At 38.6% G+C, this 117,248-nt stretch overlaps 1 protein-coding gene and 1 long non-coding RNA gene across 2 annotated transcripts; one reads left to right on the forward strand and one right to left on the reverse strand.

Annotated features, from left to right (window-relative positions):
* Window positions 1–1,123: 1,123 nt before the first annotated feature.
* On the reverse strand, window positions 1,124–2,915 carry LOC311582995. Its single transcript, XR_014774348.1, has 2 exons — window positions 2,668–2,915; window positions 1,124–2,429 (listed from the first exon to the last, which is right to left on the reverse strand). It is a non-coding gene; the product is annotated as an uncharacterized lncRNA (long non-coding RNA).
* Window positions 2,916–22,100: 19,185 nt separating this feature from the next.
* LOC311582475 (vomeronasal type-2 receptor 116-like) lies at window positions 22,101–87,749 on the forward strand (the record flags this gene model as incomplete). The annotated part of the gene is made up of 5 exons (XM_084755638.1): window positions 22,101–22,265; window positions 49,905–50,717; window positions 52,019–52,231; window positions 84,225–84,348; window positions 86,854–87,749. The coding sequence occupies 5 exons, from the start codon at window positions 22,101–22,103 to the stop codon at window positions 87,747–87,749; spliced, it is 2,211 nt and encodes a 736-aa protein (XP_084611764.1).
* Between the last annotated feature and the right edge of the window lie 29,499 nt (window positions 87,750–117,248).

Consider the following 117,248-nt stretch of genomic DNA (forward strand, 5'->3'; position numbering starts at 1 on the left):
TGGTGAGTCTAAAATTCTGAATGTAAATCAATCTCTATTAAAGCTTATATCTATCAACCTAAAATATCTATATAGACATAAAAGTATGTTAACTCCTAAACAACTAAGCTTAATTTTAAAACTAACTATCTGGTCTTCAACCCCATCAGAGACTTGAGAAGGAATAAATTTAATTACCTAAGTAAACAGGAAGTTCAGGTTAGCAGCTTGCAAAATGAAAAAATGGCAGTCAGTTTGCTGCCTGAACAGACAAACAAACCTCTCTCTAACGTTGTAGCATCATCTTCAGCCTTCTGGCCAATATATCTGACAGACATATTTGTGAATCAGAGACAATTGAGGCCTTGCTTACCCTATCTTGGCAGAGTTTGGCTCTTGACTCTGCATGCATCCAACTTTCACATTTTAGTTAGAATTCTTTCTGTGGCAGCTACGAGGACATTTTTCCCAGTGGCTGTTTTGACACATTTGAAGCCATCTCCATAAGGAGGTTCTTCGATGTTCATCATCTTCTTTCTGGTAAGCTGGGTGTTGCCAGGAGTTAACCTGTCTTTTCATCAAAGAATTTTTAAATAATAAAAACAACTTAACTGCCATATTCTGTAGGTGTCAGAGGTTTTTGTAAAGCCTTATCTGTCTATAGAATTATATCTGTCTATTAAACCTAGGATATGTATATTCCTGCACTTAACATGACTATTAGTTGATCAACTAACAATTATCTTTTATCACTTAATTGTCCTAAACAGTCTGCAATACTACTATCAGTGTATTGGATATAAACCATATATTAATTGAGTTGTATGTGTACAAAACTTCATATTAGAGTACAAACATAATATGTGAAGAATAATATTAAATTTTAATTCTATTTCAATGTATCAAAATTAAACTTATTTTGTATCAATATACAAAATTCTATATTAATGAATTGACATAATCTTACTTGTGAGTAACAAGTAAGGCTGTAAGTTGAGGATAGTAGATTCAATAATCTACTTTTTGTCCTATGATCCCTATATATTTCTATATTTCCCTTTCTTTCTTTTCAACCCCATCTCCATATGTTGTGGCTAGCGTTACCGTCTTGTCAGCAAGAACGACGCTGCACACACAAACAGGATCCTTCTGCAGTAAAGCTTTAATGCCTCTTGAGAGGAAGAGCATAAGCTTACAACACGAAAAACGGAGACAGAGAGAGCAAACAGCAGAAACCCATCCCTTATATAGGAAACTGTCCTCCGCTTAGGATGTGTCAGTCCCCGATTGGCTGTTGCTCATCGGGCGAGATGATGCCATGGGAGAGGCAGAGCACAACGAGTGGAAAATCCCTTCGCACATGCGCAGATTAGTCGTTTGTCAGCATGGGACACAGGGTGTCAGCGCCATCTTGTAATGGCGAATGTGGGCGCGGCTTCCCACATCTCCCCCTTTTCTTTTTATTAAGAAGCAATAAGACACCCAATAGGGAGAGTGGAGACAGAGGTCAAATCCCCAAACAAAATATCAGGCCTGCATACACAACTCTCCCCTAAGCTCTTCACCCGGAGAGGTCATAGCCTGGCCCTGTGCCGTTTTTTCTGGGGGAAGGACACTGGGACACGCAACCTTCATGCAAGATGACATGCCTCCCTGGAATTAGCTCATATATGCCGCAGAGCCATTCTACTGCAATGCTTCGCTATGCAACTCTCCAGGGCTGCTGAAGCTTACTCACTCTAACTCGTGCAATGAGATGAGACTCTGAGGGTGCAAGAGCTGAGCAGCCAGTGACTTATTGCTTAAGCATGGTTAACCATATATCAGGGGAGGTCCCAGACTCTAAAGCAGCAAGTGCTTGGGTGATAACCACCTTGTCTCTTTTTGTTTGAGCCCTGAGTTTACAGACCAACCATAGGGTCAACACTAATCCACAGCAGATTACAGCTCCAAACAATCCAACCCCAACCCATTCTTTAAAGAAGGAGAAGGCTGAGGATATCCACGACGAGAATCCCTCAGTAAGTGACAGATCCAGCCATGTGGAATTGACTTGAATGATAGCAGTCCGCAATTCTCTTAAGGTCTGTTCAAACTCCACTGTCCAATTCTGTAAAATAAACTGAGAGAGACTCTTTGACAGATTAGCTGCTATAGTGAAATTTTCATATTGAACCGAGATAACACATAGTCCAGGGAATTTTTGTTCACAGCCCAGTTGGGCCAGTTAAAACCACTTGTCGGTGCCGCACCGTCCAGCGGAAATAAGATGCCAACAACCAGACTTCTTCTCGAGATCTTTACTCAGGATTAAGCTCAGTGGGAATGGCCCCGAAGAAGGGAAGGGCCAAGCTTAAGCACAACTCAAGGGCCAATCAGCTCATGCCAGGTGTCACCTCCTCATAGGTCTGCGTCAGAGCAGGACTGCGCGTCATCAGATCACCAGTTACCTTTCCTTGCACAGCCTTTTGCCATATAAGGACTTGTTTATCTTAGAGAGCGCTCGCCGTCGGTATGGCGGAAACCTGCGCCTTGTTAAGGCACGGCACATCGCAGCTCTCCACAGTCCCCCCCGTTTTATTTTGTAAGAGCAGGACGAAACGGGTGAGAATAGAGGTCTGATCTCCAGAGGGCACTGATGTATGACCACCCATAACCCAGGTTATTCACCTTGATCATGTGTGGAACCCGCCCTGAAGTTTGGCCACTGATGTACAACAGAACTCAGCTAGGGGCTCGGCCCCAGCCTAGCTCTGGACCCGATCGACACCTTTTTCTGGAGGTGGGATTTTGGGTGTCAGCCCACATGCAATCAGATGTGCTCTCCAGGAAGCCATTAACTGCAAACAATGTACCTCCTGTGCAGTGCTTTGCCTTGCACCCCGAATGTGACGAGGATCAGGACTTAAAGGCCGCCAGCCAAGCCTGAGGGGACTGTCAAGCCTCAATAGCATAGAAGGCTTGTGCAATTAGGCACGGTCTCTGTTTCGGGATATGACCAAGCATAGAAGGAACACAAGGCAGAGGAAGCTGATAATCAGAAGGGCCATAGCTAAGGCCCCAATACCCACCCACTCCTTAAGATGATACATAGCTTGTTGAATCCAGGAGGCAAGGCCTTCAGCGCTGGATACATCCACGCATGTAACAATGGCGGCAGTGCGCAGATCTCTTCAAACTCTGCGGACCAGTTCCCCTGGAGATAAGCTGAAAGACTCTTAGACAAATTAGTAGCACGTGTAAAATTGTTATATGGCACAGATGTAATGCATAACCCTGACATTTCCATTCGCATCTGAGCCGAATCACCTGTTAGAAGTTTCAAAAAGGTCAGATGTATTCCAGCTGAGAGTAGCATTACCAAATGCTCCTCCATTAATCATGGCCATTGGTGTTGGCATCCTCAAACACTGGGAAGGTGGCACGAGCCTGTTTCCAAACCTCTGGGCACAGAGAATGATAGTTCCCCTGTGGTGCTGATAAAGGTGAAGTATCCGCATAAGGCGGCGGTGCCAGTTCCAAGGCACACCAAGATGGCGGATTATCTCGTTTGGGCGTGGCCTCTTCCGCCTTCTTCCTCCTCCTACCCTCCTCGTGCTGTTTCTGCACGAGCGACTCCATTTTTAGCATGAGTCTCTCAAGTCTTTAGTTTTCAGCAGCCCTTTCTGAGCCACCCTGATCAGACATGACGAAGAGTTTCCCACTTTTAAAGGGTCTCCGAACGTCCCCCGCTTTACTGCGAACTGAAAAACTTGTCTAATTGTAGTCTGTGACATCTGAGCATAAGCTCCCCAATGGTAATTTATCTGATTTGCAGTAAATTGACCTTGACCTGTTAACAAATCAAAGGTCCAATCCCTCTGTTCAGGGGTAAGTGCAAGGGCATTGGCCCGAGCCTGTGTTTGAGTGGCCTCAAACCACAGGGCTCTCCATTCCATATAATGGCCCATATCTGGAAGTGCGGCCTTGGCCAACATCTGCCAATCAGAAGGAGTTAGGGCACTAGCGCCAATTCTTTCTAACATTACCAGGGTAAAATTTGCATTAATCCCATATTTGCGAACAGATTCAGCTAAGTCCTTTATTAGATTGAACTCCACTGGCGCATGGACTCGACCCCCGTTCTCTGTTTCAAACACAGGAAAAAAATTATGTAATTTTTAACGAATCTTTTCCGGCCAGAAGGAAAATCCAGACTGCAGTTCGTAGGGTGGAGGAGCAGTGGGTACCACCCTGCGAGATAAATTGAGGGAGGGTTGTTTATTACCCTCTCGTTCGTCTAGGTGGTATCTCTCTTCCTCATACCTGACTGCCTCTTCCTCTAATTCGGCTTCTTCCTCCGAATCAGGAATCTCATTGTCAGAGGTATTAAAGCTTGTAGAGCTATCAATATTCAATGCCTCAAGATCCTTTAAAGGATAAAACCTTTGCGATATTTTTCCTGGCGGTGAACTAGGTCCTGAGGGGGGTTGCACTCCTTTTACAGGAGGGTCCTGAGCTTTTTTCTTTTTACGGGCATTCTTCTTCCCGCCCGCTTTTTTCTTTTTACGGGCATTCTTCTTCCCACCCGCACCCAACCTCTTACTATGTTCGGTTTCTGACATGCTATCCTGAACTTCTAGGGCGACCTGTCCTTCATCTACTGCCCTCTTGACAATTACGGCAGTAAACATTACAGCTAGAATCAGCCCAAGAATTTCAGAAATATGCATACCTCTCCGAACTTACCAACCCTGCAGTTCTGAATCCTCCCTGTAGTCAGGGGCTCTCCGAAGGTGCTGACGATGGTATGGTCTTCCCGGGTTTCGGCACCATATGTGGCTAGCGTTACCGTCTCATCAGCAAGAACGACGCTGCACACACAAACAGGATCCTTCTGCAGTAAAGCTTTAATGCCTCTTGAGAGGAAGAGCATAAGCTTACAACACGAAAAACGGAGACAGAGAGAGCAAACAGCAGAAACCCATCCCTTATATAGGAAACTGTCCTCCGCTTAGGATGTGTCAGTCCCCGATTGGCTGTTGCTCATCGGGCGAGATGATGCCACGGGAGAGGCAGAGCACAATGAGTGGAAAATCCCTTCGCACATGCGCAGATTAGTTGTTTGTCAGCATGGGACACAGGGTGTCAGCGCCATCTTGTAATGGCGAATGTGGGTGCGGCTTCCCACAATATGTAAGAAAGATAAAAGAAAAAAGAGATCTCTAAGTTCAACCTTGTTTTCTCTCTTAATAAGAGCAATGATAAATAATCACCAACTCCCAATGACAATAACATCTGTAGCCCAAGAAAGCAACCAAAAATTGACCTATACCCACCCCTGAAGGGAAATGGGGCATCTTTCTCTTATGGTTTCTTCTGGCTGATTTGGGACCAACACTACAACCAACAAAGGGCTGATATATACATGGTATATACTCACTTGGAAGTGGACATTAGCACAACATGAATGTCCTCTAAGAGTCTGTACTCAGAAATAAAGATAAGGCCACATTGCTGAAGACAACAACTATAGGACTTACTGAGCATGGAAAAGTTGAGCTGTTGCCAAGCTAAAGACTTTGCACCTATGGACTAGTATTCATGGCACTGGAAGGTACTCTGCATACTATCAAAGGAAAAAGGTAAGTACAAGCTGAGCTACATATGCTTCAATCAACATTAGCTCCCTGCCTACAAGATACTAGTGTGCAATAATGCAAGAGTGTCACAAAGCTTGTGGGATGAACCAAGCAATATCTGATTGGATTTAAGGACTTCTCCATGAGATGGAACCCAACACTGCTGGGTTGCCAAGAACCTGAAAATAGATAGGCTAGGGACATATATGACATCCAAATACTATTATTCTTCTAAAGTAATGTAGCAATAAAATTATTTCTTCAGACATTCTGCTATATTCATAGATCTGTGTCTCACTCAGCCATCATCAGAGAAGTTCCTTGGAGCAGTAGCAAACTCACGCCAAGATGGAATGTACCCATAAAACTCATTTAGTGTTCAAGGAATGCTGCAGAAAAGGAGGTGGAAAATTGTAAGAACCATAGAAGTTGGAAAATACTAAGGAAGCAGGGCCTTCTAAATGTAGCATGGTTGGCACACAAATAAAATCACAGAGAATCTAGAAGCCTGAACAGGGCCTGCACCAGTCTAAGATAGACTAAGTTCTCTATGCAGTGAGAGCTTCCATCCTGGATTCAGGAAAACCCACCAGGAAGGCAAGGCTGCCTGTTGCTTTGACTGCACTCCTTTCCCAGAGAATTAGATATCCAATAAGACAGGTAATTGTCAGTCATGCAGAAAGCATCCCCACCTATCCATCATCTGCAATGCCTAAGCAAATGGAAAATATCTATAAGTGAGCAACCAGCTCACTTCAACGAAGATATTCCTCTTCCTTCAATCTGTTAGAAAAATCACAGGTAATATAAAGTTCATTCTTCCCACAGAAATAATACAATATTGACATTGAAATTCATACCTGCTTTCTATTCTTTAACCACTGTAGATGTGGATGTGGCTGCCTACAGAAAACCACTCTAGACCATCAAAGAAGTATGCTTCATTTCACCATGCATTTTATCTTACTTTATTTTCTCTTTCTATGACAAAATACCTTGGCCAAGAAACTTATAAAAGTTTCCCATATGCTCAACTGTTTGAATACTTGCACTATAGTAGCAAGTACTTGCTTATAGATTAGATATAAAGTCAGCTATTTTCTCATCTCCTTTAATTCCTTTACCTTTCCATGATCTTCATCTGGAACTATACTCCTGTGAGTTATAGGCTTTCATTAATAAGTTGCGTTGATCATGATGGTTCTTCACAGCAATGGAAAATTAACTAATAAAGCATGATAATGGGAGCAGTTCAGAGTTCACATGCTGATCCAAACACAGGAGACAGAAAATACATACTGTCACTAGAAAGACCCTTAAAAGCCCTTCCATAGACACAAATGTCCTAAAAGAGCCACAACTACTAATCCACTATTTCCAAATAGCTCCACGAATGGAATGCAAAGCAGACATATATGTGATGTAAAGTGAGAGCATTCTTATTTAAACATTCACATTTTATGTCCTGATAAGCATCATCTTGTGAGCATGTCATGATTTTATTTTTATACTTTAGCTTTATAATAATTCTCTATGTTACAAAACATATCACCAACATAGTGTCCTCATCATTCCCTCCTCCCAGTCACCATACCTACCTTCTATTGCCTCCAAATCCACTGGACTTCTGGTTCCTTTCAGAAAATGGCAGGCTTCCCAGTGATATCAACCAAATAAGATGCACTAAGGCTAGGCACAAACTCATATCAAGGCTCACCAAGGCAACCCAGTAAAGGAAAAAGAGGTCCACATGCAGGCAGAAGAGTCAAGGGCACCTCCACTTTCACTCTTAGAAATCCGGTAAAAAACCCAAAATTGAAAAATACTACAGCATGTATGAAGAAGGTGTGGCACAGACCGTGCAAGCAACAAGATTGCTGCTTCAGTTTCAGTGAGACCCTATGAGCCCTGTTAAATTAATTCTGGGAGTCATGTTCTCCTGGTGAAGTCAACCCTCTGGATCCTATAGTTTTTTTCTTCTTCTAATGTGCAGTTCCCCAAGCTCCCCATAATGTTGGTTGGGGGTTTCTGCTTCTGCTCCCATCAGCTGCTGGAGGAAGCCTCTGTGATGATGATTGAACTAGGCTCCTATCTATGAGTACAGCAGAATATCATTCAGAATCATTTCGTTTACTTTTTATCAGAAGGGTTTGGTTCTACCTTAAGTCTCTGAGCTATTCACTTTCAGGTTCCTGACCCTCACTTTTAATTGGATTATTTGGTTTGCTGATGTCTAGTTTTCTTTATTTCATCATATAGTTTGGATATTCACCATCTATTGACTAAGGAGTCGGTGAAAATCTTTTCCCCATTCTTCAGTCTACTATTATGTCCTACTGGTGACGTCCTTTGCATTATGGAAACCTTTCATTGTCATGAGTTCCCTTTGTCAACGTTCGTGCCAGTGATGGCTCTCAGTGTTCTATTCAGAAAGTCACTGGTCAAGATGGCCTTCCCATTGGTAAGAATGGGATACATCAGTCTTCCAATAATAATGTGTGTGAAGTTTAATGTGGGCTTTATCCTTTAGTACGGTTTCATTGACAAATGTGAGTGCCCTTTCATTTGGGGAATACATGCTCAGATTTGAGACACCATACTGGTGAAGTTTTCCTTTAATGTGTGTGAAATGTCCTCCATCTCTTTGATTAAATTTTGTTTGAAGTCTATGTCATTAGATATCTGAATAGCAACACTGGCCTGTATCTTAGTTCCATTTTCTTGGAAAATATTTTTTCAGCCCTTTACTCTGATGTAACATCTGTCTTTGATGTTGAGGTCTCTTTCTTCCCTGCAGTGCAAGGATGGGTAATATTTTCATATCCATTACGTTAGCTTGTGTTTTTTAGTGGGAAATTCTGTCCATTGATAGTGATGAATGTTAATGACTCATTATGATTAAATCCTGTTATTTTGGAAGCGTTGCTGTTGTTGTTGCTACTGCTGGTGGTGGAGGTGGTGGTGGTGGTGTGTGTGTGTGTGTGTATGTTTCCCTTTTTGGGGTTTTGTTTGTGTGCAATTACTCCTTGTGGTTTCAGGAGTGTACTTAATCTCCTTGTGTTGGCATGTATCTTTTACTATCTTTGTAAGGCTAGATTTCTACATAGATATTACTTAAATTTGACTTTGTCATGAAATATCTCATGTTCTCTCTCTATGGCGATTGAAAGTTTTGCTAGGTATAGTTGTCTAGGCTGGCATCCGTAGACTCTTAGAGCCTAAAAGGCATCTGTCCAGGTACTTCTGGTTCAGAGTCTCTGTTGAAAGGTTAGTTTAAATGTAGGTTGGCCTTTTTCGCTTGTTGTTTTTAATATTCTTTCTTTGTTCTGAACATTTAGTGTTTTGGTTATTATCTTGCCTGGAATCTTCCATTTCTGGTCCTATATATTTGGTATTCTGTAAACTTCTACCTTTATAGGCATGTCCTTTTTTATGTTTGGAAAATTTTCTTCTATGATTTTGTCTAACATATTTTAAGTCCGTCAAGCTGGAATTATTGTTAGTCTCCTACATCTATTTTTTTATAGGTTGGTTTCCATAATGTCCCAAATGTCCTCGATGGTTTTGTGTTAAGAATTTTTAGATTTAACATTTTCTTTGACCAATGAATCTTCTATCATTGTATTATCAGCCTCAGAGATTCTTTCTTCTATCTCTAGAATTCTGTTCCTGATGATTGCATATGTAGCTCCTTTTTGCATACCAAGATTTTCCATTCCAGAATTCATTCAGTTTGTGTTTTTAGGGCTTCTATTTCAATTTTCAGACCGGGAACAGTTTCATTCACCTGTTTGTGTGTGTGTGTGTGTGTGTGTGTGTGTGTGTGTGTGTGTGTGTTGGATTTCATGGCTTTCTTTAAGGAATTTATTGATTTCCTCCAATTTTTTCTATCTCTTTCCTTAATTTCTTTAAGAGAGTGTTTATTTTTCTTTATGACCCTGAATAATATTTGTAAAGTTGATCTTAAGGTCATTTTCTTGTGCTTCATCTGCACTGAAATATTGCAGGTTTGTTTTCTTAGGATAGTTGGGACATGGTTGATGCCATATGGCTTTGGCTACTTGTTGACTGTGTTCTCACACTGCAAATAAGACATGTAGGTTTGAGGTGATTATAGGTCTCAGTGCTGATCTCTGAGTTTGTATTTATTGCATGGTGTTTTTGTCCTTGGCTTTAGTTTCTTTTTTGTTCTTCAACTCTTTGAGGCCTGACTCTCTGACAACTGACTTGAGAGTGTGTGATCAGGTTGGGGGCCAGGTTTCAGGTGACAAACTTGGCCTTTGGTGCAGCATGGGGTCTCTGTTATTGTGACTGTTGTCACCTATAACTTTTCTTCTGTCTATTCTCTTATTCTTATTGAACTTTTCCCTTAATATAGTATTCTGCTAGGATCCTCTGTGTAGGCATAAATTTGTATAGTTATTGTTTAAATTTGACTTTGTCATGTCAATAACTTGTTTTTTCCTTCTATGATGATTGAAAGCTTTTCTTGCTATAGAGGTCTGGAATAGAAAGTTTTCTGGGAACAGTGTGATTTCCAACTGTGTGTATTTTATACACAGAAAACAAGATGGCTCAAATAACAATGCAGTATGATACACCTGGCAAGTGGCATTACATAAAAGAAGAAAGCTGAATGTAAATTCACTATCAATTTCATTTTTGGCAGATATGAATCAGTGTGTGAAGTGTCCAGAAACTCACTATGCAAATAAAGAGAGACACCAATGTGTACAGAAAACTGTGATATTTCTTGCCTATGATGAGCCCTTGGGGAAGACACTCAGTTTCATATCCCTGAGTTTCTCCTCATTCACAACAGTTGTTCTTTGTGTGTTTCTGAAACACAGACACACTCCCATTTTCAAGGCCAATAACCGGCATCTCAGTTACATCCTGCTCATCAATCTGACCCTCTGTTTTCTCTGTCCTTTCCTCTTCATTGGCCATCCTACCACAGCGACCTGTATCATACAGCACTACATTTTTGGACTCCTCTTCAGTGTGGCTCTGTACTATAACTGTACTTTTAACCTTCAAGATCACTGCTCCAGGAAGGGTTAGGAGATGGTTGCTGATCACAATGGCTCCTAATATTATTATTCTGATCCAAATTTGCATTCTGATCCAAATTGTTCTCTGTGGAATTTGGCTGGCAACTTCTCCTCCCTTTATTGATAAAGATGCTCACTCAGAACATAAACACAACATCATCATTTGCAACAAAGGATCAGCTATTGCCTTCCACTCCATCCTTGGATTTCTGGGATCACTGGCCCTAGGGAGCTACTTTATGGCTTTCTTATCCAGAAATCTGCCTGATACATTTATTGAAGCCAAGTTCCTGGCTTTTAGCATGCTTGTGTTCTGCAGTGTCTTGGTCACCTTCCTCCCTTTCTACCACAGCACCAAGGGAAAGGTCATGGTGGCTATGGAATTCTTCTCTATCTTGGCTTCTAGTGCATCACTCTTGGGCATCATCTTTGCCCCTAAGTGCTACATTATATTATTAAGGCCAGAAAGAAACTCACTTCATCACATCAGGGACAAAACATGCTAGGAAGAATGGCCTTCTTAAATCCTACTTCCTCACCTATGTTTCTTACATAACATCTTCAAATGCTAATTGATTTTCACCGTCTGAACAATAAAATATAAAGTTAGAATTTTCCATTTGATAGCATGGGGTTATTTATATAATCATTTAGGATGATTGGATTCTGCAACCCTCCTATTTTTTTATTTCCGTTTTTGATTTTTTATTTATTTTTTATATTTCACATATACATCCATATTATTAAACACATATATATATTAAACTACCTATAGCAAGAAGAACCATGAAACAATCAGGAATTATACAAATGTTACATTCTTGGTGTTTTAGCTATTTGTATTAGACAGCTTTGAAGAAAACATCTTTCCTGTCTTGGTGCATCTAAAATTTTGAGTGTAAATCGATCTCCATCACATCTTGTCATTATCAACTTAAAACGTCTATCTAGACCTAAAACTATCTTAGCCCCTAAACAACTAAACTTCATTGTAAAACTAAGTTACTTGCTCTTCAACTCCATCAGAGACTTGAAAAGGAATAAACTTAATAACCTGAGTATATCGTATATCGGGAGTGCATGTTAGTAGATTTCCAAATGTGAGGATGACAGAGATAGTTTTATACTTGAATAGTCACCCAAACTCTACTACATTGGAGCATCTTCTTCAGCCTTCTGGCTGAATATATCTGATATACATATTTGAAAGTCAGGAACTATTGAGGATTTGCTTACCCTGTGTTGGCAGAGTTGGGCAGGCAACTCTGCCTGCTTCTAAGTTTGCCCTTTTTTAAAGCAGAATTCTGTGTGTGGTAGAAATGATAACATTTTGCTCAGTGGCTTTTTTGCCACATTTGAAGGCAACTCCATAAGGTTCTTTGATGCTCAACATCCTCTGTGAGGTAGGCTGAGTTTTGCCAGGAGTTAACCTGTCTTATTGTCAGTGAATCTTTAAAATAACAAACACATTTTAAATACAAGATTCTGCATGTGTCTGAGGTCTTTGAAGACCTTATCTAACTATCCTATGTTATCTTTCTATAGAATCATATCTGTCTGTTGCACCTAAAATGTATATTTCTGTGATAAAAGTCAAACAGTGATTTATATGGCCATGATTTGGTCAGCTAACAATTAACTTGTATAACTTATTTGTCCTAAACAATCTGCATTAGCACTCTCAAATTATGAACATAAATCTTGTACTATAATTGAGTTATGTGGGTACAATACCTCATATTAGAGTAGAAATATTTATATATAATGTGTGTGAAGAATAAACTTACAATTGAATTCTATACACCTGTACTTAGAATTAAGCTTTTTTTGTATCTATCTAAAAAATTCTATACCAGAGAATTAAAAATAACTTTGTCAGTGATGATTGAGACCTTAAGTTGAACTGGAGATTCATTAATCTACATTTTGTTCTATCTTCTCTATATATTTCTATATTAACCCTTCTTTCTTTTCAACCCCTATCACCAAACCTAATAATGTAAAATTAGGAAAAAAAGAGACATCACTGAGTCTAAGCCATACTGCTTTCATGTTGAAATTTATGCTACATTTTTTGTCCTTCACGATTACTTTTGTGTTCTTGTTTTGTTTGTTGATGAAATCTTAATATATGAGTTCTTCCACTTAGTTCATTCACATATTTGATTAATTTTGCAACAGGATCCAAAAACAATGTTACCTATATCAATTATGTGTGTTAATGACAAGATTTGATAATTAATATAGAAATTTTGTTGCACTATATACTCTTTTTTAGTGTCCTTAGAGGAATTTCATAATAGTGTCATGCTTTCTTTTGGTATATATTTTTATTCTCAAGAAATCTGAATTCTTTACCTCTGATATACTTTTCATGAAGAATATTCTACATCTTGTGAAGGCATAATGAGCTACATACTAAGTTATTAATAACATAGGACCTCATTTTATAACCCTATGCCAATGTCAGCAAGAAGAACCAATTTTCTATAAGTATATAAAACCACTCTTGGAAGTATGGTGATATCATATGTGCAGATGTAGCTAGTTCTAGTGACTCTGTGCTCATTTCTCTGTTTTATCCTTAACATCTAAGCAACCTTTATCCTTTCACTCCTTCACAGTCCATCACCTTTTCAAAACTGGTATATATTGATGTGTTTCTAAAATACATTGACGTGTTTTATTTTAATTATTTGACTATGTCAAGTAGAAAATAAATTCTATAATTTTATTCTTTATTGTATATCTTTCTTATTTTGTTATTAGTGTAATTCTAGCTTTGGAAAAAAGTTCCCTAAGTATAAAATAACTTGAGGATAACTAGTTCTCATTCTTTTCAAAGATCTTCTAGAGCAGCTAGTGATGTAACTTAGTGGTTAAGAGCACTGGGTGGTCTTCAACAATAGTAGAATTTGATACCCAACACACATACAATGATTCTACTATGTATCTTGAGACCATCAAAACATAAATGAAGCACAAAGGCCTGGGAAATAGAGCAGGTTCTTGGTAAACACAGGTAATATCATGGACACCCAGGTGGCAAAGGCTTGTGTAAGAACACAATCAACAAAAACTAGGTCAGTATGGCTTGACCAGAACAACAATAACAACAACAAAAACACTGGATATCCTAATGTAGCTGAAACACAGGAAAATGACCTTAAATCTATGCTTATGAAGTTGTTTGAGGCATTAAAAAATAAATTAATAAAAATATCAAAGAAATACATGAAAATACCATTAAACAGATGGAGGAAATGAATAAAATGGGTCAAGACATGAACAAGTAAATAGAATCTATAAAGAAAACACATATCTGAAAATCCTGGGGATGGAAGTTTTAAGAAGAGAACAGGAGTCACAGAGGTAAACATGTAAAACAGAATAGAAGAAATGGAGGAGAAAATCTCAGTCATGGAAGATACAATTGAAGAGAGTGATACATCTGTCAAAGAAAATATTAAATAGAAAAAATCCTTACAAGGAAACCTCCAAGAAATAATGGATATCATGAAAAGACAAAATCTAAGAATAATTGGAATTGAAGAAAGATTCTAGACACCACGGACCAGAAATGTTTTCAAGAAAACCATATAAGAAAATTTACCCAACTTAAAGAAAGAGATATCCTTAAACATACAAGAAGTTTACAAAATTCAAAATATACTAGACCAGAAAAGAAATTCCAATTGCCACATAACAATCAAAATATTAAATCTAGAGAACGAAGAGAAAATATTCAAGTAGCATATAAAGGCAGACCTATCAGACTCAAACTTGACGTCTCAACAGAGACTATGAAAGCCAGAAGGGGCCTGAAAGATGTCACACAAAAATGAAGAGACCACAGATGTCACCCCAGACCACTATTTCCAGCATATCTTTCAATCATGATAGAGGGATAAAATCACCTATTCATGACAAAGCAAACTTTAAACAATATCTATGCACAAAACCTGTCCTACAAAAGATAATAGAAGGAAAACTCCAACCCAACAAAGTCGACTTCATCCAAGAAAACAGAGGATAGAAATAACTTCATAACAGCAAAACCAAAAGAAGACAAGCACATAAACATACTATCACCATCAACACCACAGTAAAAGGAACTAGCAACCACTGGACAATAAAATCTATCAACATCAATGGCCACAAGTCTCCAATAAGAAAGATACAGGATAACAGAATGGATGTTTAAACAGGATCTGTCTTTCTGATGCATACAAGAAATATATGTCATCAACAAAGATAGACAGGACGTCACAGTAGGGAGGTGGAAAAAGGTTTTCCAAACAAACAAACTCAAGTATAAAGCTGAAATAGCCATCCTGATAGCTAATGAAGGAGACATCCAGCCAAAAATAAACAAAAAAGATGGGAAAGGACACTTCATTCTTATAAGAGGAAAAATTCACCAACAGACAATCTCAATCCTGAACATTTATGCTCCCAAATACAAGCATACCCACAGTTGTAAATGAAATATTATTAAAGATTAAATCACACGCTGATCCCCACACATCAATAGTGGGAGACTTCAACATCCCATTTATACCAGTGGACATATTGTTGAAACAGAAAACTAAGGGGCTGGAGAGATGTTTAAGAGGTTAAGAGCACTGTCTGTCCTTCCAAAGGTCCTGAGTTCAGTTCCCAGCAACCACACAGTGGCTCACAACAATCTATAATGAGATCTGGTTCTCTCTTTTGGCAGGCAGACACACATACTGCCAGAATCTTGTACAAATAATAAATAAATAAATCTTTAAACAAAAGCAAAAGCTAAATAGAGAAATAATAAAACTATCAGAGGTCATGAATCAAACGGGCCTAGTAAATGTCTACAGAACGTTTTCCCAAACACAAAAGAGAATACTTTGTTCTCAGCACCACAAAAAAATCTTCTCCAAAATCAACCATATACTCAGTCACAATAAAAGCTATAACTAATACAAGAAAATTGAATTAACCCATTCTTCTTTATCAGATCACAATGGATTAATGGTAGAAATCAACAACAACAGAAATAATGAAAAGACTACACACTCATGGAAACTGAACAACACATGGCTCAATGACCACTGAGTCATGGGTGAAATAAAAAAATCAAAGACTTCTAAAATTATATAAAAATAAAGGAAGAACATAAACAAACTTATAGGCATCATGTAAACAATGTTACAGGGAAAGTGGATAGCACTAAGTGCCATCATGAAGAAATTTGAGAGAGAGCTGAGAGATGGCTCAGAGGTTAGGAGCACTCACTGTTCTTCCATAAGTCCTGATTTGAATGCATATCAACCACATTGTAGCTCACAACCATATATAATTTGATCTGATGTACTTTTCTGGCCTGAAGGTGCAGAGCACTTTATTCATAATAACAAATAAATAAAGATTTTTAAAAAGAAATTGGAGAGAGATCACAGGGAGGCCTGGGTCTAGCCTGAGCAACACTCAGTTTAGATACCTCCTTGCTACTGACTCCATCACTCTGACCCACCTAGGACATAGAAGGCAGTTAGACATCAAAGACAACAGAGCAGAGCTGTTTGCAGGACACATACCCTTTTGCCCTCCATCCTAAGGAGGTCCAGGTCAGGTGAGCAACATGTAGCACAAAGCCCTCTCTAATGCTGACTTCATCTGCCTGACCCAACTGGGACACAGAGAGCAGAGAACAAATAGAGCCAGCAGAGGTGATCTGCTTCTGAGATCAAAGCTACATTGTCCCTCATCTCAAGGAGACCTGTGTCTGGCCCTAGTAACAAATTAGGTTAGAACCCACTCTGGTGATAATTCCATCTGCTTGGCCCAACTGGAATACAAATAGCAGTGAGACATCTGAGCCAGTAAATATGAGCAGTACTTGGGCCCAACCTCCATTTCCTGCCATCATGAGGAGACCTATCAGACCAAGGAACATTTAGCATAGAGCTCTCTCTGCTGATGACTCATGACCTGCCAAATCCACCAGGGACAAGACCAGCAAAGGGAACACCAGACCTGTTAACACTGGAGACAACATGATGGCTAGAGCTTAGCATAATTACAAAATCAACAAACCCAAGACGATATGACACCACATGAAACCAGCTTCCCTACCACAACAAGCCCAGAAGATACTGTTACACCTCAAGTGCAAGAAAATAACTATAAATTTGAGCTTATGAAAATGAAAATAACTTAAAGGAGGAGAAGAAATACAGGACAATATGTTCAAACAGATGAAGGAGCTGAATAAACCCATAAAAAATGCAGGAAAATACAATCAAAAGGGAAAAGGAAATAAGTATAACAGGTCAAGACCTAGAAATGAAACTAAAAGCAATAAAGAAAACAAAATCAAAAGTAATCTGGAGAAGGAATACCTAGGGAAGAGAACAGGAACAACAGAGACATGTATCACCAATATGAGGCATGACATGGAAGAAAAAAATATCAGATGGATAATGTACAATTGAAGAAATTGAAACATCAGTAAAAGAAAATGTTAAATCTAAAACGTTCATGACAAAAAAAAATCCACGAAATCTGGAACACTATTAAAAGACCAAACCTAAGAATGATAGTATTAGAAGAAGGAGAAGACTCTATACTCCAAGTTCCAGAAAAATTTTTCAACAAAATCATAGAAGAAAACTTCACCAACCTAATGAAATAAATGCCTAGAAACATACAAGATTTTTAAAGAAGATCACATAGATTGGAACAGATCATAATATCCTTCCATGGCATAATAATAAAATGCTAAATCTATGTAACAAATAAATAATATTAAAATCTACAAGGGAACAAGTAACTTACAATGGCAACTATGAAAATTACACTCAACTTGTCAACAGAGACTCCAAAAGCTAGAAAGGTCTGAACAGATATCTTGCAACCCATAGATGCTAACCTAGGCTGCTATTCCAAGCAAAACTTTCAATCACCAGAAATGGAGAAAACGGGGTATTTCATGAAAAACACGAAGTTTAAACAGTACATAGCCACATATTAAGCCCTACAGAATACTGAAAGGAAAACTCCGTCAAGGAGGCTAAAGACAACCAGGGAACCACACAGAAAAAAATGACACCACATCCATAAAATGAAAGGAAAAAAAGCATTTACACATACCCTACCAGCGTCATTAAATAATAGGAATTAATAACTCTTGGTTATTAATATCACTCAACATCAATGACCTCAACTCTCCAAACACACCGCAGCAAAACAAATAGATATTACCTCAGAGGAAAGGGCTGGAAAAAGGCTTTCCAAGCAAACAGACCTAAGATGTAAGCTGGAGTGAACATTCTAATATCTAATAAAAGACATTTTCAACCAAAATTAATCAAAAGAAATGAGGGGGACACTTCATTCTCATCTACAGAAAAATGCAACAAGATGATGTCTGAATTCAAAACATCTATGCACTAAATGTAAGGCCACCCACATTCATACAAGAAACATTAATGAGGCTTAACCAAAAACCGAACTGAATACATTAATACTAGGAGACATAAACACCTCACTCTCACCAATGCACAGATCAAGACAGAAACTAAATGAAGAAATAAGGGAACTAACAGATGGCATGAATCACCTAAAAACAAAAAAAAATATACATTCCCTATGCACCCCCAATAGAACTTTCTCCAAAATCAACTATATACTGTCTCACAAACAAGCTTCAGCAGATACAAGAAAATTGAAATGACTACTTGGATTTTATCAGAATACCATGGATTACAGCTGGAACCCAACAACAGAAACAACAGAAACCCAAAAGACCCATGGAATCTGTAAAACTCTCTAGTTCATGAACACTGGGTCCAGGAGGGAATAAAGAAATTAAAGACTTTCTCAAATTCAATTAAAATTGAAGGCACAACATACCCAAAGCCATCAGAAACAATGAAAGCATTGCTAACAGGAAAGTTCATAGAACTAAGCACCTGCATAAAAAAGGGAGAGAACCCATATTAGCAAATTAACAGCACACCTGAAAGCCCTAGAGGAAATAGAATGAGACACAGCAAAGAGAAGGAGGAGACTGGAAATAATCAAACTCAGGGCTGGAGTCAATGAATTAGAAACAAAAAAATACAAAGAATAATTGAAATCAAGAATGTGTCTTTTGATGAAATCAGCAAGATAGACAAAACCCTTACCCAAACTAACTAAAAGGTAGAGGGAGAGTATCCAAATTAACAAAATCATAAATGAAAAGGTAGACATAAAAGCAAACACTAAGAAAACATTAAGAATTATGAAATGTTAGTTCAAAAGCCTGTATTCCATAACACTGGAAAATCTAAAGGAAATGGATCCTTTTCTTGATAAATTTAATGTACTAAAGTTGAATCAAAATCAGGTAAACAATTTAAACAGTCCGACAACCCCTAAGGAAGTAGAGGTAGTCATTAAAATTCTCTTCTCCTCCCCAAAGAAAAGCCCAAGACCAGATGATTTTAGTGCAGAATTCTACCTGACATTCAAAGAAGAGCTAATACCAGTACTCCTCAAATGTCTCCATGAAATGGAAACAGAAGCAGCATTGCCAAAATCATTCTATGAAGTTACTGTCACTATGATACCTAAAGCACAGAAAGACTCAAGAAAGGAGAACTTCACACCAATTTCACTCATGAGCATTGTCACACAAAATAATCAGTAAAATACCCTTAAACTAAATCGAAGAACAAACAAATACATCATTCACCATGATTAAGTAGGTTTCATCTCAGTGATAGAGGTATGGTTCATCATACAAAAGTACATCAATGTAATTCACCATACAACCAATTGAAAGAAAAAAACCCACACAATCATCTCATTCGATGCATAAAGGGCTTTTAACAAAATCCAACACCACTTCATGATTAAAGTTTTAGAGATATGGGGAATACAGGGCCCATAGATAAACATAATAAAGGCTACATATAGGAAACCTCAAATTAAATGAAGAGAAACTCCAAGCAAATCCAGTAAAATCAATGGCAAGAGTGTCTACTCTTACCATATCTCTTCAATATAGTACATAAAGTTCTAGCTAGAGCAATAAGACAGCTAAGGGAGATCAGGGGGATACAAATCACAAAGGGAAAAGTCAACATATTTTTATTCATTCTTGATAGGATAATATGCATAAGTGACCCAAAAGTACCACCAGAAAACTCCTAAGGCTGGCAAACACCATCATCAAAGTGGCTGTATGCAAGATTATTCCAAAAGTATCAATATTCCTCCTGTACACAAATGAAAATGGGGGATGAGAAAGAAATAAAGGAAATTACATCATTCACAAGAGCCACAAATACTAAAAAGTATCTTGGTGTAACACTAACCAAGAAAGTCAAAGGTCTGTATAACAAGAATGTTGAAACCCTGATGGAAAAACTGAAGAAGATATTAGAAGATGGAAAGATGTCCCATGAACCTGGATTGGAAGGATCCATACCAAATGTCTATCTTACCAAAAACAATCTACAGATTCAATGAAATTACTATTGTTTGCAGACCTTGAAACAACTATCTTAAACTTCATATGGAAAAAGAAAAAAACCGAAATAGCAAAAAAAAAAACCCTATACAATAAAAGAAATTCTGGAGGTATCTCTATCCCTGATTTCAGGCTATACTACAGAGAAATAGTCATAAAAACTGCATGATACCAACGCAGAAACAGACTGGTTGATCAATGGACTAACACTGAAGACCCAGAAATAAGTCCACAAAACTAAGGGCAGTTGGTTTTTGACAAAGAAGTCAAAACCATACAATTGAACAAAGAAAGCATCCTCAACAAATGGTGCTGGTCTAACTGGATGTTTAAATGTAAAAAAATATTGAAATAGATCCATATATATCACTTTATACAAAACTCAAGGCCTGTTGGAACAAAGACTTCAATCTAACAACAGAGACATTAATCTATTAGAATTGAGAGTGGAGAAGGGCTTTGAACCCCCTGACACAGGAGACAACTTCTTGATCAGATCATCAGGCTATAATATCAATAATATATAAATGGGATTTCTTGAAAATGCAAATTTTCTCTAATGCAAAGGACACTATCAACAGACTGAAACAGAAGTCAACAGATTGAGAAAGATATGCACTGATCCAACATCTGAGAGAGTACTAATATCTAATACATTAAGCACTCAAAAAATAAATAAAAACAATCAAATTAGCCCTATTGAAAATGTGGGAGAGATCCAAGATGGCGTCGAGTGGGGTGGACCTTGTTTAGAAACTGGAGTAATCGAGTCAGAGATTTGAACTATTTTTTAAATCAGGAACACCAAGCTTCTGACTCCACTACAGTGGGAGAATTCCACTGTTCAACATAAATAAACTACAGAAATCCTGCACATCCCAGAACGCATGGAGAGGATGGACCTCCTGGCAAGGAGCTGTTGAGGCAGCTGCACCCGCACAAACAGGTAGCCGGGTATACAGGCAATATCCTGCCTACAGAGAGGTTTGGCACAGTGTCTGGAAGACCTGGACAGTAACAGGTCCAGGGGGATCAGAAAGTGAACTTCTGGGTGTTCACCATGTGACCCTGAGCCCGTGCAGAGCACGGATCCCCTAGAGAGCAGGCTCCAGGCTGTCTGACACTCAAACGGGTAGTGCAGAGCACAGGCAAGGACCCACCTACTGAGGTGATTGCCAGGGATTCTGGAAGAGCTGGGCAGAAATAGGTCTAGGGGGAACAGAAAGCATGCTTCTGGGAATCCACAGTGAGACCCTGTACCTGTGTGAAGCACAGACCACCTAGAGAGCACCTGCCGTGCCTGCAGACACTCAAAGGGGTAACAGAGATCCCTGGCAAGGCCCTGCCTACTGAGGTGTTTACCGTGGGGTCCTGAAGATCTGGACAGTAACAGGTCCAGGGGTAACAGAGAACGTGCTTGTGGGGGTCTACAGTGAGACCCAGATCCGGCAAGCAGCCACTGTGGCTGTAGACTCTCAAGCGGGTAGCCTAGATGAGGCAAGGTTCCTCTGGCTAAGGTGATTGACATTGTGCCTGGAAAATCTGGACAATATTAGGCCCAGTGGGAACAGAGCCTATTTCTGGGAATCCACAGAAAGTTGCAGAGCCCGTGTAGAGAGCACGGACTGTCCTGAGGAGCAGCCGCCGGGCCTGCAGCCACCCAAGTGGGTAAACAGAAGCAGACAAGGCCCCGCCTGCTGAGGTGATTAGCATGGTGACCCTCCTGTAGGTGTGGTCGACACGGTGTCTGGAAGATCTGGACCATACAAAGTCCAGGGGGATCAGAGAGGGTGTTTCTGGGCTCACCAGTCTGTAAAGAGTCCCAGAGCTCGACAGGAGAAGAGGCAGGTGGTGTACACCCACCAGCTGTAGTGCTAAAGCTGTGCTTACAGCTTGTCTGGTCTCTTCTAAGAATTTAGAGGAAAGGTGCACTTTTCCCAGCAGTAGAACATGTGCCTGCCATTGTTAAACGGGAGCTTTGTATTTGAGCCTGAATTGTGGGCCGTGTATCTCCAGGCTGGAACTACTGGCCTGAGAAAAAAGTCAAGACAAAGGGGAAATCTGACACCAGACCAACTCACTAGTCCTGAGAAATCCCCAGGGGCCAGTGTCCAGGTGAGCAGAAGTGCAAAACCTAAAACGAGAGCCGAGGGTATTAGCGTCACCTGTGCCCCTTGTCTTCCTCTCAGAACATTCGTGGGCCTGTTGCCCCAGGGGGATCAGGGAATGTGGATCTGAGCCTACCAGTCCACAGAGAAACACAGGGCCATCACAGGGGACCAAGCATCCCCCCCCCAGACACAGCACTAAAGTGGTACACCCAGATGGTCTAATCTAAGACTGGAGAAAGGGTACTCATTGCCCAAAAGCTGAACAGGTTCCTGTCAGTGATAACCAGGAACTTGGTATCTGAGACTGAACTGTGGACAGTGTAACTCCGGACTGGGGCTAGTAGCCCAGGAAAACACAGGAAAACAGGTGTTTCTGATCTCAGAAAAACCTGCAAGTGCTGAGAAAGCCTCAGGGTCTGGAAACCACTGCAGCATGAGCACAAAACCAGAACTCTGGGACAAGGGTGTTTGCATCAATTGCGCCCCCTGTCTTCCTTCCTCACCAACTGCTGGCATGCTGGCCTAGGAGGAACAGAGAATGTAGATCAAGCACACAAGTCCTCAGAGAGACCCAAGGCCCACACAAAGTCTCAGGCAGCTGCAGTCACAACTCCAGCCACAGCTTTAAGGCTTTCTACTGCTGAGCATGTGTGCCTGTGGGTGTTTATGACCTGACCACCCTCTGTCTTCCTCTCTGGATGCACAGTGGGCCTGTTGGCCTAGGAGGAAAAGAGAGGGTGGATCAGGGCCCTATCTTCAGAGACAGCAAAATAACTAGAGGTTAACACAAAATCTTAAACAACAAAAACAAAAAAATGGCATCTCCAGAACCCAAATATCCCAAGGAAAACAACCCTAAGAACTCAAAAACAATTGAAATATAAGAAAATGACCTCCAATGCACAGTAATGAAGATGATAATGGAGCAAACAAATAACATCAGAAGTAAATGCACGAAGATGCAGCCAAACAAATTGAAGACATTAAAAAGGCCTGTAGAGAGGAACTGGAAAAAATCCAGGAAAAGACAAATAGCCAGATGATTGAAATCAATAAAACAATTCAAAATCTGAAGGCCCATAGAAAGTCACTGGAAGAAATTCAAGAAAACACAAACATCAGATGAAGGAAATCAATAAAACGGTTCAAGATATTAAGATCAAAATGGAAACAATGATAAAAACACAGACAGAAGAAAGACGGGAATAAATGAACTCAGAGAAGCATGCAAGTAATACAAACCTAAGCTTCTCTAACAGAATTCAAGAGATAGAGGAATGAATCGCGGCAGTAGAAGATTCTATGGCAGAACTTGAAACAAACATTAAAGAAAATGCTAAATTGGAAAAGGTCCTGACACAAAGCATCCAAGAAATAAAGGACACCATGAAAAGACAAAATATGAGGATAATAGGAGTTGAGGAAAGAGAAGATGTCCGGAACCAAGGACCTGAAAATATCTTCAACAAAATCATAGAAACAAATTTCCCCAATTTAAGGAAGGAGGTGCAAATAAATGTACAAGAGGTCTATAGAACACCAAATAGAATAGACCAGAAAAGAAGATCCTTCTGCCACATAATAATCAAGACACAAAATATACAGAATAAAGAAAAATACTAAAAGCAACAAGGGAAAAAGGCCAATTAACATTTAATGGCAAACCTATCAGAATTACACCCAACTTCTCAACAGAGACCATAAAAGCTAGAAAGGCCTGGACAGAGGTCCTGCAAACCCTAAGAGACCATAAGTTCCAGACAAGACTCCTCTACCCAGCAAAACTCTCAATAAATATTGATGGAGAAAACAAGATTTTCCATGATAAAAACAAATTCAAACAGTTCCTAACCACTAATCCGGCCTTACAGAAATTAGTAGAAGGAAAACTCCAAACCAAGGTGATAAACTACAACTGAAACTATGTGGGATTTAGATAACTATACTGTCACAAAAACATCCACATAAGTACTGTACTGCAAATAACATCAAAATCATGGAACTTAACAGTCACTGGTCACTAATATCTCTTAAAATTAATGGTCTCAATTCTCCAATAAAAAGACACAGACTAATCGAATGGATGTGTAAGCAAGACCTAACATTCTTCTGCATCCTAGAAACACATCTCAGCCACAAGGATAGGTATTGCATCACCATAAAAGGCTGGGGTAAAGTATTCCAAGCAAAGAGACACAAGAAGCAAGCTGGTGTAGCCATTTTAATATCTAATAAATTAGACTTTACACCAAAATTAATCAAAAGAGATGAGGAAGGACACTTTATACTCATCAAAGGTAAAGTCAAAGAAGATGACATCAAAACATCACAATTCTGAACATCTATGTTCCCAATACTAGGGCACCCACATTTATAAAAGACCTATTAACAAAGCTCAAACCACACGTCGATCCCCACATAATAATAGTGGGAGACTTCAACACCCCACTTTCACTGAAGGATAGGTCATTGAAACAAAAACTAAACTGAGAAGTAACAACATTAATCAACGTCATGAATCAAATGGATCTAACAGATATCTACAGAAATTTTCACCCAACCACAAAGGATTACACCTTTTTCTCAGCACCCCATGGAACCTTTTCCAAATTTGACCACATAATAGATCACAAAGCAAGACTCAACAGATTCAAGAAGATTGAAATAATACCTTGTATCCTATCAGATCACCATGGTCTGAGACTGGACTTCACACAAACCAAAACAATAAAAAGCCTACACACATATGGAAACTAAACAACTCTCTACTTGATGACACCTGGGTCAGGGAAGAAATGAAGAAAGAAATAGAAGACTTCCTGCAATTCAATGAAAATGAAGGAACAACATACCCAAATTGTGGGACACATTGAAGGCAGTCCTAAGAGGAAAATTCATAGCACTAAGTGTCTTTAAGAAGAAAGTGGAAACATCTCTCATAAGCAACATAACGACACTGCTAGATGTCCTAGGATAAAAAGAAGCAGAAACACCCAAGAGGAGTAGAAGTCTGGAAATAATCAAACTTAGGGCTGAAATCAATAAATTAGGAACAAAGAGAACAATTCAAAGAATCAACAAAACCAGGAGCTGTTTTTTTTTTTTTGAGAAAATCAACAAGATAGATTAAACCATTAGCCAAACTAACTAAAAGGCAGAGAGACAATATCTAAATCAAGAAAATCAGAAATGAAAAGGGAGACATAACAGACACTGAAGAAATACAAAGAAACATATGATCCTATTTTAAAGGCATATATGCCACAAATTTTGAAAATCTAAGGGAAATGGACAATTTTCTTGATCGATTCCACTTGTCAAAATTGATCAAGAACAGATAAACAGATTAAACAGTCCTATCTCTCCCATAGAAATAGAAGCAAATATTGATAATCTACCAAGCCAAAAAAGCCCAGGGCCAGATGGTTTCAGCACAGAGTTTTATCAGACCTTCAAAGAACAGCTATTACCAATACTCTTCAAGCTACTGCAAAAGATAGAAATGGATGGAACTGTACTAAATTCATTCTATGAGGCCACAATCTCGTTGATACCTAAGCCTAACAAAATTCCAACAAAAAAGAGAACTTCAGACGAATTTCTCTTATGAAAATTGATGTTGAAATACTCGCAAAACAAATACAACATATCAAAGATATCATTCACCATGACCAGGTAGGCTTCATTCCTGGCATGCAGGGTTGGTTTAATGTTCATAATCCATCAATGTAATCCACCATATAAACAAACTAAAAAAAAATCTCACATGATCATCTCCTTAGATGCAGAAAAAGCATTTGACAAAATCCAACACCTTTCCATGTTTAAAGATTTGAAGACATCGAGAATACAAGGCATATATCTAAACATAATAAAGGCTATATAAAGCAAGCAAATAGCCAACATCAAATTAAATGGAGAGATACTCAAGAAAATTCCTCTAAAATCGGGAACAAGGCAAGGCTGCCCACTTTCTCCTTATCTCTTCAATATAGTATTTGAAATTCTAGCCAGAGCAATAAGACAACAAAAGGAGATGAAGGGGATTCAAATAGGAAAGGAGAAAATAAAACTATCCCTATTTGCTGATGATATGATAGTGTACATAAGTGACCCCCAAAATTCCACTGGAGAACTTCTACAGCTGATAAACAACTTCAGCAAATTGGCTGGATACAAAATTAAATCAAAAAGTCAGTAGCCTTCCTATATACAAGTGACAAACATGCAGAAGAAGAAATTAAGAAAGCTACACCCTTCACAATAGCCACAAGCAATATAAAATATCTAGGAGTAACTCTAACCAAGCAAGTGAAGGACTTACTTGAAAAAAACTTTAAATTTCTGTAGAAATAGATTGAAAATGACATCAGAAGATGGAAGGATTTGCCTTGTTCATGGATCGGGATAATTAACATAGTAAAAATGGCCATCTTACCAAAAGCAATTTACAGATTCAATGCAATCCCTATCAAAATACCTACACAATATTTTAAAGACATTGAAAGATGAATTCTCAACTTTATATGAAAAACAAAAAACCCAGAATAACAAAAACAACCCTATACAATAAAAGATCCTCTGGGGGAAACTCCATTCCTGATCTTAAGCTGTACTATAAAGCAACAGTAATTAAAACAGCATGGTACTCACACAGGAATAGGCTACTGGATCAATGGAATCGAATCAACGACCCAGAAATCAATCCACACACATGTGGTCACTTGATTTTTGAAAAAGAAGCCAAATCTATTCAATGGAAAAACGATAGCATCTTCATCAAATGGTGCTGGTATAACTGGATGTCTAAATGTAGAAAAATGCAATTAGATCCCTATCTGTCACCATGCACAAAATTCAAGTCCAAGTGGTTTAAAACCCTCAACATAACACCAGAGACATTAAATCGGTTAGAGAAAAAAGTGGGGAAGAGCTTGGAACACATTGGCACAGAAGACAGCTTCCTAAACAGAACACCAAAAGCCCAGGCCTTAACATCAACAATTAATAAATGGCACCTCATGAGGCTGAGAAGTTTCTGTAAGGCAGGAGACACTATCAAGAGAATAAAGTGACAGCCTACAGACTGGGAAAAGATCTTCACCAACCCTACATCTGACAAAGGTCTAATATCCAAAATATATAAAGAACTTAAGAAATTAAACACCACCAAACCAAATAATCCAATTGAGAAATCGGGCTCAGAATTGAACAGAGAATTCTCAACAGAGGAATATCAAATAGCTGAGAAACACTTAAAGAAAAACTCAACGTCTTTAGTCATTAGAGAAATGCAAATCAAACAACTCTGAGATACCATCATAATCCCATCAGAATGGCTAAGATCAAAAATTCAAGTGATACTACATGCTGGCGAGGATGTGGAGAAAGAGGAACACTCCTTCCTTGCTGGTGGGAATGCAGTCTAGTGCAGCCACTTAGAAAAGGTATCTGGCGCTATCTCAGAAAGATGGGAATAGGGATTCCTCAAGACCCAGCTATTCCACTCCTTGGGATATACACAGAAGATGCTCCAGCACACAGCAGGGACATATGCTCAACCATGTTCATAGCAGCCTTATTCATAATAGCCAGAACATGGAAACAGCCTAAATGTCCCTCCCTAGAAGAATGGATAAAGAAACTGTGGTACATTTACACTATGGAAAACTACTCAGCTATTAAAAAAGGAGTTCCTGAAATTTGTGGACAAATGGATTGAACTAGAAATAATCATAATGAGTGAGCTAACCCAGAAGTCGAGAGACTCAAATAGTATATACTCATATCTGGACATTAGGCCAAGGTGTATGCCTCATGAAAGTCCTCACCAGGAAAATGAGATAGTGGTGAGGATATCCTGAGGTGGGGGAAATATAGAAGATAGGGAAATAGATGGATCCAGAGGGTCCTAGAAACCTACAAGAAGAACAATATGATGGGCAGATCTGGGCCCAGGGGTTCTGCTTGATCTATGGCACCACCCAAAGACAATATGTGCAGTCATCATCAAACCCCTACCCAGATCTTGCCAAGGGACATAATATTCTCCACATTTAAGTGGAGACTAGGGACTGACTCTCACATGAACTCTGGTGCCCCTTATTTGGCCATGTCCCCTTGATGGGGAGGCCCGATGGCACTCGGAGGAAAGATAGCAAACTACCCAGTTGGAACTTGATACCCTAGCAACATATTCAAGGGAAGGAGGTTTCCATCAGTAACAGTCATAGGGAAGGGAAATGGGGTGAAAGCAGGAGGGTAGTGAAAGATGGGAGGATGCACGGGATGGGATAGCAATTGAGATGTAATGTGAATGATTTTATTTTTCAATAAAAAAATAAAATAGAAAAGGAAGAAAAGAAAATGTGGCAAATAGCTAAATAGAGAATTCACAAAAGAGGAATACCGAATGGCTGAGAAACACTTAAAGAAATGTTAAATTTTCTTAGTCATCAGAGAAATGCAAATAAAACTCTGAGATTCCATCTCACACCTATCAGAATGGCAAAGATAAAAAACTCACATGATGGGGTCTCTAAGATCGTAGCACCAAACATCCGAGGCATCTGATCTGGAGGACAGAGATTAGGGACCTGGCTGGGAGTTACAAACAGCAAGACCCAGAGAGCACTAGGTGCAAGGGGTCTGCACATTGCAGAGCAAAGGTGGGTCTGGCCTTAAGCCATCCAACTGATCCATGGAGTACAGGTGCCCAAAGACTTGACCCATACCTGCTGTGAGCTGCTGCCTTGCACTATATCAGGGACTCAGTATCTGAGACTGAATTCTGGGTGGTGAAGCACCACAGTCTGGAGCTGCAAGCATGGAGAAAATGGGTGCTTCTGACCTCCTTGAGTCCAAAGAAGTACCCAAAGGCCTGCAACCACTCCAGCACAGATTCCAAAGCCCAGTGCAGCTAAAAGTGCCATGCCTTACCTGAGCTCTCACAGATCATCCTGCCAGTCCATGGATGGTCGCAGGGCTCAGGCAGATGTGGACACATTCTTCAGCTACAGTTCCCTAGACGCACTCCCTCAGATTGACTGATCTCAGATAGCATGGTCTGAATGGATGGGGCAAAAATCTAGCCAGCCACCCCAGTGGACTATTCTCGCATGTATGGGAAAAACAGAACAGGCCTGAACAGATAAGGCAGATGCCAGAAACCACAGCACAGCAGGGGAGCCCAAGCTCTTGGGATGGACTAAAATGGCCTGAGGGGATCCAGCAGAACCCTAACCACCTAGTGCAACACAATAACCATTCCCACAAGCTCAGTCTTAGCTTGGCCAGCTGCTGCCACACACCAGGACTTCCCCTGTGTAGTCAGACAGGACTGAATGGCCTGAAGGGATCGGCCAGAACCCTAGTCAACTGCCACAAGCCAGAAGGCAGTATCTGCTCTCTCTAGCAGGAATGAACTTAAGCCCCACAATCTGGAAGGATCAGGCAGAATCCTAGGCACAGGCCATAAGTCAAAAGGGTTTCAAGCACTCTAGAGGGGACTGATCCTGGGCACCCAAAGTCCCAATGCCTGAGGGCAGGGTTTTCAAAGCACAGCCAAAGCCAGGATAACCAGCTTTACCTACACTACCTTGGGCTGCAGAGCACCAGCACCAGATTCTGCTGACTCAATGGGGACCCCAGGGAGTAGAGCAAATTTACTTTGAGCTAAAACCATGTCATCTGCCTGATAAGGGGAGGATTCCCTGATCCCCATGGGTGAGGGCCATCAACTTATCAACATTCACAAAAAAATATGCCTGCAATGACCAGTGAAAGACACAAAAAACTAACTCCCAAAAAGAGAGACAGCAAGATAACTAAAGGAAAGTGTAAAAACACAAACAACAAAAACAAAACAATACTTTATCTCCAGATTTCAGCTATCCCAAAGAAATCAACCTTGAGAACTCACACACTATTTAAACACAAAAATGACCTCAAATCCTTAATAAAGAAGATGATAATGGAGAAAATGAATAAAATCCATAAACAAATGCAGGAAAATGCAGCCAAACATACTAAGGACATTAAAGAGGCCTTTAGAGAGGCATTGGAAGAAATTTAGGAAAATACAAACAATCAGATAAAGGAAACAAATAAAACAGTCCAAGATATGAAAATGAAAATGGAAATGATGATAAAAACATAGACAGGAAAGTACCAGGAAAAAGAGAACTTAGAAAAGAAAGAAAGCAATACAAAGGTAAGCATCTCTAACATAATTCAAGAGATGGAGGAACAAATCTTGGGAGTAAAAGATACAATCGTAGAACTTGTTTGCAACCATTAAAGAAAGTGCTAACTCTGAAATAATCCTGACAGAAAACATCCAAGAAATCAAGGATACCATAAAAAGATGAAACCTGAGGATAATAGCCATTGAAGAAAGAGAAGATGCCTGGTTCCAAGACACAGAAAATAAGTTCACCAAAACCATAGAAGAAAATTTCCCCTATTTAAAGAAGGAGATGAACATAAACATACAACAGAACTACAGATCACCAAATAGAATAGACCAGAAACTAAAATCTTTCCTCCACTAATATTCAATAAACAAGCAGAGACAAAAGAAAAAATATTAAAAGCAGCAAAGAAAAGGGGCCAAGTAACATATAATGGCAAACCTACGAGAATTATACCAGACTTCTCAGCAGAGACCATAGAAACCAAAAGGGCCTGGACAGAGGTCCTGCAAATCCGGAAATACCACAGATGCCAGTCCAGACTATAATACCCAGTGAAACATTCAGTAACCATAGATAGAGAAAAAAAGATATTCTATAACAAAAAAAAAAACTGATACAGTACCTATCCATAAATCTGGCCCTACAGAAGTTCCTAGAAGGAAAACTCCCACCCAAAGTGACAAACTACAAACGAAAAGACACAAGAAATAGAAAACTTCACTGTCGCAAAAACATAACCACAGAAACATTCTCGTAACCAACATCAAAATCAAGAGACTTAATAGTCACTGGTCATTAATACCATTCAACATCACTGGTCTCAATTCTCTAATAAAAAGACACGGATTAAGTGAATGGATGAAAAACAAGACCCAACATTCTTCTGCATTCAGGAAACACATTTCAGCCCCACGGATAGATGTTACCTCAGAGTAAAAGGTTGGAAAAAGTATTACAGGCAAACAAACACAAGAAGAAAGCTGGTGTAGCCATTTTAATACCTAATAAAATAGATACCCAACCAAAATTAATCAAAAGAAAGGAACATGGTCACTTCATACTCATCAAAGTTAAAGTCTACCAAGAGGTCATCACAATTCTAAACATCTACACTCCCAATACAAGGGCACCCACATTTGTAAAAGAACTACTTACAAAGTTTCAACCACACATCGATCCCCACACATTAATACTGGGAGTCTTCAACACCCAACTTTCACCAAAGGATAGGTGAGAGAAACAGAAAATAAACCAAGAAATAAGAACACTAACAAACATCATGAATCAATGGATCTAACAGATATGTACAGAATTTGTCACCCAAACACAAAGGATTATACATTCTTCTCAGCACCTCATGGAATCTTCTCCAAAATTGATCTGATAGTAGGTCACAAAGCAAGCCTCAAGAATTCAAGGAGATTGAAATAACACCTTGTATTCTATCAGATCACCATGGTATAAAGCTGTTCCTCAACAACAACAGAAATAGCAAAAAAGCCTACATACACATGGAAACTAAACAACTCTCTACTTAATGACACCTGGGTCAGGGAACAAATAAATAAATTAATGACTTCCTGAAATTCAATGAAAATGAAAGAAAAACATACCTAAATTTAGGGGACACATTGAAAGTTGTGTTAAGAGGAAAATTCATAGCACTAATTACCTTTATAAAGAAAATGCAAACATTCCATATAAGAAATTTAATGACATATCTGGAAGCCCTAGGATAAAAAGAAGCAAAAACACCAAAGAGGAGTAGATGTCTGGAAATAATCAAATTCAGGGCTGAAATCAATAAATTAAAAACAAAGAGAACAATTCACAGGATCAAAAAAATCAGGAGCTGTTTCTTGGAGATAATCAACAAGATAGACAAACCGTTAGGAAAACTAACTAAAAGGCAGAGAGACATTATCCAAATTAACAAAATCAGAAATGAAAAGGGAGACATTATAACAGAAATAAAGAAATACAAAAAAAATCATAAGAACCTACTTCAAAGGCATATATGGCACAAATTTTGAAAATCTACGGGAAATGAGCAATTTTCTTAATGATTCCACTTGCCAAAATTAAATCAAAATCAGATGAATAAATTAAATAGTCCTATTTCTCCTATAGAAATAGAAGCAGTCATTAATAGTCTCCCAGCAAATAATGAAAAAAATGAAAAAAGAAAAGTCCAGGGCAAGACGGTTTCAGTGCGTAATTCTACTAGACCTTCAAAAAGGAGCTAATACCAATACTCTTCAAGCTATTCCAAAAGATAGAAAGGGATGGAACATTACCAATTTCATTCTATGAGGCCACAGTCACATTGATACCTAAGCCTCACAAAGACTCAACAAAGAAAGAGAATTTCAGAACAATGACTCTTATCAACATTGACACAAAATACTCAATAAAATACTAGCAAACCGAATATGAGAACATATCAAAGATATGATTCAACATTCCCAGGTAGGCTTCTTTTCTTAATATTTTATTAATTTATTCATATTTCATCTAAATTTTTTGCCCATCCCTTGTATCCTCCCATTCTTCCCTCCTTCCCTTTTACCCCCTACTACCCTCCCCTATGTCTGTGACTGAGGGGGACCTCCTCGCTATGCTTTTGCTCATAGGGTATTGAGTCTCTTCTTGATGACTTGTTATCCTTCTTCTAAGTGGCACCAGGCCTCCCCATCAAGGGGACATGGTGAAAAATGAGGCACCAGAGTTTGTATAAAAATCAGACCTCACTCTACACTCAACGGTGGAGAATGTCTTGTCCATTGGCTAGGTCTGGGTAGGGGTTTGAAGTTTACTGCCTATATTTTCCTTGGCTGTTGCCATAGTTTGAACAGGACCCCAGTACCCAGATCTGCCCATCATAATGTTCTTCTTGTTGGTTTCCAGGATCCTCTGGATCCTTCTATTTCCCCATTCTCTTATGCTTTTATCAGCTAAAGTCCCAATAGGATGTCCTCCACTCGGACCCACTTTCCTGGTAAATAATGTCTTTCATGGGGAATGCCCCTTGGGCTAATGTCTCGATATAACTGAGTATATACCATTTGTCTCTTTTTGCTTCTGGGTGAACTCACTCATTATGATAATTTCTAATTCAATCCATTTATCCACTAATTTAGGAATTCCTTGTTTTTAATAGCTGAATAGTATTCCATGGTGTAAATGTACCACAGGTTCTTTATCCATTCTTCTACTGAGGGACACTTGGGGTGTTTCCATGTTCTGGCTATTATGAATAAGACTGCTATGAACATGGTTGAACATATGTCCCTGTTGTGTGGTAGAGCATTTTCTGGGTATATTCCAAGGAGTGGAATAGCTGGGTCTTGAGGAAGCCCTATTCCCACTTTTCTGAGAAAGCGCCAGATAGAATTCCAAAGTGGTTGTACTAGTTTGCACTCCCGCCAGCAATGAAGGGGTGTTTCTCTCTCCCCACATCCTTGCCAGCATGTGGTGTCACTTGAGTTTTTGATCTTAGCCATTCTGACGGGTGTAAGATGCAATCTCACTATCATTTTGATTTGCATTTCTCTGATGACTAAAGATGTTGAGCATTTCTTTAAATGTTTCTCAGCCATTTGATATTCCTCTGTTTAGAAATTTCTATATAGTTCTGATCCCCATTTCTATATTGGGTTATTTGCATTGGTGGTGTTTAATTTCTCCAATTCTTTATATATTTTGGATATAAGACCTTTGTCAGATGAAGGATTGGTGAAGATCCTTTCCCAGTCTGTAGGCTGTCGCTTTGTTCTGTTGACAGTGTCTCCTGCCTTACAGAAACTTCTCAACCTCATGTGGTCCCATTTATTAATTGTTGACGTTAAGGCCAGGGCTACTGGTGTTCTGTTCAAGAAGTTGTCTCCTGTGTGAATGTGTTCCAGGCTCTTCCTCACTTTTTCCTCTAACCGATTTAATGTCTCTGGTTTTATGTTGTGTTGTTTAATCCACTTGGACTTAAGTTTTTTTGCACGGTGACACATAGGGATCGAATTGCATTTTTCTACATGTAGACATCCAGTTAGACCAGCACCATTTATTGAAGATGCTATAATTTTTCCATTAAATAGATTTGGCTTCTTTATCTAAAATCAAGTGACCAGATGTGTGTAGATTCATCTCTGGTTCTTCAATTTGATTCCATTGATCCACTAGCCTATTGCTGTGTGAGTACCATGCTGTTTTATTTACTGTTGCTCTATAGTACAGCTTGAGATCAGGTATGGAGATTCCTCTGGAGTATCTTTTATTGTCAAGGATTGTTTTTGCTATTCTGGGCTTTTGTTTTTCTATTTGAAGTTGAGAATTGATCTTTCAATATCTTCAAAATATTTTGTAGGTATTTTGATAGAGATTGCTTTGAATCTGTAAATTGCTTTGGTAAGATGGCCATTTTTCCTATGTTAATTATCTTCTCATGTCATCTTCAAATGCTTTCTTCAGAGATTTAAAGTTTTCTCCAAACAAGTCCTTCATGTGTTTGGTTAGAGTTACTTATAGATATTTTATATTGCTTGTGGCTATTATGAAGGGGGTAGTTTTCCTAATTTCTTCTGCATGTTTATAATTTTTATATAGGAAAGCTACTTATTTTTTTAGTTAATTTCATATCCAGCCAATTTCCTGAAAGTGTTTATCAGCTGTAGAAGTTCTCTGGTAGTATTATGGGGGTCACTTATATCATACTAACATATCAACTGCAAATAGGGATAATTTGACTTCTTCCTTTCCCATTGGAGTCCACTTGATCTCCTTTGGATATCTTTTTGCCTTGGCTAGAACATCAAGAACTATATTGAAGAGATATGTGTACAGCCTTGTCTGGTCCCTTACTTTAGAGGGACTTCTTCTTGTGTCTCTGCATTTAATTTAATGTTGGCTATTGGCTTGCTGTATATAGCCTTTATTATGTTTAGGTATGTGCCTTGTTTAAATATGAATGGGTGTTGGATTTTGCCAAATGCAATTAGAAACTGCAGGCATGACCCATGTCTCCAAATAGCATGAAAGATCCTGCTAGACCTGTGGGAGCTGACTCAGCTAGGTTCTGTCTGTGGGAGAGTGCAGGATCAGTGCACAGTGGACCAGAGACAATATGGTCTCAGGCCACTGGCAGGATCCAAGGTGCCTGCACTTTCTGCTAGATTTTTATGCACATTTTTTGAAATGGGGAGTATTTTTGTGGTTACATTTATTTTCCATCAAGGAAGTCAGTGAAGCAATCAGGCATACACAGTACAAAGTACAGAATTCAAAGTATTAGTGATGTCATCATTCTTAATCATTAGCTTGTAATCAGTACCCATGTGCCCTCTTTATCAAAAGTCAATGTTTTCTCGTTATGCCAAACATCTGTGTCTGAAGACAGGTTTTTCTTTTTTCTTCTTTTTATCTGAGTGCCACTATCTGGCGCTTTCTTAAACACTTTATTTGTAAGTCATAATATAAATTATTAGCTGACGATTAATTGTTGCCATATTTCTTTTGACACGTGGAGCAGAATTTGCTGGTGAACTCCTGGCCTGAATGGTCCTAGGCTGCAGATCCATGTTAGGGTATTTCATAGCAACATAGTCATGTCTGAATTGTTCTGACATCAGAGTATTTGAGGAGCAAACTAAGACAGATTATGCAAACACAATGAGTAAAAAGAAAACTACAATCAGCTACTCCTGACAGGAACATCAGACCCACTCCAGGAGGCTCTTCCTAGGCAAGGGTCGTCGCCTTGGGTTGTACAGTAACATATGTCACATAGACTTCTCTGGTGGGGTCATGGCAAATTCTCCACAGAGGAATATCAAATGCCTGAGAAACACTGAAAGAAATTCTCAACATCTTTAGTGATCAGAGAAATGAAAATCAAAACTACTCTGAGATTCCGACTTACACCCCTCAGAAGAGCTAAGATCAAAAACTTAAGTGACATCACATGCTGGTGAGGATGTGGAGAAAAGGGAACACTTTCATTGCTGGTGGGAATGCATACTTGTACAACTTCAAAAATCTACCTGGCACTTTCTTAGAAAACTGGGAATGTGGCTACCTCAAGACCCAGCTATTCCACTCCTTAGTATATACCCAGGAGATGCACCAGCACAAAACAAGGACATATGTTCAACCATGTTCAGAGCAGCCTTATTCATAATAGCCAGAACATGGAAAGAGCTTAAGTGTCCCTCAGTAGAAGAATTTGATAAAGAACCTGTGGTACATTTACACCATGGACTACTACTCAGCTATTAAAAGCAAGGAAATCCCAAAATTTGTGTACAAATGGATGAATCTAGAAATGATTATACTGAGTGAATTAACCTAGAAGCAGAAAAACTCTCATGGTATAGAATCACTTATAATTGGACACTAACCCAATAGCATGTCCCATGAAAGTTTTAATTTACCAGGGATAGATGAGAGGACTTCCTATTGGGACTCTAGTTGAGAGAAGTATGAGAGAATTGGGAAATAGAGGGATCCAGAGTGTCTTAGAATCCTATAAGAAGAACATCATTATAGGCAGACCTGTGTCCATGGTGGTATGATCAAACTAGTGAACCAACCAAGGATAACACATTCAGTAAACTTCAACCCCCTAGTCAGTTCTTCTCAATGGATAGGTCATTCTCCACAGTTGAGTGGAAAGCAGAGACAGATTCTAACACAAACTCTGGTGTCCCATATTGACCACTTCCCCTCAGGGGAGGCATGGTAGCACTCACAGAAAGAATAAGCAGACTACCATGATGAGACTTGATTGCCTAAGATGATATGTTGTAACTCTGCCTTTTCCTTAGCTTGACTTAGGATTTTTCTCTCTTAATTTTTTATAGAACCAAATCATTGTTTTGCTGGTTCATAGTACCATTCTTCATTTCTAATTTATTAATTTCAGCCATGTGCTTTATTTTATCCTGTGGTCTAGTTCACCTGAGTGTGTTTGTTTCTTTTTGTTCTACAGTATTCAGCTGTGATATTGAGTTGCTACTATGAGATCTCTTCAATTTCTTTATAAAGGAATTTAGTGATATAAACATTTTCTTAGCACTGTTTTCATTGTATCACAGAGGTTTGGGTATGATGTACCCTCTTTTTTTGTGAATTCTAGGAAGTGTTTAATTTCTTTGCTTATTTCTTCACTGACTCAATTCTTCTTGAGTGGAGATGTTTGGTTTCCATGACTTGGTAGACTTTCTGTTGTTTCTGTTTTGGTTGAAATCAAGTTTTAAGACATGGTGATCTGATAACATAGAAGAGGTTATCCATTTACTTGTATCTGCTGATGTTTGCTAGCTGGACATCTATATTGGCAGTTTTGTAGAAGATTCTCTGAGGTGTTGGGAAGACTGTGTTTTCTGAAAGAAATATTGTAGATATCCGATAAGTCCATCTGATTCCTAACATCTGTTAGGTTAATTATTTCTCCATTTAGTTTCTGTATCAGTGATTTGTCCATTGGTGAGAGAAGGGTGCTGAAGTTTCCTACTATTAATGTGCAAGGTTCAATGTGTGATTTAAGATTCAATATTTTTCTTGCTTTGGGGGCATAGATATTCAGAGTGGAAACATCATTTACTTTGGTGAAGTGTCTACCTTTTTGCTAAGGTGTGTTTCTTGTGTGTATCAGGCTGGTGGATACTGTTTTCCATCCATTCCATTAACTTTTTATTGGAAAATTGAGTGTAATGATGTTGCAATATATTAATGACCAATGATTATTAATTCTTGTAATTTTGATGATGATCATGCTGTGTGTGTGTGTGTGTGTGTGTGTGTGTGTGTGTGTGTGTGTGTGAGTGTTCTAGTGTTGTGCTTCCTTCCCATTTTTGCTGGAGTATAACTATTTCCTGTGTTTTCTTGGAAGCAATTAGCCTCCCACATTTGGAGTTTTCATTCTCATCTTTTCTTTATGGCTAGGTTTGTTGCTAGACATTATTTCAACTTAGTTTTGTCATGACATATCCTTTTTACTTCATCTATGGTGGTTAAAGAGTTTTTCTGGTTATTGTAATTTTCAGATGAAATTCTGAGAGTTCTGCCTTTGTACATTGGTGACATTTCCTGTGATAGCTTTTATATTCTTTCATTCTTCTGTAGATTTAATGTTTTGATTATTGTGTGCCAAGAGGATTTTCTTTTCTGGTCCAATTGAAGTGGTGCTCTGTAAGCTTATGCTGTATTTACAGGCTTTATATTCTTCATTTTAGGTAAACGTTCTTCTATGACTTTCTTGATAATAATATTTTTCCATGGACTTAGACCTCTTCATTTTCTTTATTCATATTTACTTAGGTTGGGTCTGTACAAAGCATCTCAGATTTCCTGGATGTTTTGTGTCAGAAACTTTAGATTTAGAATTTTTTTTGTCTGGTATATCAGTTTATTTATTTTTTCTTTTTTATTAAATATTTTTAATTTTTCACATATACATTTATATTATTACACATATATAAAATAAAATACTTATAGCAAGAATAACCATGACACAATAAGCAATTACATAAAGGTTACATTCTTAGTGTTTTGGCTATTTGTATTTGACAGCCTTGAAGAAAACATATTTCCTATCTTGGTGCATCTAAATTTCCTAATGTAAACCAATATCTATCATATCTCATCATTTTCAACTTAAAACATCTATCTAGACCTAAAAACATCTAAACCCCTATAAGCTGCATTATAAAACTAAGCCACCTGGTCTTCAACTCCATATGAAGCTAGAGAAGGAATAAAATTGATTATCTGTGTATATGGGATGTGCAGGTTAGTAGCTTTCCAAATGAGAAGAAGATAGCAGAGACAATTTGCTAATACAATGGTCACCCAAAACCATCTATAACATTGGAGCATCATCTTCAAACTTCTTGCCCAATATCTGACAGGCATATTTGTGAGGCAGGAACTAAGGAGGACTTGCATAACCAGTCTTGGCAGAGTTTGCCTGTCGACTCAGCCTGCATCCAAGCTTGCCCTTTTTTAGGCAGAATTCTGTCTATGGTATAAATGAGGACACTTTCCCAGTGGCCTGTTTGCCACATTTGAAGACATCTCAATAAGGAGGTTCTTTGATGCTCACCATCCTCTTTGAGGTAAACAGTGTGTTGCCAGGAGTTAACCTCTCTCATTGTCAGGGAATCTTTAAAATAATTAAAACACTTTAATGACATATTCTGTATGTCTCTGAGGTCTTTGAAGACCTTGTCTATCTATTTTATCTATTTTCCTACTTTCTTTTTAATCTGCACATTAGTGAGAGACTGTATATGGTTTGTGTAAAAACTGAAGACTCTTTGTCGGTATACACTTCATATTGGCCTAAGGTTTCCTTGCAATATTTTTAGACTCCAAGATCCCAATGTGGGCATAGGCAATGATTTTTTTAGCCTCTCAAAAAACTGGTAATTCAGCATCCACATAATCATCATCAATATGGCTGCCAGCTTTTTAAAACTGCTGAAAGACGTATGTTGGTGGGGCATGCCAATCCCTCTTGGCTAATTGCCTCTACAACATTGATAATCACCAGAAACATTTACTATATTTATATTTCATGGAGAACAACTCATCACATAGAACAGACCCTGATGTTAAAGAGATATGAATCCTCTTAAAATTGCATGGCATAAAACTTGAAAAAAAAACAACAAATCTTGTTTGGGAGTATTTCCTTCCCACATAGGATATCGTAGGGCCACAGGTAATATTTACTGCCTGAATGATGTACCCAAGTCACTGCTCTTACCCAAAATAAAAAGAATCAAGGAGAGAAAACACCTTCTCCCTGTTTTTTCCCATCACAGGCATAGTCTGTCAATGCTTAGGAACCAGTAAAACAAGCCCATCTAAATGCATTGCCTCTTCTTTGCCAACCAGGTCTGAAATTCAGGGCCATAAAGCCATCTGTACCTCACATCTCACAGCCATCACTGAATTAATATGGCAAATCAAAACCAGGTATCACTCTTACCTCCTATAACTTCCTGGAGGTTCCCAAGCCATCTGCCACACTCATCCTTATATTTTCCAACCCAACAACCCAGATGCCCAAAGAACTCCATGATAAAAGTAGATAATTGCTCACCTTCACCCTACTATCCCCCCCACCTAATCCACCTATTGCCAATGTGGAGAGAATAGTCCCTGGATTTTTCCCCTAGCTAACAAAACCACATCTTTCATAAGCCCTCTACATCAATAGAAAAAAACTCATATGCATTCACAGAGGCTTAGCCTAAAATCACAGGTCCTACATGGTCTGAACAAGGTCCTTGACAAATGTAGTATAGCTTTCAGGTTAGTATTGGAATAAATACCTGAGTGTGTGAATGAGTGTTCATCTGATTCTTGTGCCTTCTCTTGTGTGTCTTTCCTTCTATTATTATACCTTGTCCATCTTTGATGTGATGTACTTAGTTTTATGATATTATACTTAATTTTGTTAAAAATAAATCCATCGTAAAATTTTGTTTGCTTTAAATAAATAATGCTGCATACTTCTATACTGAAAACAATTTTTCATCTTATGCGAACAAGAGGTCAGAATAGGTAACCATATCACCTAGAACTGGATTTATCAATGGGTGCGGCGCTCTATGTGGATACTTAGAATAGAACCTTGATCTCTGTAAGAGCAATCAATGCCCTTACCTATTGTGTCATCACTCCAGCCCTAGTAGTGCATATTTTCTCATATCTAGTATTGTATATTTAATTTTCATTTGATCTAATTATTCAAAATTTCAAATTATGTTAGTTTACACATAAAAAATGTAACACTGGTCATGAGGAGTGTTTGTCCTCACAATGAGAATGGATGGATAAATAGTGAAAAAATAATTTAATGAGACTAGGGGAGTTGTAAAAGTTCCCTTTAGTGTTTCTAGTGTGAGTTCAAACTGAGGGATCCAGTATGGAACACAGGATATACCTTCTTTATTTGGCAAATATATGAATAACTTTTCCTCCACCAAACCTCACATGAAATATTATGTATGTACATGAGTAAGCATAAGACATAGACACTTGTTGGTATTGTTTATTTTGGAATATAAAAGATATGATATCAAATTTAGTAGCCCTTAACAGATGGGCAAATAAATATAACATATTATCCAAAATCTTGTGATTTTGACTTCATATATACATACTCATTTTTTGCACTTGCAAAAGATTATTAGAACTGTGAAATTTTATTAAATGTATTACCTTTTATATTTTAAATATTTACAAACTTGTTTTTAATTAAATAATATAACTACTTACATAGATACTTTAAAATTAGCATCTTTGTATGTTGAATAAATTTAATTTTGATTAAAACTCAAAATTTAAGATGAAACTAAACAAATATAATTATTGGGTCCATACTTTTCTAGACCTGTTTGTATTCAGATGAAAAGCACGTGGTGGTCTATATATAAATAAAGGAGTTGTTCTTAATGTGAAAAAATAATGATATCACTATCAGGAATTGGGAAAGAAATAGGACGGCATCATGTCAAGGTACACAGTAAAACTTGGGAAATTAAGACTTTACATAGACTATGCTTTCATTAGCATATGTGGCATATGTGTGTGTGTGTGTGTGTGTGTGTGTGTGTGTGAAGTGTCTGTTGGTGTGCATATGTGACATGTGCATTTTTACACAAATAAAGTAGGACAAGTATTATTTGAGAATTGTAAAGACCTAGAGGAATTAAGGATGGAGTACTGTGTAAAGTCAGTAGGAAGAAAGTATCATTATCACACTGGCAATGCAGACTCTAGACTGCAACAAAGAATAGATTACTAGGAAAATAGTGTAGGAAGATTTTATAGATTAAACCCATATTTGTTTCCCAGTTCTTACTCCTAAAATACTCAATAATAATTCTTAACACATATTACCTGAATATAAAAAACAAAACTCTCAATGTTGAAAATGAAAGATGAAGTACAAGAAATGGGTGACCACAAGTTATTTATCTGTGAGAACTGACAATCTATGGTATAGATCATGTGTAAGAACTCAAATATTTAACTTAGTTCTCATTAATAATGTAGGTGTTAATGGCATGATACGTCTTTTTTAATATTTGTAATGATATAAAAAGTCTGGAGTTCTCTCTAGATCTTGTTTAACCTTTAAAAATCAATATTTAATATGTAAGCTGACTGAGACTTTGTGAGTAGATGTATGATTTTGGATACAGCAGAACTAAAATAAATTAATGGATTTCACCTGATTGTTGATTCTCCAGACATTGTATACATAGGTTTTGGTTATATATTCTCCACTTGTCCCTGGTGTGGCATATTCCACAGTGTAAATGCTCTGTGGCTCTCAGATGCCTCACACAAGAGGCTGCCTCTCCAACACATAGATTAGTGATACAATGCTCACCATGTAATCATGAGGCCTTTCGTATATACCTCCTGAATCAATAATTTATGTTTCACTGTGAATCATCTAAGAAAAAAACCTAGTGACATATTTCTAATGGTATTCACATAAACAGATTTGTAAGACAGTTCCAAGGCCAAAATTTTTATAAATGTTACTCTACCTAGGGATTTGACTGGCCACAAACATGAATGATGTCATAGAACCAGAGAAAGAAATATTGTCATATATATTTATCAAGTCACATTTATCACATGGACTGTGGACCACAGATGAGAAGCCCCAGGGAAGATTCCTTGAAGAATTAGCAAGGGCCTTGGGGAAGAAAGGTATCAAGAATGTGCAAGTACACTTTCCATTGCCCAAAATATAAAAGGATGAAGGAACACATGAGTGCCTATATGATAGGTTGATATGCATGACACTTCACAATCCAAAATACCCAGGCTTACAGTAGGACAAAGATGTTCTCTTTGATTTTGTTTTTCTTGCTTCTGAACATTCCACTTCTCATGACGAGTTTCATTCCTTCCAAGTGCTTTTGGAGAATGAAGCAGAATGAAAAAAAGGATGGAAACTTAATGACAGCTTGTGTCTTCTCACTTCATGCAGTGGAATGGCCTGTGAAGAAAGACTATTTTAACATCATTTTGAAAAAGCTGTAAGTGCTTTCATATTTTTCTTGTATATTTCATCAAAAGAATTTCAGAAATGGTCTGAAGATGAGAAATAGAATAATGTTTTGAGTGGTCTACCCTGTTCTTCCAATGTGCACAGCAAAAAAAACCCCAAAATTCATTTATGAGTTCAATGCTATTTTATGATTTTAAATTGCTATTTTATGGTTTTTCAAGTTAACCTCCTGATTGCAAGGCTAGAGGTTGAGTGAACACATGTACCTCTATCGGGATCCACAGGAGATAGCCCCCGGTTGACATTATTCATTGCACACTAGCCAGTGCTTTATTATCAAAAGATATCCCATACTATTTCAGTAAGTTTCATCCTGAGAAGATACAATTAAATAGCCATAGAGTGTATGCTGATGACTATTCTGTCAGTGTATAGCTACCAGTACATGGACTGGAGCCCCTAATGTTTGCTCTACACCTAGGTACAGATAGCGTTCACAAAGATGTTCACTTACTCTCTGAAATTGTTTGGATATGGTCGGTCTATGAATTCTGAATTTCCATCAAGAATATAAGTAGGATTTCATTCCAATATGAACTTTAAAGTAGTCCTTATATCTCCATCATAATTTGTATACATGCACAACCACTGGCCTTTATGTATTACAAAGCCCAGTTCTTTACTCTTTCTTTAGTATAAAGAAGGAATGTTCAGACTGTCAATTTAATGTTTGAAAAGGGAGGCTATCATTAATAGTGGTGACAACTTACTTTCCTTGTCACTTGACTGAGTTACATTTGTAGCACATGTACCTGAGAGTACTTGAGAACATTATTAGAGGATTTTCCTAGTAGCACATCACTGCAATTCATTAAGAATTATGTCTCCTTTTTATGTCTAAGTTGTTTATTTTCTCACACTTTTATCACATTTTTCACTTAGGTTTCTATTTCATTAAGATTATTAAGTATAATTGCATATTTTTCCACGTGGACACTATACACATTTTGGCTTTATGGATTTCTGCTATTTGTTTTCGAGCACAGAACTTTACATTACAAGGAAACTTAGATATATCAAGTAACTGGTGTTTGTTTTGTTTAGTATGCATGAGTTAGTGTTTGAGTCACACAAACTCTAATTTCAAATTCCTATTGTGTGGCACTGAAATTTTCAATAGCAATTTTCTTTGTGGTAATAAAGGGTATTCTAAAAGGGGCTGTTTTGTAGAGAAACATCCCACAAAGGTATAATTTCCAGTGGAAAACTAATTATATTTAAATCTGAGTGAATCCTTCAGAATGAAGGAGTGTGTCTGACATTTGTTGTTCAGATAATATGAAATTACTAGACAGAGACAGGGGAGATTATTCTTCCTTCTAAAAAGAGAAAAAGATATTATAGGCCAAATTGATTTTTGTCCTTTTTATTAAAATCATATCATAAAGACCTCCCATATGTTTTACTCTTTATACTCTATTTTACAAAGTGGAATATTGGCTCAAACAAATCACCTGCAATTTCCAGATGTTTCTAATTCTCAGTAGGAAGCTATTGTTCTGTTAGTGTAACTGGAAGTGTTAAAATAAGTTTTGTAGAAGAGAACATATATATCACTAATTGTCAACTGTGAATCACATAACATTTCTTAGAAATAAAATAAGTAAATGACCCTGGGATGCTGTGCATACACTTAATCTCTGGATGCATTTCTGGAGAAGATATATTCCTGTGAATTTAAAGATGAAGCAGTCTAGAGCAAAACCTCATTGAATCCTGTGTGATTGGTTATATTTATAAGTATAAATGAGCATTGCTTAAGTTCATTCACAGAGATGCATAAAGACATCAATTTATTTAATCTATATGTTTAAATATTTTACCTCTGAACTATTGCATCCTCCCTCTTTTACTCCTGGCCCAATCCTCTCAATCCATACCATCCGATCTACAGTGAAGGGGAGCCAAACTGCCAACTCATTCAAATTCATCGATCACATTGGGACAGAAAATGTCCTCTCCCCCTGTAGCCTGAAAATGAAGCCCCAACATGGCAAAGATTTGACAACAGGAAACAGAGTCCATGTCAATGGCAGGCCTGGCTACCCATACCAGGGGACTACAAGAAACCTGAGCTGCCCATTTGCTATGTCTGTGTAGGAGACCTAGATCCAGTCTATTCATGGTCCTCATTTGGTGATTCATTCTCCACAAGACACTCTGTGCCCTCCTGAGTAGGTTGACTCTGTTGGATTTGTTGTGGAGCTCATGTCACTTCTTGGTCCTTTTATCCTTCTCCTTGCTTTTCCACAAGACTCCCAACACTTTGTTCAACATTTGGCTATTATTCTCAGCATCTGCTTTGATTCACTGAAGGCTGGAACCCATCAGGGAATGTCTATGCCAGGCTCCTGTCTGCAAGCATAGCAGACTATAAGTAATAGTGTCAGAGGTTGGCTTTCTCCTGTAGGGTGGGTCTCAGTTTAAGCCAGGCATTGGATGGACATTCCCTCAGCCTCTGCTCCATATTTATTACTGCATATCTTGTAGGCAGAGTAAAATATGGTCAAAGTTATTTTGGGTATAGTGGTGCTCTCCTCCCTCTACTGGGAATTCTGTCTAGTTAGAGGGCATTGTCTAAATCCAATGACCCTGATACTATGAGTCTCAGCTAGAGTCACCCTCCATGTTATTCCACAATCTATGCTGTATTAGTTTTCCATTTTGAAAGAGAGATGCCTCTGCCAATGTTTTCTCTTTTTTCCTCAGCCCTTTCTCTTCCTGCACAAGCTCTCCCTAGATATGATATCTACTCTCATTTCTCTCTGCACTCCCTCTCTTACATTGATCCACATCTTTAACTGTTTTGTCTATTATATTTTGACTTCTGAGTAAGAGTTAAATGTCCTCTCTTGGGTCCTTCTTATTACTTATTTACTTTTGTGGATGAATGTTAGTATGTTTATCCTGTACTATATAGCTAAGTAACAGCATATCATGTGTGAGTTTCTTGGTCAGGTTACCAAACTCAGGATGGTCTCTTTTAGTTACAACTTCTTACTTGGAAATGTCATGATATTTTTTTGTTTTAATAGCTCAGTATTACTTCATTGTGTAAGTGCATCACCGTTTTGTTTTCCATTCTTTGATTGAGGAACATCTAGATTGTTTCAGGATTCTGAGTGTCATGAATAAAGCTGCTGTGAACATAGTTAAACAAGTGTTATTGGGTTTATGCCCAGGTATGGTACTGCTATGTATTGAGGAAGAGTTTTTCCAGTTTTCTGAAAAAGGCACATTTTGGTTTCCAAAGTGAAATGTATATCTTTTTTAAATGCATCTCTGCTTTTTCAATTTATTTGAAAATAAATCATTAAAAAATTGTTCTTCCTGAAAAATAAACTACAAAGAAAAAGGAACAACACCACACTCCAAATGTCCTAAACATCTCTGTCTAAATGTGTTAGAAGGAAAAATAGGGAACATCCTTGACCTCATTGGCACAGAAAACAACTTTCTGAACAGACACCAACAATCCAGGCTCTAAGTCAAATATTATTAAATGGAACTTCACTAAACTTAAAAGCTTCTGTAAGGCAAAGGAAACAGTCAGCAGAACAAAGCTACAGCCTCCAGACTTGAAAAAGATCTTCACCAACCCTACATCTGGCAATGGTCTAATATCCAAAATATATAAAGAACTGAAGAAATTAAACAGCACTGAGCGTAATATCCCAATTTAAAATTGTGGTAGAGAGCTAAATATAGAAATCTCAACAGAAAAATATTGAATGGCTGAGAAACACTTAAAGAAATGTTCAACATCCCAAATCATTAGGGAAATGCAAATAAAAAGGCTGAGATTCTATCTTATGCCATCCGAATGGCTAAGGTAAAATGTTCAAGTGATGGCACCTGTTGGTGAGGATACAGAGAAAGGGGGACACTTCTCCATTGCTAGGGAGATTGCAAACTTGTACAACAACTATGAAAATCAATCTGCTGCTCTCGCAGGAAATTGGGAATAAGTTTACCTCAATATCCAGCTATATCACTCCTGGGTATATACCCTAAGATGCTCCAACAGACAACTAGGACATTTGCTCAACTATTTTTATAGCATCCTTGTTTGTAATAGCCAAAATCTAGTTGGATAGGTTTCTGTTTACTCTCTTGGTCTATAGATGCTTATTTTCATCAGAAAAAAAATTGAACTCAGGGACATCTCTCTTTTTGTTTATCTTTTTTGTAGGTAAGGAGATATGAGGTGAAAAGAATGAAAGGGGGATATAGAAATATATAGAGAGGATAAAACAAAAAGATTATTTATTCTGCTCCTTATATCAAGGCCTTAATTAGTACTCACAAATAAGTTATTTTTTAATTCACTGGTATTGAATTTTGTATATTGATGCAAATCATGGTCATGTCAAATACTAGTCTAATTCTATAAAAAGAATATATATTCTAGGTTTCATAGATAGATATGATTCTATAGATATATAAGGTAAAATAGTTAAATAAGATCTTTACAAGCATCAGAGACCTACAGAATATGGTATTTAAAGATAATTTTATTATTCTAAAAATTCTTTGACAACACAAGTTAACTCCTGGCAACACCCAGCCTTCATCAAAGAAGATGATGAGCATCAAGAAACCTCATTATGGAGTTGACTTCAAATGTGACAAACCAGTCACTGGGCAAAATGTCCTCCTTCCCCCCGAGACAGAATTCACCCCAAAATAGCAAGTTTAGATGCAGGGAGAGTTGAAGGCTAAACTCTGCCAAGACAGTGTAAGCAAGTCCTCACAAATATGTCTGTCAGGTATACTGAGCCAGAAGGCTGAATATGATGCCCCAACATAATTGAGAATTTTAGGGGACTGTTCAAACAACAAACTGACATTTTTTCATTTTGGATCGGCTAACCTGCATTTCCAGTTTACTCAGATGAATAAATTTAATTCCTTCTCAAGTATCTGATGGGGTTGAAGATTAGATAGTTTAGTCTTACAATTAAGCTTAATTGTTTAGGGGTTGAGATGTTTTTAGATCAAGATAGATTTTTCAAATTAATAGAGATGATATATGATAGATATTGATCTTCATTCAGAAACTTAGACCCAACAAGATAGCAAAGATGTTTACATCAAGTTTGCCAAATATGAATAACCAAATCATTATGAATATTACATTTTTTATAATTCAAGTTTGTCTTATGATTTTTCCTGCTTTATATAGTTAATTTTATTAATGTGTAGTAATATAAATGGATATGTTAAAAAAGAAACATAAGAAAAACAATGAAGGGAGAACTCTATGAAGATGGATGCATGAAAATATTTTAAATATACGTCAACTAGTTATAATGAATTTTTAGCACTGGAGCCAAATGCTGCCTCAGAAACACTCTTCATCAGTAATTCCTTCAGCACCTCAGCCATTTCACTTTATTTCATAAGGAAATACTAGAAACTCAGGGACTCATATATCATGCATAATTTTCATATTTCTCAATAATTAAAAACTGAAAACATGATCAGGTTTGAAGTACAATCAAAGCATGTAGCCTTAACTTTACCATCTGAGCAAGCACTAAACAGCCAAAGATGGAAATTTCCTTCTATGGAAAATGTTTCTTTTGGTGAGATAAACTCACGTGAAAGTGTATAGCCTTTCCAACATTCCAGATTTTTATGTCATCATAACCTTATTACACTGGATGTTTCAAACTTTAGGGGTGGGGCACAATTACATGAATCACAACATAGCCATTGTATTGACTGGAAATGACCCTGCATAGAACCTAGTCTATAATAAATATTGTACTATTTTACAGAACAAAAGCTGAAAGCAAAATGTTTGCTCTGGCCTTAGCTTTTTCAATGGATGAAATCAACAGAAACCCTGATCTTCTACCAAATACATCTTTAATATTTAAATATCCACTTTGTCTAAGTGTGTCAGAATTATATGATGTTATTCATTTTTCTGAAGAAAGTCATATTATTTTTCCCAATTATTTATGTGGTCAAGAGGTCTCATGTTCCACAGCACTTACAGGACCAAATTGGGAAACATCTGTTATAATTAACACATTTTTTTATGTCTTCAAACATCAGCAGGTGAGATATTTTGCAGTGAAGATTAATGAAATTGTGTATCCATTGGTGGCATTAACAAGGTGTTAAAAAGGGTGTAAAGAAGAGATTGGTCCTTCTGGCCTTATGTCAATCTATGTAGCTCAAAGGTTTTATTCAAAGACTTGATGAGGATGCTACCTTTATTTGTATGAAATAGGGATTAGGGGAAAAGTAACAGAAAGGGGGATTTATACAACTTCTACAGTTAAGAATATGTTTACAAGATCTTAGAAGTGCATTGTACTTCATGCTGATCCCTGTGTCCTAGATGCTTCAGCTTACTTATGGCACTTTTCATCCTTTCCTGAGTGACCATGTACAATTTCCCTGTTTGCATCAGATGGCCCATGAGGATACATCTCTCGCCTTGGCCATGGTCTCCTTTTTACTTTACTACAGCTGGAACTGGGTTGGTATAGCCATCACAGACAATGATCAGGGCAACCAATTTCTCTCATATTTGAGAAGGGAGATGGAAAAAAATACAATCTGCTTTGCCTTCATGAATGTAATCCCTGTCAATATGCAATTATACGCATCAAGAGCTGAAGTGTATTACAACCAAATCGTGACATCATCGACAAATGTTGTTATCATTTATGGCAACTCAGAGAGTACTCTAGCTTTGAGTTTTAGAAGGTGGGAATCTGAAGGGATACAGAGAATATGGATAACCACCTCACAGTGGGATGTTACTACAGGAAAGGGAGGCTCCACACTTGACCCATTCCATGGGATTCTTGCTTTTGCACATGACCGTGGTACGATTTCTGGTTTTAAAAATTTTGTTCAGACATTGAACCCTCTCAAATACTCAGATAAATATTTGGCAAGCCAGGAGTGGATGGACTTTAACTGTGAAGCCTCAGCATCTAACTGTAGGACAATGAAGAGCTGCATATCCAATGCCTCAGTGGAATGGTTAATGGTACATACTTTTGACGTGGCCTTTAGTGATAGCAATTATGACATATACAATGCTGTTTATGCTATGGCCCATTCCATTCATGAGATGCTTCTCCAAAAGGTAAAAAATCAGCCAATTGGCAATGGGAAAGAAGATGATAATAGCTGCTTGAAGGTAGTGTTTCTTCTTGGATGATAATTGTGTCATCAATATCATAGTTTTATGAATCTCTCAGATACCCAAAGTGAGTTGAAGTGGACTAGGAAATGTTTCCCTGAAAATTTTGATTTCTAAATATGTTTTATGCTGATATAGTAAATCTAGAGATTTGTATATATCTCTAATATAAAGGCATTGGAGTGGGAGACACTGTTTATTAGTGAAAATCAGTGATTTTGTCACAGAGTACCTTAATAATTATACATGTTCTAATATTGGAGACACAATTGGACCTTTCTCATTAATCCTATACATGAGAAGATGAGTGTTTGTGCATTAACTGTAAAATTTGAGGTAATAAGTGCTAGGATGTGTTTCTCAAGTTTTATCAACTTATTTTCTCCTAACTTTCATCTCTGAGGACCTTCCTCACAGGCTGAGAGTACTAACACTGGAAATAATGCTGTGACTCAGTTTACTACATACATGTCTGTTCATGTATTTGAATTTATGTTTCTCAATTTACATTTGTGTGTGTGTGTATTTGTATTTCTGGCAAACTGACTTTGTCTGTCTATCTACAGAAATTAGCAAAATCTGTCTGAATATCAGTGTCTCTCTGGTTGATTTTTGTCTTTGTGGGTTTTCTGGGTGAATATAATCAGTGAATGCTTCTATGTGTTCCTGCATCTTTGTTTGTGTGTTTCTGTGTATGGGATTGCACATCTGTAAATCTATGTTGCTGTGTGTGTGTGTGTGTGTGTGTGTGTGTGTGTGTGTGTGTATGTTTCTGTCTATCTGTCTTTCTTTGGATGTTATGTTCATGAGTATGTCTTTGTGTCAATATGTCTCTCTGTGGGTATTTGTATTTGACTGTGTCTTTTTGTGTTTATGTATCTGTGCACGCATGTGTATGCCTATGTATGTGTTTTGTGTATTTCTTCACTTGTGTGTCAGACTGTGTCTGTATGTTCATATTGCTTTCTGGGCATGTATGTTGATGTGTGTGTAAGTAAATGTGCTGACATATTAAGTGTGCATCTCTGTATGGAGGTGGTCTCTCTGTATGTACATGTTTGTGTGTTGTATATCTATGTTTGATATCTATGTCTATGCATGTATGACTATGCTTTTCTTTTTAGGTTCCATTCAGTTAACTATAGTTCTGCAAACATGGTAAGTCAAATTGCAATTTTACTTCCATTGAGATTTCCCTCCAGACACCTTTGAAAAACTTGCCTTTCAGATGAAATCAGAATATGTTGTCTCACATCATAGAAGGGCATATTGACTGTAGAATTCTTCCTGTCTTTCAGATGAATTCCTTTCTGAGAAAGAGGCACTTCTCTAACCCTGTTGGTGAGAAAGTGAATATGAACCATAAAGAGTGTGACATCTTTCACATTAGGAATTCCCCACATGGTGCTGGACTTAAGGTGAAGATAGGAAGATGTAACCCCTATTTTCCACATGGACAACAATTCCATTTATCTGAAGACATGCTAGAGTGGGCCTCAGGAAGTAGACAAGTAAGTTTGACATAATGAATTTACTTGCATTTATGCTTTCTTGTAATGTAGTGAAATGAAATGAACTGTCATATAATGAACCTATTTCTAGCCTCCTTTATCATGTTTCTTCTTTTCACTGTTCTGATGTGACATTTTTATTAATTCCTCAAGGATTTTAAACAGTCATTGCATACAGTATTTTTATTTTCTCAGAGCAAGTTTTGTTTTGAATATGAATAAAATACAAAGACTGAACATTCATTGATATTATTTCCTATAAAATAGCAATATTCTCGAGTTACCATTATTATTACAATATAGCACTTATGGAGAACCTATGAAAGACATGTTCAGGAGCCTGAGTCTGATTGTAAAGATGGAGTAAATAAAAATACAAAGACATTTAAAAACAGTAAATAATTTTTATTTTATAATTTTGTTTATGCCATTTTACAAAGAAACCCTAAGTTGTCATCACCTCTAATAATCAATTATCATTCTGTTTTACATATTAGATATTCTGCAAATTATAACTTTGTATTTTCTTTTATATGTGTACAGGTCTTCTGTTTGCATGCCTGTTCATGTAACACTTGTATATGTGGTGCATTAGAACATTGGGAGCTGGAGAGAAATTAGTGGTGCACAGTGGGTGGAAGAAATCAATTGTTATGGAGACTTTGTCCAATTTTCTTTTCTTTTTTTACAAATTTATTCAGATTACAACTCAATAGTTTTTCCGTCCCTTGTATCTGCCCATTCCTCCTACCCTCCCACCTTCACCTTAATACCCTCCCTTAGGTCCATGTCGGATGGGGATATCCTCCCCCACTTTATGGTTTCAGGCTAACAAGTCTCATCTTGGTAGGCTGCCTATTCTTTTTTTTGAGTGCCACTCCACCAAGGGGAGGTAAGCAAATATGGGGCACCAGAGCTCATGTCAGAGTTAGTCCCTACTCTCGACATAACTGTGGAGGATGTCCTGTCCATTGGCTAGACCAGAGTAGGGGTTCAGTGTTACTATGTGTATTGTCTTTGGTTAGTACAATGGGTTGAGCAGACACCCCTAGGCCCTGATCCACCCTTTATGATGTTCTTCTTGTGAGTTTCTCAGATCCTCTTGATCCTTCTATTTCCCCATCTCCTATGTTTCACTTACCTGGAGTCCCAGAAGAATGTCTTCACATCTGTTCCTATCTCCTGGTAAGTGAAGACATCCATGGGACACTTTGGTCTAGAGTGCAATTATAAGTGAGTATATACTATGTGAGTCTTTCTGTTTTTGGGTTAACTCACTCAGTATGATGATTTCTTTTTTTAACAGAATTAATTCACTTTATTTTTCTTGTAAAAACCCTTATGTGATAGTCACAGCTGGAGCCTGGGTCCTCTGAACAGACCCTCTGGTGTGGGTTTTCACAAGATGATCAGTGAATTCCTGATAAGGAGACTTGGTGAACACAGTGTCTTTCCAGAGATCGGCTGTCAGGTAGTTGTAGGTCTTGGAAATCCCATCAAAAGTAGCCTTGGCAAAGTTGCCCAGAGTGGCAGTACAGCCCCTGGATGATGTGTAGCAGTCATCAATACCGGCCATCATCAGTAGCTTCTTGGGCATAGGAGCTGAGACAACGCCAGTGCCTCTAGGGGCAGGGATGAGACACACCAAAACAGAGCCGTAGCAGCCTTTCATCTTGCATGGAACAGTATGTGGCTTGCCAATCTTGTTCCCCAAGTAGCCTCTCTGCACAGGAATGATGGAGAGCTTGGCCAAGATGATGGCCCCTTGGAGATCAGTGGCTACCTCTTTGGAGCACTGGACATCAAGTCTCATGTGAGCATTGTAGTCCACAATAGCGCCAAAGGCCTTGAACCTGGTCCTCTGGCCAGCCCGTGTCTGCTTCTGCACTTTCATGATATTGAGAACCTCATCCTTTAGGGATGCGCCCAGGAAAAAAATCAATAATCTTGGATTCATTAATGGACAGGGAGAACAGATAAATCTCCTCCAAGGACTTGCTCTTCATGTCCTTAACCAGGTGGCCCAGCTTGGTGATGGGGATCCACTCCTTGTCTTCGGCTTTACCTCCACGAGCCACATGGCCTTGACCATGGCCATGGTCTTGGCCATGAAGGGGCCATAAGACCATGGCCGAATCCTCTGCGGAAACCACCATTCCTTCCTAATCCTGGGCCCCTGGGTCCTTTGGGTCCTCCTGCTGCACTGGCATCACCTACCCTTTGGTGTTTTTCAGAGGAAGAAGAAGCAGTATGATCATTTCTAATTCCCTTCATTTGTCCAAAATTTTCTGGATCTCCTTGTTTTTTATAGCTGAGTAGTATTCCATAGTGTAAATGTACCACAATTTCTTTATCCATTCTTCCACTGAGGGGCTTTTGGGCTGTTTCCAGATTCTGGCTATTATGGATAAGGCTGCTATGAACATGGCTGAGCATATGTCCTGGTTGTGAGGTGGAGCATCTTCTGGGTATATTCCAAGAAGTAGAATAGCTGGGTCTTGAGGAAGCCCTATTCCCAGTTTTCTGAGAAAATGCCAGATATATTTCCAAAGTGGTTGTAGATGTATGCATTCCCACTAGCAATGAAGGAGTATGCCTCTTTCTCCAAATCCTTGCCAGCATGAAGTGTCACTTAGAATTTTTTATCTTAGCCATTCTGATGGGTGTAAGATAGAATCTCAGAGTCATTTTGATTTGCATTTCTCTGATGACTAAGGATGTTGAGCATTTCTTTAAGTGTTTTTCAGCCATTCAATATTCCTCCATTCAGAATTTTCTGTTTAGTTCTGAGCACAATTTCTTAATTGCGTTATTTGGTTTAGTAGTGTTTGAATTCTTGAGTTCTTTATATATTTTGGAAATTAGACTTTCATCAGATGTTGGATGGGTGAACATCTTTTCCCAGTCTGTAGGCTGTCTCTTGGTTCTCTTGACAGAGTCTCCTACCTTACAGAGACTTCTTAGCCTCATGAGATTCCATTTGTTAATTGTGGACCTTAATACCTGGGCTGTTGGTATTATGTTCAAGAATTTATCTCCTGTGTCAATGTGTTCCAGACTCTTCCTCAATTTTTCCTCTAATGGAGTTAATATTTCTGGCTTTATGTTGAGGTCTGTAATCTACTTGGACTTAAGTTTTGTGCATGTTGACAGACATGGGCATAATTGCATTTTTTACATGTAGGCATCCAGTTAGACCAGCAGCATTTCTTGAAGATGCTATCATTTTTCCATTGAATAGATTTGGCTTCTTTCTCAAAAATCATGAGAGCTCATGTGTGCGAATTCATTTCTGGGGCTTTGATTCCATTCTGTTGATCAACCAGTGTATTGCTGTGCCAGTACCATGCTGAGATCAGGAATGGAGATTCCTCTAGAGGATCTTTTATTCTACAGGATTGTTTTAGCAATTGTGGGTTTTTTTGTTTTTCAAAATTAAGTTGAGAGTTGATCTTTCAAGGTCTTGAAAATGTTGTATAGGTATGTTTGATAGGGATTACATTGAATCTTTACATTGCTTTTGGTAAGATGGCTATTTATAATTTATACTATGTTAATTCTCCCTATCCATGAACAAAAGAGACCCTTCCGTCTTTTCATGTCATCTTCAATCTCTTCAGGGATTTAAAGTTTTTTTTTCAAACAAGTCCTGCACTTACTTGCTTAGAGTAACTCCTAGATATTTTATATTGCTTGTGGCCAACATGAAGGGTGTAGTTTTCCTAATTTCTTCCTCTTCATGATTGCCCTTTGTATATATGAAGGTTACTGACATTTTTGGATTAATTTTATATCCAGCCAATTTGCTAAAGGTGTTTATCAGCTGTAGCAGTTCTCTGGTGAAATTCTGAGCCTCACTAATGTACACTATTGTACCATCTGCAAGAGGGCTAATTTGACTTTCCCCTTTCCCATTTGAATCCCCTTGATCTCCTTGTGTTGTCTTATTACTCTGGCCAGAACTGCAAGAACTATAATGAAGAGATATAGAGATAGTGGGCAGCCTTGTCTGGTCCCCAATTTTAGAGGAATTTCCTTGAACATCTCTCCATTTAATTTGATGTTGGCTATTGGCTTGCTGTATATAGCTTTTATTATGTTTAGGTGTGTGCCTTGTATCCCCAATCTCTCCAAAACTTTAAACACGAATGGTTGTTGGATTTTGTCAAATGCTTTTTCTGCATCTAATGAGATGATCATGTGGTTTTGCTCTTCCAGTTTGTTTATATGGTGGATTACGTTGATGGATTTCCATATGTTAAACCATCCCTGCTTGCTGGTAATGAAGCCTACTTGGTCATGGTGAATGACATCTTTGATACATACTTGTATTCATTTTGCAAGTATTTTATTGAGTATTTTTGTGTCAATGATCATAAGAATAATTGGTCTGAAATTCTCTTTTTTGTTGGGTCTTTGTGAAGTTTAGGTATCAACATCACTGTGGCCGTAGAAAGAATTCCGTAGTGTTCCATCTGTTTCTATCTTTTGGAATAGCTTGAAGACTATCGGCATTATCTCCTCTTTGAAGGACTGGTAGAATTTTGCACTAAAACAATCCAGCCCTGGAATTTTTTGGTTGGGAGACTATCAATGTTGCTTCAATTTCTATAGGCTAAATAGGGCTATTTAATTTTTTATCTCATCTTGATTCAATTTTGGCAAATGGAGTCATTCAAGAAAATTGTCTATTTCCCTTAGATTTTGAAATTTTGTGGCATATATGTCTTTAAAGCAGGATCATATGATTCTTTGTATTTCTTCAGTGTCTGTTGTTATGTCTCCTTTTTCATTTTCAATTTTGTTGATTTGAATAGTGTTTCTCTTTTAGTTAGTTTTGCTAATGGTTTGTTTATCATGTTGGTTTTCTCAAAGAACCAGCTCCTGGTTTTCTTGATTCTTTGAATTGTTCTCTTTGGTTCTAATTTATTGATTTCAGCCCTGAGTTTGATTATTTCCAGATGTCTGCTTCCCATGGGTGTTTCTGCTTCTTTATTTTATAGGGCTTCCAGATGTGTAGTTAAGTTGTTTATGTGGGATGTTCCAACTTTCTTTCTAAAGGCACTTAGTGCTGTGCATTTTCCTCTTAGCACTGGTTTCAATGTATCCCACAAATTTGGTATGTTATTCCTTCATTTTCATTGAATTTCAGGAAGGCCTTAATTTCTTTCTTTATTTCTTCCATGACCTTGGTGTCTTTAAGTAGTGAGTTGTTTATTTTCCATGTGCTTGTAGGCTTTTTGTTATTTCTGTGTTGTTGAAGTCCAGACTTAGACCATGGTGTTCTGATAGGATACAAGGTATTATTTCAATCTTCTTGTACCTGTTGAGGCTTGCTTTGTGACCTACTATGTGATAAATTTTGGAGAAGGTTCCATGGGGTGCTGAAAGGAATAATCCTTTGCATTTTGGTGAAAAGTTCTGTAAATGTCTGTTAAATGCATTTGATTAATGATGTTGGTTAATGAAGTTATTTCTCTGCTTAGTTTTTGTTTCAAAGACCTATCCTTCAGTGAGAGTGGGGTGTTGAAGTCCCCCACTATTAATGTGTGGGGATCAATGAGTGGTTTAAGCTTCGTTAATAGTTCTTTTACAAATATGGTTGCCCTTGTATTAGGTGCATAAATTTTCAGAATTGTGATGTCATCTTGGTTGATTTTACCATTGATGAGTATAAAGTGTCCTTCTTCATTCCCTTTGATTAATTTTGGTTGAAAGTCTATTTTGTCAGATAGTAGAATGGCTACACCAACTTGCTTCTTGTAACTATTTGCTTGGAATATTTTCCACAGGCTTTCACTCTGAGATAATGTCTGTCCTTGTGGGTGAGATATGTTTCTTGAATGCAGAAGAATCTTGGGTCATGTTTATGTGTCCACTCAGTTAGTCTGCATCTTTTTATTGGAGAATTGAGACCATTGATGCTGAGAGATACTCATGAAGAATGGCTGTTAAATCCCTTCATTTTTGATATTTGTTTTAGTCGAGAGTTTATGAGGTTGTGATATTGCGATGCTATAGTTATCTATTTCCTGTGTAGTTTTCATTGCAATTCATCCCTTTCAGGTGGAATTTTCCTTCTAATAACTACTGTAAACCTGGATTTGTAGATAGGTACAGTTTTCTGTCATGGAATATTTTGTTTTCTCTGTCAATGGTTATTGATAGGTTTGCTGAGTATAGATAGTATCAGGCCTGGCATATGTGGTCTCTTAGGATTTGCAGGACCTCCGTCCAGGCCCCTCTGGCTTTCATGGTCTCTGCTGAGAAGTCAGATGTAACTCTGATAGGTTTGCCATAGTATGTTACTCAGCCTTTTTCTCTTGCCACTTTCAATATTCTTTCCTTGTTCTGTATATTTTACGTTTTTATTATTTTGTGGCTGGAAGATTTTCTTTTCTGGTCTAATCTATTTGTTCTTCTGTAGGCTTTTTATATGCTCATATGCCTCTCCCTCTTCAGGTTGGGGAAATTTTCTTCTATGATTTTGTTGAGAATCATTTCTGGAGTGGGGACTCAGGCATCTTCTCTTTCCTCAATACCTATTATTCTCATTTCATCTTTTCATGATGTCCTTCATTTCTTGGATGTTCTGTGTCAGAAACTTTTGGGATTTAGCTTTTTTCTTTCATGGTTGTTTTGAGTTCTACAATTGTGTCTTCAAGTCCTGATTTCATTCCTCCATTTCTTGGATTCTGTTAAAGAAGGTCACCTCTGCGTTTCTTGCTTTCTTCTCTAAGACGTTTCAATCACATTCTTCTTCTGTGTGTTTCTTTATCATAGATTCCATTTTCATCTTCAGATCTTGATCTGTTTTATTGAGTTCCTTCATCTGCTTGTTTGTATTGTCCTGAAATTCTTCCAGTGCCTCTCTATATGTCTCTTTTATATCTTCAACCCATTTGTTCGCATCCTTCGTAGTTCTTTAAAGATTTTATTTGTTTCTTCAATTATCATCTTCCTTTCTACGGACTTCAGGTCATTTTCTTGTATTTCGAATGTGTTTGGGTTCTCAGGGTTGCTTTCATTTGGATAGCAGGGATCTAGAGATGCCAAACAGTTTTGTTTTTTGTTTGCCATTCTTACACTCTCCTTTGGTCAATTTGGTGTCTCTGATTTTGGGAGGTAGCTTCCACTGTCCTTCATTGGTAATTGAGTGTGAGTGTGGATAGTTGGTGAATGATTATAGGTCATGTGCCCTTGCTTGTGAGAGTGTGGAAGTTCTTCCATGGAACAGGCAGGTGGCCTGGTTTCCATTCCTGAAGACTTTAGAGAGGGCCCGGGAACAAGTGGAAACACAGGCTACTGTGCCCTCCTAAAACAGCTAGAGTGTATGTGCAACCCGTGAGATGGAATGGGAACCAAATTGGAGCTTGACACAATGGACTGAGCCTGCAGACATGTGCAGTTAGTACCCAGCTTGAACAGTTCCCAGAGGCTTGTTAGGATCTCACACTCTCTCAGGCAGGCTGGACACCCCTGCGGTGTCTAGACACTGATCTAAAAGGATATCACAGTTCACAGGGTCTGACCCAAGTGGGGTCTTGGCTACAAGGTGACAGGAAGGACACAGAGTTTGGACCAACCTGCCCAAACAGAATGCACATCAACCTTGGTCTGGGACCCAAAATAGCTTATGTGAATCACAGAATCACAGTTGTAAAGTGAAAGGGTCCAGATAGAAACCTAATTCTGCTGACTCAGTCTGGATCCTACAATGTAGAGCAAAGTCTGCAGGAGTGGAAACCAGGTCACGGCCTGTTCTAGGAACTTTTTCAAAGCCACATAAAAGAATATATTAACTACAGTATCCTCAGTTGGTCCACTAGATTCTTGCATAGTTCTTTCAAAATAATAAGGCTGTAAATAATTTTCTTCTACATATTGGGAGATACTGGTAGTAATACAAATTTAACTGTAAGAAAATTTATAAACAAAATATTCTATCATGCCTCCAGGATATAATATAGATATGAATTCTGATGTGGTTGGTGTTAAGACAGTATATTTGAGCTGTGAAGCTCCAACTACAAAGTTGTTTAAATGTTAAATAAGTTAAGTTCATAAAGCCTTTAACTTAGATCCTAAGTGGTAATTTCAGTTGATCACATAAAGTAAATATGCCTTCTCAGTATTAAAAAAGGAGTAATTCCAAATCAATGAACACATGAGTTGCAAGGATAGCTACTGAGCAACAAATTCATTCAATGTCAAAAATGAAATCTTACGTGCTTTCTAACTACACCTTGCTCCAGCATTACAGAAACATCCATTAGAATAATACATGAGAATACAAAATATGGAGGCAGTGCTTTGCTCCCAGATATGCATAACAAGATTCACACATCATCAAACAAATATAATGATAATATATGATAATATCAAAGCAATATAGATTTATTTTAATATATTTTATTGATCTATTCATATTACATCTCAGTTGTTATCCCAGTCCTTGTATTCTCACATTCCTCCCTCACTCACATTTTCTCCTTACTCCCTGCCCAATATCACTGTCACTGAGGGGTACCGCTTCCCCCTGTATATGCTCATAGGATATCAAGTAACTTATTGGTAGCCTGCTATCCTTCTTCTGAGTGCCACCAGGCCTTCCCATCCAGAGGACATGGGTAATATAAATTTAAATGTGCATGTTCAATGACATACTAAACAAAGAGTTCAAAGAATGATTTTAAGAATTTTCTCTAAAAAATCAAAAGAAGAAACACAAATTATTTCTGGAAGAATACAATAAGGTCAAAAGAACTTGCATACAATAAGGCAATAGAAGAGTATGTGAAACAGGAATCCCATAACATTACAAAATAACAGAGGATTCCAAGATGGCATCGACCAGTAGGCACCATAGCTGATCTTCTCCGAGGAGACCAGGGACTTAAATGGAACCACAGACTGCTGGATTTTGAGAACTGTAGGTGAGTGGGGCCACAAACTCCGCAGACCACCAGGGGGTCTAACCCCAGGACAAGCAACAGCCCCAAGGGCTAAACGCACTCCCCAAACTCTGAAACGGAATCCACAATCAAGCTGTAGCCAGCACATAAAACCCAAATTCGCCATTTGGGGAGAAGATTTTCTGGAGCCCCAAGCCTGAGGAGTCTCAGCGAATAGGGTGAAACTACCACTGAACCTCTACATCCACACCACGCCAAACTGCGGAGGGCACCTGCCTAACCCGGGTGGAAACACAGGTGGCAAGTCTCACCAAAAACAACTAGAACTGGTGTATAGCTCATGGACCACGTCTGCGTCCTGCACTCAAGCTGAAGCCAGACACAAAGGATTGACCCTGCAAACTGGGGCAGTTAGAAACTGGTGTGGTCTGCTCCCACAGCCCAGTGGGTCCACCCACGTTATAGGGAGCTACGGGTCACGATTGCAGGGACTAACTACTGCCCTAAAGGGAGCTGGCAGTATTCTGGCAGGAGATTCCCGCCAGCGGTCTGAACCGCCATTGGCATGAGCTGCGTGGCCAGGCTGCCGGCACTCCCCAAACAACTGAACTAACTGGGTCCATCTCTGGGCCCGCGACAGATCCAGCCAGGTTATTGGGAGCCGCGGGTCTTGCTGGCAGGGAATAACTGCTGCCCTAAAGCGTCGCACTCTGCCTTTCTCTGGCAGAAAGGGAAAATATAGGAGATTTGTCACCAGCCCTGGGGACGAGCTGCTGGCTCTGACTGGGCACTCCCCAAACAACAGAACTAGCAGGGGTCATTCTTGCGTGCCCTCGTTAGAACTGCCCACATTATCTGGAGCTGTGGGTCTTTCTGGCAGGGAAAAACTGCTTCCTTAAAGCATCGAGGAGCGGTCTAAGCCACCTTTGTTGTCACCCACGGGGACGAGCTGCTGACTCTGACTGGGCATTCCCTGAACAACGGAACCTAGCTGGGTCCCACGATATAGGGAGCTATGGCTCATGCATGCAGAGTATAACTGCTAATCTATAGCAAGCTGGGAGTGTCCTGGCATACAGGGGCGTGGAAACCGCTACCTCCTCAGATACTGCCAGTGGCCTAAACCATACGGTTTCAGGCCCACCAGGCACAGATCCTGTAATCTACAACAGGCAGATCCTAGCTGTGTCAGCTCCTGCAGACCAAGCAAGAACCCCCAAATTCATGGGAAAGGCTGGACGCTCCTACAGAGTGTAGAGGCAGAGCTAAAAGACAGCTACAACCCAGAAGATCTGATCCACCTGGGGTCTTGGCTACAAAGCAACAGGAAAGACAGACAGCTGATATCAACCTACACAACCAGAGAGCTTGTGTGCTAACCTTACTCTAGATCCCAATACTGCTGACTTGAGATACAGCAGTAAGGGGAGAAGGCCCAAACAGAAACCTACTTTGCATGACTCAGCCTGGAGCCTAAGGTGTTGAGAAAAATCTCCAGGAGTAGAATCTGAATCACCAGCCTGGTCCAGGGAAGTACTCCCTGTTCCCCACAGGTAAGGGCACCCTACCTATAATCAGACATCAACTATCCACTCCCAAACAGGGAAGGTCACTACAAACCACTTCCCAACATTAGAGTCACCAAAATGACAAGGGGACAATGAAAGAATGCTAACAAAAACCAAAACAGGATGGCATCTCCAGATCCCAGCAATCCTAATGAAAACAACCTGGAGAACCCAACAACAATGGATATACATGAAAACCACCTCAAATCCTTAGTAAGTAAGATGATAATGGAAGAAACAAATAATATCTGTAAACAAATGCAGAAGGAAGCAAACAAGAGGGCTGATGACTTAAAAGAGTCACATAAAGAGGCATTCGAAGAATTTCAGAAAAACACAAATAACCAGATGAAGGAAATTATTAAAACAGTTCAAGACCTGAAGATAAAAATGGAAGCTATCATAAAAGAACACACGGAAGAAAACGTGATCAAGAAGCATCAGAAAAGAAAGCAAACATCTCAGAGGTGGCCTTATCTAACAGATTGCAAGAAATGGAAGAACGAATATCAGGACTTGAAGATACAATCGCACAATTGGATAATGCTAAATCTGAAAAGTTCCTGACACAAAGCATTCATGAAATAAAAGACAACATGAAAAGACGGAACTTGAGAATAATAGGGATAGAGGAAAGAGAAGGCAACCGACTCCACAGCCCAGAAAATATCTTTAATCGAATAATAGAAGAAAATTTCCCCAATTTGAAGAAGGAGATGCATACGAGCATACAAGAGGCCTACAGAACACCAAATAGAATAGACCCAAAAAGAAAATCTTCCCACCACATAATAATAACAACACAAAATATACAGAACAAGGAAAAAATATTAAAAGCGGCAAGAGAAAAAGGACGAGTAACATATGAAGGCAAACCTATCAGAATTACTCCTGACTTCTCAGCAGAGACCATGAAAGCCAGAAGGGCCTGGACAGAGGTTCTGCAAACCCTAAGAGAACACAGATACCAGGCAAGACTACTATATCCAGCAAAATTATCAATAACCATTGGAGGAGAAGACAAGATATTCCATGACAAAAACAAATTCACACAGTACCTAGCCACAAATCCAGCTTTACAGAAGTTACTAGAAGGAAAACTCCACCCCAACTGGTCAAACTACAACCAAAAATACATACGAAATAATAATAATAACTACACCATTGCAAAATCACAACTTCACAAAAACTCAATTGTTACAAATACCAAAATGAAGGGACTTACCAATCACTGGTCATTAATATCTCTCAACGTCAATGGTCTCAACTCTCCAATAAAAAGACACAGACTAACAGAGTGGATGCATAAACGCGACCTAACATTCTTCTGCATTCAAGAAACACATCTCAACCACAAGGACAGACATTGCCTCAGAGTAAAAGATTGGGGAAAAATATTCCAAGCAAATGGTCACAAGAAACAAGCTGGGGTAGCTATTCTAATATCTAACAAAATAGACTTTCAACCAAAATTAGTCAAAAGAGACAAGGATGGACACTTCATACTTGTCAAAGGTAAAGTCAACCAGGAAGACATCACGATTTTGAACATCTATGCTCCGAATACAAGGGCTCCCACATTTGTAAAAAAGTTATTAACAAAGCTTGCCCCATTCATCGATACCCACACATTAATAGTGGGAGACTTCAACACCCCACTTTCACTCAAGGATAGGACTTTGATTTCAAAACTAACCCGGGAAATAACCTCATTAACCAATGTCATGAATCAAATGGATCTAACAGATATCTACAGAACTTTCCACCCAAACTCAAAGGAGTATACCTTTTTCTCAGCACCCCATGGAACGTTCTCTAAAATTGATCACATAGTTGGTCACGAAGCAAACCTCAACAGACACAAGAAGATTGAAATAATACCTTGTATCTTATCAGATCACCAAAGTCTAAGGCTGGACTTCAACAATAATAGAAATAACAAAAAGCATACCAACACGTGGAAACTAAACAACTTTCTACTTAATGACACATGGGTCACAAAAGAAATAAGGGAAGAAATAAAAGACTTCCTGAAATTCAATGAAAATGATGGAACAACGTACCCAAATTTGTGGGACACATTGAAAGCAGTGCTAAGAGGAAAATTCATAGCACTAAGTGCCTTTAAAAAGAAAATGGAATCATCCCACATAAACAACTTAACAAGACATCTGAAAGCCCTAGAAAAAAAAGAAGCAGAAACACCCAAGAGGAGTAGATGCCTGGAAATAATCAAACTCAGGGCTGAAATCAATAAATTAGAAACAAAGAGAACAATCCAAAGAATCAACGAAACCAAGAGCTGGTTCTTTGAGAAAATTAACAAGATAGACAAACCGTTAGCCAATCTAACTAAAAGACAAAGAAACACTATCCAAATTAACAAAATCAGAAATGAAAAGGGAGACATAACAACAGACACCAAAGAAATACAAAGAATCGTAAGAACCTACTTCAAAGACATTTATGCCACAAAATTTGAAAATTTAAGGGAAATGGACAAATTTCTCGAGCGATTCCATTTACCAAAATTGAACCAAGACCAGATAAACAAATTAATTATCCCTATTTCGCCTATAGAAATAGAAGCAACCATTGATAGTCTTCCAACCAAAAAAAAGCCCAGGGCCAGATGGTTTCAGCGCAGAATTCTAGCAGTCCTTCAAAGAGGACCTAATACCGATACTATTCAAGCTATTTCGAAAGATAGAAATGGATGGAATATTACCAAACTCCTTCTAGGAAGCCGCAGTCACATTGATACCTAAACCCCACAAAGACCCAACAAAAAAAGAGAATTTCAGACCAATTTCTCTTATGAACATTGATGCAAAAATTCACAACAAAATAATCGCAAAGCGAATACAACAGCATATCAAAGACATCATTCACCATGACCAGGTAGGCTTCACCCAGGAATGCAGGGATGGTTTAACATATGGAAATCCATCAATATAATTCACCATATAAACAAACTGAAAGAGAAAAACCACATGATCATCTCCTTAGATGCAGAAAAAGCATTTGACAAAATCCAACACCCATTTATGTTTAAAGTTCTGGAGAGATTGGGAATACAAGGCACTTTTCTAAACACAATAAAGGCTATATACAGCAAACCAATAGCCAACATTAAATTATATGGAGAGATACTCAAGGAAATCCCTCTAAAATCGGGGACCAGACAAGGCTGCCCACTTTCCCCATATCTCTTTAATATACTTCTTGAAGTTCTAGCCAGAGCAATAAGACATCAAAAAGAGATCAAGGGGATCCAAATGGGAAAGGAAGAAGTAAAATTATCCCTATTTGCAGATGATATGATAGTGTATATAAATGACCCCCAAAATTCCACCAGAGAACTCCTACAGCTGATAAACACCTTCAGCAAACTGGCAGGATACAAAATAAACTCAAAAAAGTCAGTAGCTTTCCTATATACAAATGACAAACAGGCAGAGGAAGAAATTAGAAAAATTACTCCCTTCACGATAGCCACAAGCAATATAAAATATCTAGGAATAACCCTAACCAAGCAAGTGAAGGATTTATCTGAAAAAAACTTTAAACTTCTAAAGAAAGAGATTGAAAATGACATCAGAAGATGGTGGGATCTGCCTTTTTCGTGGATCAGAAGAATCAACATAGTAAAAATGACCATCTTACCAAAAGCAATTAACAGATTCAATGCAATCCCTAACAGAATACCTACAAAATATTTTGAAGATATTGACAGAACAATTCTCAACTTCATATGGAGAAACAAAAAGCCCAGAATGGCAAAAACAATCCTATACAATAAAAGATCCTCTGGAGGAATCTCCATACCTGATCTCAAGTTGTACTATACAGCAACAGTAATTAAAACAGCATGGTACTGGCACAGCAATAGGCTAGTGGATCAATGGAATCGAACTGAAGACCCAGAGATGAATCCACACACATTTGCTCACTTGATTTTCGACAAAGAAGCCAAATCCATTCAATGGAAAAACGACAGCATCTTCAACAAATGGTGCTGGTCTAACTGGATGTCTACATGTAGAAAAATGCAATTAGACCCCTATTTGTCACCATGCACAAAACTCAAGTCTAAGTGGATTGAAGGCCTCAACCTAAAACCACAGCATTAACCCAGTTAGAGGAAAAAGTGGGGAAGAGTCTGGAACTCATAGGCACAGGAGACAACTTCCTGAACAGAACACCAACAGCCCAGGCCTTAATGGCAACAATTAATAAATGGGACCTCATGAGGCTGAGAAACTTCTGTAAGGCAGGTGACACTGTCAAGAGAACAAAGTGACAGCCTACAGAGTGGGAAAAGATCTTCACCAACTCTTTATCTGACAAAGGTCTAATATCCAAAATATATAAAGAACTCAAGAAATTAAACAACACCAAACCAAATAACCCAATAGAGAAATGGGGCGCAGAGCTAAACACAGACTTCTCAACAGAGGAATATCAAATGGCTGAGAAACACTTAAAGAAATGCTCGACCTCCGTAGTCATCAGAGAAATGCAAATCAAAACGACAATGAGATTTCATCTTACACCCATCAGAATGGCTAAGATCAATAACTCAAGTGACACCTCATGCTGGCGAGGGTGTGGAGAAAGAGGAACACTCCTTCATTGCTGGTGGGAATGCAAACTAGTACAACCACTTTGGAAAGCTATCTGGTGCTTTCTCAGAAAAATGGGAACAGGGTTTCCTCAAGATTCAGCTATTCCACTCCTTGGAATATACCCAGAGGATGCACTACCACACAACAGGGACATATGCTCAACCATGTTCATAGCTGCATTATTCATAATAGCCAGAACTTGGAAACAACCTACGTGTCCCTCAATAGAAGAGTGGATAAAGAAACTGTGGTACATTTACACTATGGAATACTACTCAGCTATTAAAAACAAGGAATTTCCAAAATTTGTGGACAAATGGGTTGAACTAGAAATTGTCATAATGAGTGAGTTCACACAGAAGCAAAAAGAGCTAAATGGTATATACTCACTTATATCGAGACACTAGTCCAAGGGGTACGTCCCCATGAAAAACTGTACCTACCAGAATAGTGGGTAAGAGGGGAGGACATCCTATTGAGACTTTAGGTGTGAGAAGCCTGGGAGAAAGAGGAAATAGAAGGATCCAGCGGGTCCTGGAAAACTACAGGCGAGACTGGGCCCTGGGGTCTTTCAGAAACTATGGCATCTGCGAAGGAAAAAATAGGCAGTAAACCTCGAACCCCTACCAGGACTAGCCGATGGACATTCTCCACTGTTGAGTGGAAAAGGAGATCTAACTTTCACACAAACTCTGGTGCCCCATATTTGAACATGTCCCTTGGATGGAGATGCCTGGTGGCACTCAGAGGAAAGATAACAGATCACCAAGGAGAGACTTGATACCGTATGAGCATATACAGGGGGAGGAGGTCCCCCTCAGACACAGACATAGGGGAGGGGAGGGGAGTAGGGGGGAAGTGGGAGGAAGGGACGAATGGGAGGATACATGGGATGGGCTAACAACTGAGATGTAATATGAATAAATTAATTTTAAAAATAAATATATAAATAAAAATTAAAAAAAAGAAAAGTGAAAAAAAACAAAATAACAAAAATATTCACACAGAAATATCTAAAGGAAAAACAAAATAAATAAAATTAAATTCTAAGTTAAATGTTTCACCAAACGAGTACTTCAAGATGAAGACATTATGGGCAAGTATGATGATTGTGCATAAGTATTAGAAATTTTAATGTATAAAAAGGATAAAAACAATTCAGAAGAACTAAAAGCATGAGAGACCAAGGTAGTATGATTAAATGATAATATTTACAAACAATAAGCATGAGAGGAAAAGGATACACTCAAGACATCAACACCAATTCCAAGAAAATGTATTTGTAAATTTCTAGTGGGATATGTGGGCATTAAGACACAATAGACATTTAAATACAAAATACTCAATATCAATAAAGAAACAGCCCTTAATATACTAAACTTAAAATGTGTTTTGTTACAATGAGGTAAAAATTGAAGGCTGCAGTACAGAATGCCATGTCATGGAAAGGCCCAGTCTGTAATTTCATCTATTGACATTCTTAAAAAGAAGAGTAATGGTGATGTATTTCAAGAATTTAGAGATATAACTGCCAACTACATTAACTATACTCAGCAAGATTAGTATTCATAATAGAAAGATGGAGAATAAGTTCCAGTAACAGACACAATCACAAGAGTTCATAACCACTGAAGCAGCACAATGAAAGACACTATGCAACCCCTTCACAATTGAACACAAGATGTCAATGGAATTCATAGACACTATTAAAGTACAGAGAAACACAACTATTTAAAAAGTATCAAATACCGAACTAACAACAAATAGACGATATTTACCAAACACTTTTCAAAAATAATTTAATCTTCATGCTAACATTACCTAATAAAAATCAACAGACAACAAGATTGGTTTAATTAAACAACAACTGTAACAAAAAAAGCAAAGATTATTGTGTTCCCTCCATGGAGAAAATGTTATTTATAAACCTGAGCAGATTTTTTCTATAAAAATCAGCAGAAATATTGTAATGAAGACTAATTTTTAAAATGTGAGAACTGTCCGTTTTTTGGACATGGATTGGAATAATTTTTATTTTTTTTTAATTTGGTGAATGAATGAGTTTTATTTGGATTACTTATAGGATCAGAAATGACTAAAAGACCCAAGGACCACACCAGCATGGGTGACATCCCACAGATCTAGGGGTCTGGAGCACAGTACACAGGAAGTGAAACAGGTTAAGGTGTCCTTTCCGAGAGCCTCGGTTGGTCCATGCCTCTTGCAGGTGGGGAGACAGGCTTCTGGTTCTTCCAGGAAGCTTGTCCTAGCTCCGAGTCTTCTTTGCAGCTGTCTTGCCTCAGAGTCTCTCAATAGTCTCTATTGTTTACTCTGGGGAAGCTGTAACCTAGAGAATCTGGTCAGTTTCAGGGACTTACAGAGGCTATTGTGAGTTATTTATTTTCTGTCTCAAAGAGCTTCAGTGCAGAACAGAATGTTTCAATTTTGAAAGAAGAAGCTATTCATACTGTAGTAAAAGTCTCTGCAGTAAGCAGTAGTATCAAGAACTTTTATAAAAATGGAAAGGACTTAAATAAAAAGGCACAGAAAGTCAAGTATTTTGAATTTTTCGATGTATTTATACATAAAAACATATAGAAACATTAAACATTTCCTATACATTGTGTGGAAACTAACAGTCTTTTAAAACTATTTCTAATGATAAGCTCGCTATTCAGTCATTTGCCTGAAAGTACTTTGCAATGTTTTATTTTATTATTTTATTTTACTTTATCAATTTATTCTCGTTACATCTCAATGGTTATCCCATCCCTTGTATCCTCCCATTCTTCCCTCCCTCCCATTTTCCCTTATTCCCCTCCCTTATGACTGTTCCTGAGGGGGATTACCTCCCCCTGTATATGCTCATAGGGTATCAAGTCTCTTCTCGGTAACCTGCTGTCCTTCCTCTGAGTGCCACCAGATCTCCCCCTCCAGGGGACGTGGCCAAATGTGAGGCACCAGAGTACGTGAGAAAGTCATATCCCACTCTCCACTCAATTGTGGAGACTGTTCTGACCATTGGCTAGATCTGGGTAGGGGTTTAAAGGTTACCAGCTATATTGTCCTTGGCTGGTGCCTTAGTTTGAGCAGGACCCCTGTGCCCAAATCTGCCTAGCATAATGTTCTACTTGTAGGTTTGTAGGACCCTCTGGATCCTTCTACTTTGCTATTCTCCCATGCTTCTCTCATCCAGAGTCTCAATGGGTTGTCCTCCCCTCTGTCGCAGTTTCCTGGTAAGTGAAGGCTTTCATGGGACATGCCTCTTGGGCTCGTATGCAGATATAAGTGAGTATACACCATTTGAGTCTTTCTGCTTCTGGCTTAACTCACACATTATGATCATTTCTAGCTCAATCCATTTGTCCACAAACTTTGGGATTTCCTTGTTCTTAATAGCTCAGTAGTATTCCATAGTGTATATGTACCACAGTCTCTTTATCCGTCTTCTACTGAGGGACACTTAGGCTGTTTCCATGATCTGGCTATTATGAATAGGGCTGCTATGAACATGGTTGAGCAAATTTTCTTGTTGTGTGCTGGAGCATCTTCTGGATATACTCCAAGGAGTGGAATAGCTGGGTCTTGAGGAAGCCCTATTCCCAATTTTCTGAGCTGGCACCATATAGACTTCCAAAGTGGCTGTACTAGTTTGCATTCCCACCAGCAATGAAGGAGTGTTCCTCTCTTCCCACATCCGCGCCAGCATGTGGTGTCACTTGAATTTTTGATTTTAGCCATTCTGATGGGTGTAAGATGGAATCTCAGAGTTGTTTTGATTTGCATTTCCCTGATGACTAACGAGACTGAGCATTTCTTTAAGTGTTTATCAGCACTTTGATATTCCTCTGTTGAGAATTCTCTGTTTAGTTCCAAGCCCCATTTCTCAATTGGGTTATTTGGTTTGGTGGTGTTTAATTTCTTGAGTTCTTTATATATTTTGGATATTAGATCTTTGTCAGATGTAGGGTTGGTGAAGATCTTTTCCCAGTCTGTAGGCTGTTGCTTTGTTCTCTTGACAGTGTCTCCTGCCTTGCAGAAGCTTTTCAGCCTCATGAGGTTCCATTTATTAATTGTTGACATTAATGTCTGGGCTGTTGGTGTTCTGTTCAGGAAGTTGTCTCCTGTGCCAGGCTCTTCCCCACTTTTTCTTCTATCTGACTTAGTGTCTCTGTCTTTATGTTGAGGTTTTTAATCCACTTGGATTTGAGTTTTGTACAAGGTGACAAATATGGGTCCAGTTGCATTTTTTTACACATAGACATCCAGTTAGACCAGTACCATTTGTTGAAGATGCTATCCTTTCTCCATTGAATGGATTTGGCTTCTTTGTTGAAAATCAAGTGACCATATGTGTGTGGGTTCATATCTGAGACTTTGCTTGGATTCCACTGATCAACCAGCCTGTTGCTGTGCCAGTACCATGCTGTTTTAATTACTATTGCTTTATAGTACAGTTTGAGATCAGGTATGGAGATTCCTCCAGAGCACCTTTTATTGTACAAGATTGTTTTAGCTATTCTGGGTTTTTTGTTTTTCCATATGAAGTTGAGAATTGAACTTTCAATGTCTTTAAAAAATTGTGTAGGTATTTTGATAGGGATTGCATTGAATCTGTAGATTACTTTTGGTAGGATGGCCATCTATACTATGTTAATTCTGCCAATCCATGCACAATGAAGATCATTCCATTTTCTCGTGTCATCTTCAATCTCTTTCTTCAGAGTTTTGAAATTTTTTTTCAAACAAGTCCTTCACTTGCTTAGTTAGAGTAACTCCTAAATATTTTATATTGCTTGTGGCTAATGAGAAGGGTGTGGTTTTCCTAATTTCTTCCTCTGCAAGCTTGGCATTTGTGTATAGGAAGGCTACAGACTTTTTGATTTAATTTGGTATCCAGCCAGTTTGCTGAAGGTGTTTATCAGCTGTAGGAGTTCTCTGGTGGAATTTTGAGGGTCACTTATGTAGACTATCACATAATCTGCAAATAGGGATAATTTGATTTCCTCCTTTCCCATTTGGATACCCTTGATCTCCTTTTGTTGTCTTATTGCTCTGGCTAGAACTTCGAGTACTATATTGAAGAGATATGGAGAGAGTGGGCAGCCTTGGCTTGTCCCTGATTTTAGAGGAATTTCCTTGAGTATTTCACTATTTACTTTGATTTTGGCTATTGGCTTGCTGTATATAGCCTTTATTATGTTGAGGAAAGTGCCTTGTATTCACGATCTCTCTAAAACATTAAGCATGAATGGGTGTTGGATTTTAACAAATGCTTTCTCTGCATCTAAAGAGATGATCATGTGGTTTTTTATTTTCAGTTTGTTTATATGGTGGATTACATTGATGGATTTCCGTATATTAAGCCATCCCTGCATGCCTGGAATGAAGCCTACTTGGTCATAATGAATGATATCTTTGATGTGTTCTTGTAGTCGTTTTGCAAGTATTTTATGTAGTATTTTTGCATCGATGTTCATAAGAGAACTTGGTCTAAAATTCTCTTTCTTTGTTGAGTCTTTGTGAGGTTTAGATTTCAATGTGACTATGGCCTCATAGAATGAATTTGGTATTATTCCAGATATTTTTATCTTTTTTAATTTTTTTCTCCTTTATTAATTTATTCTTGATACATCTCAATGGTTATCCCATCCCCTGTATCCTCCCATTCTTCCCTCCCTCCCATTTTCCCCTTATTCCCCTCCCCTATGACTGTTCCTGAGGGGGATTACCTCCCCCTGTATATGTTCATAGGGTATCAAGTCTCTTCTTGGTAACCAGCTGTCCTTCCTCTGAGTGCCACCAGGTCTCCCCCTCATCCCCGGGGACATGGTCAAAGGTGAGGCACCAGAGTATGTGAGAAAGTAATATCCAACTCTCCACTCTACTGTGGAGAATGTTCTGTCCATTGGCTAGATCTGGGTAGGGGTTTAAGGTTCACCGCCTGTATTGTCCTTGGCTGGTGCCTTAGTTTGAGCGGGACCCCTGTGCCCAAATCTGCCTATCATAATGTTCTACTTGTACGCTTCTAGGACCCTCTGGATCCTTCTACTTTGCCATTCTCCCATGCTTCTTTCATCTAGAGTTCCACTAGAATGTCCTCCCCTCTGTCTCAGTTTCCTGGTAAGTGAAGGCTTTTGTGGGACATGCCCCTTGGGCTAATATGCAGGTATAAGTGAGTATACACCATTTGAGTCTTTCTGCTTCTGGGTTAACTCACTCATTATGATCATTTCTAGCTCAATCCATTTATCCACAAATTTCGGGAATTCTTTGTTTTTAATAGCTGAATAGTATTCCATAGTGTATATGTACTACAGTTTCTTTATCCATTCTTCTATTGAGGGACACTTAGGCTGTTTCCATGTTCTGGCTATTATGAATAAGGCTGCTATGAACATGCTTGAGCATATTTTCTTGCTGTGTGCTGGAGCATCTTCTGGGTATATTCCAAGGAGTGGAATAGCTGAATCTTGAGGAAGCCCTATTCCCATTTTTCTGAGATAGCACCAGATAGATTTCCAAAGAGGTTGTACTAGTTTGCATTCTTAACAGCAATGAAGGAGTGTTCCTCTCTCCCCACATCCTCGCCAGCATGTGATGTCGCTTGAATTTTTTCTTCCTTTATTAATTTATTCTTCTCACATCTCAGTGGTTATCCCATCCCTTGTATCCTCCCATTCTTCCCTCCCTCCCATTTTCCCCTTCTTCCCCTCCCCTATGACTGTTCCTGAGGGGGATTACCTCCCCCTGTATATGTTCATAGGGTATCAAGTCTCTTCTTGGTAACCTGCTGTCCTTCCTCTGAGTGCCACCAGGTCTCCCCCTCCAGGGGACATGGTCAAAGGTGAGGCACCAGAGTATGTGAGAAAGTAATATCCCACTCTTCACTCTACTGTGGAGAGTGTTCTGTCCATTGGCTAGATCTGGGTAGGGGTTTAAGGTTTACCTCCTGTATTGTCCTTGGCTGGTGCCATAGTTTGAGCGGGACCCCTGTGCCCAAATCTGCCTATCATAATGTTCTACTTGTAGGCTTCTAGGACCCTCTGGATCCTTCTACTTTGCTGTTCTCCCATGCTTCTCTCATCTAGATTCCCACTAGAATGTCCTCCCCTCTGTCTCAGTTTCCTGGTAAGTGAAGGCTTTCATGGGACATGCCCCTTGGGCTAATATGGAGATATAAGTGAGTATATACCATTTGAGTCTTTTTGCTTCTGGGTTAACTCACTCATTATGATCATTTCTAGCTCAATCCATTTATCCACAAATTTTGGGAATTCCTTGTTTTTAATAGCTGAATATTATTCCATAGTGTATATGTACCACAGTTTCTTTATCCATTCTTCTATTGAGGGACACTTAGGCTATTTCCATGATCTGGCTATTATGAATAAGGCTGCAATGAACATGGTTTAGCAAATATTCTTGTTGTGTGCTGGAGCATCTTCTGGGTATATTCCAAGGAATGGAATAGCTGGGTCTTGAGGAAGCCCTATTCCCATTTTTCTGAGATAGCACCAGATAGATTTCCAAAGTGGTTGTACTAGTTTGCATTCCCACCAGCAATGAAGGAGTGTTCCTCTCTCCCCACATCTTCGCCAGCATGTGGTGTCGCTTGAATTTTTGATCTTAGCCAATCTGATGGGTGTAAGATGTAATCTCAGAATTGTTTTGATTTGCATTTCCCTGATGATTAAGAAAGTTGAGCATTTCTTTAAGTGTTTCTCAGCCATTTCATATTCCTCTGTTGAGAATTCTGTGTTTAGTTTCATGCCCCATTTCTCAATTGGGTTATTTCATTTGGTGGTGTTTAATTTCTTGAGTTCTTTATATATTTTGGTTATTAGACCTTTGTCAGATGTAGGGTTGGTCAAAATCTTTTCCCAGTTTGTAGGCTGTGCCTTTGTTCCTTTGACAGTGTCTCCTGCCTTACAGAAGCTTCTCAGCCTCATGAGGTTCCATTTATTAATTGTTGACATCAATGTCTGGGCTGTTGGTGTTCTGTTCAGGAAGTTGTCTCCTGTGCCAATATGTTCCAGGCTCTTCACCACTTTCTCTTCTAAGTTACTTAGTGTTTCTGGTTTTGTGTTGAGGTCTTTAATCCACTTGGATTTGAGTTTTGTACAAGGTGACAAATATGGGTCCAGTTGCATTTTTTTACACATAGACATCCAGTTAGACCAGCACAATTTGTTGAAGATGCTATCCCTTTTCCATCGAATGTATTTGGCTTCTTTGTCGAAAATCATATTGTGTGGATTCATATCTGAGTCTTTGATTCGATGCCACTGATCAACCAGCCTGTTACTGTGCCAGTACCGTGCTGTTTTAATTACTATTGCTTTATAGTACAGTTTGAGATCAGGTATGGAGACTCCTCCAGAGCACCTTTTATTGTACAAGATTGTTTTAGCTATTCTAGGTTTTTTGTTTTTCCATATGAAGTTGAGAATTGAACTTTCAATGTCTTTAAAAAATTGTGTAGGTATTTTGATAGGGATTGCATTGAATCTGTAGATTGCTTTTAGTAGGATGGCCATTTTTATTATGTTAATTCTCCCGATCCATGAGCAAGGAAGATCATTCCATCTTCTCATGTCATCTTCAATCTCTTTCTTTAGAGTTTTGAAATTTTTTTCAAACAAGTCCTTCACTTTCTTAGTTAGAGTAACTCCTAAGTACTTTATATTGCTTGTGGCTTATGTGAAGGATGTAGTTTTCCTAATTTCTTCCTCTGCAAGCTTGGCATTTATGTATAGGAAGGCTACAGACTTTTTTGAGTTAATTTTGTATCCAGCCAATTTGCTGAAGGTGTTTATCAGCTGTAGGAGTTCTCTGGTGGAATTCTGAGGGTCACTTATGTAGACTATCATATCATCTGCAAATAGGGATAATTGGACTTCCTTCTTTCCCACTTGAATAACCTTGATCTTCTTTTGTTGTCTTATTGCTCTGGCTAGAACTTCGAGTACTATATTGAAGAGATATGGAGAGAGTGGGCAGCCTTGCCTTGTTCCTGATTTTAGAGAAATTTCCTTGAATATCTCACCATTTACTTTGATTTTGGCTATGGGCTTCCTATGTATAGCCTTTATTATGTTGAGGAAAGTGCCTTGTATTCCCGATCTCTCTAAAACTTTAAACATGAATGGGTGTTGGATTTTATCAAATGCTTTCTCTGCATCTAAAGAGATGATCATGTGGTTTTTTATTTTCAGTTTGTTTATATGGTGGTTTACATTGATGGATTTCCGTATATTAAACCATCCCTGCATACCTGGAATGAAGCCTACTTTGTCATCATGAATGATGTCTTTGATGTGCTCTTGTATTCGTTTTGCAAGTATTTTATTTAGTATTTTTTCATTGATGTTCATCAGAGAAATTTGTCTGAAATTCTCTTTTTTTGTTGGGTCTTTGTGGGGTTTAGGTATCAATGAGACTATGGCCTCATAGAATGAATTTGGTAATGTTCCATCCCTTTCTATCTTTCGGAGTAGCTTCAAGAATATCGGTATTAGCTCGCCATTGAAAGTCTGGTAGAATTCTGCACTGAAACCATCTGGCCCTGGGCTTTTTTTGGTTGGGAGACTATCAATGATTACTTCAATTTCTGTAGGGGAAATGGGACTGTTTAGCTTGTTTATCTGTTCTTCACTCAACTTTGGCAAGTGAAATTGATCAAGAAAATCGTCCATTTCCCTTAGATTTTCAAATTTTGTGGCATATATGCCTTCAAAGTAGGATCTTATGATTCTTTGCATTTCTTCAGTGTCTGTTGTTATGTCTCCCTTTACATTTCTGATTTTTTTATTTCAATACTGTCTCTCTGCCTTTTAGTTAGTTTGGCTAATGGTCTGTCTATCTTGTTGACTTTCTCAAAGAACCAGCTCTTGGTTTTGGTGATTCTTTGGACTGTTTTCTTAGTTTCTAATTTGTTAATTTCACCCCTGAGTTTGATTATTTTCAGGCGTCTAGTCCTTTTGGGTGTTTCTGCTTCTTTTTTTTCTAGGGCTTCCAGTTATGTCTTTAAGGTGCTTATGTGTGATGCTTCCAATTTTTTTTAAAGGCACTTAATGCTATGAATTTTCCTCTTAGCACTGCTTTCAATGTATCCCACAAATTTGGGTATGTTGTTCCTTCATTTTCATTGAATTTCAGAAACTCCTTGATTTCTTTCTTTATTTCTTCCCTTACCCAGGTGTCATTTAGCAGAGTGTTGTTAAGTTTCCAAGTACGTGTAGGCATTTTGTTATTTCTGTGTTTGTTGAATTGCAGCCTGAGAACATGGTGATCTGATAGGATACAAGGTATTATTTCAATCCTCTTGTACCTGTTGAGGCTTGCTTTGTGACCTACGATGTGATCAATTTTTGAGAAGTTTCCATGAGGAGCTGAGAGGAAGGTCTATTCTTTCTTGTTTGGGTGAAAGGTTCTATAGGTATCTGTTAGATTCATTTGACCCATGGCGTTGGTTAATGATGTTATTTCTCAGTTTATTTTCTGTTTCAATGACTTGTCCTTCAGTGAGAGTGGGGTGTTGAAGTCTCCCACTATTACTGTGTGGGGATTGATGTGTGGTTTAAGCCTTTTTAGCAGATCTTTTACAAATGTGGGTGCCCTTGTATTGGGAGCATAGATGTTCAGAATTGTGATGTCCTCTTGGTTGACTTTACCTTTGATGAGTATTAAGTGAGCTTTCGCATCCCTTTTGATTAATTTTGGTTGAAAGTCCATTTTGTTCGATATTAAAATGGCTACACCTGCTTGCTTCTTGTGACTATTTGCTTGGAATATTTTTCCCAACCTTTTACCCAGAGGTAATGCCTATCGTTATGGGTGAGATGTGTTTCTTGAATGCAGAAGAATGTTGGATATTGTTTATGCACCCATTCACTTAGTCTGTCTTTTTTTTTTCCTTTTTTTTTTCCATTTTTTTATTATTAATTTATTCTTGTTACATCTCAATGGTTATCCCATCCCTTGTATCCTCCCATTCTTCCCTCCCTCCCATTTTCCCCTTATTCCCCTCCCCTATGACAGTTCCTGAGGGGGATTACCTCCCCCTCTATATGATCATAGGGTATCAAGTCTCTTCTTGGTAACCTGCTGTCCTTCCTCTGAGTGCCATCAGGTCTCCCCATCCAGGGGACATGGTCAGAGGTGTGGCACCAGAGTGTGTGAGAACGTAATATCCCACTCTCCACTTTACTGTGGAGAGTGTTCTGTCCATTGTCTAGATCTGGGTAGGGGTTTAAGGTTTACCGCCTGTATTGTCCTTGTCTGGTGCTTAGTTTGAGTGGGACCCCTGTGCCCAAATCTGCCTATCATAATGTTCTACTTGTAGGCTCCTAGGACCCTCTGGGTCCTTCTACTTTGCCTTTCTCTCATGAATCTCACATCTAGAGTCCCACTAGAATGTCCTCTCCTCTGTCTCTGTTTCCTGGTAAGTGAAGGCTTTCGTGGGACATGCCCGTTGGGCTAATATGCAGATATAAGTGAATATATACCATTTGAGTCTTTCTGCTTCTGAGTTAACTCACTCATTATGATCATTTCTAGCTCAATCCATTTATCCACAAATTTTGGGAATTCCTTGTTTTTAATAGCTGAATAGTATTCCATAGTGTATATGTACCACAGTTTCTTTATCCATTCTTCTACTGAGGGACACTTAGGCTGTTTCCATGTTCTGGCTATTATGAATAGGGCTGCTATGAACATGGTTGAGCAAATTTTCTTGCTGTGTGCTGGAGCATCTTCTGGGTATATTCCAAGGAGTGGAATAGCTGGGTCCTGAGGAAGCCCTATTCCCATTTTTCTGAGATAGGGTATTCAAATGGGAAAGGAGGTAGTCTGTCTTTTTATTGGAGAATTGAGACCATTGATGTTGAGAGATATTAATGACCAGTTTCTATTAAGAATCTTAATTTTGATGTTGGTTCCAGTCGAGCGTTTGTGTAGTTGTGTTTTTGCCATGGTGTAGTTATCTATTTCCTGAGTAGTTTTGGTTGTAGCTTGACCCTTTGGGATGGAGTTTTCCTTCTCGTACCTTCTGTAAAGCTGGATTTGTGGATAGGTACTGTTTGAATTTGGTTTTGTCATGGAATATTTTGTTTTCTCCATCAATGGTTATTGATAGTTTTGCTGGGTAAAGTAGTCTGGCCTGGCATCTGTGGTCTCTTAGGGTTTGCAGGATCTCTGTCCAGGCCCTTCTGGCTTTGATGGTCTCTGTTGAGAAGTCAGGTGTAATTCTGATAGGTTTGCCATTAAATGTCATTTGGCCCTTTTCCCTTGTAGCTTTTAATATTTTTTCTTTGTTCTGTATATTTTTTGTTTTGATTATTATGTGACGGGCTGTTTTTCTCTTCTGGTCAATTCTATTTGGTGTTCTATATGCTTCTTGTATGTTTATAGGCCTCTCTTTCCTTAGATTGGGGAAATTTTCTTCTATGATTTTGTTGAGAATAGTTTCTGGGCCTTGGAGTCTGATATCTTCTCTTTTTTCAATGCCTATTATCCTCAGATTTCTTCTTTTCATGGTGTCCTTAATTTCTTGGATGTTCTGTGTCAGAAGTTTTCCAGATTTGGCATTTTCTTTAATGGTTTCCTTAAGATCTGTGATTGTATCTTCTAAACCCGAGATTCGTTCTTCCATCTCTTGGATTCTGTTAGAAAAGCTCGCCTCTGTGTTGCTCGCCTTCTTCTCTAAGGTCTCACGTTCTCGTTTTTCTTCTATCTGTGTGTTTATCATTGAATCCATTTTCCTCTTCAGTTCTTGAACTGATTTTTTTATTTCTTTCATCTGATTGTTTGTATACTCCTGAGTTTCTTCCATTGCCTCTTAATAGGTCTTCAGAGCTTACACCATTTTATTTATGTCTTCCATCTGGTTGTTTTCATTTTCCTGAAATTTGTCCAGTTCCACTCTATGTGCTTCTTTTATGTCTCTCACCTGTTTGTCTGCATCCTCCTGTATTTGATTATGAATTTCATTTGTTTCCTCCATTAGTATCCTCATTACTAAGGATTTGAGGACATTTTCTTATATTTCCATTGTATTTGAGGTCTCTGGGTTGTTTTGTTTGGGATAGATGGAAACTGGAGACGCCATGTTGTTTTGGAGTTTTTTTTGCGTATGCTTTTATGCTGTCCTTTAGACATCTTGTTTTTGTTCAGTAGCTCTCAAAGTTGAATGGAGGGAGTCTGATAATACATTCACTTGTTTTCTCACGATTTCCCTAGGCTGGAAGCTCTCATACTTCACGGGTGTGTATGACAGGCTAGCCCTGTCGTTTTGGACTTTCATTGCCAGTGTTCCTCAGCTCCCCTGTGCTGTCCTGTCATCGTTCTGGGTCTCTGAATGAATGTCGGGTCAGGCCAAGGTATCCACAGCCTTCTGGGTTCCCTTTCAAGTCCAGCCAGGGACACTGGGTCTGAACCACACACGGAGCTCAGCTAGATTCTCAGGGACTGAACCGTCTGCCGAGCTCAGCTAAGGATTCTGGGCCCAAAATTCAAACAGGGTCCAGCCAGAATTTTTTGGCTGGGACTGTGCACCGAGCTCCACTAGGGGATTTTGGCCCAAAGTGCGTGCTATGTTCAGCTATTTACTCAGGGCCCGAACCATCTGCCCAGCTCTGCCAGGAATTCTGGATTCAAACTGCACACTGTGTCCAACCAGAGTCTTAGAGCCGGGACTGTGCCAATGGCTCCCCTAGAGTCTTTGGGTCCAATCTGTCTGCCAAGCACAGTTAGGGACTCTGGCCCCAAACTGCATGCCAGGTGAGTTTTCGGAACGGAATTGTGCACTGAGCTCAGTCAGGAGCTCTGGAATCACACTGCACACTGAATTCAGCCCAGGACTCCAGGCCTATACTACATGGTTAGTCCAGCCAGAGTCTTGGAGCCGCCGAGCCTGTGCGCACAGCTCAACTAGAAATCTCTGGGCCCAATCTGCCCAGCAAGTCCAGCTAGGGCCTCTGGGCTGAGAACCATGGCTGCGCTGAGCTGGTGCTTAGGGTGAAACTGAGTGATTTGCCCAGCCTGCGTCACAGCCAGAGAACTACGGCTGCTCTGAGGTGGTGCCTAGGGTGAAACTGAGTGATCCGCCCAGCCTGCATCATAGCAGGAGAACTACGGCTGCACTGAGCTGGTGCCTAGGGTGAAACTGAGTGCTCTGCCCAGCCTGCGTCACAGCCAGAGAACTGCGGCTGCACTGAGCTGGTGCCTAGGGTGAAACTGAGCTATCCACCCAGCCTGCGTCACAGCCAGTGAACTGCGGCTGCGCTGAGCTGGTGCCCAGGGTGAAACTGAGCGATCCGCCCAGCCTGTGTCACAGCCAGAGAACTGCGGCCGAGCTGAGCTGGTGCCTAGGGTGAAACTGAGCACTCCGCTCAGCCTTTATCCCAGCAGGGGATCTGTGGCTACATTGAGCTAGTGCCTGGGGCAGAATTGCGTGCTGCGCTGAGTCAGCATCTCCATGGCACTACGCACTGAGCTGACCCCAGGATTCTGGGGCTGAATTGTCCACTGAGTCCAGTTTGGGTCACAAGGCACCACGCAACCCAAATCCTGTCCAGAGTCCCCTCTCCTGCAGCAACTCCCCCTGGCCACTACACTAATCACCTCCACTGGAAGGCTCAGAGCTGCAAACCTCAGCCACTACCGCTGCTGACGCTGGTGCTGCTGGTGCCGCTGGTGCCTCCACCGCTGCTGCTCTGATCTGAGAAAATCTGCACTCCTCCCATGTGCAGGGGCACGCAGGTCCTCTGCACCCTGGTCCCTTCGAACCATAGAGCACTCCTGCTGCTGTGGTGTGGGGACCTTGGTGTTCCTGGCTCAGAGATCTATGCAATTCCCTGAATTGTTCATTGGAGCTTCCAAACATGGTCCACACTGCTCGCCGCCATTTTGGAAAACCTGGAATAATTTTTAATTAAAACCTACCAAGAGTACTGAACAACACAACAGAACGATCAGTCTCTGCCCCTAAGTCTACTTAAACCAGGCATGTAAGCCTGACTTAACAAAAACAGGATAGCTAAATGAGGTACATCACACAAATACACTCTAGGGTGCAATAACATGATTATAAAAAAAACATAAAAGGCTTTTAAATAAGTCCTTTATCCATTCAGTGTTTAAAAACAAAAACTGATGGAGTAGCAAGAACACATTTGGTAGAATAGGATTTTCTATGGCAAACAGATTGACAGCACTGTACTGTCAATCTGGGAGAGAAAAATTTTAAATATCAATTAAAATCAGAAAGAAGCCACGTGTGTGTAGTGCATGTCTTTAACCCACACCCTTTGTAGATGGATGCAGGAAATTCTCTATCCTTATGTGGCCAGTCTGGCCTATATTGCTAATCCTAGGCAGGCAGTGTAACAAAGAGACCATGCCTTAAAATCTTGAACAGAAATTGGACAGCAATATGCAGTCTCCACTCTGCTTTGAAATAGTTATTAAAATATTACCAAAAGTACCAAAATAAAATTGAAAATATACAGAAAGGGAGAGAAGGAAATGTTTTCTATTCTACATAGGCAGTTAAGGGACCCAAATTCTACACAGTGAGACCCTTTTTTCTCAACCACAATAAGAGTTCTAGTTAACTGTATATGGGAAGAATATGAGGTTAGACTTTGCATGAAAATGACAGTGTTTGTTTTTTGTTTGTTTTCTTCTTTTTGTTTTTTATTTTTGTGTTTGTTTTTATTTGCTTTTTGGAGACAGGGTCTCTCTCTGTTGTTAGACTTGGCTGTCCTAGACTCGCCTTATAAAACAGGTTGGACTGGAACTCATAGTGATCCTTCTGCCTTGCCTCCCTAGTGCTGGAAATAAAGGCATGCACCACTATGCCCAGCAACAGAGTTGTTTTTACATAGACCTTAATACTGAGTTAGGATTCGAAGTGAGAATGCAAGAAACAGCAAATTTCTGATGAAGCATATATAGCCTCATTATCATGTTCAGTGTAATAGAATTTTTTTTCTTTTAACTTAAGGAATCGTTCAATTAACTTTACACAGACTAAGTTTTACTCAGGCTCTCCCAGTACTCACAGGCTTTGTAAAGACTTCTTATTTCAGGAAACAATTCAAATTCTAGTTTTATACATATTAATTCAGCACTTTGTCACTACCAATACACCAGGATCCTTCTTTTCAGCTACTTTTTGTTTAAACTGCATTTGTCAAGAATTATTGCAAACGATTGTTATCTGAGGTTTGAGAAGATAGCTCACCTGTTTCAGATTTCCTTTACTCATAACTTGATAAGTCATTGTTGTGATTAAATATTGACCATAAAAAACTAAGGAAATGATTAATTTGGCTCATTGATTATAGCCAAGGGCAGAAAAGGAAGGAATTTGGAAACAAAAGCATAGACACTTGAAGGACCTTTGCTTACTGTCTTTCTCTGTTTGATTTCTCATGCATATGTGTCTAGGGATAAACAAGTATGCCTACAATGCATACCAATTAATAAAATATCTCACATATAGAGACAAGCTAGTCTGTTAGAGAAAATTCCTTAATTAAGGTTCCCCTAATCAGTTCTGTCTTTTTACTGTACTTTATATGAGCTCAATGAAAATTATTTAGAAAACCAGGTTGCAGTTTATATATTGTTTTCACAAAGAAAGCTAAAAGTTCCTTTTCTTGAATTTCCAAGATTCGTAATAATCTCAACTTTTCACCCATTTGTTTTAATAGATTCATAAGTCTATCATTATACAAAGTGCTAAGAGACTTGTGGTATATCAATTTCTCTGTATAAAATAATTTTATTGATATCTAGACCTTCTAATATAATATGGTTATGGCCAAAGTAGATAATATTCCTGGTATTAGCCTGTATATTATTTTCCCAGATGCTGCCCTCTGTATGCAGTGCTGATTGTGGTCCTGGATTCAGAAAATTCAGGCAGGAGGGAATGTCAGCCTGCTGCTTTATTTGTGTCCACTGCCCAGAAAATGAAATTTCTAATGGAACAAGTGAGTGTTTGCTGCTGTCATAAAGGCCTCACATGAGTAAACCTCTCCACCAACAAAGGGATGCTGAAGGAGTCTAAAATGCAACTGCTAAAATAAAATATATAATTTCTCCATTAGTCTATATGGGAATACAAACATTAACAACATAATAACAAAAAAAATTCTTATACCAAAACCTACATTTTGATTCACTGAAAATGTATGTTGTATCACAATTCCTCAAAGAAACAATTTTCATAATCAAGCTGCAATGAGAGCAATTCAAAACAAAATCTTTTCTACTCATTCATCCCTACAACTACATATAGGGCACATTGTGGTCATTAATCTTTCAGATATGCTCTTAATCTTTTTGAAAATATGAATGTGTCACTACATATGTCTATGTGCACCATATATGTATATAGCCCCAGGTAGAACGGATAAGGCAAATGACCAATGGTCAAGGTAATGAGGGTGTGGAAAACAAATATGTATATTTAGCTAAGTTGTTGTAGAGGTTAAAAAAATACATATAAAATTATCAGAAACTGATAAATGTGAAACAGAATTCATTTAATATCTAGAAGTCCATTTTCAAGTGTCATATGCCATTTGTTTTGAGTAAAGTAGGGATAAGTGTTTACACATGATCTACAAAATATAAGGGGTCTTATATGAAATAGTTTATATACAGCAACCCTAAGAATTTCATGAAATAATAAAGTAGAGTGCTTTTGTATTGAAAGAAAGTAGTCACAAATATTAAAGTTTTATTGCCTCCTACAGAGCCACTTTATTCAAATGATTATATGTTTATTCTTGGCTAAATGAAATGGCCAATGAATATTTTGCCTTTAATAATCTGTAATGAAATAGAAGATCTTAAAGAACAATTAAGGTCAGTGAGATGGCTCATTATTTAAATCTTTTGCCACTAAGAATGATGACTGAACTTCATCCCCAAGATCCAAATGGTTAGAGGAGTCAAAAGGCTGCTAGAAAAAGGTTTTTTGGCATTCATGTACACCAATATACTCCAAAATTATTAAACAGATTTTAATTAAATTGTTTTTAGTGTAAAACCCAATAAGAATGAAGAGAAAATACATTAAAATACTACAGAAATATTTTCATTATTTCTTTATTAATGTTATGTGTGAGTTTGGAGGTATGTGTACTCAAGAGCAATTGATAATGCTATCGTTATAGTTTCAGACAGTTGTGAAATAGCTCACATAGGTTTTGGGAACTGAACTCAGGTTTTCTGAAAAAGCAGAACATTCTCTTCATAGATGAACCACTTTTTTAGCTTTTTAAGCAAATTAGTTACAGTTGCCCAGGAATCTATTGTTTTACATAAAAAGATTTTTAAAACTGGAGGCACATCATAAATCTATGAAATTTTTCAAATGAATTGACACTATTGCTATCAATTTCCTGAAGATGCCATTTGGGAAAAGCATATTATGAGTGAGGTCTTTTGCATCACCCAAAAAATCTGGACTACCACTCTTGCCTAAGGGTTCTTATTTCATTTTGTTCATGCTGTTTATCAATATATATTTAACTCAGAATATATTCACATAGACTGGGTCTCATGCAGATTGAGATTAGGGAAGAAGGAAGGTCCAGGATGTTTCCCATGAAGTTGGGATCAAGATGGAGGGCTTTGTACTGCACAGTCTGTAGAGGTTACTACGTTGAGTGTTAGGGCTAAAGCTTCTCATGATCAAGATTCAGGAATTTTTCTCTGTATTGCCAGATTATAATGTAAATAAGGAGATTTTAATTATTATTTTTACAACTTTCAAACATTAACATTTATATTTATATAAATTTTGTTTCTCACACTCATGTTCGTACTTCCCCCATACAAATCAAATCATTGCTAAATTTATGAACTCATGTCTTTCTTTTATAGGAACACACCAATATAAACACTTGAACACACACACACACACACACACACACACACACACACACACACACACACACACATACACCTCGGGAATGATGATGTCTTTTACTGTTTCTTTTATATCAATATGTTCAGGTTGGGCAGTTGGAACAAGAAAGACTAACATACATCTTGTCCAAGTAGAAGACAGTCTTGATCTCTCATAAAGACAGCATTGATTAAACAGTCTATGAACTTAGAAGGCAATGAATATATGGGATTGGTGATTTTAAAACACACTCAGCCACACTTGATCAGTGATTTTAGATTTTATGAATTTATCAGACTAAGTCACTTCATGATAGCACTCCAAATAATGAAAGAAATCTGTGCTTTAATATGTGTATGTTCTCATCAACACAGTTAAACAGACAAATGATGGCTTGGTTTTGTTCTCTGTAACTACAAGAATTAATAAATATAAGCATTGCTGTTCAGCAATGTCCTTCAATAACATTATGAGCAACCAAATGCAAGTATTTGAAAGATTCTCCAATAGAAGTATTGAAATGTCTTATCAACAAACTGCTGAAACTGTACTAACAAATCTGTCCTTTTTCAATCAGACATGGATCAGTGTATGAAGTGTCCAGAGGACCAGTATGCCAACACAGAGCAGAATCAGTGCATCCAAAAAGCTGTGATGTTTCTGAGCTATGAAGACCCCTTAGGGATGGCTCTGTGTTTAATGGCCTTGTGCTTCTCTGCCCTCACAGCTCTGGTTTTGGGGGTATTTTTAAAACACAATGACACAGCCATTGTGAAGGCCAATAACCGTGCTCTCAGCTATATCTTACTCATGTCACTCATGTTCTGTTTCCTCTGCTCATTGTTTTTCATTGGCCATCCAAACTCTGTCATCTGCATCCTGCAGCAAATCACATTTGGAATTGTATTCACTGTGGCTATTTCCACTGTGTTGGCCAAAACAATCACAGTGGTTATGGCTTTCAAAGTCACAGCTCCTGCAAGAATGAGGTACATTCTGCTTTCAGGAACAATTAACTATATCATTCCTCTCTGTACACTCATCCAAATTATTCTCTGTTCAATCTGGCTAGTAGCTTCTCCTCCTTCTGTTGATATCAGTGCAGACTCTATCCATATCATCATTGTCTGCCACAAGGGTTCAGTTATAGCATTTTACTGTGTCCTAGGTTATTTAGGCTGCCTGGCCCTGGGAAGCTTCACTGTGTCTTTCTTGGCCAGGAACCTGCCTGACACATTCAATGAAGCCAAGTTCTTGACATTCAGTATGCTGGTGTTTTGCACAGTTTGGATCACTTTCCTCCCTGTCTACCATAGCACCAAGGGCAAGATCATGGTGGCTGTGGAGATTTTTTCCATCTTGGCTTCCAGTTCAGGGATGCTGGGGTGCATCTTTGTTCCCAAGTGCTACACAATTGTATTCAGGCCACACACAATTTCTCATCCAAAGATCAAGGCAAAATCATATTCCTAAAATCAAATTTTATGAAACTTCTTTTGAAATTGATTTATTTATTCACATTACATCCTGGCTGTAGAACTGATCCCTTCTCTTCTTCCAGTCTCACCCTTCCTCCCTCTCCTTCATCATCTCTCCTCTGTTCCTCAGATAAGTGAAGATTCATTTCCCATACACCCTAGATCACCAAGTTGCATCAGGACTGATTATACCCTTCTCATCTATGGCCTAGAAATTCAGTCCTACCAAGAGGAAATGATCAAAAGTCGGGCACAGAGTCTGTGTCAGGGACAGTCCCCAAGCCTCTAACTTGAGGGCCTACATGAAACCAGAGTTGCTTATCATCTACATCTATTTAGGAACCATAGGTCCAGTTCATACATGGCCTTTGGTTGTTGCTTCAGTGTCCTGAAGCCCATCTGGGCTCTGGTTAGCTGTCTCCGTTGATCTTCTATTGGAGGTCCTGTTACCTGAAAGTCGTTTTCTTTTTCACTCCACTGTGCTACAAGACTCTTTATGTATAACTCAATGTCTGGCTGTGAGTCTCAGCATTCAATTTTGAGTCACTGCTTGGTGAAACCTTTCAGAGAACAACTCATCTAGGCTCCTGTCTGCAACAGAACAGAGAATCATTAATAGTGTTAGCGGTTGGCTCTCTCTCTCATGGTCTGGGTATTGAGTTTGGCCAGGTATTCTGCCTTGTCAATTAATTCTAACTAACAAATATAAAGTTGGTGCATAACCAAGAAATATTGGGTTGTAGTACAAGATCTATTTGTTTTTAGAATGATTTTCACTGTTTCCTCTAATGGTGTTTCATAGCAGTATCATGGCTACTACAGTTTGTCTACATCACTGCTATAATATTGCACTCACTTACTTATATCACAACTTATCTCTATTGGAACATCGTGCAGAGTGAAAATGTTCTTTATTCTCTGAATAAAAACATTCAAAACAAAACCAAAGTTTTTCTTTTAATATCTCAGTGAATGACTTTGATGCCTGTTGAATGGTGATTAAAATTTTGAGGAAGTTTGTGGGAGAATGAACTCAGGTTTTTGATGAAGGTAAAACAATCGTCCTCCTTGTAGAGGGAAAGCAAGGGAATCCTGATATTACTCAAGGAGTTAGAAGATTTGAACTTACAGAGTGATGGCTCAGTATACAGAAAGAATACTAAAGAGAGTGGATTGATGTCCCAGCAGTTAATGTCATACTCTGCTCTTTAATAAGACCTGATTTCATACTCAGCCCTGAAAGAGATGATATCAACAACCTCATGTAACAATATTACAAAGCATAAGGTTTCCTCTTCCGGGCTACATGGTTACCTTAACTCACATGTGCACAAAACAAGACACAAACACACACATGCATACACACACTGAAATATAAATAACTGACAATGCATAATATTTTAAAAATTACAGGAGAATATTTTTAAAACTCTGCATTAGGATTCTGCTTTTTGATGTACAGTTAAGATGTCAGACTTAGAAGAACCTATACATAGAAAATAATATTTGAGAAGAGATGACTGGGGTTCTCTTTATGCATACCACATAATAACTTTCCTTGTTAAATCTACCATAAAAGAGACACAGTTGAACAATTGACAAGAGAATAAACTCTTATTAAAATGATATTTTTTAGAATGTTTGAATTTTAGATGACTATAATGATCAAAATTCTCTGCAGTTGTCATATTTCTATTGAAGAAGAACATGGTTCTTAAAACAACAGCATTCCATTACGAACTACCAAACATGTTTGCTTGCTTGCTTGTTTGTTTCTTTGTTTGTTTGTTTTATAAATATACCTGGGTCCAGGTTATAAGGATTAGATCTCTTTATTTAAATACATATTTTATTTTCATTCCCTGTATAAGAATGATTTATATTATGCTTACAGTGACCATAGACACTAGAAAACTGATTCCAATCCCAAGATCTTCCAGTAAAATGATAGATAGCTGCCATTTGTGTGCTGAGTAGAGAAGATATTACTAAACTTTCTTTAATTACTTTGAGTGAATGGATATCAGTAGACATCCTCTAGGAGTTGGTTACTTTCTCAAAGACATCATCTAGGAGTTAGATCATTAGGATGAAAAGCCAGCAGCTATAGTAGCATGGGATTCAACTACTGAGATGTTACAAGGAACACAAATGTCTTCTACAAACTTTCATTTTGTTACATAAGATAACAGGAAAAGAAGTGAAAAAAACTACCTGTGTGATATATAACAGGAATTAACAACTACCAATCATTAATATATCTCAAAACCAATGGCCTCAACTCCCCAATAAAAAGACACTTGGTAACAGAATGAATGTGAAAACAGAACCCATTATTCTGCTGCATACCAGAAACATACCTCTGCAATAAAGATAAAGGGCTAGAAAAAGACATTCTGAGCAAAAAGGCCCAAAGAGCAAGCTGGAGTATCAATTCTAGTATCTAATAAAATACACTTACAACAAAAACTAATCAAAAGGGAAGGGGAAGGACACTTCATACTCATCCAATGGAAAACATGTGCCAAGAAGACAAATGTTAATGCCTCTCTGAAGAGGTCCAGGGTATGGTCTCTGGGGTTGGATGCAGATGCCTTTGTAGTCTGCTTTACCTCTTGGGTAGCTAGAGCTGACGGCTCAGGCAACAGATCAGGATTGAAAGAAGAAAGAAAAAAAGCCCAAAGTTTCTTCTCTAGTGACTGGATATAGTGAGGCCAAGGAGAAGAACTTAAACTGACCACAATTTTCATATGGCTGAAGCTGGAAAAGTGGCTTCTTACTAGAGACTGCACGGATGGGGGGTTCAGTCATAAAAAGAGGTTCTTTGATCTGTACATAGGTCTCTTGCAGATACATGCAGTAAGCTAGTGTAAATTTAGGCCTGTTCATCCTAAAAGGCTGAGGATAAAGCCATGACCCTGCTAACTTATTTCTGAATGTACAGGCAAATGACAAATAAAAGAGAGGTTGAAAAATAAACCACTTCAACTGAAGTGAGGTTTCCCAATCTGAACACACATATTCAAAAGAAAAGGTGGATGAAGTGAGACATCTTAACCTCAATTGGAGTTAGGGCTCCTAATTTCAACACCAAGTATTATTGGTGACTGTACTTATACTTCTGTGAAAAGGGAATTACTTCAGAGTCAAAAGAGGAGAATTAATCACAAAAACAGATGAACTGTAAAATGAAACAGGTTACATGTTTTAAAGCTAAACATTTCTTATCTATGTATCCATTACATAAGTTCATAGTGAGTTCAGAATAACAAAGGTTGAGAGGGTCTAAGGCTAATAAGGTCTCAACTTACAAAAATATGCACAATACCTAATTATACATTGTCCAGCTATCTCTTAGTTCATATTGAGCTCAGGACAATAATTTTATCTGTCTTTCATTCAAAGAAAGAGACTAATTTCATATATCTCTAGGTAACTTCATTCCAACGTGGGATCATGGAAAGTTTAACCAGCTTGTTTATATTTATGGTGAAATACCAGGATTTGTGGAGCCATCTGGTGTGGAGGCTTATCTGAAGGCACACATCTGCTTTCAGGCTATCCCTAGTGAGGCATCTGGAAGTCCACAAAGGTATTTATTGCATCCATAAACTCTCTAAAATTGTTTTAGAAGATCTAAAACAATTTAAATTTTAATGTTGTTTGAATCAAATCAGGAATTCCATAATCAAGGATTAATTCATCTGAACAAAAAATAGTACATCTTCAACAAGATTCTGTAGGAAGCTTGTTCAATGAGAGCTGGCCAATATCAATAAAGTAACAGTTTGCACCAATGGCAGATGTTTTCTGGTTTTCGTTTTTCAAGACAGGATTTCTCTGTATAATATTGGCTGTTCTGGACTTGATTTGTAGATGAGGCTCGCCATGAATGTAGTCCTGGATGTTTTGGACTCACTTGGTAAACCAAGTTGGCCTTGGACTCACAGTGATCCACCTGCTTCTGCCTCCAAGTGCTGGGATTAAAGGCATGTGCCACCATGCCTGACTCTAATGCCGGATTTTAGAGAGTTGCAACAAACCATAAATGACAGGGTAGTCAGAAGTTGGAATCAATTCTGGAGTACATCATACTACAGACCTTGCAAATACCAGATCACCTCCAGAGATCTCTCATGCCTACTGAACATCCCCAAATCAATGGGTCCTGAAAGCATGACAGAGGCAGGAAGCAGTTCTGGGTGTGCATCGTGATACAGACCTTGCAAATAAGGGATCACCTCCTAGACAGCTCACATGCCTAGGGTGCTCCCTTAACAAGGTGGCTCTTGGCATCTGTCACCAGCCCTGCTTAAAACAGAAATGGCCCTGCTATGGGCCATTGTTCTTGCTTTTCCAACCTCAAAAAGTCCCTAGCTTTACTAATAAGGGTGCACTTTTTCTTAACTTCAATTGTGCCCTAAGTTTTCCTGCATCAGAGCTAATAATAAAAACCTCTTTCCAAAACTTTGCTAAACAATATATTTTTCCCTAAGACTTTCTATATCAGAGCCACTAACAAAAGCAACTCTACCTAACCTTGCTGAACAATCTATTTTTCCAAATTCTAAGGATAATGATCATTGTTAGCAATCTACATCTGCAGGTTATTTTCAAAGGTGGTGGTTGAATCATTAATATCTGCTCCAGCAGCAATGCCAAAAAGAGATCAAGCACTGATATTGCCAATGTTGCTAGACAGTGAGGGGCTGGAAGCCCCCTTCACAGTCCTCACACAATTTATATATTAGGAGGATTATGAGGACCACAAAGGTAAAAAGGAGAGCCATTCTCCATAGTAGCATGAAGTCCACAGGACACATAGTTCTTTGGGTTATGCCTCCCAGAGACACACCCATTATGGGTATGATAACCAGTGGGTCATATTCCATGAGTTCTAGCACTGTTTTGCTGTTTCTTCTGCACAGCTGATACAGCTGCTAACACTCAGTCACAAAACAAACCTCAATAAATACAAGAAGATTTATATACCCCTTTCATATTATCATGCTACCATGGATTAAAGTTGGACCTAACAACAGAAACAACAGAAAGCCTACAAACTCATGGAAAATGAACAACTGCCTACTCAATGACCACTGGATTTGGGGGGAATAAAGAAAGAAATTAAATGTATAGAATTCAATGAAAATGAAGGTACAACATACCCAAACTTTTGGGACACAATAAAAGCAATGCTAAGAGAAAATGTCATAGCACTAAGCACTTTCATGAGAAAATTGGATTTATCCCATACTTGCAATGTAACAGCTTATATGAAACCTCTAGAGCAAAAACAAACAAACACACTAAAGAGGAATAGATGACATGAAATCATCACACTCAGAGCTGAAATCAATAAATTAGAAACCAAAAGAACAATAAAAATAATCAATGAAACCAAGAGATGGTTCTTTGAGAAAATCAACAAGCTATACAAACCCTTTGCCAAATTAACTAGAAGGCCATTGGAAAGGGTCCAAATTAATAAAAATCAGAAGCGTAAAGGGGGACGTAAAAACAGCCACTGAGGAAATTAAAAAAATCATTAGGTCTTACTTTTAAATCCTATATTTCACAATATTGTAAAATATAGAAAAATGCATGGTTTTCTTAATACATTTTACTTGCCAAAGATAAATCAAGACCGGGCAAACACTTTAAACAGTCCTATAATCTCTTAGGAAATAGAAGCTATCATCAAAATTTCCCAACAAAAAATACCCGGAGCCAGATTGTTTTTGTGTAAAATTCTACCAGACATTAAAAGAAGAGCTAATACAAATACCCCTCAAATTATTCCAAAAAATAGAAACAGAATGAAATTACCAAACTCAAAACTCATTCTTTGAAGCCACAGTCATGCTGCCTCCTAAACCGCACAAAGACCCAACTATACCACTCCTGAATATATACCCAAAAGATGCTCCATATAAGGACATTTGATCAGCTATGATCATAGCAGCTTTACTTATAATAATCAGAATGTGGAAACAACCTATATTTCCCTCAACTGAAGAATGGATAAAAGAAATGTGGTAAATTTGCACAATGGAATATTACTCAGCTATTAAAAAAAGAAATCATGAAAATTTCAGGCAAATAGATGGATCCAGAAAAGATCATCCTGAGTGAGGTAACCCAGACCCAGAAAGATACACATAGTATATATGCTCACTTATAAGTGGAGTTTAGCCACATCGTACTGGATAAATATAGTATAATGCATAGAACAAAAGAAGATAAGTAACAAGCAGAATCCAAGTGAGCAAGTGAAGGTGCTTAAATCTCATTCAGAAGGGGAAATAAAATAGTCAATGGTAGTGGTTGAAGAAAGAGAACAAGGTAGAAGAGGAAACAGAGATATAAAGGCAGAGACCAGATCTTGAGAGAGTGGGGTGGGAGGATGAAATGTCTGAAGAGAGAAGATAAATTGTGGGCTGAGACATCTCTGGGATAATCTGGAGAACTAATCCAGGCTAGGTTCCCATAGAAATATGAGAGGGACTCTAGCAACAACTTTTTGTAGCAGGGGCCATAGAGACTGAAGAGGCTACCCTATAACTAGACAAGTCTCCTAATGAAGGGAAAGAAAAGTAGTAGCAGTGTAAAAGTAAAAAAATGAAAGACTTGCAAATAGCAGAGACACATCTTAAATCAGGTCAAAAGCAGCCCAGTTTGCAAACCTTCCCTGTATAATATTGGAGCTACAGCATGCAGCACCAGTCACCCTCTGAAATATTGGCACTTAGTATGCTACTTTTATTTATTTTTATTATTATTATAACAAAATTATTGTGACATTATTATTGTTGCCCATGGAAGCACTCACTCCTTTGTCTTCAATTCCTTTCTTTCAAAGAGGATCTACTCCCTTGGAAAAGTCTGGGATATTCTTTGCCTCATCGCTCTGCATTTCAGGTCTATAGTCCAAGTGATAAACACAAGTTGCAAAATTCAGGTCTGAGCACATCTCAGCCTCAGGTTTAATGATGCTAAACACATTACCATATATTAAGGCTCCTAGCAGGAAGATGTGTTGGACATATTTAGTCTTGTGTGACTACCATTAAAAATTCTATCAGTGGTGTGTTTCAGAAGAACCATAGGAAGATGTGAGCTAGAGTTGTGGAAGGACCCATGACAGTCAGAACTCATGTGTATACTCTGTATATGAAATCCAAGTCAGGGAGAAACAGCCTCATTTGTAGGGTAGCCATCATCTATATATAATAAACAGTGTGACTCATGCTACAGATACAGAATACACAACCTGGGCCTGTGCTGAGCACTGAGGGGAGAACCAATAATCAAACAAAATGCAGAGATATCCTGACTCTGCTGACTCTATTAATATCCAATCTATCATTAACCATGAGAAACTATTATTTGAGTTATAAATGATGACTTACTTCCCTGAACCTTACTTCGAACAAATCAATATCCTGTGCTGATCCATTTCTTCATGTACATTATGGATTTCCTCCTCTGTTCATGCTCATCTAAGAAGACAGTAGTGATGGGATGCTATACTGTGTCTAATATTTAGAACATAATAGTAGCTATAAATAACCCTGGTTTTATGTGTGAACTCTCATTCTATTTCAGGGTAAGATTTTTTTCTTCTAATCTCATTATAGTTTTATCTTGTGCAAGTCCTGTGCATGCATTCAAAAGCTGTTGTGAGTTGATGGATATGGTGGCTCTGCTCACAGCTGATAGATGGTGTTTCACTGTAAATGACACCCATCTCTATGATAGCCTGTCTAACAAAAGATTAAAACTGAATAACTGAACCAGTTGTGGTGGCATGGATCTTTAGTTCCAACACTCAGGAGGCAGATGAACATGGATCTCTGTGAGGTTGAGACCATCCCTGTCTATCAAGGGAGATCCATGTCAGCCAGGGCTAGGCAGTGAAACCTTCATGAAATTAAAAAGTCTACTGCATATCAAATTAACAAAAAAAGAAATTGACTCATTAAGTACCCCCCTCAGAATAGAAGAAACTCTTTGCACCCTATACATGTACCAGAGGACTAATGCCTAGAATATATCAATAACTCAGAAAGTAAACAATAAAAAAATAAAAAATTAGATAGTGTGGTAACTAAGCAGGATAAAGAACTAACAGTTCTCAAAACATGTAATGCAAATCATTTTGTTTCCATCAAATACCAGTCAGAAAGAGAGTTAAGAAAACTAATGACAGCTGGTGTGATGGCACATGACTATAATCTCAGCACTGAGGAGGCAGAAGCAGGCCAACTCTATAAGTTCCAGTCCAGCCTGGTCTGCATAGTGACTCCAGGACAGCCATGACTGCACAGAGAAACCCTGTCTCAAAAAGAAAGAAAGGAAGAAAGGAAGAAAGGAGAAAAGGAAGGGAGGAAGGGAGAGAGGAAAAGAAAAGAAAATTAGAAACAACTGCTACAGTCTGTGGGTGTGTATCTCCCTCGTTGGGTGAGCAAGTGAGGTAATGATCACAGGAGGGTGGGTTGTGGGATTAGAGAAAAGTATTGTGTTAGGGATTGTTGTGAGGAATGAGTGAGAATTAGGGTGTCTAGAGAGTGGATTATGAGAGATGCTTTAGGTCGGATTTCAGAGAGAAAGGTGTGAGATTTGAGTCCTAGTTGCCTTGATCTGCAAGCTATTCTGAAAGATAGAAATGGACGGAATATTACCAAACTCCTTCTATGAGGCCACAGTCACATTGATACCTAAACCCCACAAAGACCCAACAAAAAAGAGAATTTCAGACCAATTTCTCTTATGAACATTGATGCAAAAATACTTGCAAAGTGAATACAACAGCATATCAAAGACATCATTCACCATGACCAGGTAGGCTTCATTCCAGGCATGCAGGGATGGTTTAACATATGGAAATCCATCAATGTAATCTACCATATAAACAAACTGAAAATAAAAAACTACATGATCATCTCTTTAGATGCAGAAAAAGCATTTGACAAAATCCAACACCCATTTATGTTTAAAGTTCTGGAGAAATCGGGAATACAAGACACTTTTCTAAACATAATAAAAGGCTATATATAGCAAACCAATAACCAACATTAAATTAAATGGAGAGATACTCAAGGAAATCCCTCTAAAATCGGGGACCAGACAAGGCTGCCCACTTTCCCCATATCTCTTCAATATAGTTCTTGAAGTTCTAGCCAGAGCAATAAGACATCAAAAAGAGATCAAGGGGATCCAAATGGGAAAGGAAGAAGTAAAATTATCCCTATTTGCAGATGATATGATAGTGTATATAAGTGACCCCCAAAATTCCACCAGAGAACTCCTACAGCTGATAAACACCTTCAGCAAACTGGCAGGATACAAAATAAACTCAAAAAAGTCAGTAGCTTTCCTATATACAAATGACAAACAGGCAGAGGAAGAAATTAGGAAAATTACTCCCTTCACGATAGCCACAAGCAATATAAAATATCTAGGAATAACCCTAACCAAGCAAGTGAAGGATTTATCTGAAAAAACTTTAAACTTCTGAAGAAAGAGATTGAAAATGACATCAGAAGATGGTGGGATCTGCCTTTTTTGTGGATCAGAAGAATCAACATAGTAAAAATGGCCATCTTACCAAAAGCAATTAACAGATTCAATGCAATCCCTAACAGAATACCTACAAAATATTTTGAAGATATTGACAGAACAATTCTCAACTTCATATGGAGAAACAAAAAGCCCAGAATGGCAAAAACAATCCTATACAATAAAAGATCCTCTGGAGGAATCTCCATACCTGATCTCAAGTTGTACTATACAGCAACAGTAATTAAAACAGCATGGTACTGGCACAGCAATAGGCTAGTGGATCAATGGAATCGAACTGAAGACCCAGAGATGAATCCACACACATTTGCTCACTTGATTTTCGACAAAGAAGCCAAATCCATTCAATGGAAAAACGACAGCATCTTCAACAAATGGTGCTGGTCTAACTGGATGTCTACATGTAGAAAAATGCAATTAGACCCCTATTTGTCACCATGCACAAAACTCAAGTCTAAGTGGATTGAAGGCCTCAACCTAAAACCACAGCATTAACCCAGTTAGAGGAAAAAGGGGGAAGAGTCTGGAACTCATAGGCACAGGAGACAACTTCCTGAACAGAACACCAACAGCCCAGGCCTTAATGGCAACAATTAATAAATGGGACCTCATGAGGCTGAGAAACTTCTGTAAGGCAGGTGACACTGTCAAGAGAACAAAGTGACAGCCTACAGAGTGGGAAAAGATCTTCACCAACTCTTTATCTGACAAAGGTCTAATATCCAAAATATATAAAGAACTCAAGAAATTAAACAACACCAAACCAAATAACCCAATAGAGAAATGGGGCGCAGAGCTAAACACAGACTTCTCAACAGAGGAATATCAAATGGCTGAGAAACACTTAAAGAAATGCTCGACCTCCTTAGTCATCAGAGAAATGCAAATCAAAATGACAGTGAGATTCCATCTTACACCCATCAGAATGGCTAAGATCAATAACTCAAGTGACACCTCATGCTGGCGAGGGTGTGGAGAAAGAGGAACACTCCTTCATTGCTGGTGGGAATGCAAACTAGTACAACCACTTTGGATAGCTATCTGGCATTTTCTCAGAAAAATGGGAATAGGGCTTTCTCAAGACCCAGCTATTCCACTCCTTGGAATATACCCAGAGGATGCACTACCACACAACAGGGACATATGCTCAACCATGTTCATAGCTGCATTATTCATAATAGCCAGAACTTGGAAACAACCTACGTGTCCCTCAATAGAAGAATGGATAAAGAAACTGTGGTACATTTACACTATGGAATACTACTCAGCTATTAAAAACAAGGAATTTCCAAAATTTGTGGACAAATGGATTGAACTAGAAATTGTCATAATGAGTGAGTTCACACAGAAGCAAAAAGAGCTAAATGATATATACTCATTTATATCGAGACACTAGTCCAAGGGGTACGTCCCCATGAAAAACTGTACCTACCAGAATAGTGGGTAAGAGGGGAGGACATCCTATTGAGACTTTAGGTGTGAGAAGCCTGGGAGAAAGAGGAAATAGAAGGACCCAGAGGGTCCTGGAAAACTACAGGCGAGTCTGGGCCCTGGGGTCCTCTGCAAACTATGGCAACAGCCAAGGAAAAAATAGGCAGTAAACCTCGAACCCCTACCCAGACTAGCTGATGGACAGGACATTCTCCACTATTGAGTGGAGAAGAAGATCTAACTTTCACACAAACTCTGGTGCCCCATATTTGAACATGTCCCTTGGATGGAGATGCCTTGTGGCACTCAGAGGAAAGATAATAGGTCACCAAAGAGAGACTTGATACCCTATGAGCATATACAGGGGGAGGAGGTCCCCCTCAGGCACAGACATAGGGGAGTGGAGAGGAGTAGGGGGGAAGTGGGAGAAAGGGAGGAATGGGAGGATACGTGGGATGGGCTAACAACTGAGATGTAATATGAATAAATTAATTAAAAAATAAAAATAAAAAAAAGAATCCCATATGGAAATGGACTTTAAAAAAAAAAGAAAGCAGGAGCATACTGTCCCACAAATATCTGCAAATTTTTAATCACCATTCAACAGGCTTCCAACTCATTCACTCAGTATTAAAAGAAGAACTTTGATTATATTTTGAATGTTTTTTATTTTAGAGAAGAAAAGAACATTTACACTTGGCACCACACTATGCCCCAACAATGATAATCTGTGATCTAAGTGGATGAGTGTAAGATTACTGGGATGATGTAGACAACTATAGCAGCCATGACTGCTATAACATTATTAGAGGAAACAGTGAGAATCATTCTAAAATCAGATAGAACTTGTACTATCACTCAATACTTTCTAGTCATGCACAAACTTTATAGTTGTTGGTTAGAATTAAGTTACTTGTCTGAATACCTGGCCCAATTCAAGACTCAACCCATGGAAGACAGTCAACCACCAACACTATTAATGGTACTCTGCTCTGTTGCAGACAGAGGCCTTCATCAGTTATCCTTTGAAAGGCTTCACCCAGCAGTGATTCAAAACAAATGCTGAGGTGCACAGCCAAACATGGAGTGATACATAAAGAGTCTTGTAGAACAGTGAAGTGAAGGAGAAAAGGGCCTTCAGATAATAGGAGCTCCAATAGAAGATCAACAAAAACTGCTAACCAGGACCCACAAGGGCTTAGTGAGACTGAAGCAACAACCAAGGGCTATTTATGAATTGTACCTGGGTTTCCTACATAGATGTAGATGATGGAAAAAATATGTTTCATGTAGGCCCTCTACATAGAGGCCTGGGAGCTGTCCCTGACATGGACTCTGTTGCCAGGCTTTTGATCACTTCCTTTTAGTAGAACTGTCTTCCTATGCCCTAGGTGAAAAGGACATGCTCAGGCCTGATGCAACTTGTTGAACCGGGTGGATGAGAAGGGGATCGTCACTTATCTGAAGAATAGGGGAGAAGTGATGGGGGAGAGTGAGGAAGGGCGCTACTGGAAGGAGAAAAGATACTGGGTTTATAATCACGATGTAAAGCGATTAAATAAATTAATTTCAAAAATGGATTTGTGGGATATGCCTTTAGGAATATGATTTCTCCCTGATCTTTGGAAGAAAAATTGTGTGAGGCCTGAATACAATTGTATATCACTTGAGAACAAAGATGCACACCAGCATCCTTGCACTGGAAGAGAAGATGGAGAATATCTCCACAGCTACCATGATCCTGCCCTTGGTGCTATGGTAGACATAGAGGAAAGTGATCCAAACTGTGCAAAACACCAGCATACTGAATGTCAAGAACTTGGCTTCATTTAATGTGTCAAGAAAGTTCCTGGCCAAGAAAGACATAGGGAAGCTTCCCAGGCCAGGAAGCCTAACTATCCTAAGACACAGTAAAATGCAATAACTGAACCCTTGTGGCAGACAAGGATGATGTGGCCATGCTAAGAGTCTGCATCGATATCAACAAAGGGAGCAGAAGCTCCTAGCAAAACTAAACAGAGAATAATTTGGATGAGTGTACAGAGAGGAATGATGTAGTTAAATGTTCCTGAAAGCAGAATGTACCTCATCCTTCTTGCAGGAGCTATGATTTTGAAAGTCAGAACCACTGTGATTGTTTTGGCCAATACAGTGGAAATAGCCACAGTGAATATAATTCCAAATATGATTTGCTAGACGATGCAGGAGACTGAGATTGGATGGCCAATGAAGAACAAGGAGCAGAGGAAACAGAACATGAGTACCAAGAGTAAGGTGTAGTTGAGATCCCGGTTATTGGCTTTCATGATGGCAGTGTCATTGTGCTGAAAAAATACCGCAAGAACAAAAGCTGTGAAGGCAGAGAAGAACAAGGCCATTAAGGTCAGAGCCATCCCCAAGAGGTCTTCATAGCTCAGAAAGACCACAGCTTTGTGGATGCAGTAATTCTGCTCTATGATGGCATACTGGTCCTCAGGACACTTCACATATAAGTCCATGTCTAATTGAAAAGGAAAAATTTGTTATTGCAGCTTCAGCAGTTTATGGACAAGACATTTCAATAAGTCTTTTGAAGACAATTTGCAATACCTACATTTTATTCCTGATAATATAATTGAAGGACATTGCTGTACAGCAAAGCTTATATTTATTAATTCTTATTTTCTCTGAAAAAAACAAGCCATCATTTGCCTATTTAACTGCGTTAATGAGAACATTTACCATATTTTGATAAAGCACAGATTTCTTACATTATTTGGAATGCTATCATGAGATGACTTAATCTGGTAAATTCATAAAATCAAAAATTAACCACAAAATGGCTGAGTGTGTTTTAAAACCACAATCCCCATACATTCATTGCTTCATAAGTTCATAGACTGTTTAATTAGTGCTGTCTTTAGGAGAGACGGAGAATGTCTTCTACTTGGACAAGAACTGTGATAAATTTTCTTGTTTCAATTGACCAACCTGAACATATCGATATAAAAGGAACAGTAAAAGAAATTATCAGGGTTAGATGTGTGTGTGTGTGTTTATGTTTGTGTGTGTGTGTGTGTGTGTGTGTGTGCACAGCAATGTGCATGCGCGTGTGTTTATCTTTTTTTCTCCTTTATTAATTTAGTCTTGTTACATCTCAATGGTTATCCCATCCCTTGTATCCTCCCATTCTTCCCTCCCTCCCATTTTCCCCTTATTCCCCTCCCCTATGACTGTTCCTGAGGGGGATTACCTCCCCCTGTATATGTTCATAGGGTATCAAGTCTCTTCTTGGTAACCAGCTGTCCTTCCTCTGAGTGTCACCAAGTCTCCCCCTCCAGGGGACATGGTCAAAGGTGAGGCACCAGAGTATGTGAGAAAGTAATATCCCACTCTCCACTCTACTGTGGAGAGTGTTCTGTCCATTGGCTAATCTGGGTAGGGGTTTAAGGTTTACCGCCTGTATTGTCCTTGGCTGGTGCCTTAGTTTGAGCGGGACCCCTGTGCCCAAATCTGCCTATCATAATGTTCTACTTGTAGGCTTCTAGGACCCTCTGGATCCTTCTACTATGCCATTCTCCCATGATTCTCTCATCTAGAGTCCCACTAGAATGTCCTCCCCTCTCTCTCAGTTTCCTGGTAAGTGAAGGCTTTCGTGGGACATGCCCCTTGAGCTAATATGCAGATATAAGTAAGTATATACCATTTGAGTCTTTCTGCTTCTGGGTTAACTCACTCATTATGATCATTTCTAGCTCAATCCATTTATCCACAAATTTTGGGAATTCCTTGTTTTTAATAGCTGAATAGTATTCCATAGTGTATATGTACCACAGTTTCTTTATCCATTCTTCTATTAAGGGACACTTAGGCTGTTTCCATGATCTGGCTATGATGAATAAGGCTGCTATGAACATGCTTGAGCAAATTTTCTTGCTGTGTGCTGGAGCATCTTCTGGGTATATTCCAAGGAGTGGATAGCTGAGTCTTGAGGAAGCCCTATTCCCATTTTTCTGAGATAGCACCAGATAGATTTCCAAAGTGGCTGTACTAGTTTGCATTCCCACCAGCAATGAAGGAGTGTTCCTCTATCACCACATCCTCGCCAGCATGTGGTGTCGCTTGAATTTTTGATCTTAGCCATTCTGATGGGTGTAAGATGGAATCTCAGAGTTGTTTTGATTTGCATTTCCCTGATGATTAAGGAGGTTGAGCATTTCTTTAAGTGTTTCTCAGCCATTTCATATTCCTCTGTTGAGAATTCTCTGTTTAGTTCCAAGCCCCATTTCTTAATTGGGTTATTTGGTTTGGTGGTGTTTAATTTCTGAGTTCTTTATATATTTTGGATATTAGACCTTTGTCAGATGTAAGGTTGGTTCAGATCTTTTCCCAGTCTGCAGGCTGTCACTTTGTTCTCTTGACAGTGTCTCCTGCCTTACAGAAGCTTCTCAGCCTCATGAGGTCCCATTTATTAATTGTTGACATTAATGCCTGGGCTGTTGGTGTTCTGTTCAGGAAGTTGTCTCCTGTGCCAATATGTTCCAGGCTCTTTCCCATATTTTCTTCTAAGTGACTTAGTGTGTCTGGTTTTATGTTGAGGTCTTTAATCCACTTGGATTTGAGTTTTGTACAAGGGGACAAATATGGGTCCAGTTGCATTTTTTTACACATAGACATCCAGTTAGACCAGCACCATTTGTTGAAGATGCTATCCCTTTTCCATCGAATGGATTTGGCTTCTTTGTCAAAATCATATTGTGTGGATTCATATCTGGGTCTTCGATTCGATTCTACTGATCAACCAGCCTGTTGCTGTGCCAGTACCATGTTGTTTTAATTACTATTGCTTTATAGTACAGTTTGAGATCAGGTATGGAGACTCGTCCGGAACACCTTTTATTGTATAAGATTGTTTTAGCTATTCTGAGTTTTTTGTTTTTCCATATGAAGTTCAGAATTGAACTTTCAATGTCTTTAAAAATTTGTGTAGGTATTTTGATAGAAATTGCATTGAATCTATAGATTGCTTTTGGTAGGATGGCCATTTTTACTATGTTAATTCTCCCAATCCATGAGCAAGGAAGATCCTTCCATCTTCTCATGTCATCTTCAATCTCTTTCTTTAGAGTTTTGAAATTTTTTTCAAACAAGTCCTTCACTTGCTTAGTTAGAGTAACTCCGAAGGATTTTATATTGCTGTGGCTAATGTGAAGGGTGTAGTTTTCCTAATTTCTTCCTCTGCAAGCTTGTCATTTGTGTATAGGAAGGCTACAGACTTTTTGAGTTAATTTTGTATCCAGCCAATTTGCTGAAGGTGTTTATCAGCTGTAGGAATTCTCTGGTGGAATTTTGGGGGTACTTATGTAGACTATCATATCATCTGCAAATAGGGATAATTTGACTTCCTCCTTTCCCATTTGAATACCCTTAATCTCCTTTTGTTGTCTTATTGCTCTGGCTAGTACTTCGAGTACTATATTGAAGAGATATGGAGAGAGTGGGCAGCCTTGCCTTGTTCCTGATTTTAGAGGAATTTCCTTAAGTTTCTCACCATTTACTTTGATTTTGGCTATGGGCTTCCTATATATAGCCTTTATTATGTTGAGGAAAGTGCCTTGTATTCCCGATCTCTCTAAAACTTTAAACAAGAATGGGTGTTGGATTTTATCAAATGCTTTCTCTGCATCCAAAGAGATGATCATGTGGTTTTTTATTTTCAGTTTGTTTATGTGGTGGATTACATTGATGGATTTCCGCATATTAAACCATCCCTGCATGCCTGGAATGAAGCCTACTTGGTCATGATGAATGATATCTCTGATGTGCTCTTGTATTCGTTTTGCAAGTATTTTATTTAGTATTTTTGCATCGATGTTCATCAGAGAAATTGCTCTGAAATTCTCTTTCTTTGTTGAGTCTTTGTGAGGTTTAGGTATCAATGAGACTATGGCCTCATAGAATGAGTTTGGTAATGTTCCATCCATTTCTATCTTTTGGAGTAGCTTGAAGAGTATCGGTATTAGCTCGCCCTTGAAGGTCTGGTAGAATTCTGCATTGAAGCCATATGGCCCTGGGCTTTTTTTGGTTGGGAGACTATCAATGATTATTTCAATTTCTGTCGGGGAAATGGGACTATTTAGCTTGTTTATCTGTTCTTCACTCAACTTTGGCAAGTGAAATTGATCAAGAAAATCGTCCATTTCCCTTAGATTTTCAAATTTTGTGGCATATGTGCCTTCAAAGTAGGATCTCATGATTCTTTGTATTTCTTCTGTGTGTGTTGTTATGTCTCCCTTTTCATTTCTGATTTTGTTGATTTCAATACTGTCTCTCTGCCTTTTAGTTAGTTTGGCTAATGGTCTGTCTATCTTGTTGACTTTCTCAAAGAACCAGCTCTTGGTTTTGGTGATTCTTTGGACTATTTTCTTAGTTTCTAATTTGTTAATTTCACCCCTGAGTTTGATTATTTCCAGACGTCTACTCCTTTTGGGTGTTTCTGCTTCTTTTTTTCCTAGGGCTTCCAGTTGTGTCGTTAAGGTGTTTATGTGCGATGCTTCCAATTTCTTTTTAAAGGCACTTAGTGCTATGAATTTTCCTCTTAGCACTGCTTTCAATGTATCCCACAAATTTGGGTATGTTGTTCCTTCATTTTCATTGAATTTCAGAAACTCCTTGATTTCTTTCTTTATTTCTTCCCTGACCCAGGTGTCATTTAGCAGAGAGTTGTTTAGTTTCCACATACGTGTAGGCTTTTTGTTATTTCTGTTGTTGTTGAATTGCAGCCTAAGCCTATGATGATCTGATAGGATACAAGGTATTATTTCAATCCTCTTGTATCTGTTGAGGCTTTCTTTGTGAACTACGATGTGATCAATTTTGGAGAAGGTTCCATGGGGTGCAGAGAAGAAGGTATATTCTTTCTTGTTTGGGTGAAAGGTTCTATAGATATCTGTTAGATCCATTTGACCCATGGCATTGGTTAATGATGTTATTTCTCAGCTTAGTTTCTGTTTCGATGACTTGTCCTTCAGTGAGAGTGGGGTGTTGAAGTCTCCCACTATTATTGTGTGGGGATCGATGTATGGTTTAAGCCTTTTTAGCAGATCTTTTACAAATGTGGGTGCCCTTGTATTGGGAGCATAGATGTTCAGAATTGTGATGTCCTCTTGGTTGACTTTACCTTTGATGAGTAAGAAGTGTCCATCCTCATCCCTTTTGATTAATCTTGGTTGAAAGTCTATTTTGTTCGATATTAAAATGGCTACGCCTGCTTGCTTCTTGTGTCCATTTGCTTGGAATATTTTTTCCAACCTTTTACCCTGAGGTAATGTCTATCATTATGGGTGAGATGTGTTTCTTGAATGCAGAAGAATGTTGGATCCTGTTTATGCACCCATTCAGTTAGTCTGTGGAGAATTGAGACCATTGATGTTGAGAGATATTAACGACCAGTTACTATTAAGAGTCTTAATTTTGATGTTGGTTCCAGTTGAGCCTTTGTGTAGTTGTGTTTTTGCCATGGTATAGTTATCTATTTCCTGAGTAGTTTTGATTGTAGCTTGACCCTTTGGGATGGAGTTTTCCTTCTAGTATCTTCTGTAAAGCTCGATTTGTGGATAAGTACTGTTTGAATTTGGTTTTGTCATGGAATATTTTGTTTTCTCCATCAATGGTTATTGATAGTTTTGCTGGGTAAAGTAGTCTGGCCTGGCATCTGTGGTCTCTTAGGATTTGTAGGATCTCTGTCCAGGCCCTTCTGGCTTTGATGGTCTCTGCTGAGAAGTCGGGTGTAATTCTGATAGGTTTGCCATTAAATGTTATTTGGCCCTTTTCCCTTGCAGCTTTTAATATTTTTTCTTTGTTCTGTATGTTTTGTGTTTTGATTATTATGTGACAGGCAGTTTTTCTTTTCTGGTCAATTCTATTTGTTGTTCTGTATGCCTCTTGTATGTTCATAGGCATCTCTTTCTTTAGATTGGGGAAATTTTCTTCTATGATTTTGTTGAGACTAGTCTCTGGGCCTTGGAGTCTGATATCTTCTCTTTCTTCAATGCCTATTATCCTCAGATTTCTTCTTTTCATGGTGTCCTTAATTTCTTGGATGTTTTGTGTCAGGAGTTTTCCAGATTTGCCATTTTCTTTATTCGTTGCTTCAAGATCTGTTATTGTATCTTCTAGCCTTGAGATTCGTTCTTCCATCTCTTGGATTCTGTTAGAAAAGCTCAGCACTGTGTCATTCGCCTTCTTCTCTGAGGCCTCACGTTCTCGTTTTTCTTCTGTCTGTGTGTTTATCATTGAATCCATTTTCATCTTCATATCTTGAACAGATTTTTTTATTTCTTTCATCTGGTTGTTTATATTTTCCTGAAAAATTTCCAGTTCCACTCTATGTGCTTCTTTTATGTCTCTCACCTGCTTCGCTGCGTCTTCCTGCATCTGATTTCGAATTTTATTTCTTTCCTCCATTATCATCCACATTACCAAGGATCTGAGGTCATTTTCTTGAGTTTCCGTTGTATTTGAGTTCTCCAGGTTGTTTTCTTTGGGATAGCTGGGAACTGGAGACGCCATGTTGTTTTGGGTTTTTTTTGTGTGTGTGTATGCTTTTACGCTGTCCCTTAGACATTTTGCCGTCTCTGTTTTTGTTGGGTAACTTCCAGAGTTGAGTGGAGGGAGTCTGATGATAGATTCACTTGTTTTCTCACGATTTCTATAGGCTGGAAGCCCTGATACTTCACTGGTGTGGATGGCAGGAGGTTATCCCTGTAGTTTTGGGCTCTCACCACCAGTTATCCTCAGCTCCCCTTTGCTGTGGGTCCTGCAATCGTCTGGGTCTCTGAATGATCGTTGGGTCAGGCCAAGGTATCCACAACCTTTTGGGTCCCCTGCCAAGTCCAGGCAGGGATACTGGGCCTGAGCCACACATCGAGCTCAGCTAGTTTCTCAGGGCCTGAACCATCTGCCACAGCAGGAGAACTGCGACTGCACTGAGCAAGCACCTGGTGGAAGTGCGCGCTCCGCCCAGCTTGTGTCACAGCAGGAAAACTGCGGCAGCGCTGAGCAAGCACCTAGGGTAGAAGTGAGCACTTCGCCAGGCTTGCGTCACAGCAGGGAAACTGAGACCGCGCTGAACAAGCGCCCAGGGTAGAAGCGAGTGCTCCGCCCAACTTGCGTCACAGCAGGAAAACCAAGGCTGCGCTGGGCAAGCACCCAGAGTATAACTGAGCGCTCCGCCCCACTCTCGTCACAGCAGGAAGACTGCGTCTGTGCTGAGCAAGCACCCAGAGTATACCTGAGTGCTCCGCCCCGCTCATGTCACAGCAGGAAAACTGCGTCTGCGCTGGGCAAGCACCCGGAGTATAACTGAGCGTTCCACCCCGCTCGCATCACAGCAGGAAAACTGCGTCTGCGCTGGACAAGCACCCGGAGTATAACTGAGCGCTCCACCCTGCTCGCGTCACAGCAGGATAACTGCGTCTGCGCTGAGCCGGAGCCCAGGGTAGAAGCGGGCACTCCGCCTAGCCTGCGTCACAGCAGGGGAGCTGCGCCTCGGGCAGAATTGCCCGTCGAGCCGAGCCAGCCTCTCCACAGCACAGCTCACTGAGCAAACCCAGGACTCCGGGCTGAACCGTCCGCTGAGTCCAGCCTGGGTCTCAAGGCACCATGCGACCCAAATCCTGTCCAGAGTCCCCTCTCCCGCAGCAACTCCCACCGTCCACCACACTAATCACCTCCACTGGAAGGCTCTGAGCTGCAAACCTCAGCCACCGCCGCTGGCGCCGCTGCAGCCGCTGGAGCTGCCGGAGCCGCTGATGGCACTGCTGTCCCCACCGCCGCCGCTCTGATCTGAGAAAGTCCTCGCTCTTCCCGTGTGCAGGGGCAGGCAGGTCCTCCGCACCCTGGTCCCTCTGAACCGTGGAGCACTTCTGCTGCTGTGGTGTGGGGACCTTGGTGTTCCTGGCTCAGAAATCTGTCCAATTCCCTGAATTGTTCGCTGGAGCTTTCAAACACGGTCCACACTGCTCGCCGCCATCTTGGATCCCCGTTGAGCATTTCTTTAAGTGTTTCTAGGCCATTTAATATTCCTCTGTTGGGAATTCTGTTTAATTTTGATTCTGATTTCTCAATTGGATTATTTGGTTTGGTGGTGATTAATTTCTTGAGTTCTTTATATATTTTGGATATTAGACCTTTGTCGGATGTAGGGTTGGTGAAGATGTTTCCCCAATCTGTAGGCTTCGGCTTTGTTCTGTTGAGAGTGTCTCCTGCCTTACAGAAGCTTCTCAGGCTCATGAGGTCCCAATTATTAATTTTTGACCTTAAGGCCTTGGCTGTTGGTGTTCTGTTCAGGAAGTTGTCTCCTGTGCCAATATGTTCCAGGCTCTTTTCCACTTTTTTCTAACTGATTTAGTGTCTCTGGTTTTATGTTGAGGTCTTTAATTCGCTTGGATTCAAGTTTTGTGCATGGTGACAAATATGGGTCCAATTAACACTTAATCACAAACCTATCGGAATTACACCCAACTTCTCAGCCAAGACCATAAAAGCCAGAAGGGCATAGACAGAAGTCCTGCAAGACATAAGAGACTACAGATTATATACAATACTACTCTACCCAACAAAACTTTCAATAACTATTGGTGGAGAAAACAAGATTTTTTTCCATCATAAAAACAAATTCAAACAGTTCCTAAACATTAATCCAGCCTTACAGAAGTTAATAGAAGGAAAACTCCAAACCAAAGTGACAAACTACAACTGAAACTACATGGGCATTAGATAACTATACTGTCACAACACATAACCACACAAGTACTCTACTGCAACCAACATCAAAGGCATGGGACTTAACAGTCACTGGTCACTAATATCTCTCAACATTAATGGTCTCAATTCACCAATAAAAAGACACAGAGTAATCGAATGGATGCATAAGCAAGATGCAACATTCTTCTGCATCCAAGAAACACATCTCAATCACAAAGATAGACATTACCTAAAGGTAAAAGGCTGGGAAAAAGTATTCCAAGCAAATGGACACAAGAAGCAAGCTGGTGTAGCCATTTTAATATCTAATAAATTAGACTATACACCAAAACTAATCAAAAGAGTTGAGGAAGGACTTTATACTCATCAAAGTAAAGTCAAAGAAGATGACATCACAATTCTGAACATCTATGCTCCCAATACAAGGGCATCCATATTTGTAAAAGACCTATTAACAAAACTCAAACCACACATCAATTCCCACCCACTAATAGTGGGAGACTTCAACACCCCACTTTAACTGAAGGATAGGTCATTTAAACAAAAACTAAACCGAGACATAACAACATTAACCAACGTCATGAATCAAATGGATCTAACAGATATCTACAGATATTTTTACCAAACCACAAAGGATTATACCTTCTTCTCAGCACCCCCATGGAACCTTTCTAAAATTGATCACACAATAGGTCACAAAGCATGCCTCAACAGATTCAAGGAGATTGAAATAATACCTTGTATGGTATCAGCTGGACTTCAACAACAGAAATAATAAAAAGCCTACACATACATGGAAAGTAAACAACTCTCTACTTAATGACACCTAGATCAGGAGAGAAATAAAGAAAGATATTAAGGACTTCCTGAAATTCAATGAAAATGAAGGAACAACATACCAAAATTTGTGGAACACATTGAAGGCATTGCTAAAAGGAAAATTCATACCACTAAGTGCCTTTAAGAAGAAAGTGTAGACATCCCACATAAGCAACTTAAGGACACAGCTAGATACCTTAGAAAAATAAGCAGAAACACCCAAGAGGAGTAGATGTCTGGAAATAATCAAACTCATGACTGAAATCAATAAATTACAAACAAAGACAACAATTCAAAGAATCAACAAAACCAAGAGCTGGTTCTTTGAGAACATCAACAAGATAGACAAACCAATAGTCAATCTAACTAAAAGGTAGAGAGACACTATTCAAATCAACATAATCATAAATGAAAATGGAGAGATAATAACAGACACTGAAGAAATACCAAGAATCATAAGATCCTATTTTAAAGGCATATATGCCACAACATTTGAAAATCTAAGGGAAAAGACAATTTTCTTGATCGATTCCACTTGCCAAAATTGAATTAAGATCAAACAAACAAATTAAATAGTCCTATTTCTCCTATAGAAAATGAAGCAATCATTGGTAGTTTCCCAACCAAAAGAAGCCCAGGGCCAGATGATTTCAGCACAGAATTCTACCAGACCTTCAAAAAAGAGCTAATACTGATACTCTTCAAGCTGCTCCAAAAGATAGAAATGAATGGAACTCTACCAAATTCATTCTATGAGGCTACAATCATGTTGCTACCTAAGCCCAACAAAGACTGAACAAAAAAGAGATCGTCAGACCAGTTTCTTTTATGAATATTGACACAAAAATACTCAATAAAATACTCAAAAGATGAATACAAGAACATATCAAAGATACCATTCACCATGACCTTCATTCCTGGCATGTAGGGATGGTTTAATGTACAGAAAACCACCATATAAAAATATCAAAGAAAAAACCACATGATCATATTTTTAGATGCACAAAAAGCATTTGACAAAATCCAACATCTTTTCATGTGTAAAGTTTGGAGAGATTAGGAATATAACGCACATACCTAAACATAATGAACGCTATATACAGCAAGCCAACACCAAATTAACTGGAGAGCTACACAAGGAAATTCCTCTAAAATCAAGGACCAAACAAGGCTGCCCACTTTCTCCATATCTCTTCAATATAGTTCTTGAAGTTCTAGCCTGAGCAATAAGACAACAAAAGGAGATCAAGGGGATCCACGTGGTAATGGAGGAAGTCAAATTACCCCTATTTGCTAATGATATGATAGTGTACATAAGTGACCCACAAAATTCCACCAGAGAACCCCTACAGCTGATAAACACCTTTAGCAAATTGGCTGCATACAAAATTAACTTTAAAAAGTCAGTAGACTTCCTATATACAAATGACAAACATGCAGAGGAAGAAATTAGGAAAACTACATACTTCATTTTAGCCACAAGCAATATAAAATATCTAGGAGTAAATCTAACCAAGCAAATGATGGACATGTTTGAAAAAATTTTTTCACTGCTGAAGAAAGAGGTGGAAATGACATCAGAAGATGGAAAGACTTCTCTTATTCATGCATTGGGAGAATTAACATAGTAAAATAGGCCATCTTAGCAGAAGCAATTTACAGATTCAATGCAATTCCTATCAAAATACTTACACAATATTTTAAAGACATTGAAAGATAAATTCTCAACTTCATATGGAAAATCATGCATCAATTTGTTAAACTCTTTCAGCCCAGAAAATGTCCTCCTTCTGATATCTCAACACACACACACACACACACACACACACACACACACACACACACACACACATACACACCTCCTTTAAATTTGCAACATAATGGTATAACAACTAGGATTTTTCCACCTGACATGAGCTTTGTCTTGGTCCGAATTTTTCCTAGTGGTATCATTTATTTGTCTAAAGATGAGTAGCACTCTACTGTGTGTATATAAATCTCATGTGCCTGTTTTTTAAATTTAATATGTCTAAGAGAAGATTGAAAACCATGACACTGTTTCTATATACTTACCAATAACTTTTAGCACATATGATTTTAAACATTCTATTTCAAATATAATAATATTGAAATTCATTATTTGTTAAAAACTGCCATGTACTGTACTAAAGAGGTAGTGTAGTAGTAATGACATTAGCTGTTCTAGAAGGCCAGTGTTCTATTCCCAGAGCACACAGAGTTATTTATATAACATTGAATTTCCAGTCCCAGGCTACCTGACATTCTCTTCAGGCCTCCAAGCACACTGAATTTATGTGTTAAACACACACATATATACACAGAAAAGGACACACATACACACTCTTAAAAATACCCAACACAGCTGAACACAACTATCTTGACATGTATCTAAGAACGATAACAAATTAACATTTAAGTTTCTCAGAATGTGCCCCTGCATACCAGCTCTGGAAACAGTGAAGAGGAGAAAAGAGAAAGTCTTGGTGGGAGAGAGATAGGGAGAATTGAGCATGTGGTACACCACTGGTTAAGGAAACCCTACCATTGGGAAAAACTGGCTATAGCAACCAGCTGTTCAGAAGAGGTTACGGAATGGAAGAAAGAAGAAATACTAGGCCTGGGCAGATGCAGCATAAAAATGAAGGATTTCAAGCTTAGGAGAACTTTACTTTTTTGTCTCTCCCACATGCTTACTGTCTGTCTGTCTCTGTCTCCTTGGGCCAATCCCAGTACTTTATTTAGAGTGAAGTTCAATTTTTATCATTTCAGATTACATCATGATATTTCTCATCTTGTATAATCAATAGGGTATCAAAAAAGAAAGACAATGGTCTAACAAGGAAATACAAATAGTTCTGTATAACCTACATTAAAGCATACAGCAGAAATAACTCAGCTTCCAAGAACTGGTCATCATAACTGATTATTATTTCTTAAACAATACTTATGAAAGTTTAATCATGAAATTCCATGGGATAAAGTCATTGTGTTTACATGATTTTCATAACCATATAGCTTAAGCTAAGTGTTTTCTAAGAAAGAAAATCTTGACTTCCAGTCCTTAACCAACAGCTGTGATTTCTAAGCCTAAACTAACTGCCAAGGGGTCCTCTAATGTAAAATATATGTAAGACAAACCCACCTTCTATAGTTCTCAAAGCAGATTCTAAGGAAATTTTTCTACAGATAACTTTATTTATCCAGGTACTGCTATGTCATGATCCTAACTTTCTTCCAGGCTGTTTCTGCCTGAATGCACATAGTCAAAGCCAAGAACTCTATTATCATTGTCTCAAGCCTTTGACCAGGTGACTTCCTTCACCATTCTCTGTTGGGAAAAAAATACCCTGTGTTAATTTCATTAGAGGGCTCATAGCCAAAGTGGAAAACACAGAGGAAGACAGCTTTAGAAAAAAATAAACAGATTTCAAATTAGTTTTAAGGCAAAATTACACATCAAATATACATAATATTTAAGGACATTGGTCATCAACTCGAGATATTTGGAACTTTGTCAATCAAAGTCTTAAGAGTTGTTATGGATGTCTAGAGATCATGCTGGACAGTTGAAGTTTGTAAAGCACAGCTTCTAGAAATAATCCTCATGTATATGACAAGAGTACATTTTATTTGGCAATCATATTCTAAACACACATGCAATAAAATCATTGGGTTTTAGTAGAGACTTTCCTACTTACTCTTCTTTGGACAGGAAGTTAACCTGCATCCATATCTTGAATATTGCATGTAGTTCTTTGATGAGCATGCATGGCCAATTATCCCTGTGTTATACTGTCTTCAGAATGCTACAGAAGAAGTATGGATGGACCACAAGAATGTTATATTTTCAATAATTGGAGCAGCCATACTATAATTTCCATAGTGCTTGATTTAGTTCATAAACGCACTAGAAATTCACATTGGTCTCTCTTACCACGTGATCATTATTTTTCCATTCATATGTGTTGTTAAATATTCCTACTGGAATGATGATTTCTCAATGCCATTTTGATTTACATTTCCTGTCAGCTAAGAATCTTGACTATTATTTAATTCTCATATATTTTAGAATTGTGAAAAATATTAAAATTCAATACTAGCTGTAGAGATTTACATGATGTTAATTTTATAAGTCTTGGAAGATATAGAGCTGAAGAGATGGCTCACTGGTTTAAATATGTGCCACAAAAGACCTAGGTGGAATCCCAACACATACCAGGTGATTCACAACAATATGTAACTCCAAGTCCAGTAAAAAGAATGTGATCTTAAGTCCTTTTTTATTATCAAGCTTGCAATTGAAGCAAGGACATATATCTAGATGAACACATACACACACACACACACACACACACACTTAAATATTTTCACATATACACTACAATATGTTTTCTTTCTTAACAATTTTTATGGTTTAGATGGCTAGAGTTCCTCATCACATGTACTTAAGGCAAGTACTTTACTACATAGATATTCTTACAGGTCAATGGCTTCATGAGTTGCATATCAAGTCATCATTGAATCTTTACTTATGTTTCTATTGGTACAGGAGGTTGTCCCTACTGCTGCAGGAATGTAAAATGTGTGTCATACAAGTTGGCTGCATTGCCAACTACCATTACTCATTCTTCCTGTCAGATTTCACTCATAATTATACAGTCCATGAATTCCATAAATAACAACTGAGATATTACTGAAATGAAGCATAATGTATTCTTGAAGAAAGAACAAAGATACTTGGTTTGCAAAAGAATTACTATGTGGGCCATAGGATTGTAATCTTCTCAGGAATTAAAATATACGAAGTAATGACCCCAGGCTCTCTTAAACAGGCCAATTATTTTGTGCAACTGTTGCTCTCTGGCAAAGGGTTAATTTCTTGGAATTTTTTAATTTTATTTAATTTATTTAGAATACATCTCAATTGTGTTCTTCTCACTTGATTCCTCCCATTCCTCTCTCCCTTCCTCTTTCACTCTCTTCTTCTCCCCATGGTCTATGACCAAATGTCAACACCTCCTCCACCATATGGTCATAGACCATCAAGTCTCATCTTGGTAGCCTGCTTATCTTTTCTCTGAGTGCCACTAGCCCTCTACAACAAGGGGAAGTGGTCAAATATGGGGCACCAGTGTTTATGTCACAGTAATTCCCCATGATACACACAACTGTGGAAAATGTACTGTCCATTGGCTAAATCTGAGCAGGGGTTCAATGTTTACTGCATGTATTCTTGTTTGGTGCAGTAATTAGAGCAGAACCCCCTGGATCCAGATCTGCACATCATGGTGTCCTTTTTGTAGGTTTCTTTGATCCTCTGGTTCCTTCTGTTTTCTCACTCTCACATACTTCTCTTCCCTAGAGTCCAAATAGGAGGTCCTCGCATCTAATCCAATCTCCTGGTAAGTGAACACTTTCATGGAACACCACTTTGGGGCTAGTGTCCAATTAGAAGTGAGTATATACCATGTGAGTCTCTTTGTCTCTGTCTCTGTCTCTGTCTCTGTCTCTCTCTATGTCTTTCTCTCTCTCTCTCTCTCTCTCTCTCTCTATATATATATATATATATATATATATATATATATATATATATAATTTCTATTCTAATATGAGGTAGTGTACTCACTCAACTGAAGTAGAATACCAGGTTGATTTCCAATACCTTGAAAGTGCTATTGCAGTTTGTTTAGGATAATTGATACAATCTAAGTGTCAATTCATCAAATCATGGTCATGTCAATTATAAGTTTATTTTATCAAAGTATATACATCCTAGATTAAACACATAAATACAATTCTATAGATATATCAGGTAATATTGTTAGTTAAGGTCCTGAGTAGCCTCAGAGACCAACAGAATATGCTATTTAAAGATATTTCTATTATTTTAAAGATTCTTTGACAATGAGACAGGTTACCCATTGGCAACACTCAGCCTATTTCAAAGAAGATGATGAGCACCAAAGAACCTCCTTATGGGGATGACTTCAAATGCTGCAAACGTGCTACGAGGCAAAAAGTCCTCATTTCTGATACAGACCGAATTCTGCCCCAAATTTGCTAAGTCTGGATGGAGGCAGTGTTGATGTCAAAACTCTACCAAGACAGGGTAAGCAATTCCTCCCCAGCTCCTAACTCATAAATATATCTGTCAGGTATATTGGACCAGAAGGCTAAAAGATGATACTCCAATGTCATAGAGAGTTTTGTGTGACTGTTCAGCGAACAAACTGTCTCAGTCACTTTTTCATTTTGGAAGCTGCTAACCTACACTTCCAGTTTATGTAGGTAATTAAGTTTTATTCCTCCTCATGTCTCTGATGTGGTTGAGATGAGATAGTTTAGTCTTCCAATTAAGCTTAGTTGTGTAGGGATTAAGATGTTTTTCAGTCTACATAGATGCTTTAAGTTGGTAGAGAGGAAATATGAAAGATAATAATTTGCATTCAGAATTTTAGATGCACAAATATGGAAAAGATGATTCCTTCAAGATTGTCAAATGCAAGTAGCCAAGCACTATGAATGTAACATTATTAAGTCCTGTTTGTTCTGTCATTCTCCTTGCTGTAAGTACTTTCTTTTATTTATGTGTAATAATATAAGTGTATATGTAAAAAAGAAATATAATTAAAAATAAAAAGTGAAAAACAAATCTTAGTGAAGATGTTTGTAATATATTACTATTTTAAAAGATGATGTAATCTGAATTGTGTGCATGTGTTTACATGTGTGTTTAAATGTGCATCTTAGTGTATTGTTGTGTACATTTATGAGTTCACATAACCATTGTGCCCAAAAGAGCACATCACTTTGATTTTCTTTTTAGAGCTTTTGTTACAGGACTTTGGAGTAATCATTTTCTTAAGACTAGACTGGATATTGAATCAGGTCCTCT

This window comes from Acomys minous, assembly GCF_964271855.1.
Source record: "Acomys minous genome assembly, chromosome: 14".
Classification (NCBI taxonomy): domain Eukaryota; kingdom Metazoa; phylum Chordata; class Mammalia; order Rodentia; family Muridae; genus Acomys; species Acomys minous.